The sequence below is a fragment of the Schistocerca serialis genome, unplaced genomic scaffold (assembly GCF_023864345.2).
Source record: "Schistocerca serialis cubense isolate TAMUIC-IGC-003099 unplaced genomic scaffold, iqSchSeri2.2 HiC_scaffold_849, whole genome shotgun sequence".
In the NCBI taxonomy this organism is placed as follows: domain Eukaryota; kingdom Metazoa; phylum Arthropoda; class Insecta; order Orthoptera; family Acrididae; genus Schistocerca; species Schistocerca serialis.
Window position 1 is genome coordinate 5,789,412 of NW_026048462.1, and position 144,179 is coordinate 5,933,590.

Here is a 144,179-nt window from a genome sequence, read left to right on the forward strand (position 1 = left end):
AAGTGGGCATTGTGCCTTTTGTATTAATTTGGATGCAATTTCTGTGTTTCATCGTCAATTAGAAGGTCCAAGGGATACAGTAAACCTTAAGTGATGCATCGGAATCTAAAACCGGACTCACAGGAGAGGTTCAAATCGTAGAAAATTAGAGTGTCAGTCCTCTTGTACTTAAGTCGGCTATGTGCCTTTTGTATTAAATTCTGATGCAATTTCTGTGTTTCATTGCAATAAGAAGGTCCAAGGGATGCAGTAAACCTGAGGTGAAGCATCGGAATCTAAAACTGGACTCACAGGAGAGGTCAAATCACAGAAAGTTAGTGTGTCAATCCTCTTGTACTTAAGTCATCATTGTGCCTTTTGTATTAAATTCGGATGCAATTTATGTGTTTCTTCGTCAATAAGATGGTCCAAGGGATACAGTAAACCTGAAGAGAGACATCGGAATCCAAAACTGGACGCACAGGAGAGGTTCAAATCATAGAGAGTTAGAGTGTCAGTCCTCTTGTACTTAAGTCGGCATTGTGCCTTTTGTATTAAATTCGGATGCAATTTCTGTCTTTCATCGTCACTAAGAAGGTCCAAGGGATACAGTAAACCTGAAGTAAAGCATCGGAATCTAAAACTGGACTCGCAGGAGAGGTTCAAATCATAGAGAGTTAGAGTGTCAGTCCTCTTCTACTTGCGTCAGCATTGTGCCTTTTGTATTAAATTCGGATGCAATTGCTGTGTTTCATCGTCAATAAGAAGGTCCAAGTGATACGGTAAAGCTGAAGTAAAGCATAGGAATCTAAAACTAGACTCACACGAGACGTTTAAATCATAGACAGTTAGAGTGTCTTTCCTCTTGTACTTAAGTGGGCATTGTGCCTTTTGTATTAAATTCGGATGCAATTTTTGTGTTTCATCGTCAATTAGAAGGTCCAAGGGATTCAGTAAACCTGAAGTGAAGCATCGGAATCTAAAACTGGACTCACAGGAGAGGTTCAATTCATAGAGAGTTAGAGTGTCTGTCCTCTTGTACTTAAGTCGGCATTGAGCCTTTTGTATTAAGTTCGGATGCAATTTCTGTGTTTCATAATCAATAAGAAGGTCCAAGGGATACAGTAAACGTGAAGTGAAGCATTGGAATCTAAATCTAGACTCACAGGAGACGTTCAAATCATAGAGAGTTAGAGTGTCAGTCCTCTTGTACTTAAGTGGGCATTGTGCCTTTTGTATTAATTTCGGATGCAATTTTTTTGTTTCATCGTCAATATGAAGGTCCAAGGGATACAGTAAACCTTAAATGAAGCATCGGAATCTAAAGCTGGACTCACAGGAGTGGTTCAATTCATAGAAAATTAAAGTGACAGTACTCTAGTACTTAAGTCGGCATTGTGCCTTTTGTATTGAATTCGGATGCAATTTCTGTGTTTCAACGTTAATAAGAATGTCCAAGGGTTACAGTAAACCTGAAGTGAAGCATTGGAAGCTAAAACTGGACTCACAGGAGAGGTTCAAATCATAGAAAGTTAGAGTATCAGTCCTCTTGTACTTAAGTCGGCTATGTGCCTTTTGTATTAAATTCGGATGCAATTTCTATGTTTCATCGTCAGTAAGAAAGTCCAAGGGATACAGTAACCTGAAGTGAAGCATCGGAATCTAAAACTGGACTCACAGGAGAGGTTGAAATCATAGGGAGTTAGAGTGGCAGTCGTCTTGTACTTGAGTCGGCATTGTGCCTTTTGTATTTAATTCGGATGTAATTTCTGTGTTTCATCGTCAATAAGAAGCCCAAGGGATACAGTAAACCTAAAGTGAAGCATCGGAATCTAAAACTGGACTCACAGGAGAGGTTCAAATCATAGAAAGTTAGAGTGTCAGTCCACTTGCACTTAAGTCTGCATTGTGCCTTTTGCATTAAATTCGGATGCAATTTCTGTGTTTCTTCGTGAATAAGAAGGTCCAAGGGATACAGTAAACCTGAAGTGAAGCATGGGAATCTAAAACAGGACTCACAGGAGAGGTTCAAATCGTAGCAAGTTAGAGTGTCAGTCCTCTTGTACTTAAGTCGGCTATGTGCCTTTTGTATTAAATTTGGATGCAATTTCTGTGTTTCATCGTCAGTAAGAAAGTCCAAGGAATACAGTAACCTGAAGTGAAGCATCGGAATCTAAAACTGGACTCACAGGAGAGGTTGAAGTCATAGGGAGTTAGAGTGGCAGTCGTCTTGTACTTGAGTCGGCATTGTGCCTTTTGTATTAAATTCGGATGTAATTTCTGTGTTTCATCGTCAATAAGAAGCCCAAGGGATACAGTAAACCTAAAGTGAAGCATCGGAATCTAAAACTGGACTCACAGGAGAGGTTCAAATCATAGAGAGTTAGAGTGTCAGTCCTCTTCTACTTAAGTCAGCATTGTGCCTTTTGTATTAAATTCGGATGCAATTTCTGTGTTTCATCGTCAATTAGAAGGTCCAAGTGATACAGTAAACCTGAAGTAAAGCATAGGAATCTAAAACTAGACTCACACGAGACGTTTAAATCAAAGAGAGTTAGAGTGTCAGTCCTCTTGTACTTAAGTGGGCATTGTGCCTTTTGTATTAATTCGGATGCAATTTCTGTGTTTCATCGTCAATTAGAAGGTCCAAGGGATACAGTAAACCTTAAGTGATGCATCGGAATCTAAAACCGGACTCACAGGAGAGGTTCAAATCGTAGAAAATTAAAGTGTCAGTCCTCTTTACTTAAGTCGGCTATGTGCCTTTTGTATTAAATTCTGATGCAATTTCTGTGTTTCATTGCAATAAGAAGGTCCAAGGGATGCAGTAAACCTGAGGTGAAGCATCGGAATCTAAAACTGGACTCACAGGAGAGGTCAAATCACAGAAAGTTAGTGTGTCAGTCCTCTTGCACTTAAGTCAGCATTGTGCCTTTTGTATTAAATTCGGATGCAATTTATGTGTTTCTTCGTCAATAAGATGGTCCAAGGGATACAGTAAACCTGAAGAGAGACATCGGAATCCAAAACTGGACGCACAGGAGAGGTTCAAATCATAGAGAGTTAGAGTGTCAGTCCTCTTGTACTTAAGTCGGCATTGTGCCTTTTGTATTAAATTCGGATGCAATTTCTGTCTTTCATCGTCACTAAGAAGGTCCAAGGGATACAGTAAACCTGAAGTAAAGCATCGGAATCTAAAACTGGACTCGCAGGAGAGGTTCAAATCATAGAGAGTTAGAGTGTCAGTCCTCTTCTACTTGCGTCAGCATTGTGCCTTTTGTATTAAATTCGGATGCAATTGCTGTGTTTCATCGTCAATAAGAAGGTCCAAGTGATACGGTAAAGCTGAAGTAAAGCATAGGAATCTAAAACTAGACTCACACGAGACGTTTAAATCATAGACAGTTAGAGTGTCTTTCCTCTTGTACTTAAGTGGGCATTGTGCCTTTTGTATTAAATTCGGATGCAATTTTTGTGTTTCATCGTCAATTAGAAGGTCCAAGGGATTCAGTAAACCTGAAGTGAAGCATCGGAATCTAAAACTGGACTCACAGGAGAGGTTCAATTCATAGAGAGTTAGAGTGTCTGTCCTCTTGTACTTAAGTCGGCATTGAGCCTTTTGTATTAAGTTCGGATGCAATTTCTGTGTTTCATAATCAATAAGAAGGTCCAAGGGATACAGTAAACGTGAAGTGAAGCATTGGAATCTAAATCTAGACTCACAGGAGACGTTCAAATCATAGAGAGTTAGAGTGTCAGTCCTCTTGTACTTAAGTGGGCATTGTGCCTTTTGTATTAATTTCGGATGCAATTTTTTTGTTTCATCGTCAATATGAAGGTCCAAGGGATACAGTAAACCTTAAATGAAGCATCGGAATCTAAAGCTGGACTCACAGGAGTGGTTCAATTCATAGAAAATTAAAGTGACAGTACTCTAGTACTTAAGTCGGCATTGTGCCTTTTGTATTGAATTCGGATGCAATTTCTGTGTTTCAACGTTAATAAGAATGTCCAAGGGTTACAGTAAACCTGAAGTGAAGCATTGGAAGCTAAAACTGGACTCACAGGAGAGGTTCAAATCATAGAAAGTTAGAGTATCAGTCCTCTTGTACTTAAGTCGGCTATGTGCCTTTTGTATTAAATTCGGATGCAATTTCTATGTTTCATCGTCAGTAAGAAAGTCCAAGGGATACAGTAACCTGAAGTGAAGCATCGGAATCTAAAACTGGACTCACAGGAGAGGTTGAAATCATAGGGAGTTAGAGTGGCAGTCGTCTTGTACTTGAGTCGGCATTGTGCCTTTTGTATTTAATTCGGATGTAATTTCTGTGTTTCATCGTCAATAAGAAGCCCAAGGGATACAGTAAACCTAAAGTGAAGCATCGGAATCTAAAACTGGACTCACAGGAGAGGTTCAAATCATAGAAAGTTAGAGTGTCAGTCCACTTGCACTTAAGTCTGCATTGTGCCTTTTGCATTAAATTCGGATGCAATTTCTGTGTTTCTTCGTGAACAAGAAGGTCCAAGGGATACAGTAAACCTGAAGTGAAGCATGGGAATCTAAAACAGGACTCACAGGAGAGGTTCAAATCGTAGCAAGTTAGAGTGTCAGTCCTCTTGTACTTAAGTCGGCTATGTGCCTTTTGTATTAAATTTGGATGCAATTTCTGTGTTTCATCGTCAGTAAGAAAGTCCAAGGAATACAGTAACCTGAAGTGAAGCATCGGAATCTAAAACTGGACTCACAGGAGAGGTTGAAGTCATAGGGAGTTAGAGTGGCAGTCGTCTTGTACTTGAGTCGGCATTGTGCCTTTTGTATTAAATTCGGATGTAATTTCTGTGTTTCATCGTCAATAAGAAGCCCAAGGGATACAGTAAACCTAAAGTGAAGCATCGGAATCTAAAACTGGACTCACAGGAGAGGTTCAAATCATAGAGAGTTAGAGTGTCAGTCCTCTTCTACTTAAGTCAGCATTGTGCCTTTTGTATTAAATTCGGATGCAATTTCTGTGTTTCATCGTCAATTAGAAGGTCCAAGTGATACAGTAAACCTGAAGTAAAGCATAGGAATCTAAAACTAGACTCACACGAGACGTTTAAATCAAAGAGAGTTAGAGTGTCAGTCCTCTTGTACTTAAGTGGGCATTGTGCCTTTTGTATTAATTCGGATGCAATTTCTGTGTTTCATCGTCAATTAGAAGGTCCAAGGGATACAGTAAACCTTAAGTGATGCATCGGAATCTAAAACCGGACTCACAGGAGAGGTTCAAATCGTAGAAAATTAAAGTGTCAGTCCTCTTTACTTAAGTCGGCTATGTGCCTTTTGTATTAAATTCTGATGCAATTTCTGTGTTTCATTGCAATAAGAAGGTCCAAGGGATGCAGTAAACCTGAGGTGAAGCATCGGAATCTAAAACTGGACTCACAGGAGAGGTCAAATCACAGAAAGTTAGTGTGTCAGTCCTCTTGCACTTAAGTCAGCATTGTGCCTTTTGTATTAAATTCGGATGCAATTTATGTGTTTCTTCGTCAATAAGATGGTCCAAGGGATACAGTAAACCTGAAGAGAGACATCGGAATCCAAAACTGGACTCACAGGAGAGGTTCAAATCATAGAGAGTTAGAGTGTCAGTTCTCTTGTACTTAAGTCGGCATTGTGCCTTTTGTATTAAATTCGGATGCAATTTCTGTCTTTCATCGTCACTAAGAAGGTCCAAGGGATACAGTAAACCTGAAGTGAAGCATCGGAATCTAAAACTGGACTCGCAGGAGAGGTTCAAATCATAGAGAGTTAGAGTGTCAGTCCTCTTCTACTTGAGTCAGCATTGTGCCTTTTGTATTAAATTCGGATGCAATTGCTGTGTTTCATCGTCAATAAGAAGGTCCAAGTGATACGGTAAAGCTGAAGTAAAGCATAGGAACCTGAAACTAGACTCACACGACACGTTTAAATCATAGACAGTTAGAGTGTCTTTCCTCTTGTACTTAAGTGGGCATTGTGCCTTTTGTATTAAATTCGGATGCAATTTTTGTGTTTCATCGTCAATTAGAACGTCCAAGGGATTCAGTAAACCTGAAGTGAAGCATCGGAATCTAAAACTGGACTCACAGGAGAGGTTCAATTCATAGAGAGTTAGAGTGTCTGTCCTCTTGTACTTAAGTCGGCATTGAGCCTTTTGTATTAAGTTTGGATGCAATTTCTGTGTTTCATAGTCACTAAGAAGGTCCAAGGGATACAGTAAACGTGAAGTGAAGCATTGGAATCTAAATCAAGACTCACAGGAGACGTTCAAATCATAGAGAGTTAGAGTGTCAGTCCTCTTGTACTGAAGTGGGCATTGTGCCTTTTGTATTAATTTCGGATGCAATTTTTTTGTTTCATCGTCAATATTAAGGTCAAGGGATACAGTAAACCTTAAATGAAGCATCGGAATCTAAAACTGGACTCACAGGAGTGGTTCAATTCATAGAAAATTAGAGTGACAGTCCTCTTGTACTTAAGTCGGCATTGTGCCTTTTGTATTGAATTCGGATGCAATTTCTGTGTTTCAACGTTAATAAGAATGTCCAAGGGATACAGTAAACCTTAAGTGAAGCATCGGAATCTAAAACTGGAGTCACAGGAGAGGTTCAAATCATAGAAAGTTAGAGTGTCTCTCCTCTTGTACTTAAGCCGGCATTGTGCCTTTTGTATTAAGTTTGGATGCAATTTTTGTGTTTCATCGTCAATAAGAAGGTCCAAGGGATACAGTAAACCAGAAGAGAGGCATCGGAATCCAAAACTGGACGCACAGGAGAGGTTCAAATCATAGAGAGTTAGAGTGTCAGTCCTCTTGTACTTAAGTCGCCATTTTGCCTTTTGTATTAAATTCGGATGCAATTTCTGTCTTTCATCGTCACTAAGAAGGTCCAAGGGATGCAGTAAACCTGAAGTGAAGCTTCGGAATCTAAAACTAGACTCACAGGAGACGATCAAATCATAGCGAGTTAGAGTGTCAGTCCTCTTGTTTTTATGTGGGCTTTGTGCCTTTTGTATTAAATTCGGCTGCAATTTTTGTGTTTCATCGTCAATAAGAATTTCCATGGGATACAGTAAACCTGAAGTGAAGCATCGGAATCTAAAACTGGACTCACAGGAGAGGTTCAAATCATAGAAAGTTAGAGTGCCAGTCCTCTTGTACTTAAGTCGGCGTTGTGCCTTTTGTATTAAATTCGGATGCAATATCTGTGTTTCATCGTCAATAAGAAGGTCCATGGGATACAGTAAACCTGAGGTGAAGCATCGGAATCTAAAACTGGAGGCACTGGAGAGGTTCAATTCATAGAGAGTTAGAGTGTCTGTCCTCTTGTACATAAGTCGGCATTGAGCCTTTTGTATTAAGTTCGGATGCAACTTCTGTGTTTCATAGTCAATAAGAAGGTCCAAGGGATACAGTAAACCTGAAGTGAAGCATCGGAATCTAAATCTCGACTCACGGGAGACGTTCAAATCATAGAGAGTTAGAGTGTCAGTCCTCTTGTACTTAAGTGGGCATCGTGCCTTTTGTATTAAATTCGGATGCTATTTTTGTGTTTCATCGTCAATAAGAATGTCCAAGGGATACAGTAAACCTGAAGTGAAGCATCGGAATTTAAAACTGGACTCACAGGAGAGGTTCAAATCGTAGAAAGTTAGAGTGTCAGTCCTCTTGTACTTAAGTCGGCATTGTGCCTTTTGTATTAAATTCGGATGCAATTTCTGTGTTTCATCGTCAATAAGAAGGTACATGGGATATAGTAAACCTGAAGAGAAGCATCGGAATCTAAAACTGGACTCACAGAAGAGGTTCAAATCATAGAAATTTAGAGTGTCAGTCCTCTTCTACTTATGTCAGCATTGTGTCTTTTGTATTAAATTCGGATGCAATTTCTGTGTTTCATCGTCAATAAGAAGGTCCAAGGGATACAGTAAACCTGAAGTGAAGCATCGGATTCTGAAACTGGACTCGTTGGAGAGGTTCTAAGCATAGAAAGTTAGAGTGTCAGTCCTCTTGTACTTAAGTCAGCATTGTGCCTCTTGTATTAAATTCGGATACTATTTCTGTGTTTCATCGTCAATTAGAAGGTCCAAGGGATACGGTAAACCTGACGTGAAGCAACGGCATCTAAAACTGGGCTCACAGGAGAGGTTCAAATCATAGAAAGTTATAGTGTCAGTCCTCTTGTACTTAAGTCGGCATTGTGCCGTTTGTATTAAATTCGGATGCAATTTCTGTGTTTCGTCGTCAATAAGATGGTCCTAGGGATACAGTAAACCTGAAGTGAAGCATCGGATTCTAAAACTGGACGCACAGGAGAGGTTCAAATTATAGAGAGTTATTGTGTCAGTCCTCTTGTACTTAAGTCTGCATTGAGCTTTTTGTATTAAATTCGGATGCAATTTCTGTGTTTCATCGTCAATAAGAAGGTCCAAGGGTTACAGTAAACCTGAAGTGAAGCATCCGAATCTAAAACTGGACTCACAGGAGAGGTTCAAATCATAGTGAGTTAGAGAGTCAGTCCTCTTTTACTTAAGTCGGCACTGTGCCTTTTCTATTAAATTCGGATGCAATTTCTGTGTTTCATCGTCAATAAGAAGGTCCAAGGGATACAGTAAAACTGAAGTGAAGCATCGGAATTTAATACTAGACTCACACGAGACGTTCAAATCATAGAGAATTAGAGTGTCAGTCCTCTTGTATTTAAGTGGGCATTGTGCCTTTTGTATTAAATTCGGATGCTATTTTTATGTTTCATCGTCAATAAGAATGTCCAAGGGATACAGTAAACCTGAAGTAAAAGCATCGGAATCTAAAACTGGACTCACAGGAGAGGTACAAATCATAGAAAGTTAGAGTGTCAGTCCTCTTGTACTTAAGTCGGCATTGTGCCGTTTGTATTAAATTCGGATGCAATTTCTGTGTTTCATCGTCAATAAGAAGGTACATGGGATATAGTAAACCTGAAGTGAAGAATCGGAATCTTAATCTGGGCTCACAGAAGAGGTTCAAATCATAGAAAGTTAGAGTGTCAGTCCTCTTGCACGTAAGTCAGCACTATGCCTTTTGTATTAAATTCGGATGCAATTTCTGTGTTTCATCGTCAATAAGAAGGTCCAAGGGGTACAGTAAACCTGAAGTGAAGCATGGGAATCTAAAACTGGACTCGTTGAGAGGTTCTAATCATAGAAAGTTAGAGTGTCAATCTTCTTGTACTTAGGTCAGCATTGTGCCTTTTGAATTAAATTCGGATACTATTTCTGTGTTTCATCGTCAATTAGAAGGTCCAAGGGATACAGTATACCTGACGTGAAACAACGGAATCTAAAACTGGGCCCACAGGAGAGGTTCAAATCATAGTAAGTTAGAATTTCAGTCCTCTTGTACTTAAGTCGGCATTGTGCCTTTTGTATTAAATTCGGATGCAATTTCTGTGTTTCATCGTCAATAAGAAGGTCCAAGGGATACAGTAAACCTGAAGTGAAGCATCGGACTCTAAAACTGGACTCACAGGAGAGGTTCAAATCATAGAGAGTTAGAGTGTCAGTCCTTTTGTATTTAAGTCGGCATTGTGACTTTTGTATTTAATTCGGATGCAATTTCTGTGTCTCATCGTCAATAAGAAGGTCCAAGGGGTACAGTAAACCTGAAGTGATGCATCGGAATCTAAAACTGGACTCACAGGAGAGGTTCAAATCGTAGAAATTTAGAGTGTCAGTCCTCTTGAACTTAAGTCGGCATTGAGCCTTTTGTATTAAATTCGGATGCAATTTCTGTGTTTCATCGTCGATAAGAAGGTCCAAGGGTTACAGTAAACCTGAAGTGAAGCATCGGAATCTAAAACTGGACTCACAGGAGGGGTTCAAATCATAGAAAGTTAGAGTGTCAGTCCTCTTGTACTTATGTCGGATATGTGCCTTTTGTATTAAATTCGGATGCAATTTCTGTGTTTCATCGTCAACAAGAAGGTCCAAGGGATACAGTAAACCTGAAGTGAAGCATCGAAATCTAAAACTGGACTCACAGGAGAGGTTCAAATCATAGCAAGTTAGAGTGTCAGTCCTCCTGTACTTAAGTCGGCATTGTGCCTTTTGTATTAAATTCAAATGCAATTTCTGTGTTTCATCGTCAATAAGGATGTCCAAGGGATACAGTAAAACTGAAGTGAAGCATCGGAATTTAAAACTGGACTCACAGGAGAGGTTCAAATCATAGACAGTTAGAGTATCAGTCCTCTTGTAATTAAGTCGGCATTGTGAATTTTCTATTAATTAGGATGCAATTTCTGTGTTTCATCGACAATAAGAAGGTCCAAGGGATACAGTAAACCTGAAGTGAAGCATCAAAATCTAAAACTGGACTCACAGAAGAGGTTCAAATCATAGAAAGTTATTGTGTCAGTCCTCTTGTACTTAAGTTTGCTTTGTGCTCTTTTATTAAATTCGGATGCAATTTCTGTGTTTCATCGTCAATAAGAAGGTCCAAGGGATACAGCAAACATGAAGTGAAGCATAGGAATCTAAAACTGGACTCACAGGAGAGGTTAAGATCATAGAAAGTTAGAGTGTCAGTCCTATTGTACTTAAGTCGGCATTGTGCCTTTTGTATTTAATTCGGATGCTATATCTGTGTTTCATCGTCAATAAGAAGGTCCAAGGGAGACAGTTAACCTGAAGTGAAGCATCGGAATCTAAAAGTAGACCCACACGAGATGTTTAAATCATAGAGAGTTAGAGTGTCTGTCCTCTTGTACTTAAGTGGGCATTGTGCATCTTGTATTAAATGCGGATGCAATTTTTGTGTTTCATCGTCAATAAGAAGCTCCAAGGGATACAGTGATCCTGAAGTGAAGCATCGGAATCTAAAACTGAACTCACAGGAGAGGGTCAAATCATAGAAAATTAGAGTGTCAGTCCTGTTGTACATAATTTTGCATTATGACTCTTGTATTAAATTCGGATGCAATTTCTGTTTTTCATCGTCAATAAGAAGGTCGAAGGGATACAGTGAACCTGAAGTGAAGCATCGGAATCTAAAATTGGACTCACAGGAGAGGTTCAACTCATAGAAAGTTAGAGTGTCAGTCCACTTGTCCTTAAGTCGGCATTGTGCCGTTTGTACTAAATTCGGATGCAAATTCTGTGTTTCGTCGTCAATAAGATGGTCCAAGGGATACAGTAAACCTGAAGTGAAGCATCCGAATCTAAAACTGGGCTCACAGGAGATGTTCAAATCATAGAAAGTTAGAGTGTCAGTCCGCTTGTACTTAAGTCGGCATTGTGCCTTTTGTATTAAATTCGGATGCAATTTCTGCGTTTCATCGTCAATAAGAAGGTCCAAGGGATACAGTAAACCTAAAGTGAAGCATCGGGATCTAAAGCTGGACTCATAGGAGAGGTTCTAATCATAGAAAGTTAGAGTGTCAGTCCTCTTGTACTTAAGTCGGCATTGTACCTTTTGTATTAAATTCGGATGCAACTTCTGTTTTTCATCGTCAATAAGAAGGGCGAAGGGATACAGTGAACCTGAAGTGAAGCATCGGAATCTAAAATTGGACTCACAGGAGAGGTTCAACTCATAGAAAGTTAGAGTGTCAGTCCACTTGTCCTTAAGTCGGCATTGTGCCGTTTGTACTAATTTCGGATGCAATTTCTGTGTTTCGTCGTCAATAAGATGGTCCAAGGGATACAGTAAACCTGAAGTGAAGCATCCGAATCTAAAACTGGACTCACAGGAGAGTTTCGAACCATAGAGAGTTAGAGTGTCAGTCCTCTTGTACTTAAGTCGGCATTGTTCCTTTTGTATTAAATTCGGATGCAATTTCTGTGTTTCATCGTCAATAAGAAGGTCCAAGTTATACAGTAAACCTAAAGTGAAGCATTGGAATCTAAAACTGGACTCACAGGAGAGGTTCAAATCACAGAAAATTAGAGTGTCAGTCCTGTTGTACTTAAGTCGGCATTGTGCCTTTTGTATTAAATTCGGATGCAATTTCTGTTTTTGATCGTCAATAAGAAGGTCCAAGGGATACAGTAAACCTGAAGTAAAGCATCGGAATCTAAAAGTAGACCCACACGAGATGTTTAAAACATAGAGAGTTAGAGTGTCAGTCCTCTTGTACTTAAGTGGGCATTGTGCATCTTGTATTAAATGCGGATGCAATTTTTGTGTTTCATCGTCAATAAGAGGGTCTAAGGGATACAGTGATCCTGAAGTGAAGCATCGGATTCTAAAACTGAACTCACAGGAGAGGTTCAAATCAGAGAAAACTAGAGTGTCAGTCCTCTTGTACATAATTTTGCATTGTGCCTCTTGTATTAAATTCGGATGCAATTTGTGTGTTTCATCGTCAATAAGTAGGTTAAAGGGATACAGTAATCCTGAAGTGAAGCATAGGAATCTAAAACTGGACTCACAGGAGAGGTTCAAATCATAGAAAATTAGGGTGTCAGTCCTCTTGTACTTAAGTCGGCATTGTGCCTTTTGTATTAAATTCGGATGCAATTTCTGCGTTTCATCGTCAATAAGAAGGTCCAAGGGATACAGTAAACCTAAAGTGAAGCATCGGAATCTAAAGCTGGACTCATAGGAGAGGTTCTAATCATAGAAAGTTAGAGTGTCAGTCCTCTTGTACTTAAGTCGGCATTGTGCCTTTTGTATTAAATTCGGATGCAATTGCAGTTTTTCATCGTCAATAAGAAGGTCGAAGGGATACAGTGAACCTGAAGTGAAGCATCGGAATCTAAAATTGGACTCACAGGCGAGGTTCAACTCATAGAAAGTTAGAGTGTCAGTCCACTTGTCCTTAAGTCGGCATTGTGCCGTTTGTACTAAATTCGGATGCAATTTCTGTGTTTCGTCGTCAATAAGATGGTCCAAGGGATACAGTAAACCTGAAGTGAAGCATCCGAATCTAAAACTGGACTCACAGGAGAGTTTCGAATCATAGAGAGTTAGAGTGTCAGTCCTCTTGTACTTAAGTCGGCATTGTTCCTTTTGTATTAAATTCGGATGCAATTTCTGCGTTTCATCGTCAATAAGAAGGTCCAAGGGATACAGTAAACCTAAAGTGAAGCATCGGAATCTAAAGCTTGACTCATAGGAGAGGTTCTAATCATAGATAGTTAGAGGGTCAGTCCTCTCGTACTTAGGTCGGCATTGTGCCTTTTCTATTAAATTCGGATGCAATTTCTGTTTTTCATCGTCAATGAGAAGGTCCAAGGGATACAGTAAACCTGAAGTGAAGCATCGGAATCTAAGACTCGACTCACAGGAGAGGTTCAAATCATATAAAGTTAGAGTGTCAGTCCTCTTGTACATAAGTTTGCATTGTGACTCTTGTATTAAATTCGGATGCAATTTCTGTGTTTCATCGTCAATAAAAAGGTTAAAGGGATACAGTAGACCTGAAGTGAAGCATTGGAATCTAAAACTGGACTCACAGGAGAGGTTCAAATCACAGAAAATTAGAGTGTCAGTCCTCTTGTACTTGAGTCGGCATTGTGCCTTTTGTATTAAATTCGGATGCAATTTCTGTTTTTCATCGTCAATAAGAAGGTCCAAGGGATACAGTAAACCTGAAGTGAAGCATCGGAATCTAAAACTGAACTCACAGGAGAGGTTCAAATCATAGAAACTTAGAGTGTCAGTCCTCTTATACTTAAGTCGGCATTGTGCCTTTTGTATTAAATTCGGATGCAATTTCTGTGTTTCATCGTCAATAAGAAGGTCCAAGGGATACAGTAAACCTAAAGTGAAGCATCGGAATCTAAAGCTGGACTCATAGGAGAGGTTCTAATCATAGAAAGTTAGAGTGTCAGTCCTCTTGTACTTAAGTCGGCATTGTGCCGTTTGTATTACATTCAGATGCAAATTCTGTGTTTCGTCGTCAATAAGATGGTCCAAGGGATACAGTAAACCTGAAGTGAAGCATCGGAATCTAAGACTCGACTCACAGGAGAGGTTCAAATCATAGAAAGTTAGAGTGTCAGTCCTCTTGTACATAAGTTTGCATTGTGCCTCTTGTATTAAATTCGGATGCAATTTCTGTGTTTCATCGTCAATAAGAAGGTTAAAGGGATACAGTAGACCTGAAGTGAAGCATTGGAATCTAAAACTGGACTCACAGGAGAGGTTCAAATCACAGAAAATTAGCGTGTCAGTCCTCTTGTACTTAACTCGGCATTGTGCCTTTTGTATTAAATTCGGATGCAATTTCTGTTTTTCATCGTCAATAAGAAGGTCCAACGGATACAGTAAACCTGAAGTGAAGCATCGGAATCTAAAACTGAACTCACAGGAGAGGTTCAAATCATAGAAACTTAGAGTGTCAGTCCTCTTATACTTAAGTCGGCATTATGCCTTTTGTATTAAATTCGGATGCAATTTCTGTGTTTCATCGTCAATAAGAAGGTCCAAGGGATACAGTAAACCTAAAGTGAAGCATCGGAATCTAAAGCTGGACTCATAGGAGAGGTTCTAATCATAGAAAGTTAGAGTGTCAGTCCTCTTGTACTTAAGACGGCATTGTGCCTTTTGTATTAAATTAGGATGCAATTTCTGTGTTTCATCGTCAATAAGAAGGTCCAAGGGATACAGTAAACCTGAAGTGAAGCATCCGAATCTAAAACTGGCCTCATAGGAGAGGTTCAAATCATAGAGAGTTAGAGTGTCAGTCCTCTTTTACTTAGGTCGGCATTGTGCCTTTTGTATTAAATTCAGATGCAATTTTTGTGTTTCATCGTCAATAAGAAGGTCCAAGGGTTACAGTAAACCTGATGTGAAGCATCGCAATCTAAAACTGGAGTCCAGGAGAGGTTCAATTCATAGAAAGTTTGAGTGTCAGTCGTCTTGTACTTAAGTCGTCATTGTGCCTTTTGTATTAAATTCGGATGCAATTTCTGTGTTTCATCGTCAATAAGAAGGTCCTAGGCATACAGTAAACCTGAAGTGAAGCATTGGAATCTACAACTGGACTCACAGAAGAGGTTCAAATCATAGAAATTTAGACTGTCAGTCCTCTTGTACTTAAGTCGGCATTGTGCCGTTTGTATTACATTCAGATGCAAATTCTGTGTTTCATCGTCAATAAGAAGGTCCATGGGATACAGTATACCTGAAGTGAAGCATCGCAATCTAAAACTGGACCCACAGGAGAGGTTCAATTCATAGAGAGTTAGAGTGTCAGTCCTCATGTACTTATGTCGGCATTGAGCCTTTTGTATTAAATTCGGATGCAATTTCTGAGTTTCATCGTCAATGAGAAGGTCCAAGTGATACAGTAAACCTGAAGTAAAGCATCGGAATCTAAAAGTAGACCCACACGAGATGTTTAAAACATAGAGAGTTAGAGTGTCAGTCCTCTTGTACTTAAGTGGGCATTGTGCATCTTGTATTAAATGCGGATGCAGTTTTTGTGTTTCATCGTCGATAAGAGGGTCTAAGGGATACAGTAAACCTGAAGTGAAGCATCGGATTCTAAAACTGAACTCACAGGAGAGGTTCAAATCATAGAAAACTAGAGTGTCAGTCCTCTTGTACATAATTTTGCATTGTGCCTCTTGTATTAAATTCGGATGCAATTAGTGTGTTTCATCGTCAATAAGTGGGTTAAAGGGATACAGTAATCCTGAAGTGAAGCATAGGAATCTATAACTGGACTCACATCAGAGGTTCAAATCATAGAAAATTAGAGTGTCAGTCATCTTGTACTTAAGTCGGCATTGTGCCTTTTGTATTAAATTCGGTTGCAATTTCTGTGTTTCATCGTCAATAAGAAGGTCCAAGGGATTCAGTAAACCTGAAGTGAAGCATCGGAATCTAAAACTGAACTCACAGGAGAGGTTCAAATCATAGAAAGTTAGAGTGTCAGTCCTCTTGTACTTAAGTCGACATTGTGCCTTTTGTATTAAATTCGGATGCAATTTCTGCGTTTCATCGTCAATAAGAAGGTCCAAGGGATACAGTAAATCTAAAGTGAAGCATCGGAATCTAAAGCTGGACTCATAGGAGAGGTTCTAATCATAGAATGTTAGAGTGTCAGTCCTCTTGTACTTAAGTCGGCATTGTGCCTTTTGTATTAAATTCGGATGCAATTTCTGTTTTTCATCGTCAATAAGAAGGTCGAAGGTATACAGTGAACCTGAAGTGAAGCATCGGAATCTAAAATTGGACTCACAGGAGAGGTTCAACTCATAGAAAGTTAGAGTGTCAGTCCACTTGCCCTTAAGTCGGCATTGTGCCGTTTGTACTAAATTCGGATGCAATTTCTGTGTTTCGTCGTCAATAAGATGGTCCAAGGGATACAGTAAACCTGAAGTGAAGCATTCGAATCTAAAACTGGACTCACAGGAGAGTTTCGAATCATAGAGAGTTAGAGTGTCAGTCCTCTTGTACTTAAGTCGGCATTGTTCCTTTTGTATTAAATTCGGATGCAATTTCTGTGTTTCATCGTCAATAAGAAGGTCCAAGGGATACAGTAAACCTAAAGTGAAGCATCGGAATCTAAAAATGGACCTACAGGAGAGGTTGAAATCATAGATAGTTAGAGGGTCAGTTTTCTCGTACTTAGGTCGGCATTGTGCCTTTTCTATTAAATTCGGATGCAATTTCTGTTTTTCATCGTCAATGAGAAGGTCCAAGGGATACAGTAAACCTGAAGTGAAGCATCGGAATCTAAGACTCGACTCACAGGAGAGGTTCAAATCATAGAAAGTTAGAGTGTCAGTCCTCTTGTACATAAGTTTGCATTGTGACTCTTGTATTAAATTCGGATGCAATTTCTGTGTTTCATCGTCAATAAAAAGGTTAAAGGGATACAGTAGACCTGAAGTGAAGCATTGTAATCTAAAACTGGACTCACAGGAGAGGTTCAAATCACAGAAAATTAGAGTGTCAGTCCTCTTGTACTTAAGTCGGCATTGTGCCTTTTGTATTAAATTCGGATGCAATTTCTGTTTTTCATCGTCAATAAGAAGGTCCAAGGGATACAGTAAACCTGATGTGAAGCATCGGAATCTAAAACTGAACTCACAGGAGAGGTTCAAATCATAGAAACTTAGAGTGTCACTCCTCTTATACTTAAGTCGGCATTGTGCCTTTTGTATTAAATTCGGATGCAATTTCTGTGTTTCATTGTCAATAAGAAGATCCAAGGGATACAGTAAACCTAAAGTGAAGCATCGGAATCTAAAGCTGGACTCATAGGAGAGGTTCTAATCATAGAAAGTTAGAGTGTCAGTCCTCTTGTACTTAAGTCGGCATTGTGCCATTTGTATTACATTCAGATGCAAATTCTCTGTTTCGTCGTCAATAAGATGGTCCAAGGGATACAGTAAACCTGAAGTGAAGCATCGGAATCTATAACTGGACTCATAGGAGAGGTTCTAATCATAGAAAGTTAGAGTGTCAGTCGTCTTGTACTTAAGTCGGCATTGTGCCTTTTGTATTAAATTCGGATGCAATTTCTGTGTTTCATCGTCAATAAGAAGGTTCTAGGCATACAGTAAACCTGAAGTGAAGCATTGGAATCTACAACTGGACTCACAGGAGAGGTTCAAATCATAGAAATTTAGACTGTCAGTCCTCTTGTACTTAAGTCGGCATTGTGCCGTTTGTATTACATTCAGATGCAAATTCTGTGTTTCGTCGTCAATAAGATGGTCCAAGCGATACAGTAAACCTGAAGTGAAGCATCCGAATCTTAAACTGGACTCACAGGAGACGTTCGAATCATAGAGAGTTAGAGTGTCAGTCCTCTTGTACTTAAGTCGGCATTGTGCATTTTGTATTAAATTCGGATGCAATTTCTGTGTTTCATCGTCAATAAGAATGTCCAAGGGATACAGTAACCTGAAGTGAAGCATCGGAATCTAAAACTGGACTCACAGGAGAGGTTCAAATCATAGAAATTTAGGGTTCAGACCTCTTGTACTTAAGTCGGCATTGTGCCTTTTGTATTAATTTCGGATGCAATTTCTGTGTTTCATCGTCAATAAGAAGGTCCATGGGATACAGTATACCTGAAGTGAAGCATCGCAATCTAAAAGTGGACCCACAGGAGAGGTTCAATTCATAGAGAGTTAGAGTGTCAGTCCTCATGTACTTATGTCGGCATTGAGCCTTTTGTATTAAATTCGGATGCAATTTCTGAGTTTCATCGTCAATGAGAAGGTCCAAGTGATACAGTAAACCTGAAGTAAAGCATCGGAATCTAAAAGTAGACCCACACGAGATGTTTAAAACATAGAGAGTTAGAGTGTCAGTCCTCTTGTACTTAAGTGGGCATTGTGCATCTTGTTTTAAATGCGGCTGCAATTTTTGTGTTTCATCTTCAATAAGAAGGTCCAAGGGATACAGTAAACCTGAACAGAAGCATCGGAATCTAAAACTGGACTCACAGGAGAGGTTCAAATTATAGAAAATTAGAGTGTCAGTCATCTTGTACTTAAGTCGGCATTGTGCCTTTTGTATTAAATTCGGTTGCAATTTCTGTGTTTCATCGTCAATAAGAAGGTCCAAGGGATTCAGTAAACCTGAAGTGAAGCATCGGAATCTAAAACTGAACTCACAGGAGAGGTTCTAATCATAGAAAGTAAGAGTGTCAGTCCTCTTGAACTTAAGTCGGCATTGTGCCTTTTGTATTAAATTCGGATGCAATTTCTGCGTTTCATCGTCAATAAGAAGGTCCAAGGGGTACAGTAAACCTAAAGTGAAGCATCGGAATCTAAAGCTGGACTCATAGGAGAGGTTCTAATCATAAAAAGTTAGAGTGTCAGTCCTCTTGTACTTAAGTCGGCATTGTTCCTTTTGTATTTTATTCGGATGCAATTTCTGTGTTTCATCGTCAATAAGAAGGTCCAAGGGATACAGTAAACCTAAAGTGAAGCATCGGAATCTAAAAATGGACCTACAGGAGAGGTTGAAATCATAGATAGTTAGAGGGTCAGTCCTCTCGTACTTAGGTCGGCATTGTGCCTTTTCTATTAAATTCGGATGCAATTTCTGTTTTTCATCGTCAATGAGAAGGTCCAAGGGATACAGTAAACCTGAAGTGAAGCATCGGAATCTAAGACTCGACTCACAGGAGAGGTTCAAATCATAGAAAGTTAGCGTGTCAGTCCTCTTGTACATAAGTTTGCATTGTGCCTCTTGTATTAAATTCGGATGCAATTTCTGTGTTTCATCGTCAATAAGAAGGTTAAAGGGATACACTAGACCTGAAGTGAAGCATTGGAATCTAAAACTGGACTCACAGGAGAGGTTCAAATCACAGAAAATTAGAGTGTCAGTCCTCTTGTACTTAAGTCGGCATTGTGCCTTTTGTATTAAATTCGGATGCAGTTTCTGTTTTTCATCGTCAATAAGAAGGTCCAAGGGATACAGTAAACCTGAAGTGAAGCATCGGAATCTAAAACTGAACTCACAGGAGAGGTTCAAATCATAGAAACTTAGAGTGTCAGTCCTCTTATACTTAAGTCGGCATTGTGCCTTTTGTACTAAATTCGGATGCAATTTCTGTGTTTCATCGTCAATAAGAAGGTCCAAGGGATACAGTAAACCTAAAGTGAAGCATCGGAATCTAAAGCTGGACTCATTGGAGAGGTTCTAATCATAGAAAGTTAGAGTGTCAGTCCTCTTGTACATAAGTCGGCATTGTGCCTTTTGTATTAAATTCGGATGCAATTTCTGTGTCTCATCGTCAATAAGAAGGTCCAAGGGATACAGTAAACCTCAAGTGAAGCATCCGAATCCAAAACTGGACTCACAGGAGAGGTTCAAATCATAGAGAGTTAGAGTGTCAGTCCTCTTTTACTTAAGTCGGCATTGTGCCTCTTGTATTAAATTCAGATGCAATTTTTGTGTTTCATCGTCAATAAGAAGGTCCAAGGGTTACAGTAAACCTGAAGTGAAGCATCGCAATCTAAAACTGGAGTCCAGGAGAGGTTCAATTCATAGAAAGTTAGAGTGTCAGTCCTCTTGTACTTAAGTCGGCATTGTGCCTTTTGTATTAAATTCGGATGCAATTTCTGTGTTTCATCGTCAATAAGGATGTCCAAGGGATACAGTAAACCTGAAGTGAAGCATCGGAATTTAAAACTGGACTCACAGGAGAGGTTCAAATCATAGACAGTTAGAGTGTCAGTCCTCTTGTACTTAAGTCGGCATTGTGAATTTTCTATTAATTAGGATGCAATTTCTGTGTTTCATCGACAAGAAGAAGGTCCAAGGGATACAGTAAACCTGAAGTGAAGCATCAAAATCTAAAACTGGACTCACAGAAGAGGTTCAAATCATAGAAAGTTATTGTGTCAGTCCTCTTGTACATAAGTTTGCTTTGTGCTCTTTTATTACATTCGGATGCAATTTCTGTGTTTCATCGTCAATAAGCAGGTCCTAGGGATACAGCAAACATGAAGTGAAGCATAGGAATCTAAAACTGGACTCACAGGAGAGGTTAAGATCATAGAAAGTTAGAGTGTCAGTCCTATTGTACTTAAGTCGGCATTGTGCCTTTTGTATTTAATTCGGATGCTATATCTGTGTTTCATCGTCAATAAGAAGGTCCAAGGGAGACAGTTAACCTGAAGTGAAGCATCGGAATCTAAAACTGGACTCACAGGAGTGGTTCAAATCATAGAAAGTTTGAGTGTCAGTCCTCTTGTACTTAGGTCGGCATTGTGTCTTTTGTATTAAATTCGGATGCAATTTCTGTGTTTCATCGTCAATAATAAGGTCCAAGGGATACAGTAAACCTGAAGTGAAGCATCGGAATCTAAAACTGGACTCATAGGAGAGGTTCTAATCATAGAAAGTTAGAGTGTCAGTCGTCTTGTACTTAAGTCGGCATTGTGCCTTTTGTATTAAATTCGGATGCAATTTCTGTGTTTCATCGTCAATAAGACGGTCCTAGGCATACAGTAAACCTGAAGTGAAGCATTAGAATCTACAACTGGACTCACAGGAGAGGTTCAAATCACAGAAAATTAGAGTGTCAGTCCTCTTGTACTTAAGTCGGCATTGTGCCTTTTGTATTACATTCAGATGCAAATTCTGTGGTTCGTCGTCAATAAGATGGTCTAAGGGATACAGTAAACCTGAAGTGAAGCATCCGAACCTAAAACTGGACTCACAGGAGACGTTCGAATCATAGAGAGTTAGAGTGTCAGTCCTCTTGTACTTAAGTCGGCATTGTGCATTTTGTATTAAATTCGGATGCAATTTCTGTGTTTCATCGTCAATAAGAAGGTCCAAGGGATACAGTAAACCTAAAGTGAAGCATCGGAATCTAAAAATGGACCTACAGGAGAGGTTGAAATCATAGATAGTTAGAGGGTCAGTCCTCTCGTACTTAGGTCGGCATTGTGCCTTTTCTATTAAATTCGGATGCAATTTCTGTTTTTCATCGTCAATGAGAAGGTCCAAGGGATACAGTAAACCTGAAGTGAAGCATCGGAATCTAAGACTCGACTCACAGGAGAGGTTCAAATCATAGAAAGTTAGAGTGTCAGTCCTCTTGTACATAAGTTTGCATTGTGCCTCTTGTATTAAATTCGGATGCAATTTCTGTGTTTCATCGTCAATAAGAAGGTTAAAGGGATACAGTAGACCTGAAGTGAAGCATTGGAATCTAAAACTTGACTCACAGGAGAGGTTCAAATCACAGAAAATTAGAGTGTCAGTCCTCTTGTACTTAAGTCGGCATTGTGCCTTTTCTATTAAATTCGGATGCAATTTCTGTTTTTCATCGTCAATAAGAAGGTCCAAGGGATACAGTAAACCTGAAGTGAAGCATCGGAATCTAAAACTGAACTCACAGGAGAGGTTCAAATCATAGAAACTTAGAGTGTCAGTCCTCTTATACTTAAGTCGGCATTGTGCCTTTTGTATTAAATTCGGATGCAATTTCTGTGTTTCATCGTCAATAAGAAGGTCCAAGGGATACAGTAAACCTAAAGTGAAGCATCGGAATCTAAAGCTGGACTCATAGGAGAGGTTCTAATCATAGAAAGTTAGAGTGTCAGTCCTCTTGTACTTAAGTCGTCATTGTGCCTTTTGTATTAAATTCGGATGCAATTTCTATGTCTCATCGTAAATAGGAAGGTCCAAGGGATACAGTAAACCTCAAGTGAAGCATCCGAATCTAAAACTGGACTCACAGGAGAGGTTCAAATCATAGAGAGTTAGAGTGTCAGTCCTCTTTTACTTAAGTCGGCATTGTGCCTCTTGTATTAAATTCAGATGCAATTTTTGTGTTTCATCGTCAATAAGAAGGTCCAAGGGTTACAGTAAACCTGAAGTGAAGCATCGCAATCTAAAACTGGAGTCCAGGAGAGGTTCAATTCATAGAAAGTTAGAGTGTCAGTCCTCTTGTACTTAAGTCGGCATTGTGCCTTTTGTATTAAATTCGGATACAATTTCTGTGTTTCATCGTCAATAAGGATGTCCAAGGGATACAGTAAACCTGAAGTGAAGCATCGGAATTTAAAAGTGGACTCACAGGAGAGGTTCAAATCATAGACAGTTAGAGTGTCAGTCCTCTTGTACTTAAGTCGGCATTGTGAATTTTCTATTAATTAGGATGCAATTTCTGTGTTTCATCGACAATATGAAGGTCCAAGGGATACAGTAAACCTGAAGTGAAGCATCAAAATCTAAAACTGGACTCACAGAAGAGGTTCAAATCATAGAAAGTTATTGTGTCAGTCCTCTTGTACATAAGTTTGCTTTGTGCTCTTTTATTAAATTCGGATGCAATTTCTGTGTTTCATCGGCAATAAGAAGGTCCAAGGGATACAGCAAACATGGAGTGAAGCATAGGAATCTAAAACTGGACTCACAGGAGAGGTTAAGATCATAGAAAGTTAGAGTGTCAGTCCTATTGTACTTAAGTCGGCATTGTGCATTTTGTATTAAATTCGGATGCAATTTCTGTGTTTCATCGTCAATAAGAAGGTCCAAGGGATACAGTAAACCTAAAGTGAAGCATCGGAATCTAAAAATGGACCTACAGGAGAGGTTGAAATCATAGATAGTTAGAGGGTCAGTCCTCTCGTACTTAGGTCGGCATTGTGCCTTTTCTATTAAATTCGGATGCAATTTCTGTTTTTCATCGTCAATGAGAAGGTCCATGGGATACAGTAAACCTGAAGTGAAGCATCGGAATCTAAGACTCGACTCACAGGAGAGGTTCAAATCATAGAAAGTTAGAGTGTCAGTCCTCTTGTACATAAGTTTGCATTGTGCCTCTTGTATTAAATTCGGATGCAATTTCTGTGTTTCATCATCAATAAGAAGGTTAAAGGGATACACTAGACCTGAAGTGAAGCATTGGAATCTAAAACTGGACTCACAGGAGAGGTTCAAATCACAGAAAATTAGAGTGTCAGTCCTCTTGTACTTAAGTCGGCATTGTGCCTTTTGTATTAAATTCGGATGCAATTTCTGTTTTTCATCGTCAATAAGAAGGTCCAAGGGATACAGTAAACCTGAAGTGAAGCATCGGAATCTAAAACTGAACTCACAGGAGAGGTTCAAATCATAGAAACTTAGAGTGTCAGTCCTCTTATACTTAAGTCGGCATTGTGCCTTTTGTATTAAATTCGGATGCAATTTCTGTGTTTCATCGTCAATAAGAAGGTCCAAGGGATACAGTAAACCTAAAGTGAAGCATCGGAATCTAAAGCTGGACTCATAGGAGAGGTTCTAATCATAGAAAGTTAGAGTGTCAGTCCTCTTGTACTTAAGTCGGCATTGTGCCTTTTGTATTAAATTCGGATGCAATTTCTGTGTCTCATCGTCAATAAGAAGGTCCAAGGGATACAGTAAACCTCAAGTGAAGCATCCGAATCTAAAACTGGACTCACAGGAGAGGTTCAAATCATAGAGAGTTAGAGTGTCAGTCCTCTTTTGCTTAAGTCGGCATTGTGCCTCTTGTATTAAATTCAGATGCAAATTTTGTGTTTCATCGTCAATAAGAAAGTCCAAGGGTTACAGTAAACCTGAAGTGAAGCATCCGAATCTAAAACTGGACTCACAGGAGACGTTCGAATCATAGAGAGTTAGAGTGTCAGTCCTCTTGTACTTAAGTCGGCATTGTGCATTTTGTATTAAATTCGGATGCAATTACTGTGTTTCATCGTCAATAAGAAGGTCCAAGGGATACAGTAAACCTGAAGTGAAGCATTAAAATCTAAAACTGGACTCACAGAAGAGGTTCAAATCATATAAAGTTATTGTGTCAGTCCTCTTGTACATAAGTTTGCTTTGTGCTCTTTTATTAAATCCGGATGCAATTTCTGTGTTTCATCGTCAATAAGAAGGTCCAAGGGATACAGTAAACCTGAAGTGAAGCATTAAAATCTAAAACTGGACTCACAGAAGAGGTTCAAATCATATAAAGTTATTGTGTCAGTCCTCTTGTACATAAGTTTGCTTTGTGCTCTTTTATTAAATTCGGATGCAATTTCTGTGTTTCATCGTCAATAAGAAGGTCCAAGGGATACAGTAAACCTGAAGTGAAGCATCGGAATCTAGAACTGGACTCATAGGAGAGGTTCTAATCATAGAAAGTTAGAGTGTCAGTCGTCTTGTACTTAAGTCGGCATTGTGCCTTTTGTATTAAATTCGGATGCAATTTCTGTGTTTCATCGTCAATAAGAAGGTCCTAGGCATACAGTAAACCTGAAGTGAAGCATTAGAATCTACAACTGGACTCACAGGAGAGGTTCAAATCATAGAAATTTAGACTGTCAGTCCTCTTGTACTTAAGTCGGCGTTGTGCCGTTTGTATTACATGCAGATGCAAATTCTGTGTTTCGTCGTCAATAAGATGGTCCAAGGGATACAGTAAACCTGAAGTGAAGCATCTGAATCTAAAACTGGACTCACAGGAGACGTTCGAATCATAGAGAGTTAGAGTGTCAGTCCTCTTGTACTTAAGTCGGCATTGTGCATTTTGTATTAAATTCGGATGCAATTACTGTGTTTCATCGTCAATAAGAAGGTCCAAGGGATACAGTAAACCTGAAGTGAAGAATCGGAATCTAAAACTGGACTCACAGGAGAGGTTCAATTCATAGAAATTTAGGGTGTCAGACCTCTTGTACTTAAGTCGGCATTGTGCCTTTTGTATTAATTTCGGATGCAATTTCTGTGTTTCATCGTCAATAAGAAGGTCCATGGGATACAGTATACCTGAAGTGAAGAATCGCAATCTAAAACTGGACCCACAGGAGAGATTCAATTCATAGAGAGTTAGAGTGTCAGTCCTCATGTACTTAAGTCGGCATTGTGCCTTTTGTATTAAATTCGGATGCAATTTCTGAGTTTCATCGTCAATGAGAAGGTCCAAGTGATACAGTAAACCTGAAGTAAAGCATCGGAATCTAAAAGTAGACCCACACGAGATGTTTAAAACATAGAGAGTTAGAGTGTCAGTCCTCTTGTACTTAAGTGGGCATTGTGCATCTTGTATTAAATGCGGATGCAATTTTTGTGTTTCATCGTCAATAAGAAGGTCTAAGGGATACAGTGATCCTGAAGTGAAGCATCGGATTCTAAAACTGAACTCACAGGAGAGGTTCAAATCATAGAAAACTAGAGTGTCAGTCCTCTTGTACATAATTTTGCATTGTGCCTCTTGTATTAAATTCGGATGCAATTTCTGTGTTTCATCGTGAATAAGTAGGTTAAAGGGGTACAGTAATCCTGAAGTGAAGCATAGGAATCTAAAACTGGACTCACAGGAGAGGTTCAAACCAAAGAAAATTAGAGTGTCAGTCATCTTGTACTTAAGTCGGCATTGTGCCTTTTGTATTAAATTCGGTTGCAATTTCTGTGTTTCATCGTCAATAAGAAGGTCCAAGGGATTCAGTAAACCTGAAGTGAAGCATCGGAATCTAAAACTGAACTCACAGGAGAGGTTCAAATCATAGAAAGTTAGAGTGTCAGTCCTCTTGTACTTAAGTCGGCATTGTGCCTTTTGTATTAAATTCGGATGCAATTTCTGCGTTTCATCGTCAATAAGAAGTTCCAAGGGATACAGTAAACCTAAAGTGAAGCATCGGAATCTAAAGCTGGACTCATAGGAGAGGTTCTAATCATAGAAAGTTAGAGTGTCAGTCCTCCTGTACTTAAGTCGGCATTGTGCCTTTTGTATTAAATTCGGATGCAATTTCTGTTTTTCATCGTCAATAAGAAGGTCGAAGGGATACAGTGAACCTGAAGTGAAGCATCGGAATCTAAAATTGGACTCACAGGAGAGGTTCAACTCATAGAAAGTTAGAGTGTCAGTCCACTTGTCCTTAAGTCGGCATTGTGCCGTTTGTACTAAATTCGGATGCAATTTCTGTGTTTCGTCGTCAATAAGATGGTCCAAGGGATACAGTAAACCTGAAGTGAAGCATCCGAATCTAAAACTGGACTCACAGGAGAGTTTCGAATCATAGAGAGTTAGAGTGTCAGTCCTCTTGTACTTAAGTCGGCATTGTTCCTTTTGTATTAAATTCGGATGCAATTTCTGTTTTTCATCGTCAATGAGAAGGTCCAAGGGATACAGTAAACCTGAAGTGAAGCATCGGAATCTAAGACTGGACTCACAGGAGAGGTTCAAATCATAGAAAGTTAGAGTGTCAGTCCTCTTGTACATAAGTTTGCATTGTGCCTCTTGTATTAAATTCGGATGCAATTTCTGTGTTTCATCGTCAATAAGAAGGTTAAAGGGATACAGTAAACCTGAAGTGAAGCATTGGAATCTAAAACTGGACTCACAGGAGAGGTTCAAATCACAGAAAATTAGAGTGTCAGTCCTCTTGTACTTAAGTCGGCATTGTGCCTTTTGTATTAAATTCGGATGCAATTTCTGTTTTTAATCGTCAATAAGAAGGTCCAAGGGATACAGTAAACCTGAAGTGAAGCATCGGAATCTAAAACTGAACTCACAGGAGAGGTTCAAATCATAGAAACTTAGAGTGTCAGTCCCCTTATACTTAAGTCGGCATTGTGCCTTTTGTATTAAATTCGGATGCAATTTCTGTGTTTCATCGTCAATAAGAAGGTCCAAGGGATACAGTAAACCTAAAGTGAAGCATCGGAATCTAAAGCTGGACTCATAGGAGAGGTTCTAATCATAGAAAGTTAGAGTGTCAGTCCTCTTGTACTTAAGTCGGCATTGTGCCTTTTGTATTAAATTCGGATGCAATTTCTGTGTTTCATCGTCAATAAGAAGGTCCAAGGGATACAGTATACCTGAAGTGAAGCATCCGAATCTAAAACTGGACTCACAGGAGAGGTTCAAATCATAGAGAGTTAGAGTGTGAGTCCTCTTTTACTTAAGTCGGCATTGTGCCTTTTGTATTAAATTCAGATGCAATTTTTGTGTTTCATCGTCAATAAGAAGGTCCAAGGGTTACAGTAAACCTCATGTGAAGCATCGCAATCTAAAACTGGACTCACAGGAGAGGTTCAAATCATAGAAAGTTAGAGTGTCAGTCCTCTTGTACATAAGTTTGCATTGTGCCTCTTGTATTAAATTCGGATGCAATTTCTGTGTTTCATCGTCAATAAGAAGGTTAAAGGGATACAGTAAACCTGAAGTGAAGCATTGGAATCTAAAACAGGACTCACAGGAGAGGTTAAAATCACAGAAAATTAGAGTGTCAGTCCTCTTGTACTTAAGTCGGCATTCTGCCTTTTGTATTAAATTCGGATGCAATTTCTGTTTTTCATCGTCAATAAGAAGGTTCAAGGGATACAGTAAACCTGAAGTGAAGCATCGGAATCTAAAACTGAACTCACAGGAGAGGTTCAAATCATAGCAACTTAGAGTGTCATTCCTCTTATACTTAAGTCGGCATTGTGTCTTTTGTATTAAATTCGAATGCAATTTCTGTGTTTCATGTTTCATCGTCAATAAGAATGTCCAAGGGATACAGTAACCCTGAAGTGAAGCATCGGAATCTAAAACTGGACTCACAGGAGAGATTCAAATCATAGAAAGTTAGAGTGTCAGTCCTCTTGTACATAAGTTTGCATTTTGCCTCTTGTATTAAATTCGGATGCTATTTCTGAGTCTCATCGTCAATAAGAAGGTTAAAGGGATACAGTAAACCTGAAGTGAAGCATAGGAATCTAAAACTGGACTCACAGGAGAGGTTCAAATCACAGAAAATTAGAATGTCAGTCCTCTTGTACTTAAGTCGGCATTGTGCATTTTGTATTAAATTCGGATGCAATTTCTGTCTTTCATCGTCATTAAGAAGGTCGAAGGGATACAGTGAACCTAAAGTGAAGCATCGGAATCTAAATCTGGACTCATAGGAGAGGTTCTAATCATAGAAAGTTAGAGTGTCAGTCCTCTTGTACTTAAGTCGGCATTGTGCCTTTTGTATTAAATTCGGATGCAATTTCTGTTTTTCATCGTCAATAAGAAGGTCGAAGGGATACAGTGAACCTGAAGTGAAGCATTGGAATCTAAAACTGGACTCACAGGATAGGTTCAAATCATAGAAAGTTAGAGTGTCAGTCCTCTTGTCCTTAAGTCGGCATTGTGCCGTTTGTACTAAATTCGGATGCAAATTCTGTGTGTCGTCGTCAATAAGATGGTCCAAAGGATACAGTAAACCTGAAGTGAAGCATCCGAATCTAAAACTGGTCTCACCGGAGAGTTTCGAATCATAGAGAGTTAGAGAGTCAGTCCTCTTGTACTTAAGTCGGCATTGTGATTTTTGTATTAAATTCGGATGCAATTTCTGTGTTTCATCGTCAATAAGAAGGTCCAAGGGATACACTAAACCTGAAGTGAAGCATCCGAATCTAAAACTGGACTCACAGGAGAGGTTCAAATCATAGAGAGTTAGAGTGTCAGTCCTCTTTTACTTAAGTCGGCATTGTGCATTTTGTATTAAATTCGGATGCAATTTTTGTGTTTCATCGTCAATAAGAAGGTCCAAGGGATACAGAAAACCTGAAGTGAAGCATTGCAATCTAAAACTGGAGTCACAGGAGAGTTTCAATTCATAGAAAGTTAGAGTGTCAGTCCTCTTGTACTTAAGTCGGCATTGTTCCTTTTGTATTAAATTCGGATGCAATTTCTGTGTTTCATCGTCGATAAGAAGGTTCAAGGGATACAGTAAACCTAAAGTGAAGCATCGGAATCTAAAAATGGACTCACAGGAGAGGTTGAAATCATAGATAGTTAGAGTGTTAGTCCTCTTGTACTTAGGTCGGCATTGTGCCTTTTCTATTAAATTCGGATGCAATTTCTGTTTTTCATCGTCAATAAGAAGGTATAAGGGATACAGTAAACCAGAAGTGAAGCATCGGAATCAAAAACTGGGCTCACAGGAGAGGTTCCAATCATAGAAACTTAGAGTATCAGTCCTCTTATACTTAAGTCGGCATTGTGCCTTTTGTATTAAATTCGGATGCAATTCCTGTGTTTCATCGTCAATAAGAAGGTCCAAGGGATACAGTAAACCTGAAGTGAAGCATCGGAATCTAAAACTGGACTCACAGGAGAGATTCAAATCATAGAAAGTTAGAGTGTCAGTCCTCTTGTACATAAGTTTGCATTGTGCCTCTTGTATTAAATTCGGATGCAATTTCTGTGTTTCATCGTCAATAAGAAGGTTAAAGGGATACAGTAAACCTGAAGCGAAGCATAGGAATCTAAAACTGGACTCACAGGAGAGGTTCAAATCACAGAAAATTAGAGTGTCAGTCCTCTTGTACTTAAGTCGGCATTGTGCCTATTGTATTAAATTCGGATGCAATTTCTGTATTTCATCGTTAATAAGATGGTCCAAGGGATACAGTAAACCTGAAGTGAAGCATCCGAATCTAAAACTGGACTCACAGGAGAGGTTCGAATCATAGAGAGCTAGAGTGTCAGTCCTCTTGTATTTAAGTCGGCATTGTGATTTTTGTATTAAAATCGGATGCAATTTCGATGTTTCATCGTCAATAAGAAGGTCCAAGGGATTCAGTAAACCTGAAGTGAAGCATCCGAATCGAAAACTGGACTCACAGGAGAGGTTCAAATCATAGAGAGTTAGAGTGTCAGTCCTCTTTTACTTAAGTCGGCATAGTGCCTTTTGTATTAAATTCGGATGCAATTTCTGTGTTTCATCGTCAATACGAAGGTCCAAGGGATACAGTAACCCTGAAGTGAAGCATCGCACTCTAAAACTGGACTCACAGGAGAGGTTCAATTCATAGAAAGTTAGAGTGTCAGTCCTCTTGTACTTAAGTCGTCATTGTGCCTTTTGTATTAAAATGGGATGCAATTTCTGTGTTTCATAGGAAGGTTTAAGGGATACAGTAAACCTGAAGTGAAGCATCGGAATCTAAAAATGGACTCACGGGAGAGGTTGAAATCACAGATAGTGAGAGTGTCAGTCCTCTTGTACTTAGGTCGGCATTGTGCCTTTTCCATTAAATTCGGATGCAATTTCTGTTTTTCATCGTCAATAAGAAGGTCCAAGGGATACAGTAAACCTGAAGTGAAGCATCGGAATCTAAAACTGGACTCACAGGAGAAATTCAAATCATAGAAAGTTAGAGTGTCAGTCCTCTTGTACATAAGTTTGCATTGTGCCTCTTGTATTAAATTCGGATGCAATTTCTGTGTCTCATCGTCAATAAGAAGGTTAAAGGGATACAGTAAACCTGAAGTGAAGCATAGGAATCTAAAACTGGACTCACAGGAGAGGTTCAAATCACAAAAAATTAGAGTGTCAGTCCTCTTGTACTTAAGTCGGCATTGTGCCTATTGTATTAAATTCGGATGAAATTTCTGTATTTCATCGTCAATAAGATGGTCCAAGGGATACAGTAAACCTGAAGTGAAGCATCCGAATCTAAAACTGGACTCACAGGAGAAGTTCAAATCATAGAGAGTTAGAGTGTCAGTCCTCTTGTATTTAAGTCGGCATTGTGATTTTTGTATTAAATTCGGATGCAATTTCTGTGTTTCATCGTCAATAAGAAGGTCCAAGGGATACAGCAAACCTGAAGTGAAGCATCCGAATCGAAAACTGGACTCACAGGAGAGGTTCATATCATAGAGAGTTATAGTGTCAGTCCTCTTTTACTTAAGTCGGCATTGTGCCTTTTGTATTAAATTCGGATGCAATTTCTGTGTTTCATCGTCAATACGAAGGTCTAAGGGATACAGTAAACCTGAAGTGAAGCATCGCAATCTGAAACTGGACTCACAGGAGAGGTTCAATTCACAGAAAGTTAGAGTGTCAGTCCTCTTGTACTTAAGTCGGCATTGTGCCTTTTGTATTAAATTCGGATGCAATTTCTGTGTTTCATCGTCAATAAGAAGGTCCAAGGGATACAGTAAAAATGAAGTGAAGCATCGCAATCTAAAACTGGACTCACAGGAGAGGTTCAAATCATAGAAAGTTAGTGTCAGTCCTCTTGTACATAAGTTTGCATTGTGCCTCTTATATTAGATTCGGATGCAATTTCTGTGTTTCATCGTCAATAAGAAGGTTAAAGGGATACAGTGAACCTAAAGTGAAGCATAGGAATCTAAAACTGGACTCATAGGAGAGGTTCTAATCATAGAAAGTTAGAGTGTCAGTCCTCTTGTACTTAAGTCGGCATTGTGCCTTTTGTATTAAATTCGGATGCAATTTCTGTTTTTCATCGTCAATAAGAAGGTCCAAGGGATACAGTGAGCCTGGAGTGAAGCATCGGAATCTAAAGCTGGACTCATAGGAGAGGTTCTAATCATAGAAAGTTAGAGTGTCAGTCCTCTGGTCCTTAAGTCGGCATTGTGACGTTTGTACTAAATTCGAATGCAATTTCTGTGTTTCGTCGTCAATAAGATGGTCCAAGGGATACAGTAAACATGAAGTGAAGCATTCGAATCTAAAACTGGACTCACAGGAGAGGTTCGAATCATAGAGATTTAGAGTGTCAGTCCTCTTGTACTTAAGTCGGCATTGTGATTTTTTTATTAAATTCGGATGCAATTTCTGTGTTTCATCGTCAATAAGAAGCTCCAAGGGATACAGTAAACCTGAAGTGAAGCATCCGAAACTAAAACTGGACTCACAGGAGAGGTTCAAATCATAGAGAGTTAGAGTGTCAGTCCTCCTTTACTTAAGTCGGCATTGTGCCTTTTGTATTAAATTCGGATGCAATCTCTGTGTTTCATCGTCAATAAGAAGGTCCAAGGGATACAGTAAACCTGAAGTGAAGCATCGCCATCTAAAACTGGACTCACAGGAGAGGTTCAATTCATAGAAAGTTAGAGTGTCAGTCCTCTTGTACTTAAGTCGGCATTGTGCCTTTTATATTAAATTCGGATGCAATTTCTGTGTTTCATCGTCAATAAGAAGGTCCAAGGGATACAGTAAACCTGAAGTGAAGCATCGGAATCTAAAACTGAAGTCACAGGAGAGGTTCAAATCATAGAAACTTAGAGTGTCAGTCCCTTTATACTTAAGTCGGCATTGTGCCTTTTGTATTAAATTCGGATGCACTTTCATGTGTTTCATCGTCAATAAGAAGGTCCAAGGGATACAGTAAACCTGAAGTGAAGCATCGGAATCTAAAAATGGACTCACAGGAGAGTTTGAATACACAGATAGTTAGAGTGTCAGTCCTCTTGTACTTAGGTCGGCATTGTGCCTTTTCTATTATATTCGGATGGAATTTCTGTTTTTCATCTTCAATAAGAAGGTCCAAGGGATACAGTAAACCTGAAGTGAAGCATCGGAATCTAAAACTGGACTCACAGGAGAGGTTCAAATCATAGAAAGTTAGAGTGTCAGTCCTCTTGTACATAAGTTTGCATTGTGCCTCTTGTATTAGATTCGGATGCAATTTCTGTGTTTCATCGTCAATAAGAAGGTTAAAGGGATACAGTAAACATGAAGTGAAGCATAGGAATCTAAAACTGGACTCGTAGGAGAGGTTCGAATCATAGAAAGTTAGAGTGTCTTTCCTCTTGTACTTAAGTCGGCATTGTGACTTTTGTATTAAATTCGGATGCAATTTCTGTTTTTCATCGTCAATAAGAAGGTCCAAGGGATACAGTGAGCCTGGAGTGAAGCATCGGAATCTAAAGCTGGACTCATAGGAGAGGTTCTAATCATAGAAAGTTAGAGTGTCAGTCCTCTTGTCCTTAAGTCGGCATTGTGAAGTTTGTACTAAATTCGGATGCAATTTCTGTGTTTCGTCGTCAATAAGATGGTCCTAGGGATACAGTAAACATGAAGTGAAGCATCCGAATCTAAAACTGGACTCACAGGAGAGGTTCGAATCATAGAGAGTTAGAGTGGCAGTCCTCTTGTACTTAAGTCGGCATTGTGCCTTTTGTATTAAATTCGGATGCAATTTCTGTGTTTCATCGTCAATAAGAAGGTCCAAGGGATACAGTAAACCTGAAGTGAAGCATCGGAATCTAAAACTGGACTCACAGGAGAGATTCAAATCATAGAAAGTTAGAGTGTCAGTCCTCTTGTACATAAGTTTGCATTGTGCCTCTTGTATTTAATTCGGATGCATTTTCTGTGTTTCATCGTCAATAAGAAGGTTAAAGGGATACAGTAAACCAGAAGTGAAGCATAGGAATCTAAAACTGGACTCACAGGAGAGGTTCAAATCACAGAAAATTAGAGTGTCAGTCCTCTTGTACTTAAGTCGGCATTGTGCCTATTGTATTAAATTCGGATGCAATTTCTGTATTTCATCGTCAATAAGATGGTCCAAGGGATAGAGTAAACCTGAAGTGAAGCATCCGAATCTAAAACTGGACTCACAGGAGAGGTTCGAATCATAGAGAGTTAGAGTGTCAGTCCGCTTGTATTTAAGTCGGCATTGTGATTTTTGTATTAATATCGGATGCAATTTCTGTGTTTCATCGTCAATAAGAAGGTCCAAGGGATACAGTAAAGCTGAAGTGAAGCATCCGAATCTAAAACTGGACTCACAGGAGAGGTTCAAATTATAGAGAGTTAGAGTGTCAGTCCACTTTTACTTAAGTCGGCATTGTGCCTTTTGTATTAAATTCGGATGCAATTTCTGTGTTTCATCGTCAATACGAAGGTCCAAGGGATACAGTAAACCTGAAGTGAAGCATCGCAATCTAAAACTCGACTCACAGGAGAGGTTCAATTCATAGAAAGATAGAGTGTCTGTCCTCTTGTACTTAAGTCGGCATTGAGCCTTTTGTATTAAATTCGGATGCAATTTCTGTGTTTCATCGTCAATAAGAAGGTCGAAGGGATACAGTAAACCTGAAGTGAAGCATCGGAATCTAAAAATGGACTCACAGGAGAGGTTGAGTATACAGATAGTTAGAGTGTCAGTCCTCTTGTACTTATTTCGGCATTGTGCCTTTTCTATTAACTTCGAATGCAATTTCTGTTTTTCATCGTCAATAAGAAGGTCCAAGGGATACAGTGAGCCTGGAGTGAAGCATCGGAATCTAAAGCAGGACTCATAGGAGAGGTTCTAATCATAGAGAGTTAGAGTGTCAGTCCTCTTGTGCTTAAGCCGGCATTGTGACGTTTTTACTAAATTCGGATGCAATTTCAGTGTTTCGTCGTCAATACGATGGTCCAAGGGATACAGTAAACATGAAGTGAAGCATCCGAATCTAAAACTGGACTCACAGGAGAAGTTCGAATCATAGAGAGTTAGAGTGTCAGTCCTCTTGTACTTAAGTCGGCATTGTGATTTTTGTATTAAATTCGGATGCAGTTCCTGTGTTTCATCGTCAATAAGAAGGTCCAAGGGATACAGTAAACCTGAAGTGAAGCATCGCAATCTAAAACTGGACTCACAGGAGAGGTTCAATTCATAGATAGTTAGAGTGTCAGTCCTCTTGTACTTAAGTCGGCATTGTGCCTTTTCTATTAAATTCGGATGCAATATCTGTGTTTCATCGTCAATAAGAAGGTCCAAGGGATACAGTAAATCTGAAGAGAAGCATCGGAATCTAAAACTGGACTCACAGGAGAGATTCAAATCACAAAAAATTAGAGTGTCACTCCTCTTGTACTCAGGTCGGCATTGTGCCTTTTCTATTAAATTCGGATGCAATTTCTGTTTTTCATCATCAATAAGAAGGTCCAAGGGATACAGTAAACCTGAAGTGAAACATCTGAATCTATAACCGGACTCACAGGAGAGGTTCAAATCATAGAAAGTTAGAGTGTCAGTCCTCTTGTACATAAATTTGCAGTGTGCCTCTTGTATTAAATTCGGATGCAATTTCTGTGTTTCATCGTCAATAAGAAGGTTAAAGGGATACAGTAAACCTGAAGTGAAGCATCCGAATCGAAAACTGGACTCACAGGAGAGGTTCAAATCATAGAGAGTTAGAGTGTCAGTCCCCTTTTACTTAAGTCGGCTTTGTGCCTTTTGTATTAAATTCGGATGCAATTTCTGTGTTTCATCGTCAATACGAAGGTCCAAGAGATACAGTAAACCTGAAGTGAAGCATCGCAATCTAAAACTGGACTCACAGGAGAGGTTCAATTCATAGAAAGTTAGAGTGTCAGTCCTCTTGCACTTAAGTCGGCATTGTGCCTTTTGTATTAAATTCGGATGAAATTTCTGTGTTTCATCGTCAATAAGAAGGTCCGAGGGATACAGTAAACCTGAAGTGAAGCATCGGAATCTATAACTGGACTCACAGAAGAGGTTCAAATCATAGAAAGTTAGAGTGTCAGTCCTCTTGTACATAAATTTGCATTCTGCCTCTTGTATTAAATTCGGATGCAATTTCTGTGTTTCATCGTCAATAAGAAGTTTAAAGGGATACAGTAAACCTGAAGTGAAGCATCGGAATCTAAAACTGGACTCACAGGAGAGGTTCAATTCATAGAAAGTTAGAGTGTCAGTCCTCTTGTACTTAAGTCGGCATTGTGCCTTTTGTATTAATTTCGGATGCAATTTCTGTGTTTCATCGTCAATAAGAAGGTCCAAGGGATACAGTAAACCTGAAGTGAAGGATCGGAATCTAAAAATGGACTCACAGGAGAGGTTGAAATCACAGATAGTTAGAGTGTCAGTCCTCTTGTACTTAGGTCGGCATTGTGCCTTTTCTATTAAATTCGGATGCAATTTCTGTTTTTCATCGTCAATAAGAAGGTCCGAGGGATACAGTAAACCTGAAGTGAAGCATCGGAATCTAAAACTGGACTCACAGGAGAGGTTCAAATCATAGGAAGTTAGAGTGTCAGTCCTCTTGTACATAAGTTTGCATTGCGCCTCTTGTATTAAATTCGGATGCAATTTCTGTGTTTCATCGTCAATAAGAAGGTTAAAGGGATACAGTAAACCTGAAGTGAAGCATAGGAATCTAAAACTGGACTCACAGGAGATGTTCAAATCACAGAAAATTAGAGTGTCAGTCCTCTTGTACTTAAGTCGGCACTGTGCCTATTGTATTAAATTCGGATGCAATTTCTGTGTTTCATCGTCAATACGAAGGTCCAAGGGATACAGTAAACCTGAAGAAAAGCATCGGAATCTAAAACTGGACTCACAGAAGAGGTTCAAATCATAGAAACTTAGTGTCAGTCCTCTTATACTTAAGTCGACATTGTGCCTTTTGTATTAAATTCGGATGCTATTTCTGTGTTTCATCGTCAATAAGAAGGTCCAAGGGATACAGTAAACCTGAAGTGAAACATCGGAAAGTAAAACTGGACGCACAGGAGAGGTTCAAATCGTAGAGTGTTAGAGTGTCAGTCCTCTTGTACTTAAGTCAGCATTGTGCCTTTTGTATTAAATTCGGATGCAATTTCTGTGATTCATCGTCAATAAGAAGGTCCAAGCGATACAGCAGACCTGAGGTAAAGTATCGGAATCTAAAACTAGACCCACACGAGATGTTTAAATCATTGAGAGTTAGAGTGTCAGTCCTCTTGTACTTAAGTGGGCATTGTGCCTTTTGTATTAAATTCGGATGCAATTTTTGTGTTTCATCGTCAATAAGAAGGACCAAGGGATACAGTAAACCTGAAGTGATGCATCGGAATCTAAAACTGGTCTCACAGGAGAGGTTCAAATCGTAGAAAGTTAGAGTGTCAGTCCTCTTGTACTTAAGTCGGCATTCTGCCTATTGTATTAAATTCGGATGCAATTTCTGTGTTTCATCGTCAATAAGAATGTCCAAGCGATACAGTAAACCTGAAGTGAAGCATCGGAATCTAAAACTGGACTCACAGGAGAGGTTCAAATTATAGAAAGTTAGAGTGTCAGTCCTCTTGGACATAAGTTTTCATTGTGCCTTTTGTAATAAATTCGGATGCAATTTCTGTGTTTAATCGTCAATAAGAAGGTCCAAGGGATAAAGTAAACCTGAAGTGAAGCATAGGAATCTAAAACTGGACTCACAGGAGAGGTTCAATTCATAGAAAATTAGAGTGTCAGACCTCTTGTACATAAGTCGGCATTGTGCCTTTTCTATTAAATTCGGATGCAATTTCTGTGTTTCATCGTCAATAAGAAGGTCCAAGGTATACAGTAAACCTGAAGTGAAGCATCGGAATCTAAAACTGGACTCACAGGAGAGGTTCAAATCATAGAAAGTTAGAGTTTCAGTCCTCCTGTACATAACTTTGCATTGTGCCTTTTGTATTAAATTCGGATGCAATTTATGTGTTTCATCGTCAATAAGAAGGTCCAAGGTATACAGTAAACCTGTAGTGAAGCATCGGAATCTAAAACTGGACGCACAGGAGAGGTTCAAATCATAGAGAGCTAGACTGTCAATCCTCTTGTACTTAAGTCGGCATTGTGCCTTTTGTATTAAATACGGATGCAATTTCTGTGTTTCATCGTCAATAAGAGGGTCCAAGGGATACAGTAAACCTGAAGTGAAGCATCCGAATCTAAAACTGGACTCACAGGAGAGGTTCAAATCATAGGGAGTTAGAGTGTCAGTACTCTTGTACTTAAAACGGCATTGTGCCTTTTGTATTAAATTCGGATGCAAGTTCATGTTTCATCGACAATAAGAAGGTCCAAGGGATACAGTAAACCTTTAGTGAAGCATCGGAATCTAAAACTGGACTCACAGGAGAGGTTCATATCATAGAATGTTAGAGTGTCACTCCTCTTGTACTTAAGTCGGCATGGTTCCTTTTGTATTAAATTCGGATGCAATTTCTGTGTTTCATCGTCAATACGAAGGTCCAAGGGATACAGTAAACCTGAAGAAAAGCATCGGAATGTAAAACTGGACTTACAGAAGAGGTTCAAATCATAGAAATTTAGTTGGTCAGTCCACTTGTACTTAAGTCGGCATTGTGCTTTTTATATTAAATTCGGATGCAATTTTGGTGTTTCTTCGTCAATAAGAGGGTCCAAGGGATACAGTAAACCTGAAGTGAAGCATCGGAATCTAAAACTGGACTCACAGTAGAGGTTCAAATCATAGCAAGTTAGAGTGTCAGTCCTCTTGTACTTAAGTCGGCATTGTGCCTTTTGTATTATATTCGGATGCAATTTCAGTGTTTCATCGTCAATAAGAAGGTCCAAGGGATACAATAAACCTGAAGTGAAGCATCGGAATATGAAACTGGACTCACAGGAAAGGTTCAAATCATAGATAGTTAGAGTGTCAGTCCTCTTGTACTTAAGTCGGCATTGTGCCTTTTCTATTAAATTCGGATGCAATTTCTGTTATTCATAGTCAATAAGAAGGTCCAAGGGATACAGTAAACCTGAAGTGAAGCATCGGAATCTAAAACTGGACTCACAGGAGAGGTTGAAATTATAGAAAGTTAGAGTGTCAGTCCTCTTGGACATAAGTTTTCATTGTGCCTTTTGTAATAAATTCGGATGCAATTTCTGTGTTTAATCGTCAATAAGAAGGTCCAAGGGATAAAGTAAACCTGAAGTGAAGCATAGGAATCTAAAACTGGACTCACAGGAGAGGTTCAATTCATAGAAAATTAGAGTGTCAGACCTCTTGTACATAAGTCGGCATTGTGCCTTTTCTATTAAATTCGGATGCAATTTCTGTGTTTCATCGTCAATAAGAAGGTCCAAGATATACAGTAAACCTGAAGTGAAGCATCGGAATCTAAAACTGGACTCACAGGAGAGGTTCAAATCATAGAAAGTTAGAGTTTCAGTCCTCCTGTACATAACTTTGCATTGTGCCTTTTGTATTAAATTCGGATGCAATTTATGTGTTTCATCGTCAATAAGAAGGTCCAAGGTATACAGTAAACCTGTAGTGAAGCATCGGAATCTAAAACTGGACGCACAGGAGAGGTTCAAATCATAGAGAGCTAGACTGTCAATCCTCTTGTACTTAAGTCGGCATTGTGCCTTTTGTATTAAATACGGATGCAATTTCTGTGTTTCATCGTCAATAAGAGGGTCCAAGGGATACAGTAAACCTGAAGTGAAGCATCCGAATCTAAAACTGGACTCACAGGAGAGGTTCAAATCATAGAGAGTTAGAGTGTCAGTCCTCTTGTACTTAAAACGGCATTGTGCCTTTTGTATTAAATTCGGATGCAAGTTCATGTTTCATCGACAATAAGAAGGTCCAAGGGATACAGTAAACCTGTAGTGAAGCATCGGAATCTAAAACTGGACTCACAGGAGAGGTTCATATCATAGAAAGTTAGAGTGTCACTCCTCTTGTACTTAAGTCGGAATTGTTCCTTTTGTATTAAATTCGGATGCAATTTCTGTGTTTCATCGTCAATACGAAGGTCCAAGGGATACAGTAAACCTGAAGAAAAGCATCGGAATGTAAAACTGGACTTACCGAAGAGGTTCAAATCATAGAAATTTAGAGTGTCAGTCCACTTGTACTTAAGTCGGCATTGTGCTTTTTATATTAAATTCGGATGCAATTTTGGTGTTTCATCGTCAATAAGAGGGTCCAAGGGATACAGTAAACCTGAAGTGAAGGATCGGAATCTAAAACTGGACTAACAGGAGACGTTCAAATCATAGAAAGGTAGAGTGTCACTCCTCTTGTATTTAAGTGGGCATTGTGCCTTTTGTATAAAATTCTGAAGCAATTTCTGTGTTTCATCGTCAATAAGAAGGTCCAAGGGATACAGTAAACCTGAAGTGAAGCATCGGAATCTAAAACTGGACTCACAGGAGAGGTTCAAATCATAGAAACTTAGTGTCAGTCCTCTTGTACTTAAGTCGGCATTCTGCCAATTGTATTAAATTCGGATGCAATATCTGTGTTTCATCGTCAATAAGAAGGTCCAAGGGATACAGTAAACCTGAAGTTAAGCATCGGAATCTAAAACTGGACTCACAGGAGAGGTTCAAATCATAGCAAGTTAGAGTGTCAGTCCTCTTGTACTTAAGTCGGCATTGTGCCTTTTGTATTAAATTCGGATGCAATTTCAGTGTTTCATCGTCAATAAGAAGGTCCAAGAGAAACAATATACCTGAAGTGGCGCATCGGGATATAAAACTGGACTCACAGGACAGGTTCAAATCATAGAAAGTTAGAGTGTCAGTACTCTTGTACTTTAGTCGGCATTGTGTCTTTTGTATTAAATTCGGATGCAATTTCAGTGATTCTTCGTCAGTAAGAAGGTCCAAGGGAAACAGTAAACCTGATGTGAAGCATCGGAATCTAAAACTGGACTCACAGGAGAGGTTGAAATCATAGATAGTTAGAGTGTCAGTCCTCTTGTACTTAAGTCGGCATTGTGCTTTTTCTATTAAATTCGGATGCAATTTCTGTTTTTCATCGTCAGTAAGAAGGTCCAAAGGATACAGTAAACCTGAAGTGAAGCATCGGAATCTAAAACTGGACTCACAGGAGAGGTTCAAATTATAGAAAGTTAGAGTGTCAGTCCTCTTGGACATAAGTTTTCATTGTGCCTTTTGTAATTAATTCGGATGCAATTTCTGTGTTTCATCATCAATAAGAAGGTCCAAGGGATACAGTAAACCCTTTAGTGAAGCATAGGAATCTAAAACTGGACTCACAGGAGAGGGTCAATTCATAGAAAATTAGAGTGTCAGTCCTCTTGTACATAAGTCGGCATTGTGTCATTTCTATTAAATTCGGATGCAATTTCTGTTTTTCGTCGTCAATAAGAAGGTCCAAGGTATACAGTAAACCTGAAGTGAAGCATCGGAATCTAAAGCTGGACTAACAGGAGAGGTTAAAATCATAAAAAGTAAGAGTTTCAGTCCTCTTGTACATAACTTTGCATTGTGCCTGTTGTATTAAGTTCGGATGCAATTTCTGTGTTTCATTGTCAATAAGAAAGTCCAAGGAATACAGTAAACCTGACGTGAAGCATCGGAATCTAAAACTGGACTCACAGGAGAGGTTCAAATCGTAGAAAGTTAGAGTGTCAGTCATCTTGTACCTAAGTCGGCATTGAGCCTTTTGTAATAAATTCGGATGCAATTTCTGTGTTTCATCGTCAATAAGAAGGTCCAAGGGATACAGTAAACCTGAACTGAAGCATCAGAATCTAAAACTGGACGCACAGGAGAGATTCAAATCATAGAGAGCTCGAGTGTCAGTCCTCTTGTACTTAAGTCGGCATTGTGCCTTTTGTATTAAATTCGGATGCTATTTCTGTGTTTCATCGTCAATAAGAAGGTCCAAGGTATACAGTAAACCCGAAGTGAAGCATCGGAATCTAAAAATGGACTCACAGGAGAGGTTGAAATCACAGATAGTTAGAGTGTCAGTCCTCTTGTACTTAGGTCGGCATTGTGCCTTTTCTATTAAATTCGGATGGAATTTCTGTTTTTATCGTCAATAAGAAGGTCCAAGGGATACAGTAAACCTGAAGTGAAGCATCGGAATCTAAAAATGGACCCACAGGAGAGGTTGAAATCATAGAAAGTTAGAGTGTCAGTCCTCTTCTACATAAGTTTGCATTGTGCCTCTTGTATTAATTCCGGTTGCAATTTCTGTGTTTCATCGTCAAAAAGAAGGTCGAAGGGATACAGTGAACCTGAAGTGAAGCATCGGAAACTAAAACTGAACTCACAGGAGAGGTTCAAATCATAGAAAGTTAGAGTATCAGTTCTCTTGTACTTAAGTCGGCATTGTGCATTTTGTATTAAATTCGGATGCAATTTCTGTTTCATCGTCAATAAGAAGGTCCAAGGGATACTTTAAACCTGAAGTGAAGCATCGGAATCGAAAGCTGGAATCATAGAAGAGGTTCTAATCATAGAAAATTAGAGTGTCAGTCCTCTTGTACTTAAGTCGGCATTGTGCCTTTTGTATTAAATTCGGATGCAATTTCTGTTTTTCATCGTCAATAAGAAGGTCCAAGGGATACAGTGAACCTGAAGTGAAGCATCGGAATCTAAAACTGGACTCACAGGAGAGGTTCAAATCATAGAAAGTTAGAGTGTCAATCCTCTTGTTCTTAAGTCGGCATTGTGCCGTTTGTACTAAATTCGGATGCAGTTTCTGTGTTTCGTCGTCAATAAGATGGTCCAAGGGATACAGTAAACCTGAAGTGAAGCATCCGAATCTAAAACTGGACTCACAGGAGAGGTTCGAATCATAGAGAGTTAGAGTGTCAGTCCTATTGTACTTAAGTCAGCATTGTGATTTTTGTATTAAATTCGGATGCAATTTCTGTGTTTCATCGTTAATAAGATGGTCCAAGGGATACAGTAAACCTGAAGTGAAGCATCCGAATCTAAAACTGGACTCTCAGGAGAGGTTCAAATCATAGAGAGTTAGAGTGTCAGGCCTCTTTTACTTAAGTCGGCATTGTGCCTTTTGTATTAAATTCGGATGCAATTTCTGTGTTTCATCGTCAATAAGAAGGTCCAAGGGATACAGTAAACCTGAAGTGAAGCATCGCAATCTAAAACTGGACTCACAGGAGAGGTTCAATTCATTGAAAGTTAGAGTGTCATTCCTCTTGTACTTAAGTCGGCATTGTGCCTTTTGTATTGAATTCAGATGCAATTTCTGTGTTTCATCGTCAATAAGAAGGTCCGATGGATACAGTAAACCTGAAGTGAAGCATCGGAATGTAAAACTGCACTCACAGGAGAGGTTCAAATCATAGAAACTTAGTGTCAGTCCTCTTATACTTAAGTCGGCATTGTGCCTTTTGTATTAAATTCGGATGCTATTTCTGTGTTTCATAGTCAATAAGAAGGTCCAAGGGATACAGTAAACCTGAAGTGAAGCATCGGAATCTGAAACTGGACTCACAGGAGAGGTTCAAATCATAGAAACTTAGTGTCAGTCCTCTCATACTTAAGTCGGCTTTGTGCCTTTTGTATTAAATTCGGATGCAATTTCTGTGTTTCATCGTCAATAAGAAGGTCCAAGGATACAGTAAACCTGAAGTGAAGCATCCGAATCTAAAACTGGACCCACAGGAGAGGTTCAAATCATAGAAAGTTAGTGTGTCAGTCCTCTTGTACTTAAGTCGGCATTGTGCCTTTTGTATTAAGTTCGGATACAATTTCTGTGTTTCATCGTCAATGAGAAAGTCCAAGGGATACAGTAAACCTGAAGTGAAGCATCGGAATATAAAACTGGACTCATAGGAGAGGTTCGAATCATAGAAAGTTAGAGAGTCAGTCCTCTTGTACTTAAGTCGGCATTGTGCATTTTGTATTAAATTCGGATGCAATTTCTGTTTTTCATCGTCAATAAGAAAGTCCAAGGGATACGGTGAACCTGAAGTGAAGCATCGGAATCTAAAACTGGACTCACAGGAGAGGTTCAAATCATTGGAAAGTTAGAGTGCCAGTCCTCCTGTCCTTAAGTCGGCATGTTGCCTTTTGTATTAAATTCGGATGCAATTTCTGTGTTTCATCGTCAATAAGAAGGTCCAAGGATACAGTAAACCTAAAGTGAAGCATCCGAATCTAAAATTGGACCCACAGGAGAGGTTCAAATCATAGAGAGTTAGAGTGTCAGTCCTCTTGAACTTAAGTCGGCATTGTGCCTCTTGTATTAAATTCGGATGCAATTTTCATGTTTCATCGTCAATAAGAAGATCCAAGGGATACAGTAAACCTGTAGTGAAGCATCGGAATCTAAAACTGGACTCACAGGAGAGGTTCAAATCATAGAAAGTTAGAGTGTCACTCCTCTTGTACTTAAGTCGGCATTGTTCCTTTTGTATTAAATTCGGATGCAATTTCTGTGTTTCATCGTCAATAGGAAGGTCCAAGGGATACAGGAAACCTGAAGAAAAGCATCGGAATCTAAAACTGGACTCACAGGAGAGGCTCAAATCATAGAAATTTAGAGTGTCAGTCCACTTGTACTTAAGTCGGCATTGTGCTTTTTATATTAAATTCGAATGCAATTTTGGTGTTTCATCGTCAATAAGAGGGTCCAAGGGATACAGTAAACCTGTAGTGAAGCATCGCAATCTAAAACTGGACTCCCAGGAGAGGTTCAAATGATTGAAAGTTAGAGTGTCACTCCTCTTGTACTTAAGTCGGCATTGTTCCTATTGTATTAAATTCGGATGCAATTTCTGTGTTTCATCGTCAATAAGAAGGTCCGATGGATACAGTAAACCTGAAGTGAAGCATCGGAATGTAAAACTGCACTCACAGGAGAGGTTCAAATCATAGAAACTTAGTGTCAGTCCTCTTGTACTTAAGTCGGCATTGTGCCTTTTGTATTAAATTTGGATGCAATTTCTGTGTTTCATCGTCAATAATAAGGTCCAATGGTTGCAGTAAACCAGAAGTGAAGTATCGGAATCTAAAACTGGACTCACAGGATAGATCAAATCATAGAAAGTTAGAGTGTCAGTCCTCTTGTACTTAAGTCGGCATTCTGCCTATTGTATTAAATTCGGATGCAATTTCTGTGTTTCATCGTCAATAAGAAGGTCCAAGGGATACAGTAAACCTGATGTGAAGCATCGGAATCTAAAACTGGACTCACAGGAGAGGTTGAAATCATAGATAGTTAGAGTGTCAGTCCTCTTGTACTTAAGTCGGCATTGTGCCTTTTCTATTAAATTCGGATGCAATTTCTGTTTTTCATCGTCAATAAGAAGGTCCAAGGGATACAGTAAACCAGAAGTCATGCATCGGAATCTAAAACTGGACTCACAGGAGAGGTTCAAATTACAGAAAGTTAGAGTGTCTGTCCTCTTGGACATAAGTTTTCATTGTGCCTTTTGTAATAATTTCGGATGCAATTTCTGTGTTTCATCGTCAATAAGAAGGTCCAAGGGATACAGTAAACCTGAAGTGAAGCATAGGAATCTAAAACTGGACTCACAGGAGAGGTTCAATTCATAGAAAATTAGAGTGTCAGTCCTCTTGTACATAAGTCGGCATTGTGCCTTTTCTATTAAATTCGGATGCAATTTCTATTTTTCATCGTCAATAAGAAGGTCCAAGGGATACAGTAAACCTGTAGTGAAGCATCGGAATCTAAAACTGGACTCACAGGAGAGGTTCAAATCATAGAAAGTTAGAGTGTCACTCCTCTTATACTTAAGTCGGCATTGTTCCTTTTGTATTAAATTCGGATGCAATTTCTGTGTTTCATCGTCAATACGAAGGTCCAAGGGATACAGTAAACCTGAAGTGATGCATCGGAATCTAAAACTGGTCTCACAGGAGAGGTTCAAATCGTAGAAAGTTAGAGTGTCAGTCCTCTTGTACTTAAGTCGGCATTCTGCCTATTGTATTAAATTCGGATGCAATTTCTGTGTTTCATCGTCAATAAGAAGGTCCAAGGGATACAGTAAACCTGAAGTGAAGCATCGGAATCTAAAACTGGACTCACAGTAGAGGTTCAAATCATAGCAAGTTAGAGTGTCAGTCCTCTTGTACTTAAGTCGGCATTGTGCCTTTTGTATTAAATTCGGATGCAATTTCAGTGTTTCATCGTCAATAAGAAGGTCCAAGGGATACAATAAACCTGAAGTGAAGCATCGGAATATGAAACTGGACTCACAGGAAAGGTTCAAATCATAGATAGTTAGAGTGTCAGTCCTCTTGTACTTAAGTCGGCATTGTGCCTTTTCTATTAAATTCGGATGCAATTTCTGTTATTCATAGTCAATAAGAAGGTCCAAGGGATACAGTAAACCTGAAGTGAAGCATCGGAATCTAAAACTGGACTCACAGGAGAGGTTCAAATTATAGAAAGTTAGAGTGTCAGTCCTCTTGGACATAAGTTTTCATTGTGCCTTTTGTAATAAATTCGGATGCAATTTCTGTGTTTAATCGTCAATAAGAAGGTCCAAGGGATAAAGTAAACCTGAAGTGAAGCATAGGAATCTAAAACTGGACTCACAGGAGAGGTTCAATTCATAGAAAATTAGAGTGTCAGACCTCTTGTACATAAGTCGGCATTGTGCCTTTTCTATTAAATTCGGATGCAATTTCTGTGTTTCATCGTCAATAAGAAGGTCCAAGGTATACAGTACACCTGAAGTGAAGCATCGGAATCTAAAACTGGACTCACAGGAGAGGTTCAAATCATAGAAAGTTAGAGTGTCACTCCTCTTATACTTAAGTCGGCATTGTTCCTTTTGTATTAAATTCGGATGCAATTTCTGTGTTTCATCGTCAATACGAAGGTCCAAGGGATACAGTAAACCTGAAGAAAAGCATCGGAATCTAAAACTGGACTCACAGAAGAGGTTCAAATCATAGAAACTTAGTGTCAGTCCTCTTATACTTAAGTCGACATTGTGCCTTTTGTATTCAATTCGGATGCTATTTCTGTGTTTCATCGTCAATAAGAAGGTCCTAGGGATACAGTAAACCTGAAGTGAAACATCGGAAAGTAAAACTGGACGCACAGGAGAGGTTCAAATCGTAGAGAGTTAGAGTGTCAGTCCTCTTGTACTTAAGTCAGCATTGTGCCTTTTGTATTAAATTCGGATGCAATTTCTGTGATTCATCGTCAATAAGAAGGTCCAAGCGATACAGCAGACCTGAAGTAAAGCATCGGAATCTAAAACTAGACCCACACGAGATGTTTAAATCATTGAGAGTTAGTGTGTCAGTCCTCTTGTACTTAAGTGGGCATTGTGCCTTTTGTATTAAATTCGGATGCAATTTTTGTGTTTCATCGTCAATAAGAAGGACCAAGGGATACAGTAAACCTGAAGTGATGCATCGGAATCTAAAACTGGTCTCACAGGAGAGGTTCAAATCGTAGAAAGTTAGAGTGTCAGTCCTCTTGTACTTAAGTCGGCATTCTGCCTATTGTATTAAATTCGGATGCAATTTCTGTGTTTCATCGTCAATAAGAAGGTCCAAGGGATACAGTAAACCTGAAGTGAAGCATCGGAATCTAAAACTGGACTCACAGTAGAGGTTCAAATCATAGCAATTTAGAGTGTCAGTCCTCTTGTACTTAAGTCGGCATTGTGCCTTTTGTATTAAATTCGGATGCAATTTCAGTGTTTCATCGTCAATAAGAAGGTCCAAGGGATACAATAAACCTGAAGTGAAGCATCGGAATATGAAACTGGACTCACAGGAAAGGTTCAAATCATAGATAGTTAGAGTGTCAGTCCTCTTGTACTTAAGTCGGCATTGTGCCTTTTCTATTAAATTCGGATGCAATTTCTGTTATTCATAGTCAATAAGAAGGTCCAAGGGATACAGTAAACCTGAAGTGAAGCATCGGAATCTAAAACTGGACTCACAGGAGAGGTTCAAATTATAGAAAGTTAGAGTGTCAGTCCTCTTGGACATAAGTTTTCATTGTGCCTTTTGTAATAAATTCGGATGCAATTTCTGTGTTTAATCGTCAATAAGAAGGTCCAAGGGATAAAGTAAACCTGAAGTGAAGCATAGGAATCTAAAACTGGACTCACAGGAGAGGTTCAATTCATAGAAAATTAGAGTGTCAGACCTCTTGTACATAAGTCGGCATTGTGCCTTTTCTATTAAATTCGGATGCAATTTCTGTTATTCATAGTCAATAAGAGGGTCCAAGGGATACAGTAAACCTGAAGTGAAGCATCCGAATCTAAAACTGGACTCACAGGAGAGGTTCAAATCATAGAGAGTTAGAGTGTCAGTCCTCTTGTACTTAAAACGGCATTGTGCCTTTTGTATTAAATTCGGATGCAAGTTCATGTTTCATCGTCAATAAGAAGGTCCAAGGGATACAGTAAACCTGTAGTGAAGCATCGGAATCTAAAACTGGACTCACAGGAGAGGTTCATATCATAGAAAGTTAGAGTGTCACTCCTCTTGTACTTAAGTCGGCATTGTTACTTTTGTATTAAATTCGGATGCAATTTCTGTGTTTCATCGTCAATACGAAGGTCCAAGGGATACAGTAAACCTGATGAAAAGCATCGGAATCTAAAACTGGACTTACAGAAGAGGTTCAAATCATAGAAATTTAGAGTGTCAGTCAACTTGTACTTAAGTCGGCATTGTGCTTTTTATATTAAATTCGGATGCAATTTTGGTGTTTCATCGTCAATAAGAGGGTCCAAGGGATACAGTAAACCTGAAGTGAAGGATCGGAATCTAAAACTGGACTAACAGGAGACGTTCAAATCATAGAAAGGTAGAGTGTCAGTCCTCTTGTATTTAAGTGGGCATTGTGCCTTTTGTATAAAATTCTGAAGCAATTTCTGTGTTTCATCGTCAATAAGAAGGTCCAAGGGATACAGTAAACCTGAAGTGAAGCATCGGAATCTAAAACTGGACTCACAGGAGAGGTTCAAATCATAGAAACTTAGTGTCAGTCCTCTTGTACTTAAGTCGGCATTCTGCCAATTGTATTAAATTCGGATGCAATATCTGTGTTTCATCGTCAATAAGAGGGTCCAAGGGATACAGTAAACCTGAAGTTAAGCATCGGAATCTAAAACTGGACTCACAGGAGAGGTTCAAATCATAGCAAGTTAGAGTGTCAGTCCTCTTGTACTTAAGTCGGCATTGTGCCTTTTGTATTAAATTCGGATGCAATTTCAGTGTTTCATCGTCAATAAGAAGGTCCAAGGGATACAATAAACCTGAAGTGGCGCATCGGGATATAAAACTGGACTCACAGGACAGGTTCAAATCATAGAAAGTTAGAGTGTCAGTACTCTTGTACTTACGCGGCATTGTGTCTTTTGTATTAAATTCGGATGCAATTTCAGTGATTCTTCGTCAGTAAGAAGGTCCAAGGGAAACAGTAAACCTGATGTGAAGCATCGGAATCTAAAACTGGACTCACAGGAGAGGTTGAAATCATAGATAGTTAGAGTGTCAGTCCTCTTGTACTTAAGTCGGCATTGTGCTTTTTCTATTAAATTCGGATGCAATTTCTGTTTTTCATCGTCAGTAAGAAGGTCCAAAGGATACAGTAAACCTGAAGTGAAGCATCGGAATCTAAAACTGGACTCACAGGAGAGGTTCAAATTATAGAAAGTTAGAGTGTCAGTCCTCTTGGACATAAGTTTTCATTGTGCCTTTTGTAATTAATTCGGATGCAATTTCTGTGTTTCATCATCAATAAGAAGGTCCAAGGGATACAGTAAACCCTTTAGTGAAGCATAGGAATCTAAAACTGGACTCACAGGCGAGGTTCAATTCATAGAAAATTAGAGTGTCAGTCCTCTTGTACATAAGTCGGCATTGTGTCTTTTCAATTACATTCGGATGCAATTTCTGTTTTTCGTCGTCAATAAGAAGGTCCAAGGTATACAGTAAACCTGAAGTGAAGCATCGGAATCTAAAGCTGGACTAACAGGAGAGGTTAAAATCATAAAAAGTAAGAGTTTCAGTCCTCTTGTACATAACTTTGCATTGTGCCTGTTGTATTAAGTTCGGATGCAATTTCTGTGTTTCATTGTCAATAAGAAAGTCCAAGGAATACAGTAAACCTGAAGTGAAGCATCGGAATCTAAAAATGGACTCACAGGAGCGGTTCAAATCGTAGAAAGTTAGAATGTCAGTCCTCCTGCACATAAGTCGGCATTGTAAGTTTGTATCAAATTCGGATGCAATTTCTGTGTTTCATCGACAATAAGAAGGTCCAAGGGATACAGTAAACCTGAAGTGAAGCATTGGAATCTAAAACTGCACTCACAGGAGAGGTTCAAATCATAGAAAGTTAGGGTGTAAGTCCTCTTGTACTTAAGTCGGAATTGTGCCTTTTCTATTAAATTCGGATGCAATTCCTGTGTTACATCGTCAATAAGAATGTCCAAGGGATACAGTAAACCTGAAGTGAAGCATCGGAATCTAAAACTGGACTCACTGGAGAGGTTCAAATCATAGAAAGTTAGAGTGTCAGTCGTCTTGTACATAAGTCGGCGTTGTACGTTTTGTATTAAATTCGTATGCAATTTCTGTGTTTCGTCGTCAATAAGAAAGTCCAAGGGATACAGCAAACCTGAAGTGCAGCATAGGAATCTAAAACTGGACTCACTGGAGAGGTTCAAATCATAGAGAGTTAGAGTGTTAGTCCTCTTGTACTTATGTCGGCATTGTGCCTTTCGTATTAAATTTGGATTCAATTTCTGTGTTTCATCGTCAATAAGAAGGTCCAAGGGATACAGTAAACCTGAAGTGAAGCATCGGAATCTAAAACTGGACTCACAGGAGAGGTTCAAATCATAGACAGTAGGAAGGGTCAGTCTTCTTGTACTTAGGTCGGCATTGTGCTTTTGTTTTTAATTCCGATGCAATTTCTGTGTTTCATCGTCAATAAGGCGGTCCAAGGGATACAGTAAACCTGAAGTGAAACATCGGAATCTAAAACTGGACTCACAGGAGAGGTTCAAATCATAGAGAGATAGAGTGTCAGTCCTCTTGTACTTAAGTCGGCATTGTGCCTTTTGTATTAATGTCGGATGCAATTTCTGTGTTTCATCGTCAACATGAAGGTTCAAGGGATACAGTAATCCTGAATTGAAGCTTCGATATCTAAAACTGGTATCACAGAAAAGGCTAAAATCATAGAATGTAAGAAGAGTCAATCCTCTTGTACTTTAGTCGACTTTGTGTCTTTTGTATTTATTTCCGATGCAATTTCTGTGTTTCATCGTTAATAAGAAGGTCCGAGGGATACAGTAAACCTGAAGTGAAGCATCGGAATCTAAAACTGGTCTCACAGGAAGGGTTCAAATCATAGACAGTAAGAAGAGTCAGTAATCTTGTTCTTACGTGGGTATTGTGCCTTTTGTATTTAATTCCGATGCAATTTCTGTGTTTCATCGTCAATACGAATGTCCAAGGAATACAGTAAACCTGAAGTGAGGCATCGGAATCTAAAACTGGTCTCACAGGAAAGGTTCTAAACATAGACAGTAAGAAGAGTCAGTCTTCTTGCACTTAAGTATGCATTGTGCCTTTTGTATTTAATTCCGATGCAATTTCTGTGTTTCATCGTCATTAAGAAGGTACAAGGGATACAGCAAACCTGAAGTGCTGCATCGGAATCTATAACTGGTCTCACAGGAAAAGTTCAAAGCATAGACAGTTAGAAGAGTCAGTCTTCTAGTACTTAAGTCGGCATTGTGAACTTTGTATTTAATTCAGATGCAATTTCTATGTTTCATCGTCAATAAGAAGGTCTATCTGATACAGTAAACATGAAGTGAAGCATCGGAATCAAAAACTGGTATCACAGGAAAGGTGCAAATCATAGACAGTAAGAAGAGTCAGTCTTCATGTACTTAACTCTGCATTGTGCCTTTTGTATTTAATTCCGATGCAATTTCTGTGTTTCATCGTCAATAACAATGTCCTAGGGATACAGTAAACTTGAAGTGAAGCATCGGAATCTAAAACTGGTCTCACAATAATGGTTCAAAACATAGACAGTAAGAAGAGTCAGTTTTCTTGTACTTACGTCGGCATTGTGCCTTTAGTATTTGATTCCGATGCAATTTCTGTGTTTCATCGTCAATAAGAAGGTCTAACTGATACAGTAAACCTGTAGTGAAACATCGGAACCAAAAACTGGTCTCACAGAATTGGTTCAAAACATAGACAGTGAGAAGAGCCAGTCTTCTTGTACTTAAGTCGGCATTCTGCTTTTGTATTTAATTCCGATACAATTTCTGTGTTTCATCGTCAATAAGAAGGTCCAAGGGATACAGAAAACCTGTAGTGAAGCATTGGATTCAAAAACTGGTCTTACAGGAAAGGCTCAAATCATAGATTGTAAGAAGAGTCATTCTTGTACTTAAGTCGGCATTGTGCCTTTTGTATTTAATTCCGATGCAATTTCTGTGTTTCATCGTCAATAACATGGTCTAAGGGATACAGTACACCTGAAGTGAATCATCGGAATCTGAAACTGGTTTCACAGGAAGTGCTCAAATTATAGAATGTGAGATGAGTCAGTCTTCTTGTACTTAAGTCGGCATGGTGCAATTTGTATTTAATTCCGATGCATTTTCTGTGTTTCATCGTCAAAAAGGAGGTCCAAGGGATAATGTAAACCTGAAAAGAAACATCGTAATCTAAAACTGGTCTCACAGGAAAGGCTACAATCATAGAATGTTAGAAGTGTCAATCCTCTTTACTTACGTCGGCATTGTGTCTTTTGTATTTAATTCCGATGCTATTTCTGTGTTTCATCGTCAATAAGAAGGTCCAAGGGATACAGTAAACCTGAAGTGAAGCATCGGAATCTAAAACTGGTCTCACAGGAAATGCTCAAAGCATAGACAGTATGAAGAGTCAATATTCTGCTACTTAACTCGGCATTGGGCCTTTTGTATTTAATTCCGATGCAATTTCTGTGTTTCATCGTCAATAAGAAGGTCCACGGGATACAGTAAACTTGAAATGAAACATCGGAATCCAAAACTGGTGTCACAGGAAAGGTTCAATACATAGACAGTAGGAAGAGTCAGTCTTCTTGTACTTAAGTGGGCATTGTGCCTTTTGTATTAAATTCGGATGCAATTTCTGTTTTTCATCGTCAAAAAGAAGGTCCAAGGGATACAGTGAACCTGAAGTGAAGCATCGGAAACTAAAACTGAACTCACAGGAGAGGTTCAAATCATAGAAAGTTAGAGTATCAGTTCTCTTGTACTTAAGTCGGCATTGTGCATTTTGTATTAAATTCGGATGCAATTTCTGTTTCATCGTCAATATGAAGGTCCAAGGGATACTTTAAACCTGAAGTGAAGCATCGGAATCGAAAGCTGGAATCATAGAAGAGGTTCTAATCATAGAAAATTAGAGTGTCAGTCCTCTTGTACTTAAGTCGGCATTGTGCCTTTTGTATTAAATTCGGATGCAATTTCTTTTTTTCATCGTCAATAAGAAGGTCCAAGGGATACAGTGAACCTGAAGTGAAGCATCGGAATCTAAAACTGGACTCACAGGAGAGGTTCAAATCATAGAAAGTTAGAGTGTCAGTCCTCTTGTTCTTAAGTCGGCATTGTGCCGTTTGTACTAAATTCGGATGCAATTTCTGTGTTTCGTCGTCAATAAGATGGTCCAAGGGATTCAGTAAACCTGAAGTGAAGCATCCGAATCTAAAACTGGACTCACAGGAGAGGTTCGAATCATAGAGAGTTAGAGTGTCAGTCCTATTGTACTTAAGTCAGCATTGTGATTTTTGTATTAAATTCGGATGCAATTTCTGTGTTTCATCGTTAATAAGATGGTCCAAGGGATACAGTAAACCTGAAGTGAAGCATCCGAATCTAAAACTGGACTCTCAGGAGAGGTTCAAATCATAGAGAGTTAGAGTGTCAGACCTCTTTTACTTAAGTCGGCATTGTGCCTTTTGTATTAAATTCGGATGCAATTTCTGTGTTTCATCGTCAATAAGAAGGTCCAAGGGATACAGTAAACCTGAAGTGAAGCATCGCAATCTAAAACTGGACTCACAGGAGAGGTTCAATTCATTGAAAGTTAGAGTGTCAGTCCTCTTGTACTTAAGTCGGCATTGTGCCTTTTGTATTGAATTCAGATGCAATTTCTGTGTTTCATCGTCAATAAGAAGGTCCGATGGATACAGTAAACCTGAAGTGAAGCATCGGAATGTAAAACTGCACTCACAGGAGAGGTTCAAATCATAGAAACTTAGTGTCAGTCCTCTTATACTTAAGTCGGCATTGTGCTTTTGTATTAAATTCGGATGCTATTTCTGTGTTTCATAGTCAATAAGAAGGTCCAAGGGATATAGTAAACCTGAAGTGAAGCATCGGAATCTGAAACTGGACTCACAGGAGAGGTTCAAATCATAGAAACTTAGTGTCAGTCCTCTTATACTTAAATCGGCATTGTGCCTTTTGTATTAAATTCGGATGCAATTTCTGTGTTTCATCGTCAATAAGAAGGTCCAAGGATGCAGTAAACCTGAAGTGAAGCATCCGAATCTAAAACTGGACCCACAGGAGAGGTTCAAATCACAGAAAGTTAGTGTGTCAATCCTCTTGTACTTAAGTCGGCATTGTGCCTTTTGTATTAAGTTCGGATACAATTTCTGTGTTTCATCATCAATGAGAAAGTCCAAGGGATACAGTAAACCTGAAGTGAAGCATCGGAATATAAAACTGGACTCATAGGAGAGGTTCGAATCATAGCAAGTTAGAGTGTCAGTCCTCTTGTACTTAAGTTGGCATTGTGCATTTTGTATTAAATTCGGATGCAATTTCTATTTTTCATCGTCAATAAGAAAGTCCAAGGGATACGGTGAACCTGAAGTGAAGCATCGGAATCTAAAACTGGACTCACAGGAGAGGTTCAAATCATTGGAAAGTTAGAGTGTCAGTCCTCCTGTCCTTAAGACGGCATGTTGCCTTTTGTATTAAATTCGGATGCAATTTCTGTGTTTCATCGTCAATAAGATGGTCCAAGGATACAGTAAACCTAAAGTGAAGCATCCGAATCTAAAATTGGACCCACAGGAGAGGTTCAAATCATAGAGAGTTAAAGTGTCAGTCCTCTTGAACTTAAGTCGGCATTGTGCCTCTTGTATTAAATTCGGATGCAATTTTCATGTTTCATCGTCAATAAGAAGGTCCAAGGGATACAGTAAACCTGTAGTGAAGCATCGGAATCTAAAACTGGACTCACAGGAGAGGTTCAAATCATAGAAAGTTAGAGTGTCACTCCTCTTGTACTTAAGTCGGCATTGTTCCTTTTGAATTAAATTCGGATGCAATTTCTGTGTTTCATCGTCAATAGGAAGGTCCAAGGGATACAGGAAACCTGAAGAAAAGCATCGGAATCTAAAACTGGACTCACAGGAGAGGTTCAAATCATAGAAATTTAGAGTGTCAGTCCACTTGTACTTAAGTCGGCATTGTGCTTTTTATATTAAATTCGGATGCAATTTTGGTGTTTCATCGTCAATAAGAGGGTCCAAGGGATACAGTAAACCTGTAGTGAAGCATCGCAATCTAAAACTGGACTCCCAGGAGAGGTTCAAATGATTGAAAGTTATAGTGTCACTCCTCTTGTACTTAAGTCGGCATTGTTCCTATTGTATTAAATTCGGATGCAATTTCTGTGTTTCATCGTCAATACGAAGGTCCAAGGGATACAGTAAACCTGAAGAAAAGCATCGGAATCTAAAACTGGACTCACAGAAGAGGTTCAAATCATAGAAACTTAGTGTCAGTCCTCTTATACTTAAGTCGACATTGTGCCTTTTGTATTCAATTCGGATGCTATTTCTGTGTTTCATCGTCAATAAGAAGGTCCAAGGGATACAGTAAACCTGAAGTGAAACATCGGAAAGTAAATCTGGACGCACAGGAGAGGTTCAAATCGTAGAGAGTTAGAGTGTCAGTCCTCTTGTACTTAAGTCAGCATTGTGCCTTTTGTATTAAATTCGGATGCAATTTCTGTGATTCATCGTCAATAAGAAGGTCCAAGCGATACAGCAGACCTGAAGTAAAGCATCGGAATCTAAAACTAGACCCACACGAGATGTTTAAATCATTGAGAGTTAGAGTGTCAGTCCTCTTGTACTTAAGTGGGCATTGTGCCTTTTGTATTAAATTCGGATGCAATTTTTGTGTTTCATCGTCAATAAGAAGGACCAAGGGATACAGTAAACCTGAAGTGATGCATCGGAATCTAAAACTGGTCTCACAGGAGAGGTTCAAATCGTAGAAAGTTAGAGTGTCAGTCCTCTTGTACTTAAGTCGGCATTCTGCCTATTGTATTAAATTCGGATGCAATTTCTGTGTTTCATCGTCAATAAGAAGGTCCAAGGGATACAGTAAACCTGAAGTGAAGCATCGGAATCTAAAACTGGACTCACAGTAGAGGTTCAAATCATAGCAAGTTAGAGTGTCAGTCCTCATGTACTTAAGTCGGCATTGTGCCTTTTGTATTAAATTCGGATGCAATTTCAGTGTTTCATCGTCAATAAGAAGGTCCAAGGGATACAATAAACCTGAAGTGAAGCATCGGAATATGAAACTGGACTCACAGGAAAGGTTCAAATCATAGATAGTTAGAGTGTCAGTCCTCTTGTACTTAAGTCGGCATTGTGCCTTTTCTATTAAATTCGGATGCAATTTCTGTTATTCATAGTCAATAAGAAGGTCCAAGGGATACAGTAAACCTGAAGTGAAGCATCGGAATCTAAAACTGGACTCACAGGAGAGGTTCAAATTATAGAAAGTTAGAGTGTCAGTCCTCTTGGACATAAGTTTTCATTGTGCCTTTTGTAATAAATTCGGATGCAATTTCTGTGTTTAATCGTCAATAAGAAGGTCCAAGGGATAAAGTAAACCTGAAGTGAAGCATAGGAATCTAAAACTGGACTCACAGGAGAGGTTCAATTCATAGAAAATTAGAGTGTCAGACCTCTTGTACATAAGTCGGCATTGTGCCTTTTCTATTAATTTCGGATGCAATTTCTGTTATTCATAGTCAATAAGAGGGTCCAAGGGATACAGTAAACCTGAAGTGAAGCATCCGAATCTAAAACTGGACTCACAGGAGAGGTTCAAATCATAGAGAGTTAGAGTGTCAGTCCTCTTGTACTTAAAACGGCATTGTGCCTTTTGTATTAAATTCGGATGCAAGTTCATGTTTCATCGTCAATAAGAAGGTCCAAGGGATACAGTAAACCTGAAGAAAAGCATCGGAATCTAAAACTGGACTTACAGAAGAGGTTCAAATCATAGAAATTTAGAGTGTCAGTCAACTTGTACTTAAGTCGGCATTGTGCTTTTTATATTAAATTCGGATGCAATTTTGGTGTTTCATCGTCAATAAGAGGGTCCAAGGGATACAGTAAACCTGAAGTGAAGGATCGGAATCTAAAACTGGACTAACAGGAGACGTTCAAATCATAGAAAGGTAGAGTGTCAGTCCTCTTGTATTTAAGTGGGCATTGTGCCTTTTGTATAAAATTCTGAAGCAATTTCTGTGTTTCATCGTCAATAAGAAGGTCCAAGGGATACAGTAAACCTGAAGTGAAGCATCGGAATCTAAAACTGGACTCACAGGAGAGGTTCAAATCATAGAAACTTAGTGTCAGTCCTCTTGTACTTAAGTCGGCATTGTGCTTTTTCTATTAAATTCGGATGCAATTTCTGTTTTTCATCGTCAGTAAGAAGGTCCAAAGGATACAGTAAACCTGAAGTGAAGCATCGGAATCTAAAACTGGACTCACAGGAGAGGTTCAAATTATAGAAAGTTAGAGTGTCAGTCCTCTTGGACATAAGTTTTCATTGTGCCTTTTGTAATTAATTCGGATGCAATTTCTGTGTTTCATCATCAATAAGAAGGTCCAAGGGATACAGTAAACCCTTTAGTGAAGCATAGGAATCTAAAACTGGACTCACAGGAGAGGTTCAATTCATAGAAAGTTAGAGTGTCAGTCCTCTTGTACATAAGTCGGCATTGTGTCTTTTCAATTACATTCGGATGCAATTTCTGTTTTTCGTCGTCAATAAGAAGGTCCAAGGTATACAGTAAACCTGAAGTGAAGCATCGGAATCTAAAGCTGGACTAACAGGAGAGGTTAAAATCATAAAAAGTAAGAGTTTCAGTCCTCTTGTACATAACATTGCATTGTGCCTGTTGTATTAAGTTCGGATGCAATTTCTGTGTTTCATTGTCAATAAGAAAGTCCAAGGAATACAGTAAACCTGACGTGAAGCATCGGAATCTAAAACTGGACTCACAGGAGAGGTTCAAATCGTAGAAAGTTAGAGTGTCAGTCATCTTGTACCTAAGTCGGCATTGAGCCTTTTGTAATAAATTCGGATGCAATTTCTGTGTTTCATCGTCAATAAGGAGGTCCAAGGGATACAGTAAACCTGAAGTGAAGCATCAGAATCTAAAACTGGACGCACAGGAGAGATTCAAATCATAGAGAGCTCGAGTGTCATTCCTCTTGTACTTAAGTCGGCATTGTGCCTTTTGTATTAAATTCGGATGCAATTTCTGTGTTTCATCGTCAATAAGAGGGTCCAAGGGATACAGTAAACCTTAAGTGAAGCATCGGAATCTAACACTGGACTCACAGGAGAGGTTCAAATCATAGAGAGTTAGAGTGTCAGTCCTCTTTTACTTAAGAGGGTATTGTGCCGTTCGTATTAAAGTCGGATGCCATTCTTGTGTTTCATCGTCAATAAGAAGGTCCAAGGAATACAGTAAACCTGAAGTGAAGCATCGGAATCTAAAAATGGACTCACAGGAGCGGTTCAAATCGTAGAAAGTTAGAATGTCAGTCCTCCTGCACATAAGTCGGCATTGTAAGTTTGTATCAAATTCGGATGCAATTTCTGTGTTTCATCGACAATAAGAAGGTCCATGGGATACAGTAAACCTGAAGTGAAGCATTGGAATCTAAAACTGCACTCACAGGAGAGGTTCAAATCATAGAAAGTTAGGGTGTAAGTCCTCTTGTACTTAAGTCGGAATTGTGCCTTTTCTATTAAATTCGGATGCAATTCCTGTGTTACATCGTCAATAAGAATGTCCAAGGGATACAGTAAACCTGAAATGAAGCATCGGAATCTAAAACTGGACTCACTGGAGAGGTTCAAATCATAGAAAGTTAGAGTGTCAGTCGTCTTGTACATAAGTCGGCGTTGTACGTTTTGTATTAAATTCGTATGCAATTTCTGTGTTTCGTCGTCAATAAGAAAGTCCAAGGGATACAGCAAACCTGAAGTGCAGCATCGGAATCTAAAACTGGACTCACTGGAGAGGTTCAAATCATAGAGAGTTAGAGTGTTAGTCCTCTTGTACTTATGTCGGCATTGTGCCTTTCGTATTAAATTTGGATTCAATTTCTGTGTTTCATCGTCAATAAGAAGGTCCAAGGGATACAGTAAACCTGAAGTGAAGCATCGGAATCTAAAACTGGACTCACAGGAGAGGTTCAAATCATAGACAGTAGGAAGGGTCAGTCTTCTTGTACTTAGGTCGGCATTGTGCTTTTGTTTTTAATTCCGATGCAATTTCTGTGTTTCATCGTCAATAAGGCGGTCCAAGGGATACAGTAAACCTGAAGTGAAACATCGGAATCTAAAACTGGACTCACAGGAGAGGTTCAAATCATAGAGAGATAGAGTGTCAGTCCTCTTGTACTTAAGTCGGCATTGTGCCTTTTGTATTAATGTCGGATGCAATTTCTGTGTTTCATCGTCAACATGAAGGTTCAAGGGATACAGTAATCCTGAAGTGAAGCTTCGATATCTAAAACTGGTATCACAGAAAAGGCTAAAATCATAGAATGTAAGAAGAGTCAATCCTCTTGTACTTTAGTCGACTTTGTGTCTTTTGTATTTATTTCCGATGCAATTTCTGTGTTTCATCGTTAATAAGAAGGTCCGAGGGATACAGTAAACCTGAAGTGAAGCATCGGAATCTAAAACTGGTCTCACAGGAAGGGTTCAAATCATAGACAGTAAGAAGAGTCAGTAATCTTGTTCTTACGTGGGTATTGTGCCTTTTGTATTTAATTCCGATGCAATTTCTGTGTTTCATCGTCAATACGAATGTCCAAGGAATACAGTAAACCTGAAGTGAGGCATCGGAATCTAAAACTGGTCTCACAGGAAAGGTTCTAAACATAGACAGTAAGAAGAGTCAGTCTTCTTGCACTTAAGTATGCATTGTGCCTTTTGTATTTAATTCCGATGCAATTTCTGTGTTTCATCGTCATTAAGAAGGTACAAGGGATACAGCAAACCTGAAGTGCTGCATCGGAATCTATAACTGGTCTCACAGGAAAAGTTCAAAGCATAGACAGTTAGAAGAGTCAGTCTTCTTGTTCTTAAGTCGGCATTGTGCCTTTTGTTTTTAATTCCGATGCAATTTCTGTGTTTCATCGTCAATAAGAAGGTCCAAGAGATACAGTAAACCTGTAGTGAAGCATAGATTTATGTAACTGGTCTCACAGGAAAGGTTCAAAACATAGACAAGAGTCAGTCTTCTAGTACTTAAGTCGGCATTGTGAATTTTGTATTTAATTCAGATGCAATTTCTATGTTTCATCGTCAATAAGAAGGTCTATCTGATACAGTAAACATGAAGTGAAGCATCGGAATCAAAAACTGGTATCACAGGAAAGGTGCAAATCATAGACAGTAAGAAGAGTCAGTCTTCATGTACTTAACTCTGCATTGTGCCTTTTGTATTTAATTCCGATGCAATTTCTGTGTTTCATCGTCAATAACAATGTCCTAGGGATACAGTAAACTTGAAGTGAAGCATCGGAATCTAAAACTGGTCTCACAATAATGGTTCAAAACATAGACAGTAAGAAGAGTCAGTTTTCTTGTACTTACGTCGGCATTGTGCCTTTAGTATTTGATTCCGATGCAATTTCTGTGTTTCATCGTCAATAAGAAGGTCTAACTGATACAGTAAACCTGTAGTGAAACATCGGAACCAAAAACTGGTCTCACAGAATTGGTTCAAAACATAGACAGTGAGAAGAGCCAGTCTTCTTGTACTTAAGTCGGCATTCTGCTTTTGTATTTAATTCCGATACAATTTCTGTGTTTCATCGTCAATAAGAAGGTCCAAGGGATACAGAAAACCTGTAGTGAAGCATTGGATTCAAAAACTGGTCTTACAGGAAAGGCTCAAATCATAGATTGTAAGAAGAGTCATTCTTGTACTTAAGTCGGCATTGTGCCTTTTGTATTTAATTCCGATGCAATTTCTGTGTTTCATCGTCAATAACATGGTCTAAGGGATACAGTACACCTGAAGTGAATCATCGGAATCTGAAACTGGTTTCACAGGAAGTGCTCAAATTATAGAATGTGAGATGAGTCAGTCTTCTTGTACTTAAGTCGGCATGGTGCAATTTGTATTTAATTCCGATGCATTTTCTGTGTTTCATCGTCAAAAAGGAGGTCCAAGGGATAATGTAAACCTGAAAAGAAACATCGTAATCTAAAACTGGTCTCACAGGAAAGGCTACAATCATAGAATGTTAGAAGTGTCAATCCTCTTTACTTACGTCGGCATTGTGTCTTTTGTATTTAATTCCGATGCTATTTCTGTGTTTCATCGTCAATAAGAAGGTCCAAGGGATACAGTAAACCTGAAGTGAAGCATCGGAATCTAAAACTGGTCTCACAGGAAATGCTCAAAGCATAGACAGTATGAAGAGTCAATATTCTGCTACTTAACTCGGCATTGGGCCTTTTGTATTTAATTCCGATGCAATTTCTGTGTTTCATCGTCAATAAGAAGGTCCACGGGATACAGTAAACTTGAAATGAAACATCGGAATCCAAAACTGGTGTCACAGGAAAGGTTCAATACATAGACAGTAGGAAGAGTCAGTCTTCTTGTACTTAAGTCGGCATTGTGCCTTTTGTATTAAATTCGGATGCAATTTCTGTTTTTCATCGTCAAAAAGAAGGTCCAAGGGATGCAGTGAACCTGAAGTGAAGCATCGGAAACTAAAACTGAACTCACAGGAGAGGTTCAAATCATAGAAAGTTAGAGTATCAGTTCTCTTGTACTTAAGTCGGCATTGTGCATTTTGTATTAAAATCGGATGCAATTTCTGTTTCATCGTCAATATGAAGGTCCAAGGGATACTTTAAACCTGAAGTGAAGCATCGGAATCGAAAGCTGGAATCATAGAAGAGGTTCTAATCATAGAAAGTTAGAGTGTCAGTCCTCTTGTACTTAAGTCGGCATTGTGCCTTTTGTATTAAATTCGGATGCAATTTCTTTTTTTCATCGTCAATAAGAAGGTCCAAGGGATACAGTGAACCTGAAGTGAAGCATCGGAATCTAAAACTGGACTCACAGGAGAGGTTCAAATCATAGAAAGTTAGAGTGTCAGTCCTCTTGTTCTTAAGTCGGCATTGTGCCGTTTGTACTAAATTCGGATGCAATTTCTGTGTTTCGTCGTCAATAAGATGGTCCAAGGGATTCAGTAAACCTGAAGTGAAGCATCCGAATCTAAAACTGGACTCACAGGAGAGGTTCGAATCATAGAGAGTTAGAGTGTCAGTCCTATTGTACTTAAGTCAGCATTGTGATTTTTGTATTAAATTCGGATGCAATTTCTGTGTTTCATCGTTAATAAGATGGTCCAAGGGATACTGTAAACCTGAAGTGAAGCATCCGAATCTAAAACTGGACTCTCAGGAGAGGTTCAAATCATAGAGAGTTAGAGTGTCAGACCTCTTTTACTTAAGTCGGCATTGTGCCTTTTGTATTAAATTCGGATGCTATTTCTGTGTTTCATAGTCAATAAGAAGGTCCAAGGGATATAGTAAACCTGAAGTGAAGCATCGGAATCTGAAACTGGACTCACAGGAGAGGTTCAAATCATAGAAACTTAGTGTCAGTCCTCTTATACTTAAATCGGCATTGTGCCTTTTGTATTAAATTCGGATGCAATTTCTGTGTTTCATCGTCAATAAGAAGGTCCAAGGATACAGTAAACCTGAAGTGAAGCATCCGAATCTAAAACTGGACCCACAGGAGAGGTTCAAATCACAGAAAGTTAGTGTGTCAATCCTCTTGTACTTAAGTCGGCATTGTGCCTTTTGTATTAAGTTCGGATACAATTTCTGTGTTTCATCGTCAATGAGAAAGTCCAAGGGATACAGTAAACCTGAAGTGAAGCATCGGAATATAAAACTGGACTCATAGGAGAGGTTCGAATCATAGAAAGTTAGAGTGTCAGTCCTCTTGTACTTAAGTTGGCATTGTGCATTTTGTATTAAATTCGGATGCAATTTCTATATTTCATCGTCAATAAGAAAGTCCCAGGGATACGGTGAACCTGAAGTGAAGCATCGGAATCTAAAACTGGACTCACAGGAGAGGTTCAAATCATTGGAAAGTTAGAGTGTCAGTCCTCCTGTCCTTAAGACGGCATGTTGCCTTTTGTATTAAATTCGGATGCAATTTCTGTGTTTCATCGTCAATAAGATGGTCCAAGGATACAGTAAACCTAAAGTGAAGCATCCGAATCTAAAATTGGACCCACAGGAGAGGTTCAAATCATAGAGAGTTAAAGTGTCAGTCCTCTTGAACTTAAGTCGGCATTGTGCCTCTTGTATTAAATTCGGATGCAATTTTCATGTTTCATCGTCAATAAGAAGGTCCAAGGGATACAGTAAACCTGTAGTGAAGCATCGGAATCTAAAACTGGACTCACAGGAGAGGTTCAAATCATAGAAAGTTAGAGTGTCACTCCTCTTGTACTTAAGTCGGCATTGTTCCTTTTGAATTAAATTCGGATGCAATTTCTGTGTTTCATCGTCAATAGGAAGGTCCAAGGGATACAGGAAACCTGAAGAAAAGCATCGGAATCTAAAACTGGACTCACAGGAGAGGTTCAAATCATAGAAATTTAGAGTGTCAGTCCACTTGTACTTAAGTCGACATTGTGCTTTTTATATTAAATTCGGATGCAATTTTGGTGTTTCATCGTCAATAAGAGGGTCCAAGGGATACAGTAAACCTGTAGTGAAGCATCGCAATCTAAAACTGGACTCCCAGGAGAGGTTCAAATGATTGAAAGTTATAGTGTCACTCCTCTTGTACTTAGGTCGGCATTGTTCCTATTGTATAAATTCGGATGCAATTTCTGTGTTTCATCGTCAATAAGAAGGTCCGATGGATACAGTAAACCTGAAGTGAAGCATCGGAATGTAAAACTGCACTCACAGGAGAGGTTCAAATCATAGAAACTTAGTGTCAGTCCTCTTGTACTTAAGTCGGCATTGTGCCTTTTGTATTAAATTCGGATGCATTTTCTGTGTTTCATCGTCAATAATAAGGTCCAATGGTTGCAGTAAACCAGAAGTGAAGTATCGGAATCTAAAACTGGACTCACAGGGTGGATCAAAACATAGAAAGTTAGAGTGTCAGTCCTCTTGTACTTAAGTCGGCATTCTGCCTATTGTATTAAATTCGGATGCAATTTCTGTGTTTCATCGTCAATAAGAAGGTCCAAGGGATACAGTAAACCTGATGTGAAGCATCGGAATCTAAGACTGGACTCACAGGAGAGGTTGAAATCATAGATAGTTAGAGTGTCAGTCCTCTTGTACTTAAGTCGGCATTGTGCCTTTTCTATTAAATTCGGATGCAATTTCTGTTTTTCATCGTCAATAAGAAGGTCCAAGGGATACAGTAAACCAGAAGTCAAGCATCGGAATCTGAAACTGGACTCACAGGAGAGGTTCAAATTACAGAAAGTTAGAGTGTCTGTCCTCTTGGACATAAGTTTTCATTGTGCCTTTTGTAATAATTTCGGATGCAATTTCTGTGATTCATCGTCAATAAGAAGGTCCAAGCGATACAGCAGACCTGAAGTAAAGCATCGGAATCTAAAACTAGTCCCACACGAGATGTTTAAATCATTGAGAGTTAGAGTGTCAGTCCTCTTGTACTTAAGTGGGCATTGTACCTTTTGTATTAAATTCGGATGCAATTTTTGTGTTTCATCGTCAATAAGAAGGACCAAGGGATACAGTAAACCTGAAGTGATGCATCGGAATCTAAAACTGGTCTCACAGGAGAGGTTCAAATCGTAGAAAGTTAGAGTGTCAGTCCTCTTGTACTTAAGTCGGCATTCTGCCTATTGTATTAAATTCGGATGCTATTTCTGTGTTTCATCGTCAATAAGAAGGTCCAAGGGATACAGTAAACCTGAAGTGAAACATCGGAAAGTAAAACTGGACGCACAGGAGAGGTTCAAATCGTAGAGAGTTAGAGTGTCAGTCCTCTTGTACTTAAGTCAGCATTGTGCCTTTTGTATTAAATTCGGATGCAATTTCTGTGATTCATCGTCAATAAGAAGGTCCAAGCGATACAGCAGACCTGAAGTAAAGCATCGGAATCTAAAACTAGACCCACACGAGATGTTTAAATCATTGAGAGTTAGAGTGTCAGTCCTCTTGTACTTAAGTGGGCATTGTACCTTTTGTATTAAATTCGGATGCAATTTTTGTGTTTCATCGTCAATAAGAAGGACCAAGGGATACAGTAAACCTGAAGTGAAGCATCGGAATCTAAAACTGGACTCACAGTAGAGGTTCAAATCATAGCAAGTTAGAGTGTCAGTCCTCTTGTACTTAAGTCGGCATTGTGCCTTTTGTATTAAATTCGGATGCAATTTCAGTGTTTCATCGTCAATAAGAAGGTCCAAGGGATACAATAAACCTGAAGTGAAGCATCGGAATATGAAACTGGACTCACAGGAGAGGTTCAAATCATAGATAGTTAGAGTGTCAGTCCTCTTGTACTTAAGTCGGCATTGTGCCTTTTCTATTAAATTCGGATGCAATTTCTGTTATTCATCGTCAATAAGAAGGTCCAAGGGATACAGTAAACCTGAAGTGAAGCATCGGAATCTAAAACTGGACTCACAGGAGAGGTTCAAATTATAGAAAGTTAGAGTGTCAGTCCTCTTGGACATAAGTTTTCATTGTGCCTTTTGTAATAAATTCGGATGCAATTTCTGTGTTTAATCGTCAATAAGAAGGTCCAAGGGATAAAGTAAACCTGAAGTGAAGCATAGGAATCTAAAACTGGACTCACAGGAGAGGTTCAATTCATAGAAAATTAGAGTGTCAGACCTCTTGTACATAAGTCGGCATTGTGCCTTTTCTATTAAATTCGGATGCAATTTCTGTGTTTCATCGTCAATAAGAAGGTCCAAGGTATACAGTAAACCTGAAGTGAAGCATCGGAATCTAAAACTGGACTCACAGGAGAGGTTCAAATCATAGAAAGTTAGAGTTTCAGTCCTCCTGTACATAACTTTGCATTGTGCCTTTTGTATTAAATTCGGATGCAATTTATGTGTTTCATCGTCAATAAGATGGTCCAAGGTATACAGTAAACCTGTAGTGAAGCATCGGAATCTAAAACTGGACGCACAGGAGAGGTTCAAATCATAGAGAGCTAGAGTGTCAAACCTCTTGTACTTAAGTCGGCATTGTGCCTTTTGTATTAAATACGGATGCAATTTCTGTGTTTCATAGTCAATAAGAGGGTCCAAGGGATACAGTAAACCTGAAGTGAAGCATCCGAATCTAAAACTGGACCCACAGGAGAGGTTCAAATCATAGAGAGTTAGAGAGTCAGTCCTCTTGTACTTAAAACGGCATTGTGCCTTTTGTATTAAATTCGGAATCAAGTTCATGTTTCATCGTCAATAAGAAGGTCCAAGGGATACAGTAAACCTGTAGTGAAGCATCGGAATCTAAAACTGGACTCACAGGAGAGGTTCATATCATAGAAAGTTAGAGTGTCACTCCTCTTGTACTTAAGTCGGCATTGTTCCTTTTGTATTAAATTCGGATGCAATTTCTGTGTTTCATCGTCAATACGAAAGTCCAAGGGATACAGTAAACCTGAAGAAAAGCATCGGAATCTAAAACTGGACTTACAGAAGAGGTTCAAATCATAGAAATTTAGAGTGTCAGTCCACTTGTACTTAAGTCGGCATTGTGCTTTTTATATTAAATTCGGATGCAATTTTGGTGTTTCATCGTCAATAAGAGGGTCCAAGGGATACAGTAAACCTTAAGTGAAGGATCGGAATCTAAAACTGGACTAACAGGAGACGTTCAAATCATAGAAAGGTAGAGTGTCAGTCCTCTTGTATTTAAGTGGGCATTGTGCCTTTTGTATATAATTCTGAAGCAATTTCTGTGTTTCATCGTCAATAAGAAGGTCCAAGGGATACAGTAAACCTGAAGTGAAGCATCGGAATCTAAAACTGGACTCACAGGAGAGGTTCAAATCATAGAAACTTAGTGTCAGTCCTCTTGTACTTAAGTCGGCATTCTGCCTATTGTATTAAATTCGGATGCAATATCTGTGTTTCATCGTCAATAAGAAGGTCTAAGGGATACAGTAAACCTGAAGTTAAGCATCGGAATCTAAAACTGGACTCACAGGAGAGGTTCAAATCATAGCAAGTTAGAGTGTCAGTCCTCTTGTACTTAAGTCGGCATTGTGCCTTTTGTATTAAATTCAGATGCAATTTCAGTGTTTCATCGTCAATAAGAAGGTCCAAGGGATACAATAAACCTGAAGTGGCGCATCGGGATATAAAACTGGACTCACAGGACAGGTTCAAATCATAGAAAGTTAGAGTGTCAGTACTCTTGTACTTTAGTCGGCATTGTGTCTTTTGTATTAAATTCGGATGCAATTTCAGTGATTCTTCGTCAGTAAGAAGGTCCAAGGGAAACAGTAAACCTGATGTGAAGCATCGGAATCTAAAACTTGACTCACAGGAGAGGTTGAAATCATAGATAGTTAGAGTGAAAGTCCTCTTGTACTTAAGTCGGCATTGTGCTTTTTCTATTAAATTCGGATGCAATTTCTGTTTTTCATCGTCAGTAAGAAGGTCCAAAGGATACAGTTAACCTGAAGTGAAGCATCGGAATCTAAAACTGGACTCACAGGAGAGGTTCAAATTATAGAAAGATAGAGTGTCAGTCCTCTTGGACATAAGTTTTCATTGTGCCTTTTGTAATTAATTCGGATGCAATTTCTGTGTTTCATCATCAATAAGAAGGTCCAAGGGATACAGTAAACCCTTTAGTGAAGCATAGGAATCTAAAACTTGACTCACAGGAGAGGTTCAATTCATAGAAAATTAGAGTGTCAGTCCTCTTGTACATAAGTCGGCATTGTGTCTTTTCTATTAAATTCGGATGCAATTTCTGTTTTTCGTCGTCAATAAGAAGGTCCAAGGTATACAGTAAACCTGAAGTGAAGCATCGGAATCTAAAGCTGGACTAACAGGAGAGGTTAAAATCATAAAAAGTAAGAGTTTCAGTCCTCTTGTACATAACTTTGCATTGTGCCTGTTGTATTAAGTTCGGATGCAATTTCTGTGTTTCATTGTCAATAAGAAAGTCCAAGGAATACAGTAAACCTGACGTGAAGCATCGGAATCTAAAACTGGACTCACAGGAGAGGTTCATATCGTAGAAAGTTAGAGTGTCAGTCATCTTGTACCTAAGTCGGCATTGACCCTTTTGTAATAAATTCGGATGCAATTTCTGTGTTTCATCGTCAATAAGAAGGTCCAAGGGATACAGTAAACCTGAAGTGAAGCATCAGAATCTAAAACTGGACGCACAGGAGAGATTCAAATCATAGAGAGCTCGAGTGTCAGTCCTCTTGTACTTAAGTCGGCATTGTGCCTTTTGTATTAAATTCGGATGCAATTTCTGTGTTTCATCGTCAATAAGAGGGTCCAAGGGATACAGTAAACCTTAAGTGAAGCATCCGAATCTAAAACTGGACTCACAGGAGAGGTTCAAATCATAGAGAGTTAGAGTGTCAGTCCTCTTTTACTTAAGTCGGCATTGTGCCTTTTGTATTAAATTCGGATGTAATTTCTGTGTTTCATCGTCAATAAGAAGGCCCAAGGGAGACAGTAAACCTGAAGTGAAGCATCGGAATCTAAAACTGGACTCACAGGAGAGGTTCAAATCATAGTCAGTAGGAAGGGTCAGTCTTCTTGTACTTAGGTCGGCATTGTGCTTTTGTTTTTAATTCCGATGCAATTTCTGTGTTTCATCGTCAATAAGGTGGTCCAAGGGATACAGTAAACCTGAAGTGAAACATCGGAATCTAAAACTGGACTCACAGGAGAGGTTCAAATCATAGAGAGATAGAGTGTCAGTCCTCTTGTACTTAAGTCGGCATTGTGCCTTTTGTATTAATGTCGGATGCAATTTCTGTGTTTCATCGTCAACATGAAGGTTCAAGGGATACAGTAATCCTGAAGTGAAGCTTCCATATCTAAAACTGGTATCACAGAAAAGGCTAAAATCATAGAATGTAAGAAGAGTCAATCCTCTTGTACTTTAGTCGACTTTGTGTCTTTTGTATTTATTTCCGATGTAATTTCTGTGTTTCATCGTTAATAAGAAGGTCCGAGGGATACAGTAAACCTGAAGTGAAGCATCGGAATCTAAAACTGGTCTCACAGGAAGGGTTCAAATCATAGACAGTAAGAAGAGTCAGTAATCTTGTTCTTACGTGGGTATTGTGCCTTTTGTATTTAATTCCGATGCAATTTCTGTGTTTCATCGTCAATACGAATGTCCAAGGAATACAGTAAACCTGAAGTGAGGCATCGGAATCTAAAACTGGTCTCACAGGAAAGGTTCTAAACATAGACAGTAAGAAGAGTCAGTCTTCTTGCACTTAAGTATGCATTGTGCCTTTTGTATTTAATTCCGATGCAATTTCTGTGTTTCATCGTCATTAAGAAGGTACAAGGGATACAGCAAACCTGAAGTGCTGCATCGGAATCTATAACTGGTCTCACAGGAAAAGTTCAAAGCATAGACAGTTAGAAGAGTCAGTCTTCTTGTTCTTAAGTCGGCATTGTGCCTTTTGTTTTTAATTCCGATGCAATTTCTGTGTTTCATCGTCAATAAGAAGGTCCAAGAGATACAGTAAACCTGTAGTGAAGCATAGATTTATGTAACTGGTCTCACAGGAAAGGTTCAAAACATAGACAAGAGTCAGTCTTCTAGTACTTAAGTCGGCATTGTGAATTTTGTATTTAATTCAGATGCAATTTCTATGTTTCATCGTCAATAAGAAGGTCTATCTGATACAGTAAACATGAAGTGAAGCATCGGAATCAAAAACTGGTATCACAGGAAAGGTGCAAATCATAGACAGTAAGAAGAGTCAGTCTTCATGTACTTAAATCTGCATTGTGCCTCTTGTATTTAATTCCGATGCAATTTCTGTGTTTCATCGTCAATAACAATGTCCTAGGGATACAGTAAACTTGAAGTGAAGCATCGGAATCTAAAACTGGTCTCACAATAATGGTTCAAAACATAGACAGTAAGAAGAGTCAGTTTTCTTGTACTTACGTCGGCATTGTGCCTTTAGTATTTGATTCCGATGCAATTTCTGTGTTTCATCGTCAATAAGAAGGTCTAACTGATACAGTAAACCTGTAGTGAAACATCGGAACCAAAAACTGGTCTCACAGAATTGGTTCAAAACATAGACAGTGAGAAGAGCCAGTCTTCTTGTACTTAAGTCGGCATTCTGCTTTTGTATTTAATTCCGATACAATTTCTGTGTTTCATCGTCAATAAGAAGGTCCAAGGGATACAGAAAACCTGTAGTGAAGCATTGGATTCAAAAACTGGTCTTACAGGAAAGGCTCAAATCATAGATTGTAAGAGGAGTCATTCTTGTACTTAAGTCGGCATTGTGCCTTTTGTATTTAATTCCGATGCAATTTCTGTGTTTCATCGTCAATAAGAAGGTCCAAGGGATACAGTAAACCTGAAGTGAAACATCGGAATCTAAAACTGGTCTCACTGGAGAGGTTCAAATCATAGACAGTAAGAAGAATCAGTATTCTTGTACTTAAGTCGGCATGTGCCTTTTCTATTTCATTGCGATGCACTTTCTGTGGTTCATCGTGAATAAGAAGGACCGAGGGATACAGTAAATCTGAAGTGAAGGATCGAAATCTCTAACCGGTCTCACAGGAAAAGTTCAAGTCATAGAATGTAAGAAGACTCAGTCCTCTTGTTCTTAAGTCGGCATGGTGCAATTTGTATTTAATTCCGATGCAATTTCTGTGTTTCATCGTCGATAAGAAGGTCCATGAGATACAGTAAACCTGAAGTGAAGCATCGGAACCTAAAACTGGTCTTACAGGAAAGGCTCAAATCATGGAATGTAAGAAGAGTCAGCCTTCTTGTACTTATGTCTTCGTTGTGCCTTTTGTATTTAATTCCGATGCAAATTCTGTGTTTCATCGTCTATAAGAAGGTCCAAGGGATACAGTAAACCTGAAGTGAAGCATCAGGATGTAAAACTGGAGTCACAGGAAAGGTTCATACCATAGACAGTAGGAAGAGTGGGTCTTCTTGTACTTAAGTCGGCATTATGCCTTTTGTATTCAATTCCAATGCAATTTCTGTGTTTCATCGTCATAAAGAAGGTCCAAGGGATACAGTAAACCTGAAGTGAAGCATCGGAATCGAAAACCGGTTTCACAGGAGTGGTTCAAATCATTGAATGTAAGAAGAATCAGTCCTCTAGTACTTAATCAGCATTGTGCTTTTTGTATTTAATTCTGATGCAATTTCTGTGTTTCATCGTCAATATGAAGGTCCAAGGGATACAGTAAACCTGAAGTTAAGTATCGGAATCTAAAACTGGTCTCACAGGAAAGGTTCAAAACATAGACAGTAAGAAGAGTGAGTCTTCTTGTACTTAAGGTGGCATTGTGTATTTTGCATTTAATTCCGACGCAATTTCTGTATTTCATCGTCAATATGAAGGGCCAAGGGATACAGTAAATCTGAAGTGAAGCATCTGAATCTAAAACCGGTCTCACAGGAAGGGTTCAAACATAGCCAGTAAGAAGAGTTAGACTTCTTGTATTAAAGTCAGCATTGTGTATTTTGTATGTAATTCCTATGCAATTTCTGTGTTTCATCGTCAATAAGAAGGTCCAAGGGATACAGTAAACCTGAAGTGAAGCATCGGAATCTAAAACTGGTCTCACAGCAAAGGTTCAAAACATAGACAGTAAGAAGAGTCAGTCTTCTTGTACATAAGTCGGCATTGTGAATTTTGTATTTAATCCAGATGCAATTTCTGTGTTTCATCATCAATAAGAAGGTTCAACAGATACAGTAAACCTGAAGTGAAGCATCGGAATCAAAAACTGGTCTTACAGGAAAGGTTCACATCACTGTCAGTAAAAGAGTCTGTCTTCTTGTACTTAAGTCGGCATTGTCCCATTTGTATTTAATTCCGATACAATTTCTGTGTTTCATTGTCAATAAGAAGGTCCAAGGGATACAGTAAACCTGAAGTGAAGCATCGGAATCTAAAACTGGACTCACAGGAAAGGCTCAAATCATCGATTTTAAAAAGAGTCAGTCTTCTTGTACTTTAGTCGGCCTTGTGCCCTTTGTAATTAATTCCGATCCAATTTCTGTGTTTCATCGTAAATAAGAAGGTCCAAGGGATACAGTACACCTGAAGTGAAACATCGGAATCTGAAACTGGTTTCACAGGAAAGGCTCAAATCATAGAATGTTAGAAGTGTCAGTCTTCTAGTACTTCAGTCGGCTTTGTGTCTTTTGTATTTATTTCCGACGCAATATCTGTGTTTCATCGATAATTGGAAAGTCCAAGGGTTACAGTAAACCTGAAGTGAAGCAACGGAATCTAAAAGTGGTCTCACAGGAAGGGTTCAAATCGTAGACAGTAATAAGAGTCAGTATTCTTGTTCTTACGTTGGCATTGTGCCTTTTGTATTTAATTCCGATGCAATTTCTGTGTTTCATCATCAATACGAATGTCCAAGAAATACAGCATACCTGAAGTGAAGCATCGGAATCTATAACTGGTCTCACAGGAAGAGTTCAAAGCATAGACAGTCAGAAGAGTCAGTCTTCTTGTACTTAAGTCGGCATCGTGCCTTTTGGATTTAGTTCTGATGAAATTTCTGTGTTTAGTCGTCAATAGGAAGGTCCAAGGGATACAGTAAACGAGAAGTGAAGCATCGGAATCTAAAACTGGTTTCACAGGAAAGGTTCAAAACATAGACAGTAGGAAGAGTCAGTCTTCTTGTACTTAAGTCGGCATTGTGCCTTTTGTATTTCATTCCGATGCAATTTCTGTGTTTCATCGTCAATATGAAGGTCCAAGGGATACAGTAAACCTGAAGTGAAGCATCGGAATCTAAAACTGGTCTCACAGAAAAGGTTCAAAACGTAGACAGTAAGAAGAGTCAGTCTTCTTCAACTCAAGTCGGCATTGTGCCTTTTGTATTTAATTCCGATGCTATTTCTGTGTTTCATCGTCAATAAGAAGGTCCAAGGGATACAGTAAACCTGATGTGAAACATCGGAATATCAAACTGGTCCCAGAGCAAAGGTTCAAAGCATAGACAGTAAGAAGAGTCAGTCTTCTTGTACTTAAGTCGGCATTTTGCCTGATGTATTTAATTCCGATGCAATTTCTGTGTTTCATCGACAATAAAAAGTTCCAAGGGATACAGTAAACCTGAAGTGAAGCATCGGAATCTAAAACTGGTCTCACAGGAAAAGTTCAAATCACAGAATGTAAGAAGAGTCAGTCATCTTGTACTTAAGTCGGCATTGTGCCTTTTGTATTATTTTCCGATGCAATTTCTGTGTTTCATCGTGAACAAGAAGGTCCAAGGTATATAGTATACCTGAAGTGAAGCATCGGAATCAATAACTAGTCTCACAGGAAAGGTTCAAATCATAGACAGTAAGAAGAATCAGTATTCTTGTACTTAGGTCGGCATGTGCCTTTTGTATTTCATTGCGATGCACTTTCTGTGGTTCATCGTGAATAAGAAGGACCGTGGGATACAGTAAACCTGAAGTGAAGGATCGAAATCTCTAACCGGTCTCACAGGAAAAGTTCAAGTCATAGAATGTAAGAAGACTCAGTCCTCTTGTACTTAAGTTGGCATGGTGCAATTTGTATTTAATTCCGATGCAATTTCTGTGTTTCATCGTCGATAAGAAGGTCCAAGGGATACAGTAAACCTGAAGTGAAGCATCGGGATGTAAAACTGGAGTCACAGGAAAGGTTCATACCATAAACAGTAAGAAGAGTGGGTCTTCTCTTACTTAAGTCGGCATTATGCCTGTTGTATTCAATTCCAATGCAATTTCTGTGTTTCATCGTCATAAAGAAAGTCCAAGGGATACAGTAAACCTGAAGTGAAGCATCGGAATCGAAAACTGGTTTCACAGGAATGGTTCAAATCATTGAATGTAAGAAGAATCAGTCCTCTAGTACTTATTCGGCATTGTGCTTTTTGTATTTAATTCTGATGCAATTTCTGTGTTTCATCGTCAATATGAAGGTCCAAGGGATACAGTAAACCAGAAGTTAAGTATCGGAATTTAAAACTGGTCTCACAGGAAAGGTTCAAAACATAGACAGTAAGAAGAGTCAGTCTTCTTGTACTTAAGGTGGCATTGTGTATTTTGCATTCAATTCCGATGCAATTTCTGTATTTCATCGTCAATATGAAGGTCCAAGGGATACAGGGAACCTGAGGTAAAGCACCGGAATCTAAAACTGGTCTGAGAGGAAAGGTAAAAACATAGACATGGAGAAGAGTCCGTCTTCTTGTACTTAAGTCGGCATTGTGCCTTTTGTATTTAATTCCGATGCAATTTCTGTGTTTCATCGTCAATAAGAAGGTCCAAGGGATACAGTAAACCTGAAGTGAAACATCGGAATCTAAAACTGGTCTCACTGGAGAGGTTCAAATCATAGACAGTAAGAAGAATCAGTATTCTTGTACTTAAGTCGGCATGTGCCTTTTCTATTTCATTGTGATGCACTTTCTGTGGTTCATCGTGAATAAGAAGGACCGAGGGATACAGTAAATCTGAAGTGAAGGATCGAAATCTCTAACCGGTCTCACAGGAAAAGTTCAAGTCATAGAATGTAAGAAGACTCAGTCCTCTTGTTCTTAAGTCGGCATGGTGCAATTTGTATTTAATTCCGATGCAATTTCTGTGTTTCATCGTCGATAAGAAGGTCCATGAGATACAGTAAACCTGAAGTGAAGCATCGGAACCTAAAACTGGTCTTACAGGAAAGGCTCAAATCATGGAATGTAAGAAGAGTCAGCCTTCTTGTACTTATGTCTTCGTTGTGCCTTTTGTATTTAATTCCGATGCAAATTCTGTGTTTCATCGTCTATAAGAAGGTCCAAGGGATACAGTAAACCTGAAGTGAAGCATCAGGATGTAAAACTGGAGTCACAGGAAAGGTTCATACCATAGACAGTAGGAAGAGTGGGTCTTCTTGTACTTAAGTCGGCATTATGCCTTTTGTATTCAATTCCAATGCAATTTCTGTGTTTCATCGTCATAAAGAAGGTCCAAGGGATACAGTAAACCTGAAGTGAAGCATCGGAATCGAAAACCGGTTTCACAGGAGTGGTTCAAATCATTGAATGTAAGAAGAATCAGTCCTCTAGTACTTAATCAGCATTGTGCTTTTTGTATTTAATTCTGATGCAATTTCTGTGTTTCATCGTCAATATGAAGGTCCAAGGGATACAGTAAACCTGAAGTTAAGTATCGGAATCTAAAACTGGTCTCACAGGAAAGGTTCAAAACATAGACAGTAAGAAGAGTGAGTCTTCTTGTACTTAAGGTGGCATTGTGTATTTTGCATTTAATTCCGACGCAATTTCTGTATTTCATCGTCAATATGAAGGGCCAAGGGATACAGTAAATCTGAAGTGAAGCATCTGAATCTAAAACCGGTCTCACAGGAAGGGTTCAAACATAGCCAGTAAGAAGAGTTAGACTTCTTGTATTAAAGTCAGCATTGTGTATTTTGTATGTAATTCCTATGCAATTTCTGTGTTTCATCGTCAATAAGAAGGTCCAAGGGATACAGTAAACCTGAAGTGAAGCATCGGAATCTAAAACTGGTCTCACAGCAAAGGTTCAAAACATAGACAGTAAGAAGAGTCAGTCTTCTTGTACATAAGTCGGCATTGTGAATTTTGTATTTAATCCAGATGCAATTTCTGTGTTTCATCATCAATAAGAAGGTTCAACAGATACAGTAAACCTGAAGTGAAGCATCGGAATCAAAAACTGGTCTTACAGGAAAGGTTCACATCACTGTCAGTAAAAGAGTCTGTCTTCTTGTACTTAAGTCGGCATTGTCCCATTTGTATTTAATTCCGATACAATTTCTGTGTTTCATTGTCAATAAGAAGGTCCAAGGGATACAGTAAACCTGAAGTGAAGCATCGGAATCTAAAACTGGACTCACAGGAAAGGCTCAAATCATCGATTTTAAAAAGAGTCAGTCTTCTTGTACTTTAGTCGGCCTTGTGCCCTTTGTAATTAATTCCGATCCAATTTCTGTGTTTCATCGTAAATAAGAAGGTCCAAGGGATACAGTACACCTGAAGTGAAACATCGGAATCTGAAACTGGTTTCACAGGAAAGGCTCAAATCATAGAATGTTAGAAGTGTCAGTCTTCTAGTACTTCAGTCGGCTTTGTGTCTTTTGTATTTATTTCCGACGCAATATCTGTGTTTCATCGATAATTGGAAAGTCCAAGGGTTACAGTAAACCTGAAGTGAAGCAACGGAATCTAAAAGTGGTCTCACAGGAAGGGTTCAAATCGTAGACAGTAATAAGAGTCAGTATTCTTGTTCTTACGTTGGCATTGTGCCTTTTGTATTTAATTCCAATGCAATTTCTGTGTTTCATCATCAATACGAATGTCCAAGAAATACAGCATACCTGAAGTGAAGCATCGGAATCTATAACTGGTCTCACAGGAAGAGTTCAAAGCATAGACAGTCAGAAGAGTCAGTCTTCTTGTACTTAAGTCGGCATCGTGCCTTTTGGATTTAGTTCTGATGAAATTTCTGTGTTTAGTCGTCAATAGGAAGGTCCAAGGGATACAGTAAACGAGAAGTGAAGCATCGGAATCTAAAACTGGTTTCACAGGAAAGGTTCAAAACATAGACAGTAGGAAGAGTCAGTCTTCTTGTACTTAAGTCGGCATTGTGCCTTTTGTATTTCATTCCGATGCAATTTCTGTGTTTCATCGTCAATATGAAGGTCCAAGGGATACAGTAAACCTGAAGTGAAGCATCGGAATCTAAAACTGGTCTCACAGAAAAGGTTCAAAACGTAGACAGTAAGAAGAGTCAGTCTTCTTCAACTCAAGTCGGCATTGTGCCTTTTGTATTTAATTCCGATGCTATTTCTGTGTTTCATCGTCAATAAGAAGGTCCAAGGGATACAGTAAACCTGATGTGAAACATCGGAATATCAAACTGGTCCCAGAGCAAAGGTTCAAAGCATAGACAGTAAGAAGAGTCAGTCTTCTTGTACTTAAGTCGGCATTTTGCCTGATGTATTTAATTCCGATGCAATTTCTGTGTTTCATCGACAATAAAAAGTTCCAAGGGATACAGTAAACCTGAAGTGAAGCATCGGAATCTAAAACTGGTCTCACAGGAAAAGTTCAAATCACAGAATGTAAGAAGAGTCAGTCATCTTGTACTTAAGTCGGCATTGTGCCTTTTGTATTATTTTCCGATGCAATTTCTGTGTTTCATCGTGAACAAGAAGGTCCAAGGTATATAGTATACCTGAAGTGAAGCATCGGAATCAATAACTAGTCTCACAGGAAAGGTTCAAATCATAGACAGTAAGAAGAATCAGTATTCTTGTACTTAAGTCGGCATGTGCCTTTTGTATTTCATTGCGATGCACTTTCTGTGGTTCATCGTGAATAAGAAGGACCGTGGGATACAGTAAACCTGAAGTGAAGGATCGAAATCTCTAACCGGTCTCACAGGAAAAGTTCAAGTCATAGAATGTAAGAAGACTCAGTCCTCTTGTACTTAAGTTGGCATGGTGCAATTTGTATTTAATTCCGATGCAATTTCTGTGTTTCATCGTCGATAAGAAGGTCCAAGGGATACAGTAAACCTGAAGTGAAGCATCGGGATGTAAAACTGGAGTCACAGGAAAGGTTCATACCATAAACAGTAAGAAGAGTGGGTCTTCTCTTACTTAAGTCGGCATTATGCCTGTTGTATTCAATTCCAATGCAATTTCTGTGTTTCATCGTCATAAAGAAAGTCCAAGGGATACAGTAAACCTGAAGTGAAGCATCGGAATCGAAAACTGGTTTCACAGGAATGGTTCAAATCATTGAATGTAAGAAGAATCAGTCCTCTAGTACTTATTCGGCATTGTGCTTTTTGTATTTAATTCTGATGCAATTTCTGTGTTTCATCGTCAATATGAAGGTCCAAGGGATACAGTAAACCAGAAGTTAAGTATCGGAATTTAAAACTGGTCTCACAGGAAAGGTTCAAAACATAGACAGTAAGAAGAGTCAGTCTTCTGTACTTAAGGTGGCATTGTGTATTTTGCATTTAATTCCGATGCAATTTCTGTATTTCATCGTCAATATGAAGGTCCAAGGGATACAGGGAACCTGAGGTAAAGCACCGGAATCTAAAACTGGTCTGAGAGGAAAGGTAAAAACATAGACATGGAGAAGAGTCCGTCTTCTTGTACTTAAGTCGGCATTATGCATTTTGTATTGAATTCCGATGCAATTTCTGTGTTTCATCGTCAATAAGAAGGTCCAAGGGATACAGTAAATCTGAAGTGAAGCATCTGAATCTGAAACCGGTCTCACAGGAAAGGTTCAAACATAGCCAGTAAGATGAGTTAGACTTCTTGTATTAAAGTAAGCATTGTGTATTTTGTATGTAATTCCGATGCAATTTCTGTGTTTCATCGTCAATAACAAGGTCCAAGGGATACAGTAATCCTGAAGTGAAGCATCGGAATCTAAAACTGGTCTCACAGCAAAGATTCAAAACATAGACAGTTAGAAGAGTCAGTCTTCTTGTACATAAGTCGGCATTGTGAATTTTGTATTTAATCCAGATGCAATTTCTGTGTTTCATCATCAATAAGAAGGTTCAACTGATACAGTAAACCTGAAGTGAAGCATCGGAATCAAATACTGGTCTTAGAGGAAAGGTTCACATCACTGTCAGTAAAAGAGTCTGTCTTCTTGTACTTAAGTCAGCATTGTGCCATTTGTATTTAATTCCGATACAATTTCTGTGTTTCATTGTCAATAAGAAGGTCCAAGGGATACTGTAAACCTGAAGTGAAGCATCGGAATCTAAAACTGGACTCACAGGAAAGGCTCAAATCATCGAATTTAAAAAGAGTCAGTCTTCTTGCACTTAAGTCGGCATTGTGCCCTTTGTAATTAATTCCGATGCAATTTCTGTGTTTCATCGTAAATAAGAAGGTCCAAGGGATACAGTACACCTGAAGTGAAACATCGGAATCTGAAACTGGTTTCACAGGAAAGGCTCAAATCATAGAATGTTAGAAGTGTCAGTCTTCTAGTACTTAAGTCGGCTTTGTGTCTTTTGTATTTATTTCCGACGCAATATCTGTGTTTCATCGATAATTAGAAAGTCCAAGGGTTACAGTAAACCTGAAGTGAAGCAACGGAATCTAAAAGTGGTCTCACAGGAAGGGTTCAAATCATAGACAGTAATAAGAGTCAGTATTCTTGTTCTTACGTCGGCATTGTGCCTTTTGTATTTAATTATTATTTATTATTTTGAGCTTTTCCTCATTACAGAGGCTTATCTCCAACATAATAATTTACCTGGAAATGACAATACAAACAATAAACGTTCTTAAACTATACTCTCAAAATATTTCTCCATGTGTTTCGATCTTGCGTGTCCTCTTCCTCTGCGCCCATTCTTCTCATTGTGTGCTGTACATTTTGGAGCCAGGTGGTCACAGGTCGTCCTCTTCTTCTTCTCCCCTCCGGTTCCCACTCCAGTATCAATTTTGGTATTCTGGCTTCCTCCATTCGTCGTACATGCCCGTACCACTGTAATTTCTTCCTATCCATTACGTCATATATTCTTTCTTTTATTTCCATTCTCCTTATTACTTCGGTGTTCCTTATCTTTTCTTTCCTGGAGATTCTTGCTGATCTTCTCCAAAAGTCCATCTCTAGAGCTTGTAATTTTTTTAATGTGCTTCATGTTAATTGTCCAGGTCTCCATTCCATACAGAACCACACTCTCTAATATGGATTTGTATATTAATTTTTTTGTTCTGCTCATTACATTCCTGCTCCATAAGACTGAGTTAAGCATCCCAATGACCCTCCGTCCGCTACTAATTCTTTTATTGATTTCTGACTCTGATTTTCCCTCGATTTCTAAAATGGATCCCAAATAACAGAAAGTGTTTATCTTTTTGATTTTCTTTCCTTCAATGTATAGCTCATCTGAATCATTAGTCAAGTATTCTGTTTTTTGGTAATTAATCTTCAAACCCCAAGTTTTGTATGCTACTGCTAGTTGATTGCACATATAGTTAGCATCCTCCCCATCTTGTGCTACGACTACTTGATCATCAGCAAATAATAAATGATGTAGGTAAACTCCATCTCTTATTTCTAATCCCATACTATTACATTTACGAGACCATGTTCTAAGGCTAATATCTATATTGATTTTAAATAATGATGGTGACATGGGACAGCCCTGTAAAAGGCCTTTGCTTGTTCTAAATTTCTGTGAAAGTTTATTACCAACTTTCACTTGACAAATGTTATCTTTATACATCTGCTGTATTATTTTAATCAATGAAGGGTTTATGTTTGCCATATGTAGTGCTCTCCAAAGTAATTTTCTTGGAACAGTATCATATGCTTTTTCTAGATCTATGAAAATTAATCCTATACTTTTTGATTTTTCCCTATGTTTCTCCAAATTCTGTCGTAATGTGAAAATATGGTCTACACATGATCTCCCAGCCGTGAATCCACATTGTTCTTCTTGGGTTCTAAAATTTTTTTCCAGTTTGTTTTTAATTACTTTCGCAAAAATTCTCATTAATGTGTTTGTAACACAAATTCCTCGATAGTTTGAACAAATTTTGCGATCCCCTTTCTTAAATATTGTATTAATGTAACCTAGCTTCATTTCGTTGGGTATTGAATCTCCATGTATCATTTTGTTGAAGAGCTGTGTTATCAGTTTCACAATTTTGTCACCACCATATTTCAGACACTCCAGATTGATATTGCCTGGACCCGGAGATTTACCATTCTTTCCTGTTCTCAATGCCTGAAGTACTTCACTTTCTAAAATATGGATCTCATCATCTTCATGTCCTTCATCTTCCCCTGTTCCTTCTTCTAGATATTCTTCTCTGTCCTCATTTAATAATTTTTGGAAATACTCTTCCCATTCCTTTTGTGTTATCAGTTGGAGATTAGTTTTGCTTTATGTATCCTGTCGAAGCCCTTTCAATACTGACCATGCTTCTTTTGCTCTCCCAAATCCTAATTTGCTATTCACCTTGGCACATGTTCTTTCCCATGCTTCTTTTTTTGCCATCCTTACTTTTTTCGTCACTTCATTCTTCTTTTCCTTGTATATTGACCTTGTTTCTTCTGATTTATCATTCAACCACTGAAGGAACGCATTTCGTTTTTCTCTAATGAGGACCTCTAGTTCCTCTGACCACCACTCTGCTGCACGGTTGTGGTTGCTATCTTTTTTACCCAACACCTCTGTTGCTATGATTTTCACATTAGCTTTTATATAGTCATATATTTCCTCTGTACTTCCTTCAAATGATTCAACCAGTTTCCTTTCCATCCTGGCCGCAAAGAGTGTTCTGATACTTTCGTCTTGTAGGCTGTCAATATTAAAAGGTTAATTTTCATCTTTCTCAGTCTCGTTCGTTTTATTTATGTTACTTGTATCACTCCTTGCATTCTTCCATGGCCAGAAAGACTTCATTTTAACTAGATAGTGGTCTGATCCACACTGGGCTCCTCTATAAGATCTGACGTCTACTGCCTTGAAACTACTTGTTTGCCTAATGATAATATAATCTATTATAGAACGAAGTTCTTTGGTGTTCTGTTGCCAAGTATATTTATGAATGTCCTTATGTTTGAAAAATGTGTTGGTAATTTTTAGATCAAATTGTTCACAAATTTCAATCAATCGTTCTCCATTGTCATTATATTCGTCCTCTCCATGTTTTCCTACTATTCTACAAGATTCTCTTATTCCTACCCTTCCATTCAGATCTCCCATGATAATCAGTTCCTTTCTTCTTGGGATTTTTTCAATAGTCTCCCTGAGGGTGTCCCAAAATGTATCTTTCTCCTTATCTTTTGTGTCGTTCGTGGGTGCATATACGCCAATAATCACAACTTCCCTAGCAAATAATGTCATTTCAACAGTTATTATACATTGATTGATGAATGTCCAATTTGTGATTCTTTCTTTCCATGATTTTTTTATCATAATGGAGACTCCTGCTTTGGCTCTTACTGCTTTTGATACCCCACTCCAGATATGTACATAATTATCCAGTTCTTCTTCTCCTTGGCCTTTCTTCTTTGTTTCAGAGAGTACGAAAACATCCATGTTGAACATGTCAAGTTCTGTGGGGAGTAAATTTATTTTAGTGGAAATACCTTGCACATTCCAGCATCCAAACATAATTTTCCGTTTCTCATTGCCAGTTCGTCGTCCAAAGTTCCAATTTTTCCGAGGCATATTATTAGGTTTTTTAGCATTTTTATGTTTTTATGTGAGTGAGGAGCTGGCCCACTGCACAACCCCCAACCTGGAGGACCAGGTAATTTTTACTCAAGGTTTTCTTCCTTTAGCCTTTGATAAGCCAATATCAAACTACAAGGCAGCAGTTGCTAGTTTTGGTCCACCCCGGGTATTTTATTTCCCCGGTACCCACCATATCTGGTGAGCATTCCCCTATCCGCCACCTGGGGAGGCGCCCGATGGGAGACCAGCAAACTCCACACGGGCTTTTGTATTTAATTCCGATGCAATTTCTGTGTTTCATCATCAATACGAATGTCCAAGAAATACAGCATACCTGAAGTGAAGCATCGGAATCTATAACTGGTCTCACAGGAAGAGTTCAAAGCATAGACAGTAAGAAGAGTCAGTCTTCTTGTACATAAGTCGGCGTCGTGCCTTTTGTATTTAGTTCCGATGAAATTTCTGTGTTTAGTCGTCAATAGGAAGGTCCAAGTGATACAGTAAACCTGAAGTGAAGCATCGGAATCTAAAACTGGTCTCACAGGAAAGGTTCAAATCATAGACAGGAAGAAGAGTCAGTTTTCTTGTACTTATGTCGGCATTGTGCCTTTTGTATTTTATTCCGATGCGATTTCTGTGTTTCATCGTCAATAAGAAGGTCTAACTGATACAGTAAATCTGAAGTGAAACATCGGAATCAGAAATTGGTCTCACAGGAAAGGTTCAAAACGTAGACAGTAAGAAGAGCAAGTCTTCTTGTACTTAAGTCGGTATTCTGCGTTTGTATTTAATTCCGATACAATTTCTGTGTATAATCTTCAATAAGAAGGTCCAAAGGATACAATAAACCTGAAGTGAAGCATCATATTCCAAAACTGGTCTCACAGGAAAGGTTCAAATCATAGACAGTAAGAAGAGGCTGAATTCTTGTACTTAAGTCGGCATTGTGCCTTTTGTATTTAATTCAGATGCACTTTATATGTATCATTGTCATTTAGAAGGTCCAAGGGATAGGGTAAACCTGAAGTGAAGCATCGGAAACAAACATAGGTCTCACAGGAGCGATTCAAGTTATAGATTGTAAGAAGAGTTAGTCCTCTTGTACTGTTGTGGGCGTTGTGCCTTTTGTATTTATTTCCGATGCAATTTCTGTGTTTCATCGTTAATAAGAAGGCCCAAGGGATACAGTAAGCCTGAAGTGAAGCATCGGAATCTAAAACTGGTTTCACAGGAAAGGTTCAAAACATAGACAGTAAGAAGAGGCAGAATTCTTGTACTTAAGTCGGCATTGTGCCTTTTGTATTTAATTCAGATGCAACTTATATGTTTCATCGTCAATTAGAAGGTCCAAGGGATAAGGTAACCCTGAAGTGAAACATCGGAATCAAAAATAGGTATCACAGGAGCGATTCAAGTTACAGAATGTAAGAAGAGTTAGTCCTCTTGTACTTATGTGGGCGTTGTGCCTTTTGTATTTATTTCCGATGGAATTTCTGTGTTTCATCGTCAATAAGAAGGTCCAAGGGATACAGTAAGCCTGAAGTGAAGCATCGGATTCTAAAACTTGTCTCACTGGAATGGTTCAAATCATAGACAGTAGGAAGAGTCAGTCTTCTTGTACTTAAGTCGGCATTGTGCCTTTTGTATGTAATTCCGATGCAATTTCTGTGTTTCATCGTCATTATGAAGGTCCAAGGGATACAGTAAACCTGAAGTGAAGCATCGGAATCTAAAATCGGTCTCAGAGAAAAGGTTCAAAACGTAGACTGTAAGATGAGTCAGTCTTCTTCTACTTAAGTCGGCATTGTGCCTTTTGTATTTAATTCAGACACTATTTCTGTGTTTCATCGTCGATAAAATGGTCCAAGGGATACTGTAAACCTGACATGAAGCATCGGAATCCAAAACTGGTCCCGGAGCAACGGTTCAGAGCATAGACAGTAAGAAGTGTCAGTCTTCTTGTACTTAAGTCGGAATTTTGCCTTTTGTATTTCACTGCGATACAATTTCTGTGTTTCATCGACAATACAAAGGTCCAAGGGATACAGCAAACCTGAAGTGAAGATATCGGAATGTAAAACTGGTCTCACAGGAAAAGTTCAAATCACAGAATGTAAGAAGAGTCCGTCCTCTTGTTCTTAAGTCGGCATTGTGCCTTTTGTATTTAATTCCCATGCGCTTTCTGTGGTTCATCGTCAATAAGGAGGTCCAAGGGATACACTAAACCTGAAGTGAAGCATCGGAATCTAAAACTGGTCTCACAGGAAAAGTTCAAATCACAGAATGTAAGAAGAGTCAGTCCACTAGTACATAATCGGCATTGTGTTTTTTGTATTTAATTCCGATGCAATTTCTGTGTTTCATCGTCAACAAGAAGGTCCAAGGGATACAGTACACCTGAAGTGAAGCATCGTAAGCTAAAACTGGATCACAGGAAAGGTTCTAAACATATACAGTAAGAAGAGTCAGTCTTCTTTTACTTACGTCGGCATTGTGCCTCTTGTATTTAATTCCGATACAGTTTCTGTGTTTCATCGTCATTAAGAAGGTAAAAGGGATACAGTAAACCTGAAGTAAACCATCGGAATCTAAAACTGGTCTCACAGGAATGGTTCAAATCATAGAATGTAAGAAGAGTCATTCCTCTTGTACTTAAGTCGGCATTCTGCCTATTGTATTTCATTCGGATGGAATTTCATTGTTTCATTGTTAAAATGAATGTCCAAGGGATACAGTAAACCTGAAGTGATGCGTCGGAATCAAAAACTGGTCTCACAGGAAAGGTTCAAAACATAGACAGTAAGAAGAGTCTGTCTTCATGTACTTAAGTCGGCATTGTGAATTTTGTATTTAATTCAGATGCAATTTCTGTGTTTCATCGTCAATAAGAAGGTCTAACTGATGCAGTAAACATGAGGTGAAGCATTGGAGTCAAAAACTGGTCTCACAGGAAAGGTTCAAATTATAGACAGTAAAAAGAGTCTGTCTTCTTGTACTTAAGTCAGCATTGTGGCATTTGTATTTAATTCCGAAACAGTTTCTGTGTTTCATCGTCATTAAGAAGGTCCAAGGAATATATTAAACCTGAATGAAGCATCGGAATCTAAATCTGGTCTCACAGGAAAGGCTCAAATAATTGAATTTAAGAAGAAACAGTCTTCTTGTACTTATGTCGGCATTATGCCTTTTGTATTTAATTTAGATGCATTTTCTGTGTTTCATCGTCAACAAGAAGGTCCAAGGGATACAGTACAACTGAAGTGAAGCATCGTAAGCTAAAACTGGATCACAGGAAAGGTTCTAAACATATACAGTAAGAAGAGTCAGTCTTATTGTACTTACGTCGGCATTCTGCCTCTTGTATTTAGTTCCGATGCAATTTCTGTGTTTCATCGTCAATAAGAAGGTACAAGGGATACAGTAAACCTGAAGTGAAGCATCGATATCTAAAACTGGTCTCAGAGGCAAGGCTCAAATTATAGAATGTAAGAAGGGTCAATCCTCATGTACTTAATTCTGCATTGTTCCGTTTGCATTTAATTCCGACGCAATTTCTGTGTTACATCGTCAATAAGAAGGTCTAAGGGATACAGTAAACCAGAAGTGAAGCATCGGAATCTAAAACTGGTCTCACAGGAAAGGTTAAAGACATAGACAGTATTAAGAGTCAGTGTTCTTATACTTAAGTGTGCATTGTGCCTTTTGTATTTAGTTCTTATGCAATTTCTGTGTTTCATCGTCAATAAGAATGTCCTAGGGATACAGTAAACTTGAAGTGAATCATCGGAATCTAAAACTGGTTTCACCATAAAGGTTCAAAACATAGACAGTACGAAGAGTCAGTCTTCTTGTACTTAAGTCGTCATTGTGCCTTTTGGATTTAATTCCGATGCAATTTCTTTGTTTCATCGTCAATAAGAAGGTCCAAGAGATACAGTAAACTTGAAGTGAAGCATCGAAATATGCAACTGGTCTCACAGGAAAGGTTAAAAACATAGACAAGAGTCGGACTTCTAGTACTTAAGTCGGCATTGTGAATTTTGTATTTAATTCAGCTGCAATTTCTATGTTTCATCGTCAATAAGAAGGTCTACCTGATACAGTAAACATGAAGTGAAGCATCGGAATCAAAAACTGGTCTCACAGGAAAGGTTCAAATCATAGACAGTAAAAACAGTCTGTCTTCTTGTACTTAAGTCGGCATTGTATCATTTGTATTTAATTCCGGTACAGTTTCTGTGTTTCATCGTCAATAAGAAGGTCCAAGGTATACAGTAAACCTGAATGAAGCATCGGAATCTACAACTGGTTTCACAGGAAAGGCTGAAAACTTCGAATTTAAGAAGAAACAGACTTCTTGTACTTAAGTCGGCATTGTGCCTTTTGTATTTAATTCCGATGCAATTTCTGTGTTTCATCCTCAACAAGAAGGTCCAAGGGATACAGTACACCTGAAGTGAAGCATCGTAATCTAAAACGAGTCTCACCAGAAAGGTCAAATCATAGACAGTAAGAAGAGTCAGTATTCTTGTATTTACGTCGGCATTGTGCCTTTTGTCTTTAATTCCGGTTCAATTTCTGTGTTTCATCGTCAATAAGAAGATCCAAGGAATACAGTAAACCTTAAGTGAGGCATCAAAATCTAAAACTGGTCCCACAGGAAAGGTTCTAAACATATACAGTAAGAAGAGTCAGCCTTCTTGTACTTAAGTCGGCATTGTGCCTTTTGTAATTAGTTCCGATGCTATTTCTGTGTTTCATCGTCAATAAGAAGGTCAAAGGAATACAGTAAACCTGAAGTTAAGCATCGATGTCTAAAACTGGTCTCAGAGGCAAGGCTCAAATTATAGAATGTAAGAAGGGTCAGTCCTCTTGTACTTAATTCTGCATTGTGCGGTTTGCGTTTAATTCCGACGCAATTTCTGTGTTTCATCGTCAATATGAAGGGCCAAGGGATACAGTAAAACTGAAGTTAAGTATCGGAATCTAAAACTGGTCTCACAGGAGAGGTTCAAAATATAGAGAGTAAGAAGAGTCAGTCTTCTTGTACTTAAGGTGGCATTGTGTATTTTGCATTTAATTCCGATGCAATTTCTGTATTTCATCGTCAATATGAAGGTCCAAGGGATACAGTAAACCTGAGGTAAAGCACCGGAATCTAAAACTGGTCTCAGAAGAAAGGTAAAAACATAGACAGGGAGAAGAGTCCGTCTTCTTGTACTTAAGCCGGCATTATTCATTTTGTATTTAATTCCGATGCAATTTCTGTGTTTCATCGTCAATAAGAAGGTCCAAGGGATACAGTAAATCTGAAGTGAAGCATCTGAATCTAAAACCGGTCTCACAGGAAAGGTTCAAACATAGCCAGTAAGAAGAGTTAGACTTCATGTATTAAAGTCAGCATTGTGTATTTTGTATGTAATTCCGATGCAATTTCTGTGTATCATCATCAACACGAATGTCCAAGAAATGCAGCATACATGAAGTGAACCATCGGAATCTATAACTGGTCTCACAGGAAGAGTTCAATGCATAGACAGTAAGAAGAGTCAGTCTTCTTGTACATAAGTCGGCATCGTGCCTTTTGGATTTAGTTCCGATGAAATTTCTGTGTTTAGTAGTCAATAGGAAGGTCCAAGTGATACAGTAAACCTTAAGTGAAGCATCGGAATCTAAAACTGGTCTCACTGGAGAGGTTCAAATCATAGACAGTAAGAAGAATCAGTCTTCTTGTACGTAAGTCGGCATGGTGCCTTTTGTATTTAATTCCGATGCAATTTCTGTGTTTCATCGTCAATAAGAAAGTCCAAGGGATACCAGTAATCCTGAAGTGAAGCATCGGAATCTAAAACTGGTGTCACAGGAAAGGTTCAAACCATAGACAGTAGGAGGAGTCGGTTTTCTTGTACTTAAGTCGGCATTATGCCTTTTGTATTTAATTCCGATGCAATTTCTGTGTTTCATCGTCAATAAGAATGTCCTAGGGATACAGTAAACTTGAAGTGAAGCATCGGAATCTAAAACTGGTGTCACAATGATGGTTCAAAACATAGACAGTAAGAAGAGTCATTCTTCTTGTACTTAAGTCGGCATTGTGCCTTTTGTATTTAATTCCGATGCAATTTCTGTGTTTCATCGTCATTAAGAAAGTCCAAGGGATACAGTAAACCTGAAGTGAAGCATCGGAATCTAAAACTGGTCTCACAGGAAAGGTTCAAATCATAGACAGTAAGAAGAGTCATTCTTCTTGTAGTTAAGTCGGCATTGTGCCTTTTGTATTTAAATCCGATGCAATTTCTGTGTTTCATCGTCATTAAGAAAGTCCAAGGGATACAGTAAACCTGAAGTGAAGCATCGGAATCTAAAACTGGTCTTACAGGAAAGGTTCAAATCATAGAGAGTAAGAAGAGGCAGAATTCTTGTACCTAAGTCGGCATTGTGCCTTTTGTATTTAATTCAGATGCAATTTATATGTATCATTGTCATTTAGAAGGTCCAAGGGATAGGGTAAACCTGAAGTGAAGCATCGGAATCAAACATAGGTCTCACTGGAGCGATTCAAGTTATAGAATGTAAGAAGAGTTAGTCCTCTTGTACTTTTGTGGGCGTTGTGCCTTTTGTATTTATTTCCGATGCAGTTTCTGTGTTTCATCGTTAATAAGAAGGCCCAAGGGATACAGTAAGCCTGAAGTGAAGTATCGGAATCTAAAACTGGTTTCACAGGAAAGGTTCAAAACATAGACAGTTAGAAGAGGCAGAATTCTTGTACTTAAGTCGGCATTGTGCCTTTTGTATTTAATTCAGGTGCAACTTATATGTATCATCGTCAATTAGAAGGTCCAAGGGATAAGGTAACCCTGAAGTGAAGCATCGGAATCAAACATAGGTCTCACAGGAGCGATTCAAGTTATAGAATGTAAGAAGAGTTAGTCCTCTTGTACTTATGTGGGCGTTGTGCCTTTTGTATTTATTTCCGATGCAATATCTGTGTTTCATCGTCAATAAGAAGGTCCAAGGGATACAGTAAGCCTGAAGTGAAGCATCGGATTCTAAAACTGGTCTCACAGGAAAGGCTGAAAGCGTAGACAGTAAGAAGAGTAATTCTTCTGGTACTTAAATCGGCATTGTGCCTTTTGTATTTAATTCCGATGCAATTTCTGTGTTTCATCGTGTATAAGAACGTCCAAGGGATACAGTAAACTTGAACTGAAACATCGGAATCCAAAACTGGTCTCACAGGAATTGTTCAAATCATAGACAGTAGGAAGAGTCAGTCTTCTGCTACTTAAGTCGGCATTGTGCCTTTTGTATTTAATTCAGACGCTATTTCTGTGTTTCAACGTCAATAAAATGGTCCAAGGTATACTGTAAACCTGACGTGAAGCATCGGAATCCAAAACTGGTCCCAGAGCAACAGTTCAGAGCATATACAGTAAAAAGTCTCAGTCTTCTTGTACTTAAGTCGGAATTTTGCCTTTTGTATTTCACTCCGATGCAATTTCTGTGTTTCATCGACAATACAAAGGTCCAAGGGATACAGCAAACCTGAAGTGAAGATATCGGAATGTAAAACTGGTCTCACAGGAAAAGTTCAAATCACAGAATGTAAGAACAGTCCGTCCTCTTGTTCTTAGGTCGGCATTGTGCCTTTTGTATTTAATTCCGATGCCCTTTCTGTGGTTCATCGTCAATAAGGTGGTCCAAGGGATACACCAAACATGAAGTGAAGCATCGGAATCTAAAACTAGTCTCACTGGAGAGGTTCAAATCATAGACAGTAAGAAGAATCAGTCTTCTTGTACGTAAGTAGGCATGGTGCCTTTTGTATTTAATTCCAATGCAATTTCTGTGTTTCATCGTCAATAAGAAGGTCCAAGGGAAACCAGTAAACCTGAAGTGAAGCATCGGAATCTAAAACTGGTGTCACAGGAAAGGTTCCAACCATAGACAGTAGGAGGAGTCGGTCTTCTTGTACTTAAGTCGGCATTATGCCTTTTGTATTTAATTCCGATGCAATTTCTGTGTTTCATCGTCAAAAAGAAGGTACAAGGGATACAGTAAACCAGAAGTGAAGCATCGTAATCTAAAACTGTTCTCACAGGAAAGGTTCAAATCATAGACAGTAAGAAGAGGTAGTATTCTTGTTTTATGGCGGAGTTGTGCCTTTTGTATTTAATTCCGATGCCATTTCTGTGTTTCACCGACCATAAGAAGGTTTAAGGGATACAGTAAACCTGAAGAGAAGCATCGGAATCTAAAACTGGTCTCACAGGAAAAGTTCAAATCACAGAATGTAAGAAGAGTCAGTCCACTAGTACATAATCGGGATTGTGTTTTTTGTATTTAATTCCGATGCAATTTCTGTGTTTCATCGTCAACAAGAAGGTCCAAGGAATACAGTACACCTGAAGTGAAGCATCGTAAGCTAAAATAGGTCTCACAGGAATGGTTCAAATCATAGAATGTAAGAAGGGTCATTCCTCTTGTACTTAAGTCGGCATTCTGCCTATTGTATTTCATTCGGATGCAATTTCTTTGTTTCATTGTTAATATGAATGTCCAAGGGATACAGTAAACCTGATGTGATGCGTCGGAATCAAAAACTGGTCTCACAGGAAAGGTTCAAAACATAGACAGTAAGAAGAGTCAGTCTTCATGTACTTAAGTCGGCAATGTGAATTTTGTATTTATTTCAGATGCAATTTCTGTGTTTCATCGTCAATAAGCAGGTCTAACTGATGCAGTAAACATGAGGTGAAGCATTGGAATCAAAAACTGGTCTCACAGGAAAGGTTCAAATTATAGACAGTAAAAAGGGTCTGTCTTCTTGAACTTAAGTCGGCATTGTGCCATTTGTATTTTATTCCGATACAGTTTCTGTGTTTCATCGTCATTAAGAAGGTCCAAGGTATATAGTAAACCTGAATGAAGCATAGGAATCTAAATCTGGTCTCACAGGAAAGGCTCAAATCATCGAATTTAAGAACAAACAGTCTTCTTGTACTTAAGTCGGCATTGTGCCTTTTGTATTTAATTCCGATGCAATTTCTGTGTTTCATCGTCAAAAAGAAGGTCCAAGGGATACAGTACACCTGAAGTGAAGCATCGTAAGCTAAAACTGGATCACAGGAAAGGTTCTAAACATATACAGTAAGAAGAGTCAGTCTTCTTGTACTTACGTCGGCATTGTGCCTCTTGTATTTAGTTCCGATGCAATTTCGGTGTTTCATCGTCAATAAGAAGGTCCAAGGGATACAGTAAACCTGAAGTGAAGCATCAATATCTAAAACTGGTCTCAGAGGCAAGGCTCAAATTATAGAATGTAAGAAGAGTCAGTCCTCTTGTACTTAATTCTGCATTCTGCCGTTTGCATTTAATTTCGACGCAATTTCTGTGTTACATCGTCAATAAGAAAGTCCAAGGGATAGAGTAAACCAGAGGTGAAGCATCGGAATCTAAAACTGGTCTCACAGGAAAGGTTAAAGACATAGACAGTATTAAGAGTCAGTGTTCTTATACTTAAGTGTGCATTGTGCATTTTGTATTTAGTTCTTATGCAATTTCTGTGTTTCATCGTCAATAAGAATGTCCTTGGGATACAGTAAACTTGAAGTGAATCATCGGAATCTAAAACTGGTTTCACCATAAAGGTTCAATACATAGACAGTACGAAGAGTCAGTCTTCTTGTACTTAAGTCGTCATTGTGCCTTTTGTATTTAATTCCGATGCAATTTCTTTGTTTCATCGTCAATAAGAAGGTCCAACAGATACAGTAAACCTGAAGTGAAGCATCGAAATATGCACCTGGTCTCACAGGAAAGGTTCAAAACATAGACAAGAGTCAGTCTTCTAGTACTTAAGTCGGCATTGTGAATTTTGTATTTAATTCAGCTGCAATTTCCATGTTTCATCGTCAATAAGAAGGTCTACCTGATACAGTAAACATCAAGTGAAGCATCGGAATCAAAAACTGGTCTCACAGGAAAGGTTCAAATCATAGACAGTAAAAAGAGTCTGTCTTCTTGTACTTAAGTCGGAATTGTGCCATTTGTATTTAATTGCGGTACAGTTACTGTGTTTCATCGTCAATAAGAGGGTCCAAGGTATACAGTAAACCTGAATGAAGCATCGGAATCTACAACTGGTCTCACAGGAAAGGCTGAAAACATCGAATTTAAGAAGAAACAGACTTCTTGTACTTAAGTCGGCATTGTGCCTTTTGTATTTAATTCCGATGCAATTTCTGTGTTTCATCCTCAACAAGAAGGTCCAAGGGATACAGTACACCTGAAGTGAAGCATCGTAATCTAAAACGAGTCTCACCGGAAAGGTCAAATCATAGACAGTAAGAAGAGTCAGTATTCTTGTATTTACGTCGGCATTGTGCCTTTTGTCTTTAATTCCGGTTCAATTTCTGTGTTTCATCGTCAATACGAAGATCCAAGGAATACAGTAAACCTTAGGTGAGGCATCAGAATCTAAAACTGGTCCCACAGGAAAGGTTCTAAACATATACAGTAAGAAGAGTCAGTCTTCTTGTACTTAAGACGGCATTGTGCCTTTTGTATTTAGTTCCGATGCTATTTCTGTCTTTCATCGTCAATAAGAAGGTCAAAGGAATACAGTAAACCTGAAGTTAAGCATCGATGTCTAAAACTGGTTTCAGAGGCAAGGCTCAAATTATAGAATGTAAGAAGGGTCAGTCCTCTTGTACTTAATTCTGCATTGTGCGGTTTGCGTTTGATTCCGAGGCGATTTCTGTGTTTCATCGTCAATAAGATGGTCCAAGGGATACAGTAAACCAGAAGTGAAGCATCGGAATCTAAAACTGGTCACACAGGAAAGGTTAAAGACATAGACAGTAAGATAAGTCAGTCTTCTTGTACTTAAGTCGGCATTGTGAATTTTGTATTTCATTCAGATGCTATTTCTGTGTTTCATCGGCAATAAGACGGTCTAACTGATACAGTAAACATGAAGTGAAGCATCGGAATCAAAAACTGGTCTCACAGGAAAGGTTCAAATCATAGACAGTAAAAAGAGTCTGTCTTCTTGTACTTAAGTCGGCATTGTGCCATTTGTATTTAATTCTGATACAGTTTCTGTGTTACATCGTCAATAAGAAGGTCCAAGGTATACAGTAAACCTGATTGAAGCATCGGAATCTAAAACTGGTCTCACAGGAAAGGCTCAAATCATCGAATTTAAGAAGAAACGGTCTTCTTGTACTTAAGTCGGCATTGAGCCTTTTGTCTTTAATTCCGATGCAATTTCTGTGTTTCATCGTCAATAAGAATGTCCTAAGGATACAGTAAACTTGAAGTGAATTATCGAAATCTAAAACTGGTTTCAAAATAAAGGTTCAAAATATAGACAGTAAGAAGAGTCAGTGTTCTTGTACTTAAGTCGTCATTGTGCCTTTTGTATTTAATTCCGATGCAATTTCTGTGTTTCATCGTCAATAAGAAGGTCCAAGAGATACAGTCAACCAGAAGTGAAGCATCGATATATGTAACTGGTCTCACAGGAAAGGTTCAAAATATAGACAAAAGTCAGTCTTCTACTACTTAAGTCGGCATTGTGAATTTTGTATTTAATTCAGATGCAATTTCTGTGTTTCATCGTCAATAAGAATGTCCAAGGAATACAGTAAACCTGAAGTGAGGCATCGGAATCTAAAACTGGTCCCACAGGAAAGGTTCCAAACATATACAGTAAGAAGAGTCAGTCTTCTTGTACTTAAGTCTGCATTGTGCCTTTTGTATTTAGTTCCGATGCAATTTCTGTGTTTCAACGTCAATAAGAAGGTCCAAGGGATACAGTAAACCTGAAGTGAAGCATCGATATCTAAAACTGGTCTCAGAGGCAAGGCTCAAATTATAGAATGTAAGAAGGGTCAGTCCTGTTGTACTTAATTCTGCATTGTGCCATTTGCATTTAATTCCGTCGCAATTTCTGTGTTTCATCGTCAATAACAAGGTCCAAGAGATACAGTATACCTGAAGTGAAGCATCGATACCTAAAACTGGTCTCAGAGACAAGGCTCAAATTATAGAATGTAAGAAGGTTCAGTTCTGTTGTACTTAATTGAGCATTGTGCCGTTTGCATTTAATTCCGACGCAATTTCTGTGTTTCATCGTCAATAAGAAGGTCGAAGGGATACAGTAAACCAGAATTGAAGCATCGGAATCTAAAACTGGACTCACAGGAAAGGTTAAAGACATAGACAGTAAGAAGAGTCAGTCTTGTTATACTTAAGTGGGCATTGTGCCTTTTGTATTTAGTTCCGATGCAATTTCTGTGTTTCATCGTCAATAAGAAAGTCCAAGGGATACAGAAAACCGGAAGGGAAGCATCGGAATCTAAAACTGAAACTCACAGGAACGGTTCAAATTATAGACAGTAAGAAGAGTCAGTCTTCATGTACTTAAGTCTGCATTGTGCTTTTGTATATAATTCCGATGACATTTCTGTGTTTCGTCGTCAATGAGAGTGTCATAGGGATACAGTTAACTTGAAGTCAAGCATCGGAATCTAACACTGGACTGACAATAAAGTTTCAAAGGACAGACAGTAACAAGAGCCAGTCCTCATGTACTTAAGTCGGCATTGTGCCTTTTGTATTTAGTTCCTATGCAATTTCTGGGTTTCATCGTCAATAAGAAAGTCCAAGGGATACAGTAAACCTGAAGTGAAGCATCAGAAACTAAAACTGGTCTCACAGGAGAGGTTCAAATCATGGACAATAGGAAGAGTCAGTTTTCTTGTACTTACGTCGGCATTGTGCCTTTTGTATTTAATTCAGATGCAATTTATATGTATCATCGTCAATTAGAAGGTCCAAGGGATAGGGTAAACCTGAAGTGAAGCATCGGAATCAACCATAGGTCTCACAAGAGCGATTGAAGTTATAGAATGTAAGAAGAGTTAGTCCTCTTGTACTTATGTGGGCGTTGTGCCTTTTGTATTTATTTCCGACGCAATTTCTGTGTTTCATCGTCAATAAGAAAGTCCAAGGGATACAGTAAACCTGAAGTGAAGCATCGGAATCTAAAACTGGTCTCACAGAAAAGGCTGAAAGCGTAGACAGTAAGAAGAGTAAGTCCTCTGGTACTTAACTCAGCCTTGTGCCTTTTGTGTTTAATTCCGATGCAATTTCTTTCTTTCACCGTCTATAAGAAGGTCCAAGGGATACAGTAAACTTGAACTGAGACATCGGAATCCAAAAGTGGTCTCACAGGAAAGGTTCAAAACATAGACAGTAGGAAGAGTCAGTCTTCTTGTACTTAAGTCGGTATTGTGCCTTTTGTATTTAATTCCGATGCAATTTCTGTGTTTCATCGTCATTATGAAGGTAGAAGGGATACAGTAAACCCGAAGTGAAGCAACGGAATCTAAAATTGGTCTCACAGAAAAGGTTCAAAACATAGACTGTAAGATGAGTCAGTCTTCTTCTACTTAAGTCGGCATTGTGCCTTTTGTATTTAATTCAGACGCTATTTCTGTGTTTCATCGTCAATAAAAAGGTCCAAGGGATTCTGTAAACCTGACGTAAAGCATCGGAATCCAAAACTGGTCGCAAAGCAACGGTTCAGAGCACAAACAGTAAGAAGAGTCAGTCTTCTTGTACTTAAGTCGGCATTTTGCCTTTTGTATTTCACTCCGATGCAATTTCTGTGTTTCATCGACAATACAAAGGTCCAAGGGATACAGCAAACCTGAAGTGAAGATATCGGAATGTAAAACTGGTCTCACAGGTAAAGTTCAAATCACAGAATGTAAGAAGGGACGGTCCTCTTGTTCTTAAGTCGGCATTGTGCCTTTTGTATTTAATTCCGATGCCCTTTCTGTGGTTCATCGTCAATAAGGAGGTACAAGGGATACACTAAACCTGAAGTGAAGCATCGGAACTAAAACTGGTCTCACTGGAGAGGTTCAAATCATAGACAGTAAGAAGAATCAGTCTTCTTGTGCGTAAGTCGGCATGGTGCCTTTTGTATTTAATTCCGATTCAATTTCTGTGTTTCATCGTCAATAAGAAGGTCCAAGGGATACCAGTAAACCTGAAGTGAAGCATCGGAATCTAAAACTGGTGTCAGAGGAAAGGTTCAAACCATAGACAGTAGGAGGAGTCGGTCTTCTTGTACTTAAGTCGGCTTTATGCCTTTTGTATTTAATTCCGATGCAATTTCTCTGTTCCATCGTCAAAAAGATGGTCCAAGGAATACAGTAAACCTGACGTGAAGCATCGGAATCTAAAACAGGTCTCACTGGAAATATTCAAATCATAGAATGTAAGAAGAGTCAGTCCTCTAGTACTTAAGGCGGCATTATGCATTCTGAATTTAGTTCCGATTATATTTCTGTGTTTCATCGTTAGTAAGAAGTTCCAAGGGAGACAGTAAATCTGAAGTGAAGCATCGGAATCCAACACTGGTCTCACAGGAAAGGTTCAAACATAGCCAGTAAGAAGAGTTAGTGTACTTGTACTTAAGTCGGCAATATGCATTTTGTACGTAATTCCGATGCAATTTCTGTGTTTCATCGTCAATAAGAGTGTCCAAGGCATAGAGTAAACCTAAAGCGAACCATCGGAATCTAAAAGTGGTCTCACAGGAGAGGTTCAAATCATAGACAGTAAAAAGAGTCTGTCTTCATGTACTGAAGTCGGCATTGTGCCATTTGTATTTATTTCCGATACAATATCTGTGTTTCATCGTCAATAAGAAGGTCCAAGGGATACAGTAAACGTGAAGTGAAGCATCGGAATTAAAACCGGTCTCACAGGAAAGGCTAAAATCATAGAATGTACGAAGAGTCAATCCTCTTGTACTTAAGTCGGCTTTGTGCCTTTTGTATTTATTTCCGATTCAATTTCTGTGTTTCATCGTCAATATGAAGGTCCACGGGATACATTAAACCTGAATGAAGCTTCGGAAACTTAAACTGGTCTCACAGGAAATGCTCAAATCATCGTATTTAAGAAGAGTCAGACTTATTTTACTTAAGTCGGCACTGTGCCATTTGTATTTAATTCCGATGCAATTTCTGTGTTTCATCGTCAATAAGAAGGTAAAAGAGATACAGTAAACCTGAAGTGAACCATCGGAATCTAAAACTGGTCTCACAGGAAAGGTTCAAATCATAGAATGTAAGAAGGGTTATTCCTCTTTTACTTAAGTCGGCATTCTGCCTATTGTATTTCATTCGGATGCAATTTCTTTGTTTCACTGTTAACATGAATGTCAAAGGGATACTGTAAATCTGAAGTGATGCGTCGGAATCTAAAACTGGTCTCACAGGAAAGGTTCAAAACATCGAATTAAAGAAGAAACAGTCTTCTTGTACTTAAGTCGGCATTAAGCCTTTTGTATTTAATTCCGATGCAATTTCTGTGTTTCATCGTCAACAAGAAGGTCAAAAGGATACAGTACACCTGAAGAGAAGCATCGTAATCTAAAACTGGATCACAGGAAAGCTTCTAAACATATACAGTAAGAAGAGTCAGTCTTCTTGTACTTACGTCGGCATTGTGCCTCTTGTATTTAGTTCCGATGCAATTTCAGTGTTTCATCGTCAATAAGAAGGTCCAAGGGATACAGTATTCCTGAAGTGAAGCATCGATATCTAAAACTGGTTTCAGAGGCAAGGTTCAAATTATAGAATGTAAGAAGGGTCAGTCCTCTTGTACTTAATTCTGCATTGTGCCGTTTGCATTTAATTCCGACGCAATTTCTGTGTTACATCGTCAATAAGAAGGTCCAAGGGATACAGTAAACCAGAAGTGAAGCATCGGAATCTAAAACTGGTCTCAAAGGAAAGGTTAAAGGCATAGACAGTATTAAGAGTCAGTGTTCTTATACTTAAGTGTGCATTGTGCCTTTTGTATTTAGTTCCTATGCAATTTCTGTGTTTCATCGTCAATAAGAATGTCCTAGGGATACAGTAAACTTGAAGTGAATCATCGGAATCTAAAACTGGTCTCACCATAAAGGTTCAACACATAGACCGTATGAAGAGTCAGTCTTCTTGTACTAAAGTCGTCATTGTGCCATTTGTATTTAATTCCCATGCAGTTTCTTTGTTTCATCGTCAATAAGAAGGTCCAAGACATACAGTAAACCTGAAGTGAAGCATCGAAATATGTAACTGGTCTCACAGGGAAGGTTCAAAACATAGACAAGAGTCAGTCTTCTAGTACTTAAGTCGGCATTGTGAATTTTGTATTTAATTCAGATGCAGTTTCTATGTTTCATCGTCAATAAGAAGGTCTAGCTGATACAGTAAACATGAAGTGAACCATCGGAATCAAAATCTGGTCTCACAGGAAAAGTTCAAATCATAGACAGTAAAAACAGTCTGTCTTCTTGTACTTAAGTCGGCATTGTGCCATTTGTATTTAATTCTGGTACAGGTTCTGTGTTTCATCGTCAATAAGAAGGTCCAAGGTATACAGTAAACCTGAATGAAACATCGGAATCTAAAACTGGTCTCACAGGAAAGGTTAAAGTCATAGACAGTACGAAGAGTCAGTCTTCTTGTACTAAAAGTCGTCATTGTGCCTACTGTATTTAATTCCCATGCAATTTCTTTGTTTCATCGTCAATAAGAAGGTCCAAGACATACAGTAAACCTGAAGTGAAGCATCGAAATATGTAACTGGTCTCACAGGAAAGGTTCAAAACATAGACAAGAGTCGGTCTTCTAGTACTTAAGTCGGCATTGTGAATTTTGTATTAAATTCAGATGCAATCTCTATGTTTCATCGTCAATAAGAAGGTCTAGCTGATACAGTAAACATGAAGTGAAGCATCGGAATCAAAAACTGGTCTCACAGGAAAGGTTCAAATCATAGACAGTAATAAGAGTCTGTCTTCTTGTACTTTAGTCGGCATTGTGCCATTTGTATTTAATTCCGGTACAGGTTCTGTGTTTCATCGTCAATAAGAAGGTCCAAGGTACACAGTAAACCTGAATGAAGCATCGGAATCTAAAACTGGTCTCACAGGAAAGGTTAAAGACATAGACAGTAAGAATGGTCAGTATTCTGGTATTTACGTCGGCATTGTGCCTTTTGTCCTTAATTCCGGTTCAATTTCTGTGTTTCATCGTCAATAAGAATGTCCTAAGGATACAATAAACTTGAAGTGAATCATCGAAATCTAAAACTCATTTCACAATAAAGGTTCAAAACATAGACAGTAAGGAGAGTCAGTCTTCTTGTACTTAAGTCGTCATTGTGCCTTTTGTATATAATTCCGATGCAATTTCTGTGTTTCATCGTCAATAACAAGGTCCAAGGGACACAGTATACCAGAAGTGAAGCATCGGAATCTAAAACTGGTCTCACAGGAAAGGTTAAAGACATAGACAATAAGAGGAGTCAGTCTTCATGTAGTTAAGTCGGCATTGAGCCTTTTGTATTTAGTTCCGATGCGATTTCTGTGTTTCATCGTCAATAAGAATGTCAAAGGGATACAGTAAACCTGAAGTTAAGTATCGATATCTAAAACTGGTCTCAGAGGCAAGGCTCAATTAATAGAATGTAAGAAGGGTCAGTCCTCTTGTACTTAATTCTGCATTGTGCCGTTTGCATTTAATTCCGACGCGATTTCTGTGTTTCATCGTCAATAAGAAGGTCCAAGGGATACAGTAAACCAGAAGTGAAGCATCGGAAGCTAAAACCGGTCTCACAGGAAAGGTTAAAGTCATAGACAGTAAGAAGAGTCAGTCTTCTTGTACTTAAGTCGGCATTGTGCCATTTGTATTTAATTCCGATACAGTTTCTGTGTTTCATCGTCAATAAGAAGGTCCAAGGTATACAGTAAACCTGATTGAAGCATCGGAATCTAAAACTGGTCTCACAGGAAAGGCTCAAATTATCAAATTTAAGAAGAAACAGTCATCTTGTACTTAAGTCGGCATTGAGCCTTTTGTCTTTAATTCCGTTTCAATTTCTGTGTTTCATCGTCAATAAGAAAGTCCAAGGGATACAGTTAACCTGAAGTGAAGCATCGGAATCCAAAACTGGTCTCACAGGAAAGGTTCAAATTATGGACAGTAAGAAGAGTCAGTTTTCTTGTACTTACGTCGCCATTGTGCCTTTTGTATTTAATTCCGATGTAATTTCTGTGTTTCATCGTCAATAAGAATGTCCTAAGGATACAGTAAACTTGAAGTGAATCATCGAAATCTAAAACTGATTTCACAATAAAGGTTCAAAACATAGACAGTAGGAGAGTCAGTCTACTTGTACTTAAGTCGTCATTGTGCCTTTTGTATTTAATTCCATCATCAATAAGAATGTCCAAGGAATACAGTAAACCTGAAGTGAGGCATCGGAATCTAAAACTGGTCCCACGGGAAAGGTTCCAAACATATACAGTAAGAAGAGTCAGTCTTCTTGTACTTAAGTCGGCATTGTGCCTTTTGTATTTAGTTCCGATGCAATTTCTGTGTTTCATCGTCAATAAGATGGTCCAAGGGATACAGTAAACCTGAAGTGAAGCATCGATATCTAAAACTGGTCTCAGAGGCAAGGCTCAAATTATAGAATGAAAGAAGGGTCAGTCCTCTTGTACTTAATTCTGCATTGTGCCGTTTGCGTTTAATTCCGACGCAATTTCTGTGTTTCATCGTCAATAACAAGGTCCAAGGGATACAGTAAACCTGAAGTGAAGCATCGGAATCTAAAACTGGTCTCACAGGAAAGGTTAAAGAGATAGTCAGTAATAAGAGTCAGTCTTCATATACTTAAGCGGGCATTGTGCCTTTTGTATTTAGTTCCTATGCAATTTCTGTATTTTATCGTCAATAAGAAAGTCTAAGGGATACAGTAAACCTGAAGTGATGCATCGGTATCTAAAACTGATCTCACAGGAAAGGTTCAAAACATAGACAGTAGGAAGAGTCAGTCTTCTTGTACTTATGTCGGCATTATGAATTTTGTGTTTAATTCAGATGCAATTTCTGTGATTCATCGTCAATAAGGAGGTCTAACTGATACAGTAAACATGAAGTGAAGCATCGGAATCAAAAACTGTTCTCACAGGAAAGGTTCAAATCGTAGACAGTAACAAGAGTTAGTAATCTTGTACTTACGTCGGCATTGTGCCTTTTGTATTTAATTCCATCATCAATAAGAATGTCCAAGGAATACAGTAAACCTGAAGTGAGGCATCGGAATCTAAAACTGGTCCCACAGGAAAGGTTCTAAACATATACAGTAAGTGAAGTCAGTCTTCTTGTACTTAATTCGGCATTGTGCCTTTTGTATTTAGTTCCGATGCAATTTCTTTGTTTCATCGTCAATAAGAAGGTCCAAGGGATACATTATACCTGAAGTGAAGCATCGATACCTAAAACTGGTCTCAGAGACAAGGCTCAAATTATAGAAGGTAAGAAGGGTTAGTCCGGTTGTACTTAATTCTGCATTGTGCCGTTTGCATTTAATTCCGACGCAATTTCTGTGTTTCATCGTCAATAAGAAAGTCCAAGGGATTCAGTAAACCTGAAGTGTAGCATCAGATTCTAAAACTGGTCTCACAGGAAAGGTTCAAATCATGGACAGTAAGACGAGTCAGTTTTCTTGTACTTACGTCGGCATTGTGCATTTTGTATTTAATTCCGATGCAATTTCTGTGTTTCATCGTCAATAAGAAAGTCCAAGGGATACAGTTAACCTGAAGTGATGCATCGGAATCGAAAACTGGTCTCACAGGAAAGGTTCAAATCATGGACAGTAAGAAGAGTCAGTTTTCTTGTACTTACGTCGGCATTGTGTCTTTTGTATTTAATTCCGATGCAATTTCTGTGTTTCATCGTCAATAAGAATGACCTAAGGATACAGTAAACTTGAAGTGAATCATCGAAATCTAAAACTGATTTCACAATAAAGGTTCAAAACATAGACAGTAATGAGAGTCAGTCTTCTTGTACTTACGTCGTCATTGTGCCTTTTGTATTTAATTCCAATGCAATCTCTTTGCTTCATCGTCAATAAGAATGTCCAAGGAATACAGTAAACCTGAAGTGAGGCATCGGAATCTAAAACTGGTCCCACAGGAAAGGTTCTAAACATATACAGTAAGAAGAGTCAGTCTTCTTGTACTTAAGTGGGCATTGTGCCTTTTGTATTTAGTTCCTATGCAATTTCTGTGTTTCATCGTCAATAAGAAGGTGCAAGAGATACAGTAAACCAGAATGAAGCATTGGAATCTAAAACTGGTCTCACAGGAAAGGCTCAAATCATAGAATTTAAGAAGAAACAGTCTTCTTGTACTGAAGTCGGCATTGAGCTTTTTATCTTTAATTCCGATGCAATTTCTGTGTTTCATCGTCTATAAGAAAGTCCAAGGGATACAGTAAACCTGAAGTGAAGCATCGGTATCTAAAACTGGTCACACAGGAAAGGTTCAAAGCTTAGCCAGTAAGAAGAGTCAGTCCTGTTGTACTTAAGTCGGCATTGTGCCTTTTGTATTTAATTCCGATGCATTTTCTGTGTTTCATCGTCAATAAGAAAGTCCAAGGGTAACAGTAAACCTGAAGTGAAGCACCGGAATCTAAAACTGGTCTCACAGGAAAGGTTCAAATCATGGACAGTAGGAAGAGTCAGTTTTCTTGTAATAACGTCGGCATTGTGCCTTTTGTATTTAATTCCGATGCAATTTCTGTGTTTCATCGTCAATACGAATGTCCTATGGATACAGTAAACTTGAAGTGAATCATAGGACTCTAAAACTGGTCTTACAATTAAGGTTCAAAGCACAGACAGTAAGAAGAGTCAGTCTTCTTGTACTTAAGTGGGCATTGTGCCTTTTGTATTTAATTCCGATGCAATTTCTGTGTTTCATCGTCATTAAGAAGGTCCAAGACATACAGTAAACCTGAAGTGAAGCATCGGTATATGTAACTGGTCTCACAGGAAAAGTTCAAAACATAGACAAGAGTCAGTCATCCAGTACTTAAGTCGGCATTGTGAATTTTGTATTTAATTCAGATGCAATTTCTATGTTTCATCGTCCATAAGAAAGTCTAACTGATACAGTAAACATGAAGTGAAGCATCGGAATCAAAAACTGGTCTCTCAGGAAAGGTTCAAATCATAGACAGTATAAAGAGTCTGTCTTCTTGTACTTATGTCGGCATTGTGCCATTTGTATTTAACTCCGGTACAGTTTCAGTGTTTCATCGTCAATAAGAAGGTCGAAGGTATACAGTAAACCTGAATGAAGCATCGGAATCTAAAACTGGTCTCACAGGAAAGGCTGAAAACATCGAAATTAAGAAGAACCAGATTTCTTGTACTTAAGTCGGCATTGTGCCTTTTGTATTTAATTCCGATGCAATTTCTGTGTTTCATCGTCAACAAGAAGGTCCAAGGGATACAGTACACCTCAAGTGAAGCATCATAATCTAAAACTGGTCACACAGGAAAGGTTCAAATTTCAGACAGTAAGAAGAGTCAGTATTCTTGTACTTACGTCAGCATTGTGGCTTTTGTATTCACTTCCGTTTCAATTTCAGTGTTTCATCGTCAATAAGAAGGTCCAAGGAGTACAGTAAACCTGAAGTGAGGCATCGGAATCTAAAACTGGTCCCACAGGAAAGGTTCAAAACATATACAGTAAGAAGAGTCAGTCTTCTTGTACTTAAGTCGGCATTGTGCCTTTTGTATTTAGTTCCGATGCAATTTCTGTGTTTCATCGTCAATAAGAAGGTCAAAGGGATACAGTAAACCTGAAGTGAAGCATCGATATCTAAAACTGGTCTCAGAGGCAAGGCTCAAATTATAGAATGTAAGAAGCGTCAGTCCTCTTGTACTTAATTCTGCATTGTGACGTTAGCATTTAATTCCGACGCAATTTCTGTGTTTCATCGTCGATAAGAAGGTCCAAGGGATACAGTAAACCTGAAGTGAACCATCGGAATCTAAAACTGGTCTCACAGGAAAGGTTCAAAACATAGACGGTAAGAAGAGTCAGTCCTCTTGTACTTAAGTCGGCATTGTGCGTTTTGTATTTAATTCAGATGCAATTTCTGTGTTTCGTCGTCAATAAGAGGGTCTAACTGATACAGTAAACATGAAGTGAAGCATCGGAATCAAAAACTGGTCTCACTGGAGAGGTTCAAGTCATAGGCAGTAAAATGAGTCTGTCTTCTTGTACTTAACTCGGAATTGTGCCATTTGTATTTATTTCCGATACAGTTTCTGTGTTTCATCGTCATTAAGAAGGTTTAAGGTATACAGTAAACATGAATGAAGCATCGGAATCTAAAACTGGTCTCACAGGAAAGGTTGAATTCATGGACTGTAAGAAGAGTCAGTTTTCAGGCACTTACGTCGGCATTGTGCATTTTGTATTAAATTCCGATGCAATTTCTGCGTTTCATCGTCAATAAGAATGTCCTAGGGATACAGTAAACTTGAAGTGAATCATCGGAATCTATAACTGGTCTCACAATAAAGGTTCAAAACATAGACAGTAAGAACAGTCAGTCTTCTTGTACTTAAGTCGTCATTGTGCCTTTTGTATTTAATTCCGATGCAATTTCTGTGTTTCATCGTCAATAGGAAGGTCCAAGACATACAGTAAAACTGAAGTGAAGCATCGATTTATGTAACTGGTCTCACAGGAAAGGTTCAAAACATAGACAAGAGTCAGTCTTCCAGTACTTAAGTCGGCATTGTGAATTTTGTATTTAATTCAGATGCAATTCCGATGTTTCATCGTCAATAAGAAGGTCTATCTGATACAGTAAACATGAAGTGAAGCATCGGAATCAAAAACTAGTCTCACAGGAAAGGTTCAAATCATAGACAGTAAAAAGAGTCTGTCTTCTTGTACTTAAGTCGGCATTGTGCCATTTGCATTTAATTCCGGTACAGTTTCTGTGTTTCATCCTCAATAAGTAGGTACAAGGGATACAGTAAACCTGAAGTGAAGCATCGATATCTAAAACTGGTCTCAGAGGCAAGGCTCAAATTATAGAATGTAAGAAGCGTCAGTCCTCTTGTACTTAATTCTGCATTGTGCCGTTTGCATTTAATTCCGACGCAATTTCTGTGTTTCATCGTCAATAAGAAGGTCCAAGGGATACAGTAAACCACAAGTGAAGCATCGGAATCTAAAACTGGTATCACAGGAAAGTTTAAAGGCATAGACAGTAAGAAGAGTCAGTCTTCTTACACTGAAGTGGGCATTGTGTATTTTGTATTTAGTTCCTATGGAATTTCTGTGTTTCATCGTCAATGATAAAGTCCAAGGGATACAGTAAACCGGAAGTGAAGCATTGGAATCTAAAACTGGTCTCACAGGAACGGTTCAAATCATAGACACTAAGAAGAGACAGTCTTCAAGTACGAGGGTCAGTCAAAAAGTAATGCCTCCTATTTTTTTTTTCTACGTTTAATTGTCAGGATATTTAAATGCAATTACATAGGTTGAAAACCACAACATTGAGGATCATTTTGTCATTTTTCAATGTAATCTCCGCCCATATCTACAGTTTTGGTCCATCTTTGAACAAGGGCATGTATCCCAGCACGGTAAAAATCACAGCTCTGCTTCCTAAGCCATTGACACACGGATGCTTTGACGGCCTCCTCATCTTCAAAATGAATCCCACGATGAGCTTCTTTTAGTGGCCCGAACAGATGGAAGTCTGATGGTGCCAGGTCAGGGCTGTATGGGGGATGAGGCAAAACTTCCCATCCAATTTTGACAATCTCGTCAGAGGTGTGACGACTGGTGTGTGGTCTTGCATTGTCATGCAAAAGAAGAACATCTGCCATTGATTTTGTTGGGCGAACTCGCTGAAGACGTGCTTTAAGTTTGTTGAGGGTTGTGACGTATTGAACAGAATTTATTGTGCATCCCTGCTCCAAAAAATCAACCAGAATCACACCCTCTGTATCCCAGAAAACTGTTGCCATAACTTTCCCTGCCGATCGCACAGTTTTGAATTTTTTCTTCCTCGGCGAGCTTCTGTGACGCCACTCCATTGACTGCCTCTTTGATTCGGGTTCAAAAAAATGCACCCATGTTTCGTCCCCGGTCACAATTTTTTTCAGAAACTCATCTCCCTCCAAACGGAAGCGCTGCAAGTGTTGGGAGGCTATTGTTTTCCTTGCCTCTTTATTCTGATCGGTTAACATTCTTGGAACCCACCGTGCACAAACTTTTGAGTACCCCAATTGTTTAATAATCGTGATCACACTGCCTTTACTAAGAGAAATAATGCGACACACTTCATCTGCAGTCACCCGACGGTCACCACGAATGATGTCATCAACTTGCTGAATGTTGTGTGGAGTCACTGCACTCACCGGCCTGCCGCTCCGCTTTTCGTCAGTCAACGGTGTTTGCCCTTCAGCTTCCTTACAACGACGAACCCATCGTCTAACAGTGCTGACATCCACTGTCACAACACCATACACCTTCTTCAGTCTTTCATGAATGCATATGGGCGTTTCACCTTCTGCATTCAAGAATTCAATCACACAACGCTGTCTCAAACGAACATCGATGTCGGCCATCTTACGAACTTCTGCTGTGCTGCCACCTGTTGACACAGAAAGTTACTACTGCAGTGGATTGCAGAAGAAGGTTTGAGGAATGGCGCCAAATTCAAATTTTGCACTTAACTTAATTTCTTTAAGTAGAAAAAAATGGGAGGCATTACTTTTTGACCGACCCTCGTACTTAAGTCTGCATTGTGCTTTTGTATTTAATTCCGATGCCATTTCTGTGCTTCATCGTCAATAAGATTGTCATAGGGATACAGTAAACTTGAAGTGAAGCATCGGAATCTAAAACTGGACTCACAATAAAGTTTCAAAGCACAGACAGTAACAAGAGTCAGACCTCTTGTAGTTTAGACGGCATTGTGCATTTTGTCTTTAATTCCGGTGCTAATTCTGTGTTTCATCGTCAATAAGAAAGTCCAAGGGATACAGTAAACCTGAAGTGAAGCATCAGAATCTTAAACTGGTCTCACAGGAAAGGTTCAAATCATGGACAGTAAGAAGAGTCGGTTTTCTTGTACTTACGTCGGCATTGTGCATTTTGTATTTAATTCCGATGCAATTTCTGTGTTTCATCGTCAATAAGAATGTCCTAGGGATACAGTAAATTTGAAGTGAATCATCGGAATCTAAAACTGGTCTCACAATTAAGGTTCAAAACATAGACAGTAAGAAGAGTAAGTCTTCTTGTACTTAAGTGGGCATTGTGCCTTTTGTATTTAATTCCGATGCAATTTCTGTGTTTCATCGTCATTAAGAAGGTCCAAGACATACAGTAAACCTGAAGTGAAGCATCGGTATATGTAACTGGTCTCACAGGAAAGGTTCTAAACATAGACAAGACTCAGTCATACAGTACTTAAGTCGGCACTGTGAATTTTGTATTAAATTCAGATGCAATTACTAGATTCATCGTCAATAAGAAAGTCTAACTGATACAGTAAACATGAAGTGAAGCATCAGAATCAAAAACTGGTCTCTCAGGAAATGTTCAAATCATAGACAGTATAAAGAGTCTGTCTTCTTGTACTTATGTCGGCATTGTGCCATTTGTATTTAACTCCGGTACAGTTTCTGTGTTTCATCGTCAATAAGAAGGTCGAAGGTATACAGTAAACCTGAATGAAGCATCGGAATCTAAAACTGGTCTTACAGGAAAGGCTGAAAACATCGAATTTAAGAAGAACCAGATTTCTTGTACTTAAGTCGGCATTGTGCCTTTTGTATTTAATTCCGATGCAATTTCTGTGTTTCATCGTCAACAAGAAGGTCCAAGATATACAGTACACCTCAAGTGAAGCATCGCAATCTAAAACTGGTCACACAGGAAAGGTTTAAATTACAGACAGTAAAAAGAGTCAGTATTCTTGTACTTACGTCAGCATTGTGCCTTTTGTATTCACTTCCGGTTCAATTTCAGTTTTTCATCGTCAATAAGAAGGTCCAAGGAATACAGTAAACCTGAAGTGAGGCATCGGAATCTAAAACTGGTCCCACAGGAAAGGTTCTAAACATATACAGTAAGAAGAGTCAGTCCTCTTGTACTTAAGTCGGCATTGTGCCTTTTGTATTTAGTTCCGATGCCATTTCTGTGTTTCATCGTCAATAAGAATGTCCTAGGGATACAGTAAACTTGAAGTGAATCATCGGAATCTAAAACTGGTCTCACAATAAAGGTTCAAAACATAGACAGTAAGAACAGTCAGTCTTCTTGTACTTAAGTCGTCATTGTGCCTTTTGTATTTAATTCCGATGCAATTTCTGTGTTTCATCGTCAATAAGAAGGTCCAAGATGTTGTGTCGGTAGCTGGGCCGACACCGTGAAGTGGAGATGGCTGAAAATGAACTCTAGACTAACGCTGTAGCCGATAGGGCACGCACGGCTAAAGCAGACGGGCGTGAAGTCTGGAACATGAGAACTTATAAATGAATAAGAAGAAAAGTATGTAGATGCTTATTACTTATCTTTTTATTAGTCCTTGGAATACATCTCTCTTGCATACTCGTAAGCTATAGGCCCTGATACAAATGGCGCCTTGCTAGTTGGTAGCCATTAACTTAGCTGATGGCTATTCTGTCTCTCGGCTAATGAGAGAGAAAGGCTTCGTACAACTGGGCGGTAGCTAGGTTCTCGTACAACTGGGCGGGAGCTAGGTTCTCGTACAACTGGGCGGTAGCTAGGTTCTCGTACAACTGGGCGGTAGCTAGGTTCTCGTACAACTGGGCGGTAGCTAGGTTCTCGTACAACTGGGGCGAGTCCACTCTCGTATCACGAGACCTGCCTTGGTGGTGGCGATAGGTCTGCGATCACAGTGGCGACACGCGGGTCCGACATGTACTACATGGACCGCGGCCGATTTAAGCTACCACCTAGCAAGTGTGGTGTCTGGCGGTGACACCACATTCCTCCCCCGCAAATCGGCGAACGGTCGTGAGATAAGGCTTCCGCCCGCCGTGGGGAGGACCACATGTTGACGTATGCGATGAGGTGGGGAGCCTAACAACAGGCGAGGCTGTGCCACCCGCACCCGGCCATTCGGTCCGAGGGGAGCTAGAAAACGCCGGAAAAACTAGTCCAGGGTGCACGTCAATATGCGGCGTATGCGCCCGTAAAGAGACAGGAGTGACCGAAGGATCAACCTCCATTGCGTCGGGGTAGCCGACGCGCGATGACGTCATGTGGTCCGGAGCGGGCGGGAGTTCCATGGCGGAGGACAGCTGGTCACGGGAAGCGATCGGCGGCGCGTGACCCTGGGAGGCGCCTGGCGGCTGCAACGAAGCGTCGAATGCGGGCGGCGCCGGCGGGAGAACAAGCGGCGGCGGCGGCGGCTGCTGCTGCTGCGGCGGCGGCGGCGCGTCGCCATGGGGCAAAATGGAAGGCATCGTCGGTAACACCTGGGGATGAGGCGAGCCAGTAGATGGGTCCCCAGGGCGCTGACCGGACGGCACCGTCGCTGAAAGCAGACGGGGAGCGGCAGAACCCGAGCGACCACAGAGGCGCAGCTGATTGAGATGCCGACGCACCTCACCAGAGGCCCCCAAAACCAAATACATCGCGCGGCCGAGGCAGCGAAGAACGCGCCCTGCGAGCCAACGCCGTGAACCTCGATAGTTGCGATAAAATACAACGTCGCCTGGAGCAAAAGCAGGAGTCTGCCGCTGCACAGGAACCTGATGCGGCGGATGCAGCAAAGACATCAAGGTGCGATGAGGACGACCGTGGAGCAACTCAGCCGGCGAGTGACCATCTCGGGGCTGAGAGCGATACGAAGACAAAAAGAGCAACAATGCGTCCTCCCGAGAATGCGACTCTTTCAATTTCAACATCTGTGACTTGAAAGTCCGGACCAATCGTTCAGCGGCACCGTTGGACTGAGGCGAAAACGGCGCGGATGTCAGATGTTGAATACCATTGGCCTGGCAGAATGACTGAAATTCTGCGGACATGAATTGTGGGCCATTGTCGGAAACAATAGTCTGCGGAAGACCTTCAATGCAAAAGATAGCAGACAACGCTTGGATGGTGGCGGAGGACGTCGTGGAAGACATCCGGACAACAAAAGGAAAATTACTGAAGGCGTCGACCAGAACCAACCATCGAGCATTCCAGAATGGACCAGCAAAATCAATGTGCAAGCGTTGCCAAGGGGAAGTGGCTTTTGGCCACGCAAAGACTTTCCGCGGCGGTGCGGACTGTTGTTCGGCACACGCCGGGCACGAAGAACACATATTCGTAATCGCAGCATCGATTCCGAACCAAGTACAGTGCTGACGAGCAAGTTGTTTCGTTCGCACTATACCCCAATGTCCTTGGTGAAGAAGCCGTAAAACAGAGGACTGTAACGAACGTGGGACCACGACTCTGGACTGATCATTATCAGAACGCAACAACAAAACACCACGTCGAACAAAAAGTCTCTCCTTGTGAGCAAAAAATCGGCGAACCAACGGATCCTCGATCCGAGACTTTGACAAAGGCCATTGCGTAGCAACAAAACGTAAAACAGTAGCAAGGACAGGGTCAGCAGCTGTGGCTGTAGCGACACGACGAAAATCAATCGGAAACGATTCGACCACGTCATCGGTTTCCGAATCAATGAACATGCAAGCAAGTTCGGAAGAATCGAATGCGTTATCCTCAGCAACAGGCAAACGGGACAACGCATCGGCGTTTCCGTGCTTAGCAGTGGACCGATACAAGATATCGTAGCGGTACTGCGAGAGGAAAATAGACCAGCGAATGAATTTCAGCGCTGTACGTGGAGGTACAGGCTTGGTCGGATGAAAAAGCGATGTCAAAGGTTTGTGGTCTGTGATGATGGTAAAGTGACGACCATACAAGAAATCATGGAACTTAGTAACACCAAACACGAGAGCCAAAGCTTCTTTCTCGATCTGTGAATAATTTCTTTGCGCAGACGAGAGCAATTTGGACGCAAAGGCAATAGGGCGATCATGGGAGCCAACCTTGTGCGCAAGCACAGCACCGAACGCGAAATCCGATGCATCTACCATCAACAAAAGGGGTTTCTGGGGATCGAATGGCGTAAGGCAAGTATTAGAAAGCAACGCCGATTTCAACTGGCGAAAGGCGCGTTCACATTCCGTCGTCCAGACGAACGGAACACCTTTACGGCGTAAGCGATGAAGTGGAGCTGAAATGGAAGAGGCATTGCGCAGAAAGCGATGATAATAGTTGATTTTACCCAACACACTCTGTAGCTGCTTCACATTTTGAGGGGAAGGCAATTCTTGTATGGCACGGAGGTGCTCTGGACTCGGATGTATGCCTTGGGCATTAATGACATGTCCCAGGTATGGTAAGTCACGAGCAAAAAACACACATTTGTCCTTCCTCAAGCGAAGACCATTTTGCCGCAAGACCTGAAATAATGTTCGTAAGTTCGCAATATGATCTTCTTCTGTCTGTCCGGAGATCACTATATCGTCCAGATGGTTTGCTGCAGTAGGGACCGACGCACAAATAGTTTGTAAATATTGCTGAAACAAGGCAGGGGCGGATGCACACCCGAATGGCAGTCTTTTGAAGCGGTACAATCCAAGATGCGTGTTAACCACCAATACGCGCTGGGATTCGTCGTCCACCGGTATTTGCAAGTACGCATCGGCTAGGTCCAACTTTGAAAAATATTTTCCCGGGCACAGTTTAGCAAAAAGATCTTCCGGGCGGGGCAAAGGAAAAGTAGCAGTCACTAGCTGTGGATTCACTGTGGCCTTGAAGTCCACGCAAAGTCTCAATTTTCCGGAAGGTTTTGGCAAAATCACTAAGGGTGAGGCCCAGAGAGAAGCTTGCACACGTTCAATTACACCCTGTGATTCGAGATTGTGTAACGTTCTTGCGACCTCATCACGCAATGCGTGGGGAACATTGCGCGCCCTGAAAAATTTCGGTTGCGCGTTTACCTTCAGTTCTAAATGTGCTTCATAGTTTTTAGCGCAACCTAAGCCCGGTGCAAAAATGTCTGCAAATTCTTCACACAGCCGAGAAACACTGTCTGTAGGCACAGTCTGATTCACTGATAGGACCTGATTTACAATAGACATGTTAAACAACTGAAATAAATCTAGACCAAACAAATTCACAGCAGAAGAAGAACGAAGAACGTAAAATGACACAAGTTTTGTTTGTCCCTTGTATGTTGCAAGAAGGCTGCACTGTCCTAACACAGGAATTGTCTGTCCGGAATATGTAGTTAGCTTAACATTTGCGGAACGCAACGGAGGTTTGCCCAGTTGTTTGTACGTGTCATGATTGAGCAATGAAACTGCAGCTCCGGTATCGAGCTGGAATGGTATCACTTTGCCTTCAAAGTCTAAGTCCACAAAAAGTTTATTGTCCTGCTGACGACAAGAGCGACTGTTTTGTGCAATTTGAATAGACACTGGTACAGAATCACTTGCTAATTGACGTGATTTCCGGCGACGTCGACGCACAGTTTTTGTGGGACGAACACAGTTCCCGTTAGAGAAAGTGTCACTGGACGAAGCGGAATTAACGACATGAATGTCCATAGGCGAAGGTCCACGAGCCTGAGTGTCCTTGGTTCGATTCCGGCGCGAAGCAAAGGGCCTGGAATGATTGTGATTGTCTGATCTGAGCTTTTTCTGGCAAACACTTTGAACATGTCCTTTCTTATTGCAGAAAAAGCAAATAGCTTGGCGTGACGGGCAATGTTCACGCGAATGTCTAGTAGCACACCGCGGGCATGATTTCACTGCATTTGTGGGCTGGCGCGGCACACCTGGCTTAGCACGCGGCGGTCGCTGTGTCGACGTGCGCAAGGCCCGGTTACCGGGCCGCGCAGCGCGTCCAGCGGGCCGGCTAATGTTACACACGGCTGGCGAAGTTTCAAAAGATTCCTGAGCACGGTCAAGTGTGTCCTGTCTATCCAATATGTCTATCACTTGTTGAAGGGAGGGATTAACTAGTTTCAAAATTTGCGCCCGTATGCGAACATCAGAAACGTTCTGTGCAATTGCATCACGCACCATTGTATCTGAATAAGAAAGACCACAGCCACATTCAAAGGCACAGTCCCTAGTAAGTCCTTGCAATGTTGCTACCCACTCCCTATTAGTTTGACCTGCCGTACGTTTTGTACGAAAGAACGTATACCGTTTTGCAACCACATTAACTGTTTCTTTGAAATAGGCATCTAATGCAGACAAAATTTCCTCGTAGGACAGAGTTGCTACGTCGCGTCGGGGAAACAATTTCACTATCACACGGTATGTGGACACACCGACACAAGAAAGCTAAAACGGCTGCCGCTCATTACCTTGAATTCTGTAGGCAGCAAGGTGGAAGTTGAACTGGCGAGACCACTCTTGCCACGTCTCATCGGCTGCCACGTATGGTCGAAAGGGAGGTGCAACAGCGTTTAGTGGCAGCGGTAGCGAAGAAGCGGCGGCGGCCGCATCGGTTTGAATGGTACGTTGACCCTGGACGAGCTGTCCAAGGGCATCCAGTAACGCCTGCGTCTGCTGATTCTGCAAGCGATAAAACTCGGACAGTACATCTGGAGAATGTGGCGAAGCCATTACACAATTAAATGTAAGCAATCAGAAAACACTTTAAATCGTCGCCAATGTTGTAAACGAATCAATACAAACTCTTTTGCTCGTCGCCAATAAATGTTGTGTGGGTAGCTGGGCCGACACCGTGAAGTGGAGATGGCTGAAAATGAACTCTAGACTAACGCTGTAGCCGATAGGGCACGCACGGCTAAAGCAGACGGGCGTGAAGTCTGGAACATGAGAACTTATAAATGAATAAGAAGAAAAGTATGTAGATGCTTATTACTTATCTTTTTATTAGTCCTTGGAATACATCTCTCTTGCATACTCGTAAGCTATAGGCCCTGATACAAATGGCGCCTTGCTAGTTGGTAGCCATTAACTTAGCTGATGGCTATTCTGTCTCTCGGCTAATGAGAGAGAAAGGCTTCGTACAACTGGGCGGTAGCTAGGTTCTCGTACAACTGGGCGGGAGCTAGGTTCTCGTACAACTGGGCGGTAGCTAGGTTCTCGTACAACTGGGCGGTAGCTAGGTTCTCGTACAACTGGGCGGTAGCTAGGTTCTCGTACAACTGGGGCGAGTCCACTCTCGTATCACGAGACCTGCCTTGGTGGTGGCGCTAGGTCTGCGATCACAGTGGCGACACGCGGGTCCGACATGTACTACATGGACCGCGGCCGATTTAAGCTACCACCTAGCAAGTGTGGTGTCTGGCGGTGACACCACACAAGACATACAGTAAACCTGAAGTGAAGCATCGATATGTGTAACTGGTCTCTCAGGAAAGGTTCAATACATAGACAAGAGTCAGTCTTCAAGTACTTAAGTCGGCATTGTGAATTTTGTATTTATTTCAGATGCAATTCCGATGTTTCATCGTCAATAAGAAGGTCTATCTGATACAGTAAACCAGAAGTGAAGCATCGGAATCAAAAACTGGTCTCACTGGAAAGGTTCAAACCATAGACAGTAAAAAGAGTCAGTCTTCTTGTACTTAAGTCGGCATTGTGAATTTTGTATTTAGTTCCGATGCAATTTCTGTGTTTCATCGTCAATAATATGGCCCAAGGGATACAGTAAACCTGAAGTGAAGCATCGATATCTAAAACTGGTCTCAGAGTCAAGGCTCAAATTTTAGAATGTAAGAAGGGTCAGTCCTGTTGTACTTAATTCTGCATTGTGCCATTTGCATTTAATTCCGACGCAATTTCTGTGTTTCATCGTCAATAAGAAGGTGCAAGAGATACAGTAAACCAGAATGAAGCATTGGAATCTAAAACTGGTCTCACAGAAAAGGCTCAAATCATAGAATTTAAGAAGAAACAGTCTTCTTGTACTGAAGTCGGCATTGAGCTTTTTATCTTTAATTCCGATGCAATTTCTGTGTTTCATCGTCAATAAGAAAGTCCAAGGGATACAGTAAATCTGAAGTGAAGCATCGGTATCTAAAACTGGTCTCACAGGAAAGGTTCAAAGCTTAGCCAGTAAGAAGAGTCAGTCCTCTTGTACTTAAGTCGGCATTGTGCCTTTTGTATTTAATTCCGATGCATTTTCTGTGTTTCATCGTCAATAAGAAAGTCCAAGGGTAACAGTAAACCTGAAGTGAAGCACCGGAATCTAAAACTGGTCTCACAGGAAAGGTTCAAATCATGGACAGTAGGAAGAGTCAGTTTTCTTGTAATAACGTCGGCATTGTGCCTTTTGTATTTAATTCCGATGCATTTTCTGTGTTTCATCGTCAATAAGAATGTCCTAGGGATACAGTAAACTTGAAGTGAAGCATCGGAATCTAAAACTGGTCTCACAATAAAGGTTCAAATCATAGACAGTAAGAAGAGTCAGTCTTCTTGTACTTAAGTCGGCATTGTGCCTTTTGTTTTTAATTCCGTTGAAAATTATGTTTTTCATTGTCAAAAGAAGGTCGAAGGGATACAGTACACCTGAAGTGAAGCACCGGAATCTGAAACTGGTTTCAGAGGAAAGTATCAAACCATAGAATGTAAGGAGAGTCAGTCTTCTTGTACTTAAGTCAGCATTGGGCCTTTTGTATTTAATTCCTTTGCAATTTCTGTGTTTCATCGTCAATAAGAAGGTCCAAGGAATACAGTAATCCTGAAGTGAAGCATCGGTATCTAACACTGGTCCCAGAGCAAAGGTCCAAAACATAGACAGTAAGAAGAGTGAGTCTTCTTGTACATAAGTCGGCATTTTGCCTTTTGTATTTAATTTCGATGCAATTTCTGTGCTTCATCGACAATAAGAAGGTCCAAGGGATACAGTAAGTCTGAAGTGGAGCATCGGAATCTAAAACTGGTGTCTCAGGAAAAGTTCAAATCACTGAATGTAAGAAGAGTCAGTCTTTTTGTACTTAAGTCCGCATTTTGCCTTTTGTATTTAATTTCGATGCAATTTCTGTGCTTCATCGACAATAAGAAGGTCCAAGGGATACAGTAAGTCTGTAGTGAAGCATCGGAATCTAAAACGGGTTTCTCAGGAAAAGTTCAAATCACAGAATGTAAGAAGAGTCAGTCCTCTTGTAGTTAATTCAGCTTCGTGCTATTTTTATTTAATTTCGATGCAATTTCTGTGCTTCATCGACAATACGAAGGTCCAAGGGATACATAAACCAGATGTGAAGCATCGGAATCTAAAACTCGTCTCACAGGGAAGGTTCAAAACATAGACAGTAAGAAGAGTCAGTCTTCTTGTACTTAAGTCGGCATTGTGAATTTTGTGTTTAATTCAGATGCAATTTCTGTGTTTCATCGTCAACAAGAAGGTCTAACTGATACAGTAAACATGAAGTGAAGCATCGGAATCCAAAACTGGTCTCACAGGAAAGGTTCAAATCATAGACAGTAAAAATAGTCTGTCTTCTTGTACTTAATTCAGCATTGTGCCATTTGTATTTAATTCCGATACAGTTTCTGTGTTTCATCGTCAATAAGAAGGTCCAAGACATACAGTAAACCTGAATGAAGCATTGGAATCTAAAACTGGTCTCACAGGAAAGGCTCAAATCATCGAATTTAAGAAGAAACAGTCTTCTTGTACTTACGTCGGCATTGAGCCTTATGCCTTTAATTCCGATGCAATTTCTGTGTTTCATCGTCAATACGAAAGTCCAAGGGATACAGTAAACCTGAAGTGAAGCGTTGGAATCTAAGACTGGTCTCACAGGAAAGGTTCAAATCATGGTCAGTAAGAAGAGTCAGTTTTCTTGTACTTCCGTCGGCATTGTGCCTTTTGTATTTAATTCCGATGCAATTTCTGTGTTTCATCGTCAATAAGAATGTCCTAAGGATACAGTAAACTTGAAGTGAATCATCGGATTCTAAAAGTGGTCTCACAATAAAGGTTCAAAACATAGACAGTAAGATGAGTCAGTCTTCTTGTACTTAAGTCGTCATTGTGCCTTTAGTATTTAATTCCGATGCAATTACTGTGTTTCATCGTCAATAGGAAGGTCCAAGAGATACAGTAAACCTGAAGTGAAGCATCGATATATGTAACTGGTCTCACAGGAAAGGTTCAAAACATAGACAAGAGTCAGTCTTCTAGTACTAAAGTCGGCATTGTGAATTTTGTATTTAATTCAGATGCAATTTCTGTGTTTCATCGTCAAGAAGAATGCCGAAGGAATACAGTAAACCTGAAGTGAGGCATCGGAATATGAAACTGTTCCCACTTGAAAGGTTCTAAACATATACAGTAAGAAGAGTCAGTCTTCTTGTACTTACGTCGGCATTGTGGCTTTTGTATTTAGTTCCGATGCAATTTCTGTGTTTCATCGTCAATAAGAAGGTCCAAGGGATACAGTAAAGCTGAAGTGAAGCATCGATTTCTAAAACTGGCCTCAGAGGCAAGGCTCAAATAATAGAATGTAAGAAGGGTCAGTCCTCTTGGACTTAATTCTACATTGTGCCTTTTGTATTTAATTCCGATGCAATTTCTGTGTTTCATCGTCAATAAGAATGTCCTAGGGATACAGTAAATTTGAAGTGAAGCATCGGAAACTAATACTGGTCTCACAATAATGGTTCAAAACATGGACAGTAAGAAGAGTCAGTCTTCTTGTACTTAAGTCGGCATTGTGAATTTTGTATTTAATTCAGATGCAATTTCATTGTTTCATCGTCAATAAGAAAGTGTAACTAATACAGTAAACATAAAGGGAAGCATCGGAATCAAAAACTGGTCTCACAGGAAAGGTTCAAAACATAGACAGTAAGAAGAGTCAGTCTTCATGTACTTAAGTCTGCATAGTGCCTTTTGTATTTAATTCCGTTGCAATTTCTGTGTTTCATCGTCAATAATTAGGGCTGCGTGAAACAGTAAACCTGAAGTGAAACATCGGAATCAAAAACTGGTCTCACAGGAAAGGTTCAAAACATAGACAGTAAGAAGAGTCACTCTTCTTGTACTTATGTCGGCATTGTGCCGTTTGTATTTAATTATGATGCAATTTCTGTGTCTCATCGTCAATAAGAAGGTCCAAGGGATACAGTAAACCTGAAGTGAAGCATCGGAAACCAAAATTTGTCTCACAGGAAGGAATCAAGTTATAGAATGTAAGAAGAGTCAATCTTCTTGTACTTAAGTCGGCATTGTGCCTTTTGTATTTAATTGCGATGCATTTCTGTGTTTCATCGTCAATATGCAGGTCCAGGGGATACAGTAAACCTGAAGTGAAACATCGAAACCTAAAACTGATCTCACAGGAAAGGTTCAAATCATATAATGTAAGAAGAGTCAGCCGTCTTGTACTTAAGTCGGCATTGTGCCTTTTGTTTTTAATTCCGTTGCAAATTTTGTTTTTCATTGTCACAAGAAGGTCGAAGGGATACAGTACACCTGAAGTGAAGCACCGGAATCTGAAACTGGTTTCACAGTAAAGGCTCAAACCATAGAATGTAAGGAGAGTCAGCCTTCTTGTACTTAAGTCAGCATAGTGCCTTTTGTATTTAATTCCTTTGCAATTTCTGTGTTTCATTGTCAATAAGATGGTCCAAGGAATACAGTAATCCTGAAGTGAAGCATCGGAATCTAACACTGGTCCCAGAGCAAAGGTCCAAAACATTGACAGTAAGAAGAGTCAGTCTTCTTGTACTTAAGTCGGCATTTTGCCTTTTGTATTTAATTTCGATGCAATTTCTGTGCTTCATCGACAATAAGAAGGTCCAAGGGATACAGTAAGTCTGAAGTGTAGCATCGGAATCTAAAACTGGTCTCTCAGGAAAAGTTCAAATCACAGAATGTAAGAAGAGTCGGTCTTCTTGTACTTAAGTCGGCATTTTGCCTTTTGTATTTAATTTCGATGCAATTTCTGTGCTTCATCGACAATAAGAAGGTCCAAGGGATACAGTAAGTCTGAAGTGAAGCATCGGAATCTAAAACTGGTCTCTCAGGAAAAGTTCAAATCATAGAATATAAGAAGAGTCAGTCCTCTTGTACTTAATTCAGCATTGTGCTATTTGTATTTAATATCGATGCAATTTCTGTGCTTCATCGTCAATACGAAGGTCCAAGGGATACATAAACCTGATGTGAAGCATCGGAATCTAAAACTCGTCTCACAGGAAAGGTTCAAAACATAGACAGTAAGAAGAGTCAGTTTTCTTGTACTTAAGTCGGCATTGTGAATTTTGTATTTAATTCAGATGCAATTTCTGTGTTTCATCGTCAATAAGAAGGTCTAAGTGATACAGTAAACATGAAGTGAAGCATCGGAATCAAAAACTGGTCTCACAGGAAAGGTTCAAATCATAGCCAGTAAAAAGAGTCTGTCTTCTTGTACTTAAGTCGGCATTGTGCCACTTGTATTTAATTCCGATACAATTTCTGTGTCTCATCGTCAATAAGAACGTCCAAGACATACAGTAAACCTGAATGAAGCATTGGAATCTAAAACTGGTCTCACAGGAAAGGCTCAAATCATCGAATTTAAGAAGAAACAGTCTTCTTGTACTTACGTCGGCAATGAGCCTTATGTCTTTAATTCCGATGCAATTTCTGTGTTTCATCGTCAATAAGAAAGTCCAAGAGATACAGTAAACCTGAAGTGAAGCATAGATATATGTAACTGGTCTCACAGGAAAGGTTCAAATCATAGACAAGAGTCAGTCTTCTAGTACTAAAGTCGGCATTGTGAATATTGTATTTAATTCAGATGCAATTTCTGTGTTTCATCGTCAAGAAGAATGTCGAAGGAATACAGTAAACCTGAAGTGAGGCATCGGAATCTAAAACTGGTCCCACTGGAAAGGTTCTAAACATATACAGTAAGAAGAGTCAGTCTTCTTGTACTTAAGTCGGCATTGTGGCTTTTGTATTTAGTTCCGATGCAATTTCTGTGTTTCATCGTCAATAAGACGGTCCAAGGGATACAGTAAAGCTGAAGTGAAGCATCGATTTTTAAAACTGGCCTCAGAGGCAAGGCGCTAATAATAGAATGGAAAAAGGGTCAGTCCTCTTGGACTTAAATCTACATTGTGCCTTTTGTATTTAATTCCGATGCAATTTCTGTGTTTCATCGTCAATAAGAATGTCCTAGGGATACAGTAAATTTGAAGTGAAGGATCGGAAACTAAAACTGGTCGCACAATAATGGTTCAAAACATGGACAGTAAGAAGAGTCAGTCTTCTTGTACTTAAGTCGTAATTGTGCATTTTGTATTTAATTCCGATGCAATTTCTGTGTTTCATCGTCAATAAGAAGGTCCAAGAGATACAGTAACCCTGAAATGAAGCATCGATATATGTAACTGGTCTCACAGGAAAGGTACAAAACATAGACAGTCAGAAGAGTCAGTCTTCATGTACTTAAGTCTGCATAGTGCCTTTTGTATTTAATTCCGTTGCAATTTCTGTGTTTCATCGTCAATAATAAGGTCTAACTGATACATTAAACCTGAAGTGAAACATCGGAATTAAAAACTGGTCTCACAGGAAAGGTTCAAAACATAGACAGCAAGAAGAGTCACTCTTCTTGTACTTAAGTCGGCATTGTGCCGTTTGTATTGAATTGTGAAGCAATTTCTGTGTTTCATCGTCAATAAGAAGGTCCAAGGGATACAGTAAACCTGAAGTGAAGGATCTGAATCCAAAATTTGTCTCACAGGAAAGACTCAAGTCAAAGAATGTAAGAAGAGTCAGTATTCTTGTACTTAAGTCGGCATTGTGCCTTTTGTATTTAATTGCGATGCATTTCTGTGTTTCATCGTCAATATGCAGGTCCAAGGGGTACAGTAAACCTGAAGTGAAGCATCGGAATCTAAAAGTGGTCTCACAGGAAAGGTACAAATCAAATAATGTAAGAAGAGTCAGCCCTCTTGTACTTAAGTCGGCATTGTGCTTTTGTATTTAATTCCGTTGCAATTTTTGTTTTTCATCGTCAAAAGAAGGTCGAAGGGATACAGTACACCTGAAGTGAAGCATCGGAATCTGAAACTGGTTTCACAGGAATGGCTCAAACAATAGAATGTAAGAAGAGTCAGTCTTCTTGTACTTAAGTCAGCATTGTGGCTTTTGAATTTAATTCCTTTGCAATTTCTGTGTTTCATCGTCAAAAAGAAGGTCCAAGGGATGCAGTAAACCTTAAGTGAAGCATCGATATCTAATACTGGTCTAAGAGGAAAGGCACAAATCATAGAATGTAAGTGGAGTCTGTTCTCCTGCACTGAAGTCGGCATTGAGCTTTTGTATTTAATTCCAATGCAATTTCTGTGTTTCATCGTCAATAAGAAGGTCCAAGGGATACAGTAAACCTGAAGTGAAGCATCGGAATCTAAAACTGGTCCCAGAGCAAAGGTCCAAAACAGAGACAGTAAGAAGAGTCAGTCTTCTTGTACTTAAGTCGGCATTTTGCCTTTTGTATTTATTTTCGATGCAATTTCTGTGCTTCATCGACAATAAGAAGGTCCAAGGGATACAGTTAGTCTGATGAGAAGTATCGGAATCTAAAACTGGTCTCTCAGGAAAAGTACAAATCACAGAATGTAAGAAGAGTCAGTCCTCTTGTACTTAATTCAGCATTGTGCTATTTGTATTTAATTTCGATGCAATTTCTGTGCTTCATCGTCAATACGAAGGTCCGAGGGATACATAAACCTGAAGTGAAGCATCAGAATGTAAAACTCGTCTCACAGGAAAGGTTCAAAACATAGACAGTAAGAAGAGATCAGTCATCTTGTACTTAAGTCGGCATTGTGAATTTTGTATTTAATTCAGATGCAATTTCTTTGTTTCATCGTCAATAAGAAGGTCTAACTAATACAGTAAACATGAAGTGAAGCATCGGACTCAAAAACTGGTCTCACAGGAAAGTTTCAAATCATAGACAGTAAAAAAGAGTCTGTCTTCTTGTACTTAGGTCGGCATTGTGCCATTTGTATTTAATTCCGCTATAGTTTCTGTGTTTCATCGTCAATAAGAAGGTCCAAGACATACAGTAAACCTGAATGAAGCATTGGAATCTAAAACTGGTCTCACAGGAAAGGTTCAAATCATGGTCAGTAAGAAGAGTCAGTTTTCTTGTACTTACGTCGGCATTGTGCTTTTTGTATTTAATTCCGATGCAATTTCTGTGTATCATCGTCAATAAGAATGTGCTAAGGATACAGTAAACTTGACGTGAATCATCGGAATCTAAAACTGGTCTCACAATAAAGGTTCAAAACATAGACAGTAAGAAGAGTCAGTCTTCTTGTACTTAAGTCGGCATTGTGAATTTTGTATTTAATTCAGATGCAATTTCTTTGTTTCATCGTCAATAAGAAGGTCTCACTGATACAGTAAACATGAAGTGAAGCATCGGAATCAAAAACTGGTCTCACAGGAAAGGTTCAAATCATAGACAGTAAGAAGAGTCAATATTCTTGTACTTACGTCGGTATTGTGCCTTTTGTATTTAATATCGATGCAATCTCTGTGCTTCATCGTCAATAAGAATGTCCAAGGAATACAGTAAACCGGAAGTGAGGCATCGGAATCTATAACTGGTCCCACAGGAAAGGTTCTAAACATATACACTAAGAAGAGTCAGTCTTCTTGTTCTTCAGTCGGCATTGTGCCATTTGTATTTAGTTCCGATGCAATTTCTGTGTTTTATCGTCAATAAGAAGGTCCAAGAGATACAGTAAACCTGAATGAAGCATTGGAATCTAAAACTGGTCTCACAGGAAACACTCAAATCATAGACAGTAAGAAGAATCAGTCTTCATGTACTTAATTCTGCATTGTGCCTTCTGTGTTTCATCGTCAATAAGAAAGTAAAAGGGTAACAGTAAACCTGAAGTGAAGCATCGGAATCCAAAACTGGTCTCACAGGAAAGGTTCAAATCATGGACAGTAAGAAGAGTCAGTTTTCTTGTACTTACGTCGGCATTGTGCCTTTTGTATTTAATTCCGATGCAATTTCTGTGTTTCATCGTCAATAAGAATGTCCTAGGGATACAGTAAACTTGAAGTGAAGCATCGGAATCTAAAACTGGTCTCACAATAAAGGTTCAAATCATAGACAGTACGATGAGTCAGTCTTCTTGTACTTAAGTCGTCATTGTGCCTTTTGTATTTAATTCCGATGCAATTTCTTTGTTTCATCGTCAATAAGAAGGTCCAAGAGATACAGTAAACCTGAAGTGAAGCATCGATATATGTAACTTGTCTCACAGGAAAGGTTCAAAACATAGACAGTAAGCAGTGTCAGTCTTCATGTACTTAAGTCTGCATAGTGCATTTTGTATTTAATTCCGTTGCAATTTCTGTGTTTCATCGTCAATAATAAGGTCTAACTGATACAGTAAACCTGAAGTCAAACATCGGAATCAAAAACTGGTCTCACAGGAAAGGTTCAAAACATAGACAGTAAAAAGAGTCATTCTTTTTGTACGTAAGTCGGCATTGTGCCGTTTGTATTTAATTATGAGGCAATTTCTGTGTTTCATCGTCAATAAGAAGGTCCAAGGGATACAGTACACCTGAAGTGAAGCACCGGAATCTGAAACTGGTTTCACAGGAAAGGCTCAAACCATAGAATGTAAGGAGAGTCAGTCTTCTTGTACTTAAGTCGGCATTTTGCCTTTTCTATTTAATTTCGATGCAATTTCTGTGCTTCATCGACAATAAGAAGGTCCAAGGGATACAGTAAGTCTGAAGTGAAGCATCGGAATCTAACACTGGTCCCAGAGCAAAGGTCCAAAATATAGACAGTAAGAAGAGTGAGTCCTCTTGTACATAAGTCGGCATTTTGCCTTTTGTATTTAATTTCGATGCAATTTCTGTGCTTCATCGACAATAAGAAGGTCCAAGGGATACAGTAAGTCTGAAGTGGAGCATCGGAATCTAAAACTGGTCTCTCAGGAAAGGTTCAAATCACAGAATGTAAGAAGAGTCAGTCTTTTTGTACTTAAGTCGGCATTTTGCCTTTTGTATTTAATTTCGATGCAATTTCTGTGCTTCATCGACAATAAGAAGGTCCAAGGGATACAGCAAGTCTGAAGTGAAGCATCGGAATCTAAAACTGGTCTCTCAGGAAAAGTTCAAATCACAGAATGTAAGAAGAGTCAGTCCTCTTGTACTTAATTCAGCATTGTGCTATTTTTATTTAATTTCGATGTAATTTCTGTGCTTCATCGACAATACGAAGGTCCAAGGGATACATAAACCTGATGTGAAGCATCGGAATCTAAAACTCGTCTCACAGGAAAGGTTCAAAATATAGACAGTATGAAGAGTCAGTCTTCTTGTACTTACGTCGGCATTGTGCTTTTTGTATTTAATTCCGATGCAATTTCTGTGTTTCATCGTCAATAAGAATGTGCTAAGGATACAGTAAACTTGAAGTGAATCATCGGAATCTAAAACTGGTCTGACAATAATGGTTCAAAACATAGACAGTAAGAAGAGTCAGTCCTCTTGTACTTAAGTCGTCATTGTGCCTTTTGTATTTAAATCCGATGCAATTTCTGTGTTTCATCTTCAATAAGAACGTTCAAGAGATACAGTAAACCTGAAGTGAAGCATCGATATATGTAACTGCTCTCACAGGAAAGGTTCAAAACATAGACAAGAATCAGTATTCTAGTACTTCAGTAGGCATTGTGAATTATGTATTTAATTCAGATGCAATTTCTGTGTTTCATCGTCAATAAGAATGTCCAAGGAATACAGTAAACCTGAAGTGAGGCGTCGGAATCTAAAATTGGTCCCACAGGAAAGGTTCTAAACATATACAGTAAGAAGAGTCAGTCTTCTTTTACTTAAGTCGGCATTGTGGCTTTTGTATTTAGTTCCGATGCAATTTCTGTGTTTCATCGTCAAAAGAAAGTCCAAGTGATACAGTACACCTGAAGTGAAGCATCGATATCTAATACTGGTCTAAGAGGAAAGGCACAAATCATAGAATGTAGGTAGAGTCTGTCCTCCTGCACTTAAGTCGGCATTGAGCTTTTGTATTTAATTCCAATGCAATTTCTGTGTTTCATCGTCAATAAGAAGGTCCAAGGGATACAGTAAACCTGAAGTGAAGCATCGGAATCGAAAACTGGTCCCAGAGCAAAGGTCCAAAACATAGACAGTAAGAAGAGTCAGTCTTCTCGTACTTAAGTCGGCATTTTGCCTTTTGCATTTATTTTCGATGCAATTTCTGTGCTTCATCGACAATAAGAAGGTCCAAGGGATACAGTTAGTCTGATGTGAAGTATCGGAATCTAAAACTGGTCTCTTAGGAAAAGTTCAAATCACAGAATGTAAGAAGAGTCAGTCCTCTTGTACTTAATTCAGCATTGTGCTATTTGTATTTAATTTCGATGCAATTTCTGTGCTTCATCGTCAATACGAGGGTCCGAGGGATACATAAACCTGAAGTGAAGCATCAGAATCTAAAACTCGTCTCACCGGAAAGGTTCAAAACATAGACAGTAAGAAGAGATCAGTCTTCTTGTACTTAAGTCGGCATTGTGCCATTTGTATTTAATTCCCCTACAGTTTCTGTGTTTCATCGTCAATAAGAAGGTCCAAGACATACAGTAAACCTGAATGAAGCATTGGAATCTAAAACTGGTTTCACAGGAAAGGTTCAAATCATGGTCAGTAAGAAGAGTCAGTTTTCTTGTACTTACGTCGTCATTGTGCCTTTTGTATTTAATTACGATGCAATTTCTGTGTTTCATCGTCAATAAGAATGTCCAAGGGATACAGTAAACCTGAAGTGAGGCGTCGGAATCTAAAATTGGTCCCACAGGAAAGGTTCTAAACATATACAGTAAGAAGAGTCAGACTTCTTTTACTTAAGTCGGCATTGTGGCTTTTGTATTTAGTTCCGATGCAATTTCTGTGTTTCATCGTCAATAAGAAGGTCCAAGGGATACAGTAAACCTGTAGTGAAGCATCGGTTTCTAAAACTGGTATCAGAGGCAAGGCTCAAATTATAGAATGTAAGAAGTGTCAGTCCTATTGGACTTAATTCTACATTGTGCCGTTTGCATTTAATTCCGACGCAATTTCTGTGTTTCATCGTCAATACCAACGTCCAAGGGATACAGTAAACCTGAAGTGAAGCATCGGAGTGTAAAACTGGTCTCACAGGATAGGTTAAAGTGATAGACAGTAAGAAGAGTCAGTTTTCTTATACTTAAGTGGGCATTGTGCCTTTTGTGTTTAGTTCCTATGCAATTTCTGTGTTTCATCGTCAATAAGAAAGTCCAAGGGATACAGTAAACCTGAAGTGAAGCATCGGAATCTAAAACTGGTCTCACAGGAAAGGTTCAAAACATAGACAGTAAGAAGAGTTAGTCTTCTTGTACTTACGTCGGCATAGTGAATTTTGTATTTCATTCAGATGCAATTTCTGTGTTTCATCGTCAATATGAAGATCTAACTGATACAGTAAACATGTAGTGAAGCATCGGAATCAAAAACTGGTCTCACAGGAAAGGTTCAAATCATGGTCAGTAAGAAGAGTCAGTTTTCTTGTACTTACGTCGGCATTGTGCTTTTTGTATTTAATTCCGATGCAATTTCTGTGTTTCATCGTCAATAAGAATGTCCTAAGGATACAGTAAACTTGAGGTGAATCATCGGAATCTAAAACTGGTCTCACAATAAAGGTTCAAAGCATAGACAGTAAGAAGAGTCAGTCTTCTTGTACTTAAGTCGTCATTGTGCCTTCTGTATTTAATTCCGATGCAATTTCTGTGTTTCATCTTCAATAAGAAGGTCCAAGAGATACAGTAAACCTGAAGTGAAGCATCGATATATGTAACTGGTCTCACAGGAAAGGTTCAAAACATAGACAAGAGTCAGTCTTCTAGTACTTAAGTCGACATTGTGAATTCTGTATGTAATTCGGATGCAATTTCTGTGTTTCATCATCAATAAGAAGGTCCAAGAGATAAGGTAAACCTGAATGAAGCATTGGAATCTAAAACTGGTCTCACAGGAAAGGCTCAAATCATCAAATTTAAGAAGAAACAGTCTTCTTGTACGTAAGTCGGCATTGAGCATTTTGTCTTTAATTCCGATGCAATTTCTGTGTTTCATCGTCAATATGAAAGTCCAAGGGATACAGTAAACCTGAAGTGAAGCATCGGAATATAAAACTGGTCTCACAGGAAAGGTTCAAATCATAGACAGAAAGAAGTGTCAGTCTTCATGTACTTAAGTCTGCATAGTGCATTTTGTATTTAATTCCGTTGCAATTTCTGTGTTTCATCGTCAATAATAAGGTCTAACTGATACAGTAAACCTGAAGTCAAGCTTCGGAATCAAAAACTGGTCTCACAGGAAGGGTTCAAAACATGGACAGTAAAAAGAGTCACTCTTCTTGTACTTAAGTCGGCATTGTGCCGTTTGTATTTAATTATGATGCAATTTCTGTGTTTCATCGTCAATAAGAAAGTCCAAGGGATATAGTAAACCTGAAGTGAAGCATCGGAATCCAAAATTTGTCTCACAGGAGAGACTCAAGTCATAGAATGTAAGAAGAGTCAGTCCTCTTGTACTTAAGTCGGCATTGTGCCTTTTGTATTTAATTGCGATGCATTTCTGTGTTTCATCTTCAATATGCAGGTCCAAGGGATACAGTAAACCTGAAGTGAAGCATCGGAATCTAAAACAGGTCCCAGAGCAAAGGTCCAAAACATGGACAGTAAGAAGAGTCAGTCTTTTTGTACTTAAGTCAGCATTTTGCCTTTTGTATTTAATTTCGATGCAATTTCTGTGCTTCATAGTCAATACGAAGGTCCAAGGGATACATAAACCTGAAGTGAAGCATCGGAATCTAAAACTCGTCTCACAGGAAAGGTTCAAACTTAGACAGTACGAAGAGTCAGTCTTCTTGTACTTAAGTCGGAATTGTGCCTTTTGTATTTAAATGCGAAGCAATCTCTGTGTTTCATCGTCATCAACAAGGTTCATGGGATACTGTAAACCTGAAGTGAAGAATCGGAATCAAAAACTGGACCAACAGGAAAGGCTCAAATCATAGACAGTAAGAAGTGTCAGTCTTCTCGTATTTAAGTCAGCATTGTGCCTTTTGTATTTAATTCCGATACAATTTCTGTGTTTCATCGTCAATACGAAGGTCCAAGGCATACAGTAAATTTGAAATGAAACATCGGAGTCAGAAACTGCTCTCACATGAAAGGTTCAAAACTTAGACAGTAAGAAGAGTCAGTCTTCTCGTACTTAAGTCGGCATTGTGCTTTTTGTATTTAATTCTGATGCAATTTCTGTGTTTCATAGTCAATATGAAGGTCCAAGGGATACAGTAAACCAGAAGTGAAGCATCGGAATCTAAAACTGGTCTCACAGGAAAGTTTCATAACATAGACAGTAAGAAGAGTCAGTCTTCTCGTACTTAAGTAAGCATTGTGCCTTTTGTATTTCATTCCCTTTCAATTTCTGTTTTTCATCGTCAATATGAAGGTTCAAGAGATACAGCAAACCTGAAGTGAAACATCGGAATCTAAAACTGCTCCTAGAAGAAAGGTTGAAACATAGACTGTAAGAAGAGTCAGTCTTCTTGTACTTAAGTCTGCATTTTGCCGTTTGTATTTAAGTCCGATGCAATTTCTGTGTTTCATCGTCAATAAGAAGGTCCAAGGGATACAGTAACCCTGAAGTGAAGCATCGGAATCAAAAACTGGTCTCACAGGAAAGCTTCAAACCATAGAATGTAAGAAGGGTCAGTCTTCTTGTACTTGAGTCGACATTGTGACTTTTGTATTTAACCGATGCAATTTTTGTGTTTTATCGTCAATAAGAAGGTCCAAGGGATACAGTAAACCTGAAGTGAAGCATCGGATTCTAAAACTGGTCTCACAGGTGAGGTTCAAAACATAGACAGTAAGAAGAGTCAGTCTTCTTGTACTTAAGTCGACATTGTGCCTTTTGTATTTAATTCCGACGCAATTTCTTTCTTTCATCGTCTATAAGAATGTCCAAGGGATACAGTAAACCTGAAGTGAAGCATCGATATCTAAAACTGGTCTCACGGGAAACTCTAAAATCATAGAATGTAAAAAGAGTCAATCCTCTTGTACTTAATTCGGCATTGTGCCCTTTGTATTTAATTCCTATGCAATTTCTGTGTTTCAGAGTCAATAAGAAGGTCCAAGGGATACAGGACACCTGAAGTGAAGCATCGGAATCTAAAACTGGTCTCACAGGAAAGGTTCAAAACATAGACAGTAAAAAGAGTCAGTCTTCTTGTACTTAAGACGGAATTTAGCCATTTGTATTTAATTGCGAAGCAATCTCTGTGTTTCATCGTCATCAAGAAGGTCCATTGGGATACTGTAAACCTGAAGTAAAGCATCGGAATGTAAAACAGGTCTCACAGGAAAGGCTCAAATATAGACAGTAAGAAGATTCAGTCTTCTTGTACTTAAGTCGGCATTGTGCCTCTTGTATTTAATTACGATACAATGTCTATGTCTCATCGTCAATAAGAATGTCCAAGGGATACAATAAACATGAAGTGAAGCATCGGAATCTAAAACAGGTCTCACAGGAAAGGTTCAAAACGTAGACTGTAAGAGGAGTCAGACGTCTTGTACTTAAGTCGGCATTGTGCATTTTGTATTTAATTCCGATGCAATTTCGGTGTTTCATCGTCAATAGGAAGGTCCAAGGGATACAGGACACCTGAAGTGAAGCATCGGAATCTAAAACTGGACTCACAGCAAAGGTTTAAATCATAGACAATAAGAAGGGTCAGTCATCTTGTACTTAAGTCGGCATTGTGACTCTTGTATTTAATTCCGATGCAATTTCTGAGTTTCATCGTCAATAGGAAGGTCCAAGGGATACAGTAAACCTGAAGTGAAGCATCGGAATGTAAAACAGGTCTCACAGGAAAGGCTCAAATATAGACAGTAAGAAGATTCAGTCTTCTTGTACTTAAGTCGGCATTGTGCCTCTTGTATTTAATTACGATACAATTTCTGTGTCTCATCCTCAATAAGAATGTCCAAGGGATACAATAAACATGAAGTGAAGCATCGGAATCTAAAACAGGTCTCACAGGAAAGATTCAAAACGTAGACTGTAAGAGGAGTCAGACGTCTTGTACTTAAGTCGGCATTGTGCATTTTGTATTTAATTCCGATGCAATTTCGGTGTTTCATCGACAATAAGAAGGTCCAAGGGATACAGTACACCTGAATTGAAGCATCGGAATCTGAAACTGGTTTCACAGGAAAGGCTCAAATCATAGAATGTAAGAAGAGTCAGTCTTCTTGTACTTAAATCGGAATTGTGCCATTTGTATTTAATTGCGAAGCAATCTCAGTGTTTCATCGTCATCAAGAAGGTCCATGGGATACTGTAAACCGCAAGTGATGCATCGGAATCTAAAACTGGTCTCACAGGAGAGGTTCAAAACATAGACAGTAAGAAGAGTCAGTCTTCTTGTACTTAAGTCGGCATTGTGCCTTTTGTATTTAATTCCTACGCAATTTCTGTGTTTCATCGTCAAATTGAAGGTCCAAGGGATACAGTAAACCTGACGTGAAGCATCGGAATCTAAAACTGGTCCCAGAGCAAAGGTCCAAAACATATACAGTAAGAAGAGTCAGTCCTCCTGTACTTAAGTCGGCATTTTGCCTATTGTATTTAATTCCGATGCCATTTCTGTGTTTCATCGACAATAAGAAAGTCCAAGGGATACAGTCAACCTGAAGTGAAGTATCGGAATCTAAAACTCGTCTCACAGGAAAGGTTCAAAACATAGACAATAAGAAGAGTCAGTCTTCTTGTACTTAAATCGGAATTGTGCCATTTGTATTTAATTGCGAAGCAATCTCAGTGTTTCATCGTCATCAAGAAGGTCCATGGGATACTGTAAACCGGAAGTGAACCATCGGAATCTAAAACTGGTCTCACAGGAGAGGTTCAAAACATAGACAGTAAGAAGAGTCAGTCTTCTTGTTCTTAAGTCGGCATTGTGCCTTTTGTATTTAATTCCGATGCAATTTCTTTCTTTCATCGTCTATAAGGAAGTCCAAGTGTTACAGTAAACTTGAAGTGAAGCATCGATATGTGAAACTGGTCTCACAGGAAAGGCTAAAATCATAGAACATAAAAAGTGTCAATCCTCTTGTACTTAATTCGGCTTTGCGCTTTTTGTATTTAATTCCGAAGCAATTTCTGTGTTTCGGTGTCAATAAGAAGGTCCAAGGGATTCAGTAAACTTGAAATGACGCATCGGAGTCCAAAACTGGACTCACAGGAAAGGTTCAAAACATAGACAGTAAGAAGTGTCAGTCTTCTTGTACTTAAGTCGGCATTGTGCCTTTTGCATTTAGTTCCGATGCAATTTTTGTGTTTCATCGTCAAATGAAGGTCCAAGTGATACAGTACACCTGAAGTGAAGCATCGGAATGTGAAACTGGTTTCACAGGAAAGGCTCAAATCATAGAATGGAAGAAGAGTCAGTCTTCTTGTACTTAAGTCAGCATTGTGCCTTTTGTATTTAATTCCTATGCAATTTCTGTGTTTCATCGTCAAAAACAAGGTCCAAGGGATGCAGTAAACCTGAAGTGAAGCATCGATAACTAAAACTGGTCTAAGAGGAAAGGCACAAATCATAGAGTGTAAGAAGACTCAGTCCTCTTGTACTTAAGTCGGCATTGAGCTTTTGTATTTAATTCCGATGCAATTTCTGTGTTTCATTGTCAATAAGAAGGTCCAAGGGATACAGTAAACCTTGAAGTGAAGCATCGGAATCTAAAACTGGTCTCACAGTAAAGTTTCAAAACATGGACAATAAGAAGAGTCAGTCTTCTTGTACTTAAGTCGTCATTGTGTCTATTGTACTTAATTACCATGCAATTTCTGTGTTTCATCATCAATAAGAATTTCCAAGGGATTCAGGAAACCTGAAGAGAAGCATCGGAATCTAAAACTGGTCTCACAGGAATGTTTCAAATCATAGAATGTCAGAATAGTCAGCCCTCTTGTACTTAAGTCGGCATTGTGCCTTTTGTTTTTAATTCCGATGCAATTTCTGTGTTTCATTGTCAATAAGAAGATCCCAGGGACACAGTAAACCTGAAGTGAAGCATCGATATCTAAAACTGGTCGCACAGGAAAGGCTAAAATTATAGAATCTATGAAGAGCCAATCCTCCTGTACTTAAGTTGGCATTGTGCCTTTTGTATTTAATTCCGATGCAATTTCTGTGTTTCATCGTCAATAAGAAGGACTAAGGGATACAATAACCTCAAGTGAAGCATCGGAATCCAAAACTGGTCTCACAGGAAAGGCACAAATCATAGAATGTAAGAGGAGTCAGTCTTCTTGAACTTAAGTCGGCATTGTGATTTTTGTAAAAAATTCCAAAGCAGTTTCTGTGATTCATCGTCAATACGAAGGTCCAAGGGATACAGTAAACCTGGAGTGAAGCATCAGAATCTAAAACTGGTCTCACAGGAAAGGTTCAAATGATAGAATATAAGAACAGTCAGTCCTCTTGTACTCAAACGGCATTGTGTCTTTTGTATTTAATTCCGATGCAATTTCTGTGTGCCATCGTCAATATGAAATTCCAAGAGATACAGTAAACTTGAAGTGAAGCATCGGAATCAAAAACTGGTCTCACAGGAAAAGTTCAAATCATAGACAGTAAGAAGAGTCAGTCTTCTTGTACTCATGGTGGCATTGTGCCTTTTGTATTTAATTCCGATTCAATTTCTGTATTTCATCGTCAATAAGAAGGTCCAAGGGATACAGTAAACTTAAAATGAAACATCGGAATCTTAAACTGGTCTCACAGGAAAAGTTCAAATCGTGGAATGTAAGAAGAGTCAGTCCTCTTGTAATTATGTCGGCATTGTGCTTTTTGTATTTAATTCCGATTCAATTTCTGTGTTTCATCGTCAATAAGAAGGTCCAAGGGATACAGTAAACTTAAAATGAAACATCGGAATCTAAAACTGGTTTCACAGGAAAAGTTCAAATCATAGAATGTAAGAAGAGTCAGTCCTCTTGTAATTATGTCGGCATTGTGCTTTTTGTATTTAATTCCGATTCAATTACTGTGTTTCATCGTCAATAAGAAGGTCCAAGGAATACAGTAAACTTGAAGTGAAGCATCGGAATCTAAAACTGGTCTCACTGAAAAGGTTCAAAACATAGACAGTAAGAGGAGTCAGTCTTTTTGTACTTAAGTGGGCATTTTGCCATTTATATTTAATTCCCATGCAATTTCTGTGTTTCATCGTAAATAAGAAGGTCCAAGGTATACAGTAAACCTGGAGAGAAGCATCGGAATCAAAGACTGGTCTCACAGGAAAGGCTCAATTTATAGATGTAAGAAGAGTCAGTCTTCTAGAACTTAGGTCGGCATTGTGATATTTGTATAAAATTCCAATGTAATTATTGTGTTTCATCGGCAATACGAAGGTCCAACGGATCCAGTAAACCTGGAGAGAAGCATCGGAATCAAAGACTGGTCTCACAGGGAAGGTTCAAATGATAGAATATAAGATCAGTCAGTCCTCTTGTACTTAAGTCGGCATTGTGCCTTTTGTATTTAATTCCGATGCAATTTCTGTGTGCCAGCGTCAATATGAAGGTCCAAGGGATACAGTAAACCTGAAGTGAAGCATCGGAATGAAAAACTGGTCTCACAGGAATAGTTCAAAGCATAGAATGTAAGAAGAGTCAGTCGTTTTGTACTTCAGTTGGCATTGTGCCTTTTGTATTTAATTCCGATACTATTTCTGTGTTTCATCGTCAATAAGAAGGTCCAAGGGATACAGTAAACCAGAAGTGAAGCATCGGAATCTAAAACTGGTCCCAGAGCGAAGGTTCAAATCATAGACAGTAAGAAGAGTCAGTCTTCTTGTACTTAAGTCGGCATTTTGACATTTGTATTTAATTCCGATGCAATTTCTGTGTTTCATCGTCAATATGAAGGTCCAAGGGATACAGTAAACCGGAAGTGAAGAATCGGAATTTAAAACTGGTCTCACAGGAAAGGTTCAAAACATAGACAGCAAGAAGAGTCAATGGTCTTGTACTTAAGTTGGCATTGTGCCTTTTGTATTTAATTCCGATACAATTTCTGTGTTTCATCGTCAGTAAGAAGGTCCGAGGGATACAGTAAACCTGAAGAGAAGCATCGGAATCTAAAACTGGTCTCACAGGAAAAGTTCAAATCATAGAATGTAAGAAGAGTCAGTCCTCTTGTACTTAAGTCGGCATTGTGCCTTTCGTATTTATTTCCGATGCAATTTCTGTGTGCCAGCGTCAATATGAAGTTCCAAGGGATACAGTAAACCTGAAGTGAAGCATCGGAATGAAAAACTGGTCTCACAGGAATAGTTCAAAGCATAGAATGTAAGAAGAGTCAGTCGTTTTGTACTTAAGTTGGCATTGTGCCTTTTGTATTTAATTCCGATACTATTTCTGTGTTTCATCGTCAATAAGAAGGTCCAAGGGATACAGTAAACCAGAAGTGAAGCATCGGAATCTAAAACTGGTCCCAGAGCGAAGGTTCAAATCATAGACAGTAAGAAGAGTCAGTCTTCTTGTACTTAAGTCGGCATTTTGACATTTGTATTTAATCCCGATGCAATTTCTGTGTTCCATCGTTAATAAGAAGGTCCAGGGGATACAGTAAACCTGAAGTGCAGCATCGGAATCTAAAACTGGTCTCGTAGGAAAAGGTCAAATCATAGAATGTAAGAAGAGTCAGTCCTCTTGTACTTAAGTCGACATAGTGCCATTTGTATTTAATTCAGATGCAATTTCGGTGTCTCATCGTCAATAAAATGGTCCAAGGGAAACAGTAAACCTGAAGTGAAGCATCGGAATCTAAAACTGGTCTCACAGGAAAGGTTCAAAACTTAGAGAGTAAGAAGAGTCAGCCTTCATGTACTTAAGTCGGCATTGTGCCTTTTGTAATTAATTCCGATGCAATTTCTGTGTTTCATCGTCAATAAGAAGGTCCAAGGGATACAGTAAACCTGAAGTGAAGCATAGGAATCAAAACTGGTCCCAGAGCAAAGGTTCAAAACATAGACGGTAAGAAGAGTCAGTCTTCTTGTACTTAAGTCGGCATTTTGCCATTTGTATTTAATTCCGATTAAATTTCTGTGCTTCATCGTCAATAAGAAGGTCCAAGGCATTCAGTAAACCTGAAGTGAAGCATCGGAATCTAAAACTGGTCTCACAGGAAAAGTTCAAATCATAGAATGTAAGAAGAGTCAGTCCTCTTGTACTTATGTCGGCATTGTGCCTTTTGTATTTAATTCCGATTCAATTTCTATGTTTCATCGTCAATATGAAGGTCAAGGGATATAGTAATCCTGAAGTGAAGCATCTGAATCTAAAACTGGAGAAACAGGATAGGCTCAAAACATAGACACTGAGAAAAGTCAGCTTTCTTGTACTTAAGTCGCCATTGCGACTTTTGTTTTTAAATCCGATGCAATTGTTGGATTTCATCGTTAATGTGAGGGTCCGAGGAATACAGTAAACCTGAAGTGGAGCATCGGAATCAAAAACTGGTGCCACAGGGTAGGCTCAAAACATAGACGGTAAAAAGACTCAGTTTTCTTGAACTTAAGGTGGCATTCTGCCTTTTCCATATAATTCCGATGCAATTTCTGTGATTCATCGTCAAAGTGAAGGTCCAAGTGATGCAGTAAATCTGCAGTTGTGCATCGGAATCTAAAACTGGTTCACAGGAAATGCTCAAAAGATAGACCCTAAGAAAAGTCAGTCTTCTTGTACTTAAGTCAGCATTGTGCATTTTGTTTTTAATTCCGTAGCAATTTGTGTGTATCATCGTAAAGGTGAAGGCCCAAAGGAAACAGTAAACCTGAAGTGAAGCATCGGAATCTAAAACTGGTGACACAGGAAAGACTCGATCCATAGGAAGTAAGAAGACTCAGTCTTCTTGTTTTTAAGTCGGCATTGTGCCTTTTCTATTTAATTCCGATGCAATTTCTGCATTTTGTCGTCAATTTGAAGGTCCAAGGGATACAGTAAACCTGACGAGAAGCATCGGAATCTAAAGCTGGTCTCACAGGGAGGGCTCAATACATAGACAGCAAGAAATGTCTGTCTTCTTCTACTGAAGTCGGCATTGTGCCCTTTGTATTTAATTCCGATGCAATATCTGTGTTTCATCGTCAATGTGAAGGTCCAAGGAATAAAGTAAAACTGCAGTTGTGCATCGGAATCTAAAACTAGTGATACATTATAGGCTCAAAACATAGACACTAAGAAAAGTCAGTCTTCTTGTACTTAATTCGGCATTGTGCCTTTTGTATTTCATTCCGATGCAGTTACTGTGTTTCATCGTCAATGTGAAGGTTCAAGTGATACAGTAAACTGGAAGTGAAGCATTGGAATCTAAAACTGGTCTCACAGGAATGGATCAAAACATAGACACTAAGAAAAGTCAGTCGTCTTCTGCTTAACTCTGCATTGTGCCTTTTGTATTTAATTCCGATGCAATTACTTTGTTTCATCGTCAAAGTGGGTGCCCAGGGATACAGTAAACCTGCAGTCGTGCATCGGAATTTAAAACGGGTGACACAGGTTATCCTCAAACACAGACACATTGGAAAAACCAGTCCTCTTGTATCTATGGAGGCCTTGTGCCTTTTGTATTCAATTCCGATGAATTTTTTGTGTTTCATCGAAAAAGTGAAGGTCCTAGGGATAGAGTAAACTTGAAGTGACGCATCGGAATCTAATACTGGTCTAACAGGGATGGCTCAAATCATAGACAGTAGCAATGCTCACTCTTCTTGTACATAAGCTGGCATTGAGTCTTATGTATTTAATTCCGAGGGAATATCTGAATTTCTTCGTCAATGTGAAGGTCCAAGGTATACAGTAAATCCGCAGTTGTACATCAGACTATTAAACAGGAGACACACAAAAGGCTCAAAACACAGACACTAACAAACGTCAGTCTTCATGTACTTAATTCGACATTGTGCCTTTTGTGTTTATCTCCGATGCAATTGTCACGTTTCATCGCCAGTGTTAATTTCCAAGGGATACAGGTAACCAGGTTTTAAATTGTAAGACATTTCCAGGGGCAGATGTGGACTCTGACCACAATCTTTTGGTTATGACCTGTAGATTAAAACTGAAGAAACTGCAAAAAGGTGGGAATTTAAGGAGATGGGACCCGGATAAACTGAAAGAACCAGAGGTTGTACAGAGATTCAGGGAGAGCATAAGGGAGCAATTGACAGGAATGGGGGAAATAAATACAGTAGAAGAAGAATGGGTAGCTTTGAGGGATGAAGTAGTGAAGGCAGCAGAGGATCAAGTAGGTAAAAAGACGAGGGCTAGTAGAAATCCTTGGGTAACAGAAGAAATATTGAATTTAATTGATGAAAGGAGAAAATATAAAAATGCAGTAAGTGAAACAGGCAAAAAGGAATACAAACGTCTCAAAAATGAGATCGACAGGAAGTGCAAAATGGCTAAGCAGGGATGGCTAGAGGACAAATGTAAGGATGTAGAGGCCTATCTCACTAGGGGTAAGATAGATACCGCCTACAGGAAAATTAAAGAGACATTTCGAGATAAGAGAACGACTGGTATGAATATCAAGAGCTCAGATGGAAACCCAGTTCTAAGCAAAGAAGGGAAAGCAGAAAGGTGGAAGGAGTATATAGAGGGTCTATACAAGGGCGATGTACTTGAGGACAATATTTTGGAAATGGAAGAGGATATAGATGAAGATGAAATGGGAGATACGATACTGCGTGAAGAGTTTGACAGAGCACTGAAAGACCTGAGTCGAAACAAGGCCCCCGGAGTAGACAATATTCCATTGGAACTACTGACGGCCGTGGGAGAGCCAGTCCTGACAAAACTCTACCATCTGATGAGCAAGATGTATGAAACAGGCGAAATACCCTCAGACTTCAAGAAGAATATAATAATTCCAATCCCAAAGAAAGCAGGTGTTGACAGATGTGAAAATTACAGAACTATCAGCTTAATAAGTCACTGCTGCAAAATACTAACGCGAATTCTTTACAGACGAATGGAAAAACTAATAGAAGCCAACCTCGGGGAAGATCAGTTTGGATTCCGTAGAAACACTGGAACACGTGAGGCAATACTGACCTTACGACTTATCTTAGAAGAAAGATTAAGGAAAGGCAAACCTACGTTTCTAGCATTTGTAGACTTAGAGAAAGCTTTTGACAATGTTGACTGGAATACTCTCTTTCAAATTCTGAAGGTGGCAGGGGTAAAATACAGGGAGCGAAAGGCTATTTACAATTTGTACAGAAACCAGATGGCAGTTATAAGAGTCGAGGGGTATGAAAGGGAAGCAGTGGTTGAGAAGGGAGTAAAACAGGGTTGTAGCCTCTCCCCGATGTTGTTCAATCTGTATATTGAGCAAGCAGTAAAGGAAACAAAAGAAAAATACGGGGTAGGTATTAAAATTCATGGAGAAGAAATAAAAACTTTGAGGTTCGCCGATGACATTGTAATTCTGTCAGAGACAGCAAAGGACTTGGAAGAGCAGTTGAATGGAATGGACAGTGTCTTGAAAGGAGGATATAAGATGAACATCAACAAAAGCAAAACAAGGATAATGGAATGTAGTCTAATTAAGTCGGGTGATGCTGAGGGAATGAGATTAGGAAATGAGGCACTTAAAGTAGTAAAGGAGTTTTGCTATTTGGGGAGCAAAATAACTGATGATTGTCGAAGTAGAGAGGATATAAAATGTAGGCTGGCAATGGCAAGGAAAGCGTTTCTGAAGCAGAGAAATTTGTTAACATCCAGTATTGATTTAAGTGTCAGGAAGTCATTTCTGATAGTATTCGTATGGAGTGTAGCCATGTATGGAAGTGAAACATGGACGATAAATAGTTTGGACAAGAAGAGAATAGAAGCTTTCGAAATGTGGTGCTACAGAAGAATGCTGAAGATTCGATGGGTAGATCACATAACTAATGAGGAAGTATTGAATAGGATTGGGGAGAAGAGAAGTTTGTGGCACAACTTGACCAGAAGAAGGGATCGGTTGGTAGGACATGTTCTGAGGCATCAAGGGATCACCAATTTTGTATTGGAGGGCAGCGTGGAGGGTAAAAATCGTAGAGGGAGACCAAGAGATGAATACACTAAGCAGATTCAGAAGGATGTAGGTTGCAGTAGGTACTGGGAGATGAAAAAGCTTGCACAGGATAGAGTGGCATGGAGAGCTGCATCAAACCAGTCTCAGGACTGAAGACCACAACAACAACAACAGTAAACACGAAGTGAAGCAACGGAATCTAAATCTGGTCTCACAGGAGAGCCTGAAATCATAGACGGTAAGAAGACTCAAGCTTCTTCTACTTAAGTCGGCATTGTGCTTTTTTGTATTTCATTCCCATGCAATTTCTATGTTTCATCGTCAAAGTAAGGGTCCAGGGTATACAGTAAACGTCAAGTGAAGCATCGCAATCTAAAACTGGTCTCACAGGAAAAGCACAAAACAAAGACACTAAGAAAAATTAGTCTTCTTGTACTAAAGTCGGCATTGTGCCTGTTGATTTAATTCCGATGCAATTTCTGTGTTTCATCGTCAATGTGAAGACCCAAGGGATACAGTAAACCTGGAGTTGTGCATGTGAATCTAAAACTGGGGACACAGGACAGGCTTGAAACATAGACACTAAGAAAAGTCAGTCTTCTTGTCCTAAAGTCGGCATTGTGCCCTTTGTATCTAATTCCGATGCAATTACTGTGAATCATCGTCAATGTGAAGGTTCAAGGGATACAGTAAACCTGCAGTTGTGCATCGGAATCCAAAACTGGTGACTCAGGAAAGGCTCAAACCGTAGACTGAAAGATGACTCAGTCTTCATGTACTTAAGTCGGCATTGTGCCTCTTGTATTTAAGTCAGATTCAATTTTTGTGTTTCATCGTCAAAGTGAAGGCCCAAGGGATACAGTAAACCTGCCATGTGCAACGCATTCTAAAAACTGGAGACACAGGAAAGGCTCAAAACATAGACACTAAGACAAGTCAGTCTTCTTGTGCTTAAGGCGACCTTGTGCCTTTTGTATTTAATTCGGATGCTATTTTTGTGCTTCATCGTCAAAGTGTATGTCCAAGGGATCCAGTAAACCTGAAATGAAGAATCGTAATCTAAAACTGGTCTCACAGGGAAGGCCCAAATCACAGACAGTAAGAAGACTCAGTCTTCTTGTACTAAAGTCGGCATTGTGACTTTTGTATTTAATTCCGTTGCAATTACTGTATTTCATCGTCAATGTGAAGTTCCAAGGGATACAGTGAACCTGCAGTTGTGCATCGGAATCTAAAACTGGTGACACAGGAAAGGCTCAAAGCATATACAGTAAGAGGACTCAGTCTTCTTGTACTTAATTCGGAATTGTGCATTTTCTATTTAATTCCGATGCAATTTCTGTGTTTCATCGTCAGAGTGAAGGTCCAAGGTATACAGTAAACCGGCAGTCGTGCATCGGAATCTAAGACTAGTGACACAGGAAAGGCTCAATCACAAACACAAGGAAAAGTCAGTCTTTTTGTACTTAAGGCGCCCTGGTGGATTTTTTTTTTAATTCCGATGCAATTTTTGTGTTTTAACGTCAAAGTGAAGGAGGGATACAGTAAACCTGAAGAGAAGCATCGGAAGCTAAAACTGGTCACACAGGAAAAACTCAAAGCACAGACGGTAAGAAGACTCAGTCCTCTTGTACTTAATTCGGCATTGTGCATTTTGTATTTAATTCGGATGCAATTTCTGTGTTTCGTAGTGAAAGTGAAGATCCAAGGGATACAGTCAACCTGAAGGGAAGCATTGGAATCTAATACTGGTCTCACATGAACGGCTCAAACATAGACACAAAGAAAAGTCAGTCGTCTTGTACTCAAGTCTTGTACTCAAAGTCTTTCTTCTTGTACTTGAGTGGGCATTGTGCCTTTTGTATTTAATTTCGATGCAATTTTTGTGTTTCATCGTCAAGGTGAAGGTCCAAGGTATACAGTAAACCTCAAGTGAAGCATCGGAATCTAAAACTGGTCTCACAGGAAAAGCACAGACATAGACACTAAGAAAACTCAGTCTCCTTGTACTCAAGTCGGCATTGTGCTTTTTGTATTTAATTTCCAATCAATATCTGTGTTTCATCGTCAATGTGAAATTCAAAGGGATACAGTAAAAACTGGTCTCACAGGAAAGCTCAAACATGGACGGTAAGAAGACTCATTCTTCTTGTACTTAATTCGGCATTGTGCCTTTTGTATTTAATTCCGATGCAATTTCTGTGTTTCATAGTCAAAGTGAAGGTCCAAAGGATACAGTCGTCCTGAAGTGAAGCATTGGAATCTAAAACTGGTCTCACAGGAAAGGCTCAAAACATAGACACTAAGAAAAGTCAGTCGTCTTGTACTTAAGTCTGCATTGTGCCTTTTGTATATAATTCCGATGCAATTACTGTGTTTCATCGTCAACGTGAGGGTCCAAGAGATACAGTAAACCTGCAGTCGTGCTTCGGAATCTAAAACTAGTGACACAGGAAAAGCTCAAACACAGACACAAAGAAAAGTCAGTCTTCTTGTACTTAAGGCGGCCTTGTGCCTTTTGTATTTAATTCCAATTAAATTCTTGTGTTTGAGCATCAAAGTTAAGCTCCACGGGATACAGTAAACTTGAAGTGACGCATCGGAATCTAAAACTGATCTCACACGGATGGCTCAAAACATTGACAGTAAGAAGGCTCACTCTTCTTGTACTTAATCCGGCATTGTGCCTTATGTATTTAATTTCCATGCAATTTCTGTGTTTCATCGTCAATGTGAAGGTCCAAGGGATACAGAAAATCTCAAGTTGTGCATCGGAAACAAAAAATGGGGGCATAGGAAAAGCTTGAAACATAGACACTAAGAAAAGTCAGTCTTCTTGTAATTAAGTCGGTATTATGCATTTTGTGTTTAATTCGGATGCAATTTCTTAGTTTCATCGTCAATGTGAATGTCAAGGGATACAGTAAACATGAAGTGAATTATCGGAATCTAAAACTAGTCTCTCAGGAACGGTTCAAAACATAGATGCTAAGCAGACTCAGTCTTCTTGTTCTTTAGTCGTCATTGTGCCTTCTGTACTTAATTCCGATGCTATTTCTGTGTTTCATCGTCAAAGTGATGGTTCAAGGGATACAGTAAACCAGCACTTGAGCATCGGATTCTAAAACTCGTGACACAGGAAAGGCTCAAAACATAGACACTAAGAAAAGTCAGTCTTCTTGTACTTAAGGCGGCTATGTGCCTTTTGTATTTAATTCGGATGCTATGTTTGTGTTTCATCGTCAAAGTGAATGTCCAAGGGATACAGTAAACCTCAAGTGAAGCATGGGAATCTAAAACTGGTCTCACAGGGAAGGCCCAGAACATAGACAGTAAGAAGACTTAATCTTCTTGTACTTGAGTCGGTATTGTGCCTTTTGTATTTAATTCGGATGCAGTTTTTGTGTTTCATCGTCAAAGTGAATGTCCAAGGGATACAGTAAACTGCAGATGTGCAAAGGACTCTAAAACTGGTGACGAAGGAAAGGCTCAAAACATAGACACTATGAAAAGTCAGTCCTCTTGTACTTAAGTCGTCATTGTGCCTATTGTATTTAATTTGGATGCAATTTTTGTGTTTCATCGTCAATGTGAAGGTCCAAGGTATGCAGTACACCTGTCGTGAAGTATCGGAATCTAAAACTGGTCTCACAGGGTAGGCTTAAAATATAGACAGCAAGAAAACTCAGTCTTTTTCTACTTAAGTCGGCATTGTCCCCTTTGTATTTAAGTCCGATGTAATTTCAGTGTTTCATCGCGTTGTGAAGGTCCAAGTGATGCAGCAAATGTGCAGTTGTGCATCGGAAACTAAAACTGATGACTCAGGAGAGGCTAAAAACATAGACACTAAGAACAGTCAGTCTTCTTGCAATGTAGTCGACATAGTGCCTTTCGTATTTAATTCCGATGCAATTTTTGTGTTTCATCGTCAAAGTGAAGGTCCAAGGGATACAGTCAATCTGAAGTGAAGCATCAGGATCTAAAACTGGTCTTACAGAAAAGGCTCAAAACATAGCCACTAAGAAAAGTCAGTCGTCTTGTACTTAAGACGGCATTGTGCCTTTTGTATTTTTTTCCCATGCAATTTTTGTGTTTCATCGTCAAAGTGAAGGTGTAAGGGATACAGTAAACCTGAAGTGAAGCATCGGAATCTAAAAGTGGTCTCACAGGAAAGGCTCAAAACATAGCCGGTAAGAAGACTCAGAGGTCTTGTACTTAAGTCGGCATTGTGGGATTTGTATTTAATTCCGATCCCATTTCAGTGTTTCATCATCAATGTGAAGGTCCAAGCGATACTGTAAACCTGAAGTAAAGCATCGGAATCTAAAGCTGGTGACACAGGAAAGGCTCAAATCATAGACAGTATGAACACTCAGTCTTCTTGTACCTAAGTCTGCACTGTGCCTTTTGTATTAAATTCCGATGCAATTTCAGTGCTTCATCGTCAATCTGTACGTCCAAGGGATACAGTAAACCTGACGTGAATCATCGGAATCTAAAACTGGTTTCACAGGGCGGCTCAAAAC